Below are 133,929 nucleotides of genomic sequence, written 5' to 3' on the forward strand. Positions count from 1 at the left end.
GTCACATTTAGGTGCCAGGTGTAACTGAGGCCATAGATGCTCCATATCCATTACTTGAAGTGTTTTATATAATATGACGAAAAGTGTTTATTTCTGTGTTGCAGTTAAGAAATGGAATGGCAAGGCCACAGAACATGACATAAGCAGAGTTGTGGGAGACCACCTCAAGCCTCTGGTAGAGCCGGGGGTGGTGTTTACCACTCCACCATGCCTTCAGCAGGCTTGAAAAGTTAGATTGATCCATTTGTTTGTTTGTTTTCAGTAGTTGAATCCTTTGACGTATTGTTGATTTAAACAAATGCACTGGGTTGGTTGAAAAGTGATACTAAACTTACGTAACATGCACTATTTTGACAGTGGGAGATACTGTTTTCCATACTAAGATGGACCAAGATATGTGTTGCTTTTGCACATATTTGTAAATTGGTTTAGCAAGAGTCTGTTGATTGGTCAGTCATTGGGTTAATTTCTTTTACAATATGTTCAAATCAAAACAAGCTTTATTTATACAGCACATTTCAGACATGGATGCAATGCAATAGCTGCACAGGAAAAAACATAAATAAACAATTATTTACCAATCAAACACAGAAGATTAACAACTGAAAGACTAATGAGCATTTAAGGAAATGCCATTGATTAAAATATTAACAATTGAACGCAATATCCAACCCCAAATATAAACTTGTTTTACTACATTGTTGTTACATTGTTGTTACGTTCCCCAACCAGAAATGTCCCTTAAATAGAAGGGGGAACTAACAAAAAGTCACTAACAACCACAACTAAACAAGTGGGGTTTTAGTAGGGGTTCTGAAAAACACTATGGGGGTGTCCACTGAAAGAGAAGGAATCAGGAAATATGCTCTTTCTTTCTTTTAATGTTCCCTCTGTCGCTCTGACTCCTGCTGACCCCTGGTCCAGGACACAAAGCAGAGAGGGACTGAAAGGGAAGGAGAGGCAGGGCACGGGACAGTGGCCTGTGAATACTGAGGTCTTGTGGAGTGGTCACTCTCTCCTCTAAGGGCTTGAACTGACATGTGTTACTGTAATTTAATTATACCAATGTGTTTTGTTTAATTGAATTCCCTTAATCTATTTTATGAGAATTTGTAAGATTCTTGTTTGCATAAAATAGACGGAGACCAGTCTTATCAATAATAGGTAACAGAATTTATTCTCGGAGCGCGCTCCCACGTTACCACGAGCAACAGTTTATATACAATAACATGACGTTGTGGCGAAATCTGCACGGAGCCTTCACCGTGCACTGCCACTTTAAGAGCGCATGAGCAGTAAGGAAGGAGAAAATAAGGAGAGCTCATTCAGCTCTTTGGGGAGGAGCTCTTGGGTGGCGCGACAGTTTGATTGTGTGTGCTGTGCTGCATAAGTTTTGTTTGTTTTCAGCGTTTGTAGTTTATAAAGTATTTAACTCACTCATCGGTGTGATCGCTTTAGATCGTGGTTGTTTTTGTTTGGGACCGCGCCCGTTATGGATCGCATGGATTAGTAGCAACATTGTTGCGAAGCTTTAACATACAAACCAACAAACCATCGGACAGTCAGACAGTACACCGGCAGGCCTGAAGACCACAGCTAAGATTTCTCTTTTTCTCTCTCTTTCTCTTCCCTGTCATTCCAGTGCTTTACCCTGCAACAGACTCTCTATTTTTCAAATGCACTTCCCATTGAAGTTCATTAGAGCTGGACTATTATTGCCCTGCCAGAAGTATTTGGATGGACATTTTAGTTAAAAGGGAGGTTGCTTGCAAGTTGTGTATTGTTATGTGAACTGTATTGAGGTGTACTAATGACATGTGGCCGAGAAGACTGTGGACATTTTTAAGGCCTTTGTTGTGTCGATGAACACCCCCCACATTCATACCCTCTGCACTCATCCACTAGAAAATAATACAGATTATTGCAAATCCTATGTTGATGACTGGGTTTGTTCTTGTATGAAGTTGCTGTTGAATTGCTCTGCCATTATTAGTATTATTGTATGAGGTATTCTGGTTTGGGTTACCCCTGTGCTGTGATGTGGGTTTTATATGGTGTGTATTCTTTTTTCTCTCCACTGGCTATCTGGTAAACAGGCTACACTCTAGGCAGTCTCTTCTGCTGATGTGTGTGGGTCTGGTAGTGGTACTCTCTCTATTCTACTCTTTTCCTTTCGGCATGGTTAATACCTGCCTGGCGCCCGAACAAAATCTTTCTTTACCCCTCTCTAATAAATACCGCTACAACGTCATTTCATTGCTCCTAAAATGAATCTCCTCCTCCAGACTGGGTCAAAGGGAACTTTAAAGGTTCATTCTGACACCCTAGCACATACACAGGACACACAACACAACTGAATTAACTTTTGACTCACCATTATCGATCACCACTTAGCTGACAGTTCTAATTAACAGAGAACCTAGGAATGCACTCACTGCCTTATCTAAAACACCCCAGAGCTCAGTTTCGTCGGTTCAACCATAGGTTAACTACCTTATCTGTTTACTTAATCCACAAACCATTCCTTTCTTCCTAGTTGGAATGGTGTTCATTAACTTTAATTACTCCTTGTCCGTGTCACACAATCCCTTCTTATGAACTCATATTGTTAATCAGATATAATAAAACACAGTATAAGTTTACTTAGTTACAGTTCCATTTAATCATAATTTTCCTAACACATGGGAGCAAGGGACCTCCAAGAATCAAAGCAGAGGGGGGAGAGAGGAAGAGAGAGAGACAAAAGAGGAAGAGCGAGAGTGGAGGTTAGGACAAGTGTCTTCAGTTATATTAAGGACCTAGGACTACCTTGCCTGGTTCCGGCCACTGGCCTTCGTTCTTTTCTTTCTCTCCGCCTGTGGAACCCTTGCAACACCTTGTAAGAGTCCGTGTCCTGACAAATTGAGGCTGTTCTTAGGGCAAAAGGAGGTGCAACTCAATATTAAGGTGTTCCTAAAATTTTATCCACAATGATCATAGAAGTTCCTTATAAACTGCACAAACACCAGAAATGCTGTTGTTTTGACAAGTAGCAATGAATCACTGATATCGATTAAGGGGGAAAATCAGGTTGCACTTGCTGTTGAAACTAACACATCTAAAAAAACACATGGAAATGGGAGATATATTTTACCTCACTGGTTAGAGGACAACCTGAAGAAGACAGACAGCTACATTTTGAAGCGTACATTTTGAATCAAGTGGGTCACCAACGTGAAAAGTGTTACACAACTCTTTTTTTTGTTAGTCACTTTTTGTTAAATCACAAAAATAGTACTCATCCATTTCAAAGCCTGGATTTTTCCCCTGATGAGGAGATATATATATACAGTGCCTTGCGAAAGTATTCGGCCCCCTTGAACTTTGCGACCTTTTGCCACATTTCAGGCTTCAAACATAAAGATATAAAACTGTATTTTTTTGTGAAGAATCAACAACAAGTGGGACACAATCATGAAGTGGAACGACATTTATTGGATATTTCAAACTTTTTTAACAAATCAAAAACTGAAAAATTGGGCGTGCAAAATTATTCAGCCCCCTTAAGTTAATACTTTGTAGCGCCACCTTTTGCAGCGATTACAGCTGTAAGTCGCTTGGGGTATGTCTCTATCAGTTTTGCACATCGAGAGACTGACATTTTTTCCCATTCCTCCTTGCAAAACAGCTCGAGCTCAGTGAGGTTGGATGGAGAGCATTTGTGAACAGCAGTTTTCAGTTCTTTCCACAGATTCTCGATTGGATTCAGGTCTGGACTTTGACTTGGCCATTCTAACACCTGGATATGTTTATTTTTGAACCATTCCATTGTAGATGTTGCTTTATGTTTTGGATCATTTTCTTGTTGGAAGACAAATCTCCGTCCCAGTCTCAGGTCTTTTGCAGACTCCATCAGGTTTTCTTCCAGAATGGTCCTGTATTTGGCTCCATCCATCTTCCAATCAATTTTAACCATCTTCCCTGTCCCTGCTGAAGAAAAGCAGGCCCAAACCATGATGCTGCCACCACCATGTTTGACAGTGGGGATGGTGTGTTCAGCTGTGTTGCTTTTACGCCAAACATAACGTTTTGCATTGTTGCCAAAAAGTTCAATTTTGGTTTCATCTGACCAGAGCACCTTCTTCCACATGTTTGGTGTGTCTCCCAGGTGGCTTGTGGCAAACTTTAAACAACACTTTTTATGGATATCTTTAAGAAATGGCTTTCTTCTTGCCACTCTTCCATAAAGGCCAGATTTGTGCAATATATGACTGATTGTTGTCCTATGGACAGAGTCTCCCACCTCAGCTGTAGATCTCTGCAGTTCATCCAGAGTGATCATGGGCCTCTTGGCTGCATCTCTGATCAGTCTTCTCCTTGTATGAGCTGAAAGTTTAGAGGGACGGCCAGGTCTTGGTAGATTTGCAGTGGTCTGATACTCCTTCCATTTCAATATTATCGCTTGCACAGTGCTCCTTGGGATGTTTAAAGCTTGGGAAATCTTTTTGTATCCAAATCCGGCTTTAAACTTCTTCACAACAGTATCTCGGACCTGCCTGGTGTGTTCCTTGTTCTTCATGATGCTCTCTGCGCTTTTAACGGACCTCTGAGACTATCACAGTGCAGGTGCATTTATACGGAGACTTGATTACACACAGGTGGATTGTATTTATCATCATTAGTCATTTAGGTCAACATTGGATCATTCAGAGATCCTCACTGAACTTCTGGAGAGAGTTTGCTGCACTGAAAGTAAAGGGGCTGAATAATTTTGCACGCCCAATTTTTCAGTTTTTGATTTGTTAAAAAAGTTAGAAATATCCAATAAATGTCCTTCCACTTCATGATTTTGTCCCACTTGTTGTTGATTCTTCACAAAAAAAGACAGTTTTATATCTTTATGTTTGAAGCCTGAAATGTGGCAAAAGGTCGCAAAGTTCAAGGGGGCCGAATACTTTCGCAAGGCACTGTATATATATTTCACCTTTATTTAACCAGGTAGGCCAGTTGAGAACAAGTTCTCATTTACAAATGCGACCTGGTCAAGATAAAGCAAAGCAGTGCGACAAAAAACAACAACACAGACACATGGAATAAACAAACGTAGTCAATAATACAATATAAAAATGTGTATACAGTGTGTGCAAATGAAGTAAGGCGGTAAGGCAATAAATAGGCCGATAGTGGCGAAGTAATTACAATTTAGAAATTTACACTGGAGTGATATATGTGCAGATGAGGATGTCAAAGTAGAAATACTGGTGTGCAAAAGAGCAGAAAAACAAAAACAAATATGGGGATGAGGTAGGTAGTAGGTTGGATGGGCAATTTACAGATGGGCTGTGTACAGGTGCAGCGATCAGTAAGCTGCTGTGACAGCTGACACTTAAAGTTAGTGAGGGAGATATAAGTCTCCAGCTTCAGGGATTTTTGCAATTCGTTCCAGTCATTGGCAGCAGAGAACTGGAAGGAAAGGCGGCCAAAGGGGGTGTTGGCTTTGGGGATGACCAGCGAAATATACCTGCTGGAGCGCGTGCTACGGGTGGGTGTTGCTATGGTGACCAGTGAGCAAAGATAAGGAGGAGCTTTACCTAGCATAGACTTATAGATGACCTGGAGCCAGTGGGTCTGGTGATGAATATGTAGCGAGGGCCAGCCAACTAGAGCATACAGGTCACAGTGGTGGGTGGTATGAGGGGCTTTGGTGACAAAAAGGATGGCACTGTGATACACAGCATTAAATTTGCTGAGTAGAGTATTGGAGGCTATTTTGTAAATGACATCGCCGAAGTCATACTTGATGGTAGGAGAGTCAGTTTTACGAGGGTATGTTTGGCAGCATGAGTGAAGGAGGCTTTTTTTGCGAAATAGGAAGCTGATTTAGATTTAACTTTGGATTGGAGATGCTTAACGTGAGTCTGGAAGGAGAGTTTACAGTCTAGCCAAACACCTAGGTATTTATAGTTCTCCACATATTCTAAATTAGAACCGTCCAGGTTAGTGATGCTAGTCGGGCGGGCGGGTGCGGGCAGCGATCGATTGAAGAGCATGCATTTAGTTTTACTAGCATTTAAGAGCAGTTGGAGGCCACAGAAGGAGTGTTGTATGGCATTGAAGCTCATTTCAAGGTTTGTTAACACAGTGTCCAAAGACGGGCCAGATGTATACAGAATGGTGTCATCTGCGTAGAGGTGGATCAAAGAATCACCCGCAACAAGAGTGACATCATTGATATATACAGAGACGAGAGTCGGCCTGAGAATTGAACCCTGTGGTTCCCTCATAGAGACTGCCAGAGGTCCGGACAACAGGCCCTCTGATTTGACACACTGAACTCTATCTGAGAAGTAGTTATTGAACCAGGCGAGGCAGTCATTAGAGAAACCAAGGCTGTTGAGTCTGCGGATAAGAATAAGGTGATTTACAGAGTTGAAAGCCTTGGCCAGGTCGATGAAGACGGCTGCACAGTACTGTCTCTTATCGATGGCGGTTATGATATCATTTATGACCTTGAGTGTGGCTGAGGTGCACCCGTGACCAGCTCGGAAACCAGATTGCATAGCGGAGAAGGTACGGTGGCATTCAAAATTGTCGGTGATCTGTTAGTTCACTTGGCTTTCAAAGACTTTAGAAAGGCAGGGCAGGATGGACAGGTCTGTAACAGTTTAGGTCTAGAGTGTCTCCCCCTTTGACGAGGGGTTGACCGCGGCCGCTTTCCAATCTTTAGGCATCTCAGATGATACGAAAGAGAGGTTGAACAGAGTAATAATAGCGGTTGCAACAATGGAGGCCGGTTGCTGCGGTGGTGCAGAGCTGTTGGCCGGGGTTGGGGTAGCCAGGTGGAAGCATGGCCAGCCATAGAGAAATGCTTATTGAAAATCTCGATTATAATAGATTTATCAGTGGTGACAGTGTTTCCTAGTGTCAGTGCAGTGGGCAGCTGGGAGGAGGTACTCTTATTCTCCATGGACTTTACAGTGTCCCTTTACAGTCTGCCCAAACTTTTTGGAATTAGCACTGCAGTTTTCATACTTGAGTAAAAGTAAAGATGAATTAATAAAAAATGACTCAAGTAAAAGTGAAAATCACCCAGTAAAATCTTACTTGAGTAAAAGTAAAAAAGTATTTGTTTTTAAATATACTTAGGCATCAAAAGTTAAAGTGTATATATAATTTCAAATTCCTTATATTAAGCAAACCAGACGGCACGATTTTCTTGTTTTTTTTTTATTTAAGGATATCCAGGGGCACACTTCAACACTCAGACATAATTTACAAACAAAGCATTTGTGAGTAGGGATGACCAGGGATTTTCTTTTTTAGTGAATGAATTACACCATTTCCTGTCCTGCTATGCATTCAAAATGTAACGAGTACTTTTGGGTGTCAGGCAAAAAAAAGTAAAGTACAGATACTGAAAAAAACTACTTAAGTAGTACTTTAAAGTACTTCACACCACTGAGTAGTAGCAAAATAAAGTAAGTAGGTTGAGGAGCAGTCATGTCTCTCCACTCTATTTATAAAATGTACCATGTTTACTGGTGAGTTGCTGGTCTGGCAACCACTTTCAGTGGATACAAAGTCTCTAAGGCTGAAAACATCAACAACACAAACACTACTTCAAATCCCTGCAATTGGCACTTCTACAGAACAAGGTGCTGCTGGCATTTTTCCTCTCAACCACAATTCAGAAACTTAGGCCTATTTTACGTAAACATATACTCAAAATGAAATACTTTTAAACAAATAATGAAACTCTTTTCAACAAGATTGTATAGCAAAGGTCCATAGCCTGTCTTTCAATCTGTACAAATTATTGGGTCATGGGAAACGTATCATGGAAATTTGATCTGCGCATCCCAAATGGCACCCTAATCCCTTTATAGTGTTTTTTTTTTTACTTTAGCCCTAGCAAAAATTGGTGCACTATGTAGGGAATAGTGGTCAAAAGTAGTGCACTATGTTGGGACGCACTCATATCTTCTTTCAGTACCAAGTGAGCTTGGCCGATAGGGACATTCCCCAGCTGCCAGCACTCCTGCACACTCACCCAGTCAACACTTTGCTGATCCATTTCCGCATTCACTTTCTCTGAATGGGGGAAAATTTGATCCCTGCCTGACTGAAATTAAGTGCCTCGCACTCTTGGCCTTGCATTTAGCAGAAACATAACACTATGTTACATATCTCACTACTTTGTTCCATACTCTGTGCTCTCCTGATACCTACTAATCAACACTTGTCAATATTAATGAAAGGGATTATGTTCAGTAAAACCATGGAATATGGTGTTAATAATATTTATACAACTCTATTAGCAAAGTACAAAGTACAAGTACAAGTGCATAAATATATCGGAATTTGCCATGAAGAAAAATTGTTGGAAAAAGTATTTATCATTTTGTTGCAATGTTTTTATAAATAATGTCCAATATTTGTTTGGCAATAAAAAATGTGTTGATGTTGGTCACATTACTGCTAAATAATTTGAGTTTGTCATGCTGCGCAGTTCCAAAACAATACAAATGGTAGCAGCCTAAACCACAAATGAATGTTTTACATGAAATTATGTTTTAGTTAGACGCAATGTAGCGGGATTGAGAATTTAGGATACCATCCTTTGGATTATGTTGTAACTGCTTAAAATCACATTAGCAGTAGGCTTTTATTACAACTGTAGTGTATTTAATTACACAAAAACACCACCTCCAACCTGCTGTAGTAACAACACTTCACAATTTTACACACATGTACATACCAGCAGACAATCCATTCTCCAACTAAATATTCACGTTTGCGAGTTATATTACACAGTACTAGGACGTTAGTCCATCAATAAAGATTAGAAATAAAACTAAATGAATCTGTAGATGCAAACCTGTTTATGACTTCACTCTTCCCCAAGCGTGTTATTATCTATATCTTTGTCAGTTGTCTTGATGCATTCTATTTTGGGTCATTGGGCTCCACAACCAGATACAGTGCCTTGCGAAAGTATTCGGCCCCCTTGAACTTTGCGACCTTTTGCCACATTTCAGGCTTCAAACATAAAGATATAAAACTGTATTTTTTGTGTGAAAATCATTTATTGGATATTTCAAACTTTTTTAACAAATCAAAAACTGAAAAATTGGGCGTGCAAAATTATTCAGCCCCCTTAAGTTAATACTTTGTAGCGCCACCTTTTGCTGCGATTACAGCTGTAAGTCGCTTGGGGTTATGTCTCTATCAGTTTTGCACATCGAGAGACTGACATTTTTTCCCATTCCTCCTTGCAAAACAGCTTGAGCTCAGTGAGGTTGGATGGAGAGCATTTGTGAACAGCAGTTTTCAGTTCTTTCCACAGATTCTTGATTGGATTCAGGTCTGGACTTTGACTTGGCCATTCTAACACCTGGATATGTTTATTTTTGAACCATTCCATTGTAGATTTTGCTTTATGTTTTGGATCATTGTCTTGTTGGAAGACAAATCTCCGTCCCAGTCTCAGGTCTTTTGCAGACTCCATCAGGTTTTCTTCCAGAATGGTCCTGTATTTGGCTCCATCCATCTTCCCATCAATTTTAACCATCTTCCCTGTCCCTGCTGAAGAAAAGCAGGCCCAAACCATGATGCTGCCACCACCATGATTGACAGTGGGAATGGTGTGTTCAGCTGTGTTGCTTTTAAGCCAAACATAACGCTTTGCATTGTTGCCAAAAAGTTCAATTTTGGTTTCATCTGACCAGAGCACCTTCTTCCACATGTTTGGTGTGTCTCCCAGGTGGCTTGTGGCAAACTTTAAACGACACTTTTTATGGATATCTTTAAGAAATGGCTTTCTTCTTGCCACTCTTCCATAAAGGCCAGATTTGTGCAATATACGACTGATTGTTGTCCTATGGACAGAGTCTCCCACCTCAGCTGTAGATCTCTGCAGTTCATCCAGAGTGATCATGGGCCTCTTGGCTGCATCTCTGATCAGTCTTCTCCTTGTATGAGCTGAAAGTTTAGAGGGACGGCCAGGTCTTGGTAGATTTGCAGTGGTCTGATACTCCTTTCATTTCAATATTATCGCTTGCACAGTGCTCCTTGGGATGTTTAAAGCTTGGGAAATATTTTTGTATCCAAATCCGGCTTTAGACTTCTTCACAACAGTATCTCGGACCTGCCTGGTGTGTTCCTTGTTCTTCATGATGCTCTCTGCGCTTTTAACGGACCTCTGAGACTATCACAGTGCAGGTGCATTTATACGGAGACTTGATTACACACAGGTGGATTGTATTTATCATCATTAGTCATTTAGGTCAACATTGGATCATTCAGAGATCCTCACTGAACTTCTGGAGAGAGTTTGCTGCACTGAAAGTAAAGGGGCTGAATAATTTTGCACGCCCAATTTTTCAGTTTTTGATTTGTTAAAAAAGTTTGAAATATCCAATAAATGTCGTTCCACTTCATGATTGTGTCCCACTTGTTGTTGATTCTTCACAAAAAAATACAGTTTTATATCTTTGTTTGAAGCCTGAAATGTGGCAAAAGGTCGCAAAGTTCAAGGGGGCCGAATACTTTCGCAAGGCACTGTATGTGAATGCATGAAACGTTCGGTGGAAAAATATTTTGATGTGAGGCGCCGTCCTCAAACAATTGCATGGCATGTTTTCCCTGTAATAGCTACTGTAAATCGGACAGAGCAGTTAGATTAAGAAGAATTTAAGCTTTCAGCCGATATAAGACACTTATTTGTACCTAAATTTAAAATCCATAATATTTATATGAATTACGCGCCCTCCAGTTTCACCGGAAGTTGTCCCGCTAGCAGGACACCGATCCTTAAGGAGTAAGGGATGACCTGTTCAGGAACAATTGGATGAGATGATTAGCTGGGTTTTGCCAGCTAAATAAGTTCTGTTATACTCACAGACATGATTCAAACAGTTTTAGAAACTCCAGAGTGTTTTCTATCCAATACTAATAATAATATGAATATCTTATATTCTTGGTATGAGTAGCAGGAAGTTGAAATTGGGCACGCTATTTATTCAAAAGTGAAAATGCTGCCCCATATCCCTTAAGAAGTTAACCTCTCCAGTGTCCAAAAGCCAAGAAACATCACCCAATGGGGAATGGAGAGACAGACTGCTTCTTCAAGACTTTAGGTAGCATGCTCAGGAGACTACCTCTGAAAACCAAAGAACATTGGCCTGAACAAATCCAGTCATTGACATTCGCCTACAAATGCCACTGTTCGTGAGACTACGGGCTATGCTCCATTCAGTCTCATGTTTGGTAGGGTCCCTCGGCTACCAGGTGATGTGATGTTGCACAATGTCTTGGACGACTCCAGTTTTGTGGATTGCAATAAGTATTTTGAGACTCTGATTACTGGGCTGAAGGAAGCTGTCAATGTTGCCCAAAAACACATTGACAAGCAACAGAGATGACAAGGTCGAGAGTATGACAAGAGGGTTAGAGGCATCAGTTTGCCCATGGGGGATCGTGTCCTCATCGCCAACAAGGGTGAAAGTGGCTGCAGCAAGTTGGCTGACAAATGGAATCCTGAGATTGTCACAGTGACTTCAGTCAATCCACAAACTCACACGTATAGAATACAAGACCGTGACGGCTGGGTGGTTGACAGAAATCTACTGCTGCAGGTGAACTTCCTGCCATCTGAAATCGATGATTCAGAGCACTTCAATGACAGTGATGCTGCAGGACCTTCGATCATTGTAGATGCAGGAGAGGCCACGCACTCTGGCGATGGACTGGACAGGGAAGACATGGAGGACTGGGGCGGAAAGTACATCTTGGATAGCAGAGGATTCAAGCGATTACTCTGAGCTCTGGACATTGGATAGAAAGATTGACACAACATATTTGTGCTTTACAAATGTTTTGTCTTTTCTTTCGGATGCAGAGAGAGATTTCTGATACATTAAAACAACCTGATCTCTGAAGTCCGCGTCTTTGGTCTCAATCAATCACACACAACACAAAGCTACAGTGGTGCAGTATGCAGCACAAGTTACATCAGTACATTGATAAAAATGTAAAAAAGTAAGCTCCATTTCTCTACTTTTCCATTAAGAATCTGGTATTTGACTTGGTTTGATGATAATACATTGGTGTGTGCTCTATATTTTGGTTTTCATGGAAACATTCTTATTAAAATCCTACTGCGCAAAACACATCGTCTTCTTGGCTTCAGTAGTATGCTAAACTAAGCTAATCGAATCAACCCTCCAGTGCCATATGTGTTGGTTGTTTTGGTTGTGTTAGTGAGACAGAGGATTTCTATAGCCTATGGGCCATTTTTGAGACATATTCACAACTGATGGAAAGCATCAGGTTATGTTTAAAGATAGTAACACAAAAACAACTAGGAATTTTGTCAGCAACAACAAAAATGTCTGTGCTTCCGTAAATACCTAAGTCATAAAACAGACGTTATAACATAATTTAGGAGACACTTGATCATGCGATTAAGAACTATTATAAAATCATTGTGTTGGGAAATTGTAATATTCATGTTGACAAAGAGACTGACTTCAAGACCATTGGATGAGTGAGGAAACCCACTTAGATGAGTGAGGAAAATAATCAAAGAGACATTTCAGAAAGGCAGAATGGAAGTGGAAAATGTTGGCTAGCCTCTAGTTGCAGGTCCATTATTATATTCCGAGAGAGCAACATCACACATGTAACAAGGCAATTAGAAATCCAAGACGGGCACATTTTTCTAACTCTATCACTATTAACCAGAATACTTTGAGAGCACATTTTTTGATCATTGATGCATTTTTTTCCCAATTCCAATCTGGTTATCGTGCCCACCACAGCACAGAGACAGCCTTAGTTAAAGTGATAAATTATCTTAGAGCCAATACAGATGCCAAACAGCTCTCTGTCCTTGTACTCTTAGATTTAAGTGCTTCATTTGAAACTGTTGACCATGATGTTCTTCTGGACAGACTGGTGAGGTGGGTTGGCCTCTGGTCCAGTTCTAAATTGGTTTATGACCTATTTAACCGGTCAAGAGTTTTGTCACCTTTGGTGAACATAACTCAGCAAAAATACATATCACGTGTGGCTTTCCACAAGCTTTAATTTTGGGTTCAGTACTGTCCAGTTGATATATCTTTCCCCTTGGCAGTGTTATTAGAAAGCACAGCATTGATTTTCACTGCTACGCCGACGATGCACAATTTTACATTTCTTTGGCACCAGAGGATTTTAGCTCCACAGATAAATTATTAGGCTGTATTAGTGATTGTCATAAGGCTCCAGGACTTTGTCCACACAGGGCATCTGAACACACAAAATACATTTATGATTTTCATAACATTTTGGGTGTTGTATTTAACTTTTGTACACCTGTGGTGTTCCCTGTCAAAAATGACCGGTCATTAAAAATTTATGGGTGAGACTACAATTAGTGTATAAAATTGAGTTCAGGCACATGCCCATTCATCAGATGGAAACACTTCCTCTCCCAGACCCCCACATGCATGTGTGTTTGAGCACACACACCCCACTCTCATTCTTTGCTTCCATGGCAACCCCCACGGGAACCTTTCCCCAATAGAACATTTCCCCCACGAGAACCACACCTGTTGGCATTCTAACAAACAATTGCAACATTGTTTCAATAATATATAGAACTTTGCACGCAGCTCTGGTATATAAAGCTTTTTTTTACTCACAGACATTATTTTAACAGTTTTGGAAACTTCAGAGTGTATTCTATCCAAATCTACCAATTATATGCATATCCTAGCTTCTGGGCCTGAGTAGCAGGCAGTTTACTTTGGGCACGCTTTTCATCCAGACATGAAAATACTTCCCCCTAACCCGAAGAGGTTAATACTTTGTAGCGCCACCTTTTGCTGCAATTACATCTGTAAGTCGCTTGGGGTATGTCTCTATCAGTTTTGCACATCGAGAGACTGAATTTTTTTCCCATTCCTCCTTGCAAAACAGCTCGAGCTCAGTGAGTTTGGATGGAGAGCATTTGTGAACAGCAGTTTTCAGTTATTTCCACAGATTCTCGATTGGATTCAGGTCTGGACTTTGACTTGGCCATTCTAACATCTGGATATGTTTATTTTTGAACCATTCCATTGTAGATTTTGTTTTATGTTTTGGATCATTGTCCTGTTGGAAGACAAATCTCTGTCCCAGTCTCAGGTCTTTTGCAGACTCCATCAGGTTTTCTTCCAGAATGGTCCTGTATTTGGCTCCATCCATCTTCCCATCAATTTTAACCATCTTCCCTGTCCCTGCTGAAGAAAAGCAGGCCCAAACCATGATGCTGCCACCACCATGTTTGACAGTGGAGATGGTGTGTTCAGCTGTGTTGCTTTTACGCCAAACATAACGTTTTGCATTGTTGCCAAAAAGTTCAATTTTGGTTTCATCTGACCAGAGCACCTTCTTCCACATGTTTGGTGTGTCTCCCAGGTGGCTTGTGGCAAACTTTAAACGACACTTTTTATGGATATCTTTAAGAAATGGCTTTCTTCTTGCCACTCTTCCATAAAGGCCAGATTTGTGCAATATACGACTGATTGTTGTCCTATGGACAGAGTCTCCCACCTCAGCTGTAGATCTCTGCAATTCATCCAGAGTGATCATGGGCCTCTTGGCTGCATCTCTGATCCACCTCAGGCGAGCAATACCTCAAGACTTCTTTAATATTAGACATCCCGCACCAGCTGTTATTGACAAAATAGACACACACCCCCACCCCTCGTCTTACCAGAGGTAGCGTCTTTGTCCTACCGGTGCATGGAAAATCCCGCTAACTCTATATTGCCAGTATCGTCGTTCAGCCATGTCTCGGTGAAACATAAGATGTTACAGTTTTTGATGTCGCGTTGGTAGGATAATCTTAATCGTACGGCATCAGTTGTATTTTCCAATGATTGCACGTTAGTTCCAGTGAAAGCAGTATATCCTTCTCGTCGGACTCGGTAAAGGAAAAAGTTTCTTCCTGTCCACTGTGAGTAATCACTGTTCTGATGTCCAGAAGTTATTTTTGGTCATAAGAGATGGTAGCAGCAATAAGTAAAAAAATAAGTTGCAATAAAACTAACAAAACAGCTCAATTGGTTGGGAGAATGTAAAAGATCAGCCATGTTCTTCGGCGCCATCTTGTCTCGGTCTCAGCTTTGAATCACTGACCTTGTCTTTTGGTTGAGAGCGGGGTCAATGGTGCATCTGTAAAAGTTTGTGAGGGTCTTAGGGGCCAAGACAAATTTATTCAGCCTCCTGAGGTTGAACAGGCACTGTCACGCATTCTTCACCACACACATAACTCTGTGGGTGGACCATTTAAGATTGTCAGTGATGTGTACGTCGAGGAACTTGAAGCTATCCACAGTCTCCACTACTGTCCCATCAATGTGAAAGGGGATGTGCTCCCTCTTCTGTCTCCTGAAGTCCACGATCAGCACCGAGAATCTAGGTGGCTTTACCAACTCTGATAGCATATTCTGAGAGAGACATATTTCCGTGAAACAGAGTATGTTACAATCCCTGATTTCTCTCTGGAAAGCAACCCTTGCCCTAATTTCGTCGACCTTCTTATCTAGGGACTGGACATCAGCGAGTAATATACTCAGAAGCGGTGGGTGGTGTGCGCACCTCTGAAGTCTGACCACAAGACCGCTCCATCTTCCTCTTCTTCTCCGGCATTGTTTTGGGTCGGCCTCTGGGATAAGTTCAAATGCCCTGGGCGGTGCGGCCATAGGATCTGCTTCGGGAAAGTCTTATTCCTGATCGTAGATGTTTTCAATCCAAATAAATATACAATGACAGGTAATGAATGAAAGACTAGCTGTGTTACAAGTGTGACCAGTCCTTTCACATTGGCAGCCATGCGGGGTGGCTCCTTCCTAGGGTAAGAAGACCATTCAAATTCACAATTTTTTGACATTCATATTTCTCCTCCTGCAGGCTGCCGGTTGCTGATAGGCTGGTCCTGGGGCGGGCTGCTGATGGGCTGGTCCTGGAGGTGCTGAGGGTCAATCTCATCCTATTCTTCCATCACACTCTCAGACTATGAATTGACAGAGACATGATCCTCATATTCTGAAAATTCATCATCTTCCAAAGTGGAAAACGCTCCTTCCACACTAGCTTCTCTCTTTGCAAAAAATATTTGTAAGGCCCTCTGAGCCACACATGCAACGCTATTTATGTTTTGTGTCCCTCCCCCAATTTGTTCCTGGCTGGGATAGAGTGTGGGAAAATACATTTTTACAATGTATCGAACTAATGTATTGTAATAACATTGTGCAGTTTCCCGCAAGACATTGTGTAGTTTCACACACTACAAAGTAGTAAAGAGTGCAAGAAAAGCGGGAGACAGACAAGTTCTGGGTGCTATTTAGAAACAGAATGCCCAGGAGGCCCATTTTTTGTAAAATGTTTACTTGTTTCCAAGTTCTGGGTGCTATTTAGAAACAGCAGGCCCAGCAGGCCCATTTTTTGTAAAATGTTTACTTGTTTCCACCTACACGCACGCTTTTATTACCCTCGGGTCCAGTGGACCCGAACACCACATATGTAATATAAATGTGTAGGGGGATGCAGTGTGCACTCAATGAAAATGTGTTCTTCACAGAAAATGAGCCAAAGCCAATGAGTCTCAGGTTGAAAATGTATTAATTCTATCATTTTTCTTTTAGTAAACATTGAAAATGTTAACCCACACAAGGGTTAATCTTCAGAATGTAGAAACTGTGCTAAATATGAGGCTGAAAAGTGGTGTAATTTTCATTTTTAGGAAAATGGGAAACAGGTGCAGTCAAACAACAATAACTTGGTGTATGAAGATGGAGTAAGGCTAATTGCAGCATCATCATAGATGGATTATAGCTCAAAGATGACTTGTCATTCAAATAATGATAAGCTCTACATTTACTTTTAGTGCAGCCTAATTAGGATGTTGCACATAACAGTCCATACATATAAATGTGAACTTTGAAAATATATTTTTTACACTCAAGTAACACCAAACAGCAGCAATGTCATATCAATGTAGCCTGTAACCATCTGCACAATTCACTGGGGAAAATCACAGAGCATAATTTACAAACAATAAATCAAAATGCATGTATATTTTTTAAATCGCATATTTTCTTAGGTTAGATTAAGAAATACTTCTCAAAAGATCCACCTTCTCTCTGCTTTTGAGTTTTCACTACACAGTTCAAATGAGCTGTGAGCTAAAGATAGCACCTCAGTCTAACAAAGCCATCTTCTGTGGCGTTCCTCAGTTTGGACAGAGTGGACCACTGTGCTAGAAGTGGAACCAGATTCCCACACGTCTTACAGATCAAGTGATGAATTCTACAGAAAAGGCGTTCATCTGTCATTCAACATTGTTGGCAAGTAGTTTCCATTGCCTTGACAGGTTTTGCAATTACATACTATGTTTTTAATACTGACCAATGTAGTTCAGTCATGGATACAGAATATCTTGTTATAGACCTATTTCAAGATTAAAACAGCTGCCTCTACCACATGGATGTTTGTGATAATTCACAATCCAATTAATGGTCATAATGTAATTGAACAACAATCCAAGAGACACCATTGTAGATTATTATATGTTGTAAAATGTGAGCCATCATAACATGGACAGTACATTGCATGAATAATGCACTAGGTTGGGTTATGTGGTACAGTAGTAGATCAGTCCAATGCTAGAGGGCAAGAGAAATGGTGGTGTCAAAAGAACTTCATTCATGGATCCATCCTCTGAAGTCAGGAGTTTGTCTGAAGTGAAGTGCAAGTACACACACTTACCGACTTTGGTAAGTCTACCTTAGTCTGGTCTTAAAGTTTAATTGTGAACTCTAGGTTCAACGCACTCTACTCTATATTATTGCTCAAATATCACACTAAAAACAATGAATATGTGAAGCGATTTTGTGCTGTATTCCCTCTGTTGTCTCTTACTTTGACTATGATTTTACACATTAGTATTCACCAAACTGTTCTTGGTTGCACTCTTCATGGTTGAGGTACTTGATCAGTTGTTGTGGGAGGGGCAGTTTGTTGATGCACCTCAGTCTGTGGATTCCAACTTTCTGGCGGATCTTCAGCCTGCACAGCTGCATCAGTGGACGTGGTGGCGCTGGAAGACAATGACAACATATATGGGGTTGTACATGTTTGTATACATATATATACATATAACATGTGCACAAGTCACTCCAAATAAGTGCCCGTTTGGGCAGTGCATTGTGTGCGTGTGTACATGACATCCCCCCTCATCACAGCAGTAACCCCAGCAGCCAAGGGCGTAACTTTGTGTTGCATATTAGGGGGGGTCAACACCCTTCCATGGGGGGTCTGGGGACATGCTCCCCCTGGAGATTTAATATATATAAACAAATAAATAACTGTGAAATGCTTGTTTCTGGTAAATTTTGTAGGGAAAACACATCAAAACATTCCTGATAATTTGGTCTTCGGGAAAGTATTCAGACCCCATGAGTTTGTCCACATTTTGTTACATTACAGCTTTGTTTTAAAATGGATTAAATAAAAAAAAACGTAGCAATCTACACACAATATCCCATAGCGACAAAGCGAAAACATGTTGAGATATTTTTGCAAATATATTAAAAACAGAAATACCTTATTTACATGAGTATTCAGAACATTTGCTATTAGAGTAGAAATTGACCTCAGGTGCATCCTGTTTTCATTGATCATCCTTGAGATGTTTCTACAACTTGGTGTCCACCTGTGGTAAATTACATTTATTGGGCATGATTTGGAAAGGCACACACCTGTGTATATTAGGACCTACAGTTGACAGTGTAAGTCAGTGAAAAAATCAAGCCATGAGGACAAAGGAATTGTCAGTAGAGCTCTGAGACAGGATTGTGTCGAGGCACAGATATGGGAAAGGGTACCAAAAAATGTCTGCAGCGTTGAATGTCCCCAAGAACACAGTGGCCTCCATCATTCTTAAATGGAAGAAGTTTGTAACCACCAAGACTCTTCCTAGAGCTGGCAGCTGGGCCAAACTGAGCAATCAGGGGGAGAAGGGACTTGGTCAGGGAAGTGACCAAGAATCCGATGGTCACTCTGACAGAGCTCCAGAGTTCCTCTGTGAAGAAGGGATAACCTTCCAGAAGGACAACCATCTCTGCAGCACTTCACGAAAAGGCCTTTATGGTCGAGTGGCCAGACGGAAGCCACTCCTCAGTAAAAGGCACATGACAGCCCACTTTGAGTTGACCAAAAGGCACCTAAAAGACTCTCAGACCATGACAAACAATATTCTCTGGTCTGATGAAACCAATATTGAACTCTTTGGCTTGATTGCTAAGCATCACATCTTGAGGTACCCTGGCATATCCCTACAGTGAAGCATGGTGGTGGCAGCATCATGCTGTGGTTGTTTTTCAGAGGCTAGGACTGGCAGACTAGTCAGGACTGAGGCAAAGGTGAACGGAGCAAAGTACAGAGAGATCCTTGACGAAAACCTCAAACTGGGGCAAAGGTTGACCTACCAACAGGACAATGACCCTAATAACATAGCCAAGACAGCGCAGGAGTGGCTTCGGGACAAGTCTCTGAATGTTCTTGAGTGGCCCAACCAGAGCCCGGACTTGAACCCTATTGAACTTCTCTGGAGAGACCTGAAAATAACTGTGCAGCAATGCTCCCCATCCAACCTGACAGCTTGAGAGAATCTGCTGAGAAGAATGGGAGAAACTCCCCAATACAGGTGTGCCAGGTTTGTAACGTCATACGCAAGAAGACTTGAGGCTGTCAATGGAGCTGCAATAAAGTGCTGAGTTAAGGATTTGAATAATTCTGTCAATCTGATATTACAGTTATTTTTTTTAAATAAATTAGCAAAAAATAAAGAAACATGTTTGTGCTTTGTCATTGTAGGGTTTTGTGTGTAAATCCCCCCCCCCCCCCCCCCCCTTATTAATAAATTTTAGAATAAGGCTGTAACCTAACAAAATGTGTCAAAAGTCCAGGGGTCCGAATACTTTCCAATGACACTGTATCCCCAACCACAATTGAACGACTTTTGTACTCCAAAATGAGTGAAAATAAAATGATGCTGACACTGTCTAAAAAATAATTTGATCCTCCAGAAATGAGCCGAACAACATACTGGTCCATATTATCAGGCTGGTGTGTTATTTAGCAATAAGCATTATCAGCTGTGCCTAACTGATGCAGAATACTGACTATAAACAAATAGGCCAAATTATGTGGTTGCCCATGATTTGTGCTAACCATTCGGTTGATCAGTGCTTCCCAAACTTTTTCATTCATAACCCCCTTTCATCATGGGGGGACATTATTGGCTCTGGAAGTATTCTAAGGGTGACTATTAGGTTGCATCAACATGATTAGTGCTATCCCCCACAATTCTGTCCTTCCAATTTGTTTTCTGAACATAAATAGGGAGGATAGGCTGCTGGTCAGAGTCTGAGAGACAGGCAGGGCAGGCTGCACTAGGAGCATATGTGCGTCTGTTTGGAAGCCGGGGACACTCACTTGCTTTCTCCTTGATGACTTCCCAGTTCTTGAAGCTATCTAGGTGTTCAGTGAGTCTGGAGCAGAGTTTCACCTGGCCAACGTAATCCAGGAGTACGTCTATGATGGGTCCTGCCCAGCGGCTTATTGCCCGAGTAGAGATTATCTCACAAAACTAATGACGGAGACACAAAAAGCAATTGTTCCCACTTAACAAGAAGTGTAAGAAGTGTCCCAAATACCTATGTGCTAACATAACATCATGACAGTTACATTGGTGATTACAGTGTTGTTATACATTGTTACATAGTAAATCCAAAAAAACATTCCTTACCAAAGGACACTTCAACAGGAAAATAAAGAAAAAGGAGCTCTCGGTTCCTGTATAGAAAGTAAGATGGCCCAGACAGACATGGTAGCTCTGCTTCTAGCTCCTAAGCAATTTTGCAGTTTTTTTGTGTGTGTGTTATTTCTTACTTTATTAACCCAGAATGTTTTTGTTGTATTATTACATACAGCCGGAAACAACTTTTGGATATAAGAGCGGCGGTAACTCACCAGCATTACAACCAGGAATAAGATTTTCCCTAATTGGATCCTTTGTTCGTACCCCCAAGGCAATTAAACTTATCCCAGAGGCTGCTCGAAGTCATTGCTGTTGGAGAAGAGGTATTCGGAATGGACTTCTAGTCTGACTCAGGAGGCTGGCACACACTCCATTGCTTCCGAGTAAATCACTCGCTAATATTCAGTCTCTGGACAATAAAGTAGACGAGCTCAGAGCGAGGTTCTCCTTCCAGAGAGACATCAGGGACTGTAACATACTCTGTTTCATGGAATCATAGCTCTCTGGGGATATACTGTCTCCATCCAGTCGGCCAGCTGGATACTCAGTTCATCGTGCAGATGGGAAGAAATAACTCAGGAAAGAAGAAATGTGGGGGTCTATGCTTCATTATTACCTACTCATGGTGCGATTGCGATAACATACAGAAACTCAAGTCCTTTTGTTCACCCAATCTAGAATACCTCAATCAAATGAAGACCGTATTACATCCCAAGAGAATTCTCAAGGTGGGATGCTACCGTCCCACTGGTAGCAGACAGGTTAAATGACGATCGCCCGTAGCACTCACTTGTCATCATGAAGTGCTTTGAGAGGCTAGTTAAGGATCATGTCCCCTCTACCTTACACCAACAGTAGTAGGCTTGATTACCAACAATGACGAGACAGCCTACACGGAGAAAGATTTGGATAGAAAACACTCTAAAGTTTCCAAAAATGTTAAAATAATGTCTGTGAGTATAACATAACTGATATGGCAGGCAGAAACCTGAGGAAAATCCAACCAGGAAGTACTATTATTTTGAAAGGCTGTTTTTCCATTGAAAGCCTATCCACCATACAAAGACTTAGGACCCAGTTCACTATCTCTATGGCTTCCTCTACATGTGGCCAGTCTTTAGGCATTGTTTCAGGCTTTTACTCTGAAAATTTAGGGAGATACATCACATTCAATGAGGGGACAATGGAAATTTCCAGACATGAGCCAAGCTTGTGATCAGGAGCGCGCCACTTGTTTCTCCTTTTCTATTGCGAAGCTTTTGTCCGGTTGAAATATTATTGATAATTTGTGACAAAAACAAGCTGAGGATTGATTTTAAACATCGTTTGACATTTTTCTACTAACTTTTAATGTACTTTTTAAAAACTTTTCATCTAGATGTTGTGAGTGCGCATTGTGCCTTTGGATTACTGATCTAAACGCACCAACAAAACTGAGGTTTTTGGACATAAAGAGGAACATTATCGAACAAAACGAACATGTATTGTCTAACATGGAGACCTGGGAGTGCCACCAGATGAAGATCATCAAAGGAAAGTGAATAATTTTAACACTATTTCTGACTTTTGTGCCACCTCTCTTTGGTTGGAAAATGGCTGTATGGTTCTCTGTGGCTAGGCGCTGACCTAACATAATCGCATGGTGTGCTTTTGCCGTAAAGCCTTTTTGAAATCTGACACAGCGGATGCATTAAGTTTAAGTTTCTTTAATCCTATGCATAACACTTGTATCTTAGATCAATATTTATGATGAGTATTTTTGTAATTTGATGTGGCTCTGAAATTTCACCGGATGTTTGTTTGAGACAATAATTACTGTACATAACGCACCAATTTCAACTGAGGTTTTTGGACATAAAGATTAACTTTATCGAACAAAACACACATTTATTGTGTAACATGAAGTCCTGTGAGTGCTATCTGATGAAGATCAAAGGTTAGTGATTAATTTAATCGCTATTTCTGACTTTTGTGAGCTCTCTCTTTTTCTGGAAAATGGCTGTATGGTTTTCTGTGACTAGGCACTGACCTAACATAATCAGATGGAGTGCTTTTGCCGTAAAGCCTTTTTGAAATCAGACACTGTGGTTGGATTTACAAGAAGTTTATCTTTAAAATGGTGTATAATACTTGTATGTTTAACGACTTTTAATTATGGGATTGCTGTTGTTTTGAATTTTGCGTCCTGCAATTTCACTTGCTGTTTTTCAAGGTGGGATGCTACTGTCCCACTGGTAGCAGACAGGTTAAATGACGATCGCCCCATAGCACTCACTTGTCATCATGAAGTGCTTTGAGAGGCTAGCTAATTAAGGATCATGTCCCCTCTACCTTACACCAACAGTAGTAGGCTTGATTACCAACAATGACGAGACAGCCTACACGGAGGAAGTGAGGGCCCTGGCAGAGTGGGGCCAGAAAAATAACCACACTCTCAACGTCAAAACTAAGGAGCTGATCGGGCACTTCAGGAAACAGCACGTGGAGCACGCCCCTATCCACATCAGAGACAGCAGTGGAGAACGTGGAAAGCTTCAAGTTTCTCGGCGTACACATCAATGATAATCTGAAATGGTCCACCCACACAGAGAGTGTGGTGAAGAAGGTACAACAGCGCCTCTTCAAACTCAGGAGGCTGAAGAAATTCGGATTGGCCCATGAGACCCTCAGAAACTTTTACAGATGAATAATTTAGAGCATCCTGTTGGGCTGTATCATCGCCTGAGACGGCAACTGCACCGCCCGCAACCGCAGGGCTCTCCAGAGGGTGGTACGTCTATCCAATGCATCACACTGCCTGCCCTCCAGTAAACCTACAAACACCCGATGTCACAGGAAGGCCAAAAAGATCATCAAGGATATAAACCATCCGAGCCAAGGCCTGTTCACCCAACTTATCATCCAGAAGGCAAGGTCAGTACAGGTGCATCAAAGCTGGGCCAAAGAGACTGAAAAACAGCTTCTATCTCAAGGACATCAGGCTGTTAAATATCCATCACTATCTGGGTACTACCCGGCTATTCAGCCCTGCAATTTAGATGCTGCTCCCCTATATACAGTGGGGAAAACAAGCATATGATACACTGCCGATTTTGCAGGTTTCCCTACTTACAAAGCATGTAGAGGTCTGTAATTTTTATCATAGGTACACTTCAACTATGAGAGACAGAATCTAAAACAAAAATCCAGAAAATCACATTGTATGATTTTTAAGTAATTCATTTGCATTTTATTGCATGACAAAAGTATTTGATACATCAGAAAAGCAGAACTTAACATGTGGTACAGAAACCTTTGTTTGTTTACAGATATCATACGTTTCCTGTAGTTCTTGACCAGGTTTGCACACACTGCAGCAGGGATTTTGGCCAACTCCTCCATACAGACCTTCTCCAGATCATTCTGTCGCTGGGCAATACGGACTTTCAGCTCCCTCCAAAGACTTTCTATTGGGTTCAGGTCTGGAGACTGGCTAGGCCACTCCAGGACCTTGAGATGCTTCTTACGGAGAAACTCCTTAGTTACCCTGGCTGTGTTTTTCGGGTTGTTGTCATGCTGGAAGACCGAGCCACGACCCATCTTCAATGCTCTTACTGAGGGAAGGAGGTTGTTGGCCAAGATCTTGCGATACATGGCCCCATCCACCCTCCCCTCATTATGGTGCAGTCGTCCTGTCCCCTTTGCAGAAAAGCATCCCCAAAGAATGATGTTTCCACCTCCATGCTTCACGGTTGGGATGGTGTTCTTGGGGTTGTACTCATCCTTCTTCTTCCTCCAAACACGGCGAGTGGAGTTTAGACCAAAAAGCTCTATTTTGTCTCATCAGACCACATGAACTTCTCCCATTCCTCCTCTGGATCATCCAGATGGTTATTGGCAAACTTCAGATGGGCCTGGACATGCGCTGGCTTGAGCAGGAGGACCTTGCGTGAGCTGCAGGATTTTAATCCATGACGCCGTAGTGTGTTACGAATGGTTTTCTTTGAGACTGTGGTCCAAGCTCTCTTCAGGTCATTGACCAGGTCCTGACGTGTAGTTCTGGGCTGATCCCTCACCTTCCTCATGATCATTGAGGTGAGATCTTGCATGGAGCCCCAGACCGAGGGTGATTGACCGTCATCTTGAACTTCTTCCATTTTCTAATAATTGCACCAACAGTTGTTGCCTTCTCACCAAGCTGCTTGCTTATTGTCCTGTAGCCCATCCCAGCCTTGTGCAGGTCTACAATTTAACCCTGATGTCCTTACACAGCTCTCTGGTCTTGGACATTGTGGAGAGGTTGGAGTCTGATTTGATTGAGTGTGTGGACAGGTGTCTTTTATACAGGTAACGAGTTCAAACAGGTGCAGTTTATACAGGTAATGAGTGGAGAACAGGAGGGCTTCTTAAAGAAGAACTAACAGGTCTGTGAGAGCCGGAATTCTTCCTGGTTGGTAGGTGATCAAATCCTTATGTCATGCAATAAAATGCAAATTATTACTTAAAAATCATACAATGTGATTTTCTGGATTTTTGTTTTAGATTCCGTCTCTCACAGTTGAAGTGTACCTATGATAAAAATGAAAGACCTCTACATGCTTTGTAAGTGGGAAAACCTGCAAAATCGGCAGTGTATCAAATACTTGTTCTCCCCACTGTACATAGAATCACTGGACACGTTAATAATTGAACACTAGTCACTTTAATAACGTTTACATTCTGCTTTACTCAACTTCGATGTATATACTGAATTCTATTCTACTGTATTTAGTCAATGCCACTCTGACATTGCTTGTCCTAATATTTAAATACAGTAGCTTGCGAAAGTATTCACCCCCCTTGGCATTTTTCCTATTTTGTTGCCTTACAACCTGGAATGAAAGTGTATTTTTGCGGGGGTTTGTAAAACATGCAACACACTTTGAAGATGCAAAATACATTTTTTTATTGTGAAACAAGAAATAAGACACACAACAAAACTGGGTCTGGGCTTTGAATTTAAATGCTTTGAATTTAAATGTTTCCCCTTTAAATGTTTCCCCTTTCCCCAGTCCGGGCCTAGCAACGAGGGTCCCCAGTCCGGGGCCCGCAGAGTGGGTCCCCAGTCCGGGGTTGTCGACGAGGCGCCACCAAAGTTGGGTGAGCCAGAGGTGGAGCGGGATCTACGTCCCGCACCAGAGCCGCCACCGTGGATCGATTCCCACCCAGACCCTCCCTTATAGGTTCAGGTTTTGTGGCTGGAGTACGCACCCTTGGGGTGACCTTAGAGATCCGTTTTTCTATGTTTCTTTATTTCTATGTTTTGGCCGGGTATGGTTCTCAATCAGGGACAGCTGTCTATCGTTGTCTCTGATTGGGAATCATACTTCGGTAGCCCTTTTCCCTCCTTTCAGTGTGGGTAGTTATCTTTGTTAGTGGCACTATAGCCCTGTGAGCTTCACGGTTGTTTTTTAATTTCTTGTTTTGTTGGCGACATTTTAAATAAAAAAAATAAATGTACGCTCTCCACGCTGCACTTTGGTCTACTTCTTTCGACGACCGCAACAGTACCAGGACATTTTTGAAATTTGAAGCCAAAAGTGGACATTCCAGCAGTACAATAACCCCAAGCACACATACAAATCCACAAATAAATGTTTTTTGCAAATAAACATTTTGCAATGGCCAACTCAGTCTCTTGAGTGGAACCCCTATGGTTTGGATGGAAGAGGACAATCCATAAGCGCAGATGAAGGATATCAGGGATCTGAAAAGTTTCTGTATGGAGGAATGGTTCACGACCCCTCTCTGTGTTCTCCAATCTCATAAAACATTTGAGAAAAAGGCTCAGTGTTTGCAAGGGGAGGGTGCTGGAGTCTTGAAAACAGGGGATCCAATCATTTTGACCGCTATCCTTTTGAGGTTTTTTAAATTGCTTGTTATACAAAATGCATTTCTCTGAGCAATTGCATTAGTATACAATTAAGCATACAAGAGAGCTCAGTATGCATTTATTTTATACAGTCTTCTATTCTCATCTTTATCAAGGGATCCCTAAAGAAATGTACCCTACTGTATGTGAAAATATTACACACGCACACACTAAACATTTCAATCCTATTCTATTTACCTGAACAGGTTCCCCGGTATTTCTGTGCATATCGGTATTGTAGCCATCTCTCTCAGAGGTCTCCTGAAGGGGTGGGTGTGGACCACTGCTGTAAGTGCAACTAAAACAGGAGAGGGCATCGCAACCGTTGTCCATCAGATACTTCAGCATGGACAGATACTTCATACTGAACATGACGGTGGCCGGGAATGAGGTGGGGTGAGTGGGGATGTAGGCATTGACGTTGGCCATGTGCTCCACCAGCAAAGTGACCAATTCGATACTACCTTGCCTCATGGCCACAAGTAGCGGGTTGAATGTGTCCAGGTTTGGGTCGGCACCGGCTTCTAGAAGCATGGTGGTCGTGTCCACGTTGCCGTTGGTGACGGCGAAGTAGAGCGCTGTTCTACGATGGTCCTCATACATCCTGGAGCGTTCCTCCGACAACACGGCATTGACATCGTAGCCGGCCTTGATCAGGACCTCCAGGACTTCATCCCAATTGTACTCGGCGGCCAGGTGGAGGGGACTGATGCCACTGCGTTTCACTCTGGACTTGCTGGTGGCTTTGATCAGCAACGACACGATACTGAAATAGAAAATTACACAGGGGGAATTAGGGGGTGCCCAGATTTGAGGATTAAGGGCTAGGGTTGCAATTTCCCCCTAAAACTTTCCCAAAGTTCCCACGTCTTTCAGAAATCTGAATATTATAGACATGATAGACCAATCCAAACTCCAAACTTCCTTTTTCTGTGGCTAAACCAACTAGACTTGTAATTGAACAATTGTATTTGTATTTACAGATGGCATAAAAGTTTGATTTTAAGGTTCACGAAAGTTCACATGTTCTAGAAGGCATTTCTGCCAAAAAACGCATTTTGATTAAACAATATTTTTTACGTTCAAACAGCTCTCCTGTGAAGTCACAACATACGCCTAGTTTCCTGAATCGGGTCACATATACGGATCTGTGCCATTTATTTTGAACTGCACTCCCACGTTTACAGCATGAGTGGTCGTGAGTAGATGCACTTGTTTTGAGATCAAAGCGAGAGCTGCATGTAGCCATGTGTGCACATTTTATTCATATTTTGCTAGTTAGTGAGTTATTACCCCAGTTATAGATCATTTGTAGTCAGCAATGCGGGAGTAATTGCTTCCTATAAGAGTACAAAACGTGTGCAGTCATGTTTGAAAAGCGAGTCAGGTCAGTAACTTTTTTGTCTTATAGGGGCAGTGTTGTATTTTGAGACAGGCTTGAATAAGCTAAGTAACCAATAGGCAGGGGGTAGCATAATTTGTCTGATTCTCTGTAATAATGGTATAAAGCATTTTATTTTGTAAAATTATTTATTGCACCAAGCAACAACACTTTCAGTCACCTCCTTCTCTGAAGAAAAGTGATGCCTCTACACCTGCATTGCTTGCTGTTTGGGGTTTTAGGCTGGGTTTCTGTACAGCACTTTGAGATATTAGCTGATGTAAGAAGGGCTATATAAATCAATTTGATTTGATTTGAATATTCCAAGATGGAGAATTCCCTCCCTGGATATGATCCTCCTGATTGCGGGAATCATCCAACCGGAATAAGGGGTCAAAGTCTCCACAAGTAAAGCCCACCACAAAGGCAAGGGGTTCATATTCTAGGTGGAACAATAAAATTTCTTCACAGCTTGGTTTTAGTGTGTCTTGGATGTTTGTCACAGGTCCGACCAAATGTTTATGCATGACTAGCATTTCGTATCATGTGCTCCACGAACTGAATGATTACAGCAGCATTTTCATTGGCTGGGAGTCCCTTTAACTTTTCTTTTGAGGTGCGGAGAAAAGGTGCAAGTGAAAGGGAAGTCAGTAGATTCAGAAAAGAAAACTAGGAGGTAGGGTAGAGTACAGGATAGAAAGAAGGTGGGGGAAAGTACAATAATGGTATTATTATTGGCCATGATGACAAAGATGGCCATGACATGAATGTATCCTTTGTGGGAGCAAAAACTCAGAATTTGACCACAAAATGAAATGCATCGCTTGTTGTAATCAGACTAATTTTTGGCAGAGTTATGCTTTTAAATTTGTAATAAAGGAGACTCTACTTCTAAGAAAACAGCCTTCTTGCAATGAAGGGCTGCTCATGCTCATAGCTCACATTTCAATAGTCAATGACAGCGCCTCAACTGCACAGTTGGAATGCATTAAATTGTTAAAGAAGTCAAGGAGATTTTGGGAGTACATGTACAGTATGACTAAGAAGAGACATAAGGGCTCGATCCTGACTTAGGAAATTATATCTTTCTGAAGCATGACTTTCCTACGCACTTCTCAGTATTAAGTTGCGTAATGCACTTTGGCATGTACCTTGCTCGCTCTGAATAAATGTAATTAAACCATTGAGTCTGTACCAATAGAATACGTTGAGAACGGGGTCAGAATATGGTGAATTTAACGAAAGCAATCTGTTTCAGCACCAACTGGTAGATTTAAAGATATTGTGATCTTGTATATTATTTATTTAGGAAATATGTATGACAAAAAAAAAATCCATGTCTCAATTGTTTCAAGGCTTAAAACTCCTTTAACCTGTCTAACCTTCATCTACACTGATTGAAGTGGTAAACAGGTGACATCAATAAGGGATCATAGCTTCACCTGGTGAGTTTGTCATGGAAATAGCAGGTGTTCCTAATGTTTTGTACACTCAGTGCGTATTGAAGAGTACAAAGTCAGTGGTTTGATTCATCCTGAAAGTTGTCATATTCAAGTTCAATCCATACGATATTGGAAGGTGGAAGAAAAAAAAGTGTACAATAGAGGTTGAACAATAATCCTATAAATCTACCCTAATTCTCACAAATCATGGAACTGTATGACAATGGTCCAGTTGCCGTGAACATGTCCCAAATTGTTGCACAACGTTAGCCTAATATGATCTACTAATGCTAGCGTCCCTCAGGAATAATTTACAAGGACATGAGAGGAAAAAAAGGTTAACAAAATTATGCTAAAATAAATGTATGTGAGTATTACTGATGTTGGCTAATATTTAACATTATACAAATTGTACAAACACGGCAGGTTCAGCCCTAAAGAAGCCTATAGCTTGGGTAGGGCTGTTGTGGTAACCATATTACCACCACACCTGTGGTCACAAGTCATGAAGGCAGTCAAATTCCATGTGAGCGTTTAGTCACAGTAATTAGGCATCTCCAAGCTTGGATGCTGCTGATGGTCATTGGTAGCCTACCAAACTTGATAACTGCTTGGTACTCAGCACGCTATTGTCCCTCAAATCAAATGTAATCGAAAATCTAATCAAACACTTCATGAGAGTCCCATGAGCTCATGTTGCGCAACATTCCTATAGGCCATGCAATTGCGTGAGAAAACAAAGTGATGGCCTCTATTATAAAGAGGAGGATCCCATCAGCTTTCTGAAGACAGACATCGGGAAGTTGAAGTCGCCAAGTACGCAGACAGGTGAGCCGTCTTCAGGAAATTAGCCTATCAAGGCGTCAAGCTTATTGAGGAACTCTCCAAGGGCACCAGGTGGGCGATAGATGACAATGTTAAGCTTGAGTGGGCAAGAGACAGGGACAGCATGGAATTCAAATGAGGAGATGGACAGGTGAGAGAGGGAGAAAAGAAAATCTCCACTTAGGAGAAATGAGTAGACCTTTGCCACCATCACGACGACCAGGTGCTCTTGGACAATGAGAGAAAACATAGATGAAGAAAGAGAAGCTGGAGTAGCAGTGTTCTCTGGGGTGATCCATGTCTCCATCGGGGTCAAAAGTCGAGGGACTGAAGGGCAGCATAGACTAAGATGAACTCGCCGTTTTTGATCATGGAATGGCAGTTCCAAACGCTGCCAGAGACCCAGCGGAATTCCACATCGGTTGTGCGCTCAGGGTAAACTAAATTGGAAGGGTTGCAGCCAACGGATGAGGAGCGTCTGTAAATCCTACAGGCAAACAGGTATAGAAAACAAATAGTTGACAAAGCTACAAAAGGGAAAAATGACAATCTGTAAATATATAGGTAAGATACTCAAGTGAGAGTGGTGTGGAGCCTTCCTCGAATAACTTGTCAGAGCGGTCTTTGTTTTGCAACACGACCGCCACTGACATGACCACCGCTTACAGCTGCCACTGAGAAGCCAGAGGAGACTGAAAAACTAACACTAACTACTGATTGCCTAGCAGAGGTGGAGAGCACACCTCCCTGTACTAAATGCTGATTGCCTAGGAGAGGTGAAACCACCCCCCCTACAATAGAGCCAGTGATTACCAAAACAAGTCACAAAATTGCCTTGCCTTTTGATCCTGGTTGATGTGTTAACAACTATCTGCAAATAATTAGCAATCAGCAGTTCACACACCAAGTAGGCCATTGGGAAAACAGGCAGCAATTAAAGTAGATGGCCCTAGCTAGCAAAAAGACAGTACTAGACAACAAATAAGGACAAAAAATGTTTACTTTTCACTCATGGAGATATCAGGAGTTCTCTAGCTATTGAATGAAGCACACTGAGAGGGAGCATGAGAAGCTGGTTATATGCACTCAGAAAAGAGATGAAACCACTCTCCCTTCAGTACAGCCACTGATTACCAAAACAAGTCGCAAATTATCCTGCCCCTTGATCCTAGTTAATGTGTCAACAACTACCTGCAAATTATGAGAAGGCAGCAGTTCACACACCAAGTAGACCACTGGGAAGACAGGCAGCACTTACAGTGGCAAGAAAAAGTGAACCCTTTGGAAATACCTGGATTTCTGCATAAATTGGTCATAACATTTGATCTGAACTTCATCTTGGTCACAACAAACACAGTCTGCTTAAACTAATATCACACAAACAATTATACGTTTTCAGGTCTTTGCTGAGCACAATGTGTAAACATTCACAGTGCAGGTTGGGAAAAGTATGTGAACACTTGGATTTAATAACGGTTGACCCTCCTTTGGCAGCAATAACCTCAAGCAAAGTTTTCTGTAGTTGTGGATCAGACATGCAATGGTAAAGAAGAATTTTGGACCATTCCTCTTTACAAAACTGTTTCAGTAAAGCTATATTCTTTGGGATGTCTGGCGTGAACTGTTCTCGAGGTCATGTCACAGCATCTCAATCGGATTGAGGTCAGGACTCTGACTGGGCCACTCCAGAAGGAGTATTTTCTTCTGTTGACGCCATTCTGTTGTTGATTTATAGACAGCTTCTCAGGCTCCATCTTGGGTCATTGTCCTGTTGCATCGCCCAACTTCCATTGAGCTTCAATTGGTGGATAGATAGTCTAACATTCTCCTGCAAAATGTCTTGATAAACTTGGGAATTCATTTTTCCGTCGAAGACAGCAAGCTGTCCAGGCCCTGAAGCAGCCCCAAATCATGATGCTCCCTCCACCATGATTTACATTTAGGATGAGGTTTTGATGTTGGTGTGCTGTGCCTTTTTTTCTCCACACATAGTGTTGTATGTTCCTTCCAAACAACTCAACTGCAGTTTCATCTGTCCACAGACTATTTTGCCAGTAGGGCTGAGAAACATCCAGGTGCACTTTTGCAAACTTCAGATGGGCAGCAAGGTTTTTTTTGGACAGTGGTGGTTTCATCTGTGGTGTCCGCCCATGAACACTATTCTTGTTTAATGTTTGACGTATCATAGACTCGTCAAAAGAGATGTTAGCATTTTCCAGAGATTTCTGTAAGTCTTTAGCTGATGCTCTAGGATTTTTCTTAACCTCACTGAGCATTCTGCGCTGTGCTCTTGCAGTCATCTTTGCAAGACGGCCACTCCTAGGGAGAGTGCTGAACTCCATTTACAGACATTTTGTCTTACTGTGGACTGATGAACATCAAGGCTTTTAGTGATACTTCTGTAACCCTTTCCAGCTTTATGCAAGTCAACATTTCTTAATCGTAGTTCTTCTGAGATGTATTTTGTTCGAGGCATGGTTCACATCAGGCAATGCTTCTTGTGAATAGCAAACTCAAATTTTGTGAGTGTTTTTTATAGGGAAAGGTAGCTCTAACCAACATTTCCAATCTCGTCTCATTGATTGGACTCCAGGTTTGCTGACTCCTGACTCCAATTAGCTTTTGAAGAAGTCATTAGCCTAGGGGTTGACATACTTTTTCCAACCTACACTGTGAATGTTCAAATTATGTATTCAATATAGACAAGAAAAATACAATCATTTGTGTTATTAGTTTAAGCTTTTAGCGCACGGTCTAGTTTTCTGAATTTCCGCTTGTCTGACGTGCCCAAAGTAAACTGCCTGTTACTCAGGCACAGAAGCTAGGATATGCATATAATTGCTATAATTGGATAGACAACACTCTGAAGTTTCTAAACCTAAGAGGTTAAAATTATGTCTGTGAGTATAACAGAACTGATATGGCAGGCAAAAACCTGAGGGAAATCCTTCTTTTTTTTTTTTTTAGCTCCCAGCTATTTCAAATGTGAAGCTATTGAAAACTATGACTTACACCTCCCAGATTGCAGATCCTATGGCTTCCATTAGATGACAACAGTCTTTATTCATGGTTTCAGGCTTGTTTTTAGAAAAACCAACAAGAAATGGTAGTTTATCCAAGGGGAGCACAAAGGCAAAAGTGGTCTCTTTGCGCTCGTGAACGAGGGCGCGCGCTTCGTTATTATCCTTTCCTATTGAACATACTAGTCTTGGTATCAAATATGATCATTTATTTTGATATTAGACTACCTGAGGATTAATTAGAAACGTTGTTTGACTTGTTTGGATGAACTTTACCAGTAACTTTTGGGACTTCTTTGTCTTCATGTTGAACTGGTGGATTATTGAACTCAATGATGCCTACTAAACTGACTTTTTGGGATATAAAGAAGGACTTTATCGAACAAAACGGCCATTCATTGTGTAGCTGGGACCGTTGGGATTGCAAGCAGAGGAAGATCTTCAAAGGTAAGTGATTTATTTTATATCTATTTATGATTTTATGACACCTGTGCTGGTTTGAAAACATTTGTTGTTGTGGGGCGCTGTCCTCAGATAATCAAATGCTATGCTTTCGCCGTAAAGCCTATTGTAAATTGGACAACGCGGTTCGATTACCAAGATTCTAAGCTAAAGAATCATGTATGACACTTGTATTTTCATTCATGTTTAATATTACGATTTTGCATTTTGAATTTGGCGCGCTCGGATTTCACCGGATGTTGTTGAATTTGATAGCGGGATCCGTGCTTGAAGAGATTTGAACACTCCTGGAGAGTCTTCTAGCTATAGAATGAAGCACACAGATACTTAGGCATAATAAAACACTTAAGCTTTTTCTGATCATGAGTATCAACTGTCAATTTACAGATACGATTACAAATACAAGTATAGCCATGTTGTTACACCTCTAATACTAATAACAACACAGTAGATGAATCTGATACGTAAGCTAAAGAGGATGACCAACAGTGCTTTCTTTAGCGAGTACTTGGAGGTTAAGAAGCCCAGTGGTTCTAGTGTTAAGGGTGCTGTGCAGGGATATTTGTAATCTAACCATGTTTCAAGGCAATTTAAGCTAATTTCACCTACCCATCATTTCCTTGTTGGGCAGCGATATGTAGTGGCAGAAGTCCTTTCTTTCCCACTTTGTTTGCGACAGCTTTCTGAGAAAGAAGAATCTCCACAATGTCCTCATGGCCATTCTTAGCCGCCTCATACAGAGCTGTGGACCCATCACTTGCCTCGCTATTGACATCAGCACCTAGAACATATTCAGAACAATGTACAGTTAGAAAAGTTTTTTGTTATATCCATGGTTACAGCCTCAATTCGGTGTAATGCCATTTGGCCTACAGAATTCATCCTTTATTTCCCAGGGGAAGTCATACCCATACCGTGTTTAATAAGAAATTGAAGTGTTTCCACATGTCCATTCTGGGCTGCAGTAGAAAGTGGTGTGATACCGTACATGTCGGTTGGGTTGAGCTTAGCCCCGCTCCGGACTAACATCTCACAGATCTCAACGTTGTTGCGGCTCACAGCCTCTAGGAGAGCTGTCCAGCCCTGGGTGGAGTATTTGTTCACCATAGCACCGTGATTCAGAAGCATGGCCACAATCTCGGCATTGTTCATTTCACAACCTGAAGAAAATGTCAAAGATTAAAAGACAGGAGTTATATGGAAGAATTTTCTGGGGTACTCAAGACAGCTTGAGAGGATACTGGGAGAGGCAATCTGTATTGGCAGATTTTGGGTGTAGCTGTATTTCTATATCAAGCCATTCCTGTCTCCCAATAACCTCTCCTTTCTCCTGAAGTGTGCCCTTGTTCACAAGTGCTCCCCCTTCATGTATTCAACATGTTTTTCAGCTAATTTTTTTTTCACGGTCTTCTGATCTTGCTACCCAACAAGTTATTTTACTATCAGTAGCCTATGACTTACTATGCTTAAAGTAAAAGGATAATAACAAAGTGGTTGGCAGATATTGTAGGTCTTAGTAGGTCTTAAAGGCAAATGTTTTACCTTTGTAGAGGGGGCTCTCTCTCTCCTTGTTGGCAAGGTCTGGGTCAGCCCCCATCTCCAGAAGTGCCTCTACACAGGCCACCTTTTCGCTTTCCACTGCCAAGATGAGAGCGGTCCGGCCTTTCAGGTCGCACGTGTTAATCACACCAGGTTGAGCTTGAAAAGTGGAAAGAAGAACACTGGGATATACTTTATTTTACACTGTATTTTACAGTCTGCTATTTAGCTGGCATTTACTTGGTAAAATGGTAAAATACTTGGTAATTACTTGATAAAATGGGTGCACCATTTGGTATGGACTGCTTTTGTATTCTTTAACATGAGACTAGAAAATGTCAATTGTTACCACTACACACTTTCCCAGTAAATAACAGGTAAGTACCAGCTTAAATGGGACTATAAAATATAAAGATACCAGCCTTACAAAAAAGGACAACAACCAATGATGCAAAGAATGACTGTACTAAATGTACAAGGAACCACTCACTATACATGTACAGTACATCTATGGGGTTTTAAATTGCATTTACCCCCAAGAAGAACTCTGACACACTGGTCTTGGCCATAATATGCAGCCTCGTGCAGCGGGATCCATCCATACTTGTCAGGCCGCAGTATGTTATTTCCGCTGTTTCTAGCCATAGCTCGTACCGTAGTCACATCACCATTCAGGATGGCTTTCACAATGGGGTCCTGTTCCCTAATAGGAAAATATACCCATCATCATCCACTTGCCTTTTTCCCTAGCCCACATAAACTATAGAAGAGCTAACATATGCTACTGTACCTGTAGACTTCCAGTCATTGCGCTAATGCTAGTTAACAATGGCTCGCAAAACTACCTCTAGCATCCTTCTTAATGCACATAGAGACATAAAATGATATCCACAAGTTCATCTGACTCTGGCTAAGTAGAGAAACGGCTTAATTGCCAGAATCTCGCAGTCCTTTAAAGGGACAATCCAGAACATTCTCAAATTCAATTAGTGAATATTTTATTGATTTGCTAACTTTGAGTTATGGAAAGTGGATTAAAATTAAATACACACATCCTTAGTTAGGGTTTATGGTGTTGGAAAGACATTGGTTACTTAAGTTGTGTATTTCACCACTTTTCTACCTCATTTATTATTTCCAACACCAAACCATTGTCTATATACGTGAAAATGGCACTGTGATTAAAAATCTGCGATAAAAAAAGTGCAATTTGATGTCATCAAAAGTAAAAACATTTTTAAATATAGTGATTTTCAAAGACTATGAGAATCGCGGTCACGTGGTGAGCAGGAAAATGTCCTCCCCTGGCTAGAAACGTTGCAGGTTTTGAAAACCGCTGTTGTACATTGTTGTTCTTCTTTTCGTTGTTCTGTAGTGTAAAAGAAATGCATCGTTTTCACATACAGTATGTACACTTTGGTATGTTGCTGGAGATAATGCATATGAGGTTGAAAAGTGGTGGAAATCCCAGCAGGTATCCCAACAGGTTTGTATTCTTTAACGTGGAAAAATGATGTACAAAGTACAACAAATGTCATCACATATTATAGAAACATTATTACATATACTGAAGTGTTCATGTCTTGGTGTGAAGGCAATATATGTTGCTAAAAACCCTCTGTGAAAGGACACACTTACTTTTCTGTGTCTGGCACGTACTGAATGGAGCCATCGCCTCTGTGATATGCCAGCATGCGCTTTCCATTGCCAGTTACAAAATGAGTCACCACAATGTCTCCACATTTCCTTCTTTCTTCACATGTCCTTCTCCTGCTACAGGAACGGTGAGATATAATTAGTTGGCAGTCACATTTTATGCAAATGTATACATAAAATAAATGAAAGTAATAATCTAATCTAATTGTATATTGTGTTTCTTCAAAGTTAAATATTTTAATCCTGAAACAACTTTCATTGCTGACATGCGTACTATGGAAAGCTCTGTATCAATGAATACAGTACAGCCATCTAAAGAAATTGTCCACCATCACAATCCACTATTCAAGTGTTCCTCCGAAAGCATTTCTAAGTGGTAGGCTTAATGTATGTGCATAGTTGATATCTACAGTGCCTTGCGAAAGTATTCGGCCCCCTTGAACTTTGCGACCTTTTGCCACATTTCAGGCTTCAAACATAAAGATATAAAACTGTATTTTTTTGTGAAGAATCAACAACAAGTGGGACACAATCATGAAGTGGAACGACATTTATTGGATATTTCAAACTTTTTTAACAAATCAAAAACTGAAAAATTGGGCGTGCAAAATTATTCAGCCCCCTTAAGTTAATACTTTGTAGCGCCACCTTTTGCTGCGATTACAGCTGTAAGTCGCTTGGGGTATGTCTCTATCAGTTTTGCACATCGAGAGACTGAAATTTTTTCCCATTCCTCCTTGCAAAACAGCTCGAGCTCAGTGAGGTTGGATGGAGAGCATTTGTGAACAGCAGTTTTCAGTTCTTTCCACAGATTCTCGATTGGATTCAGGTCTGGACTTTGACTTGGTCATTCTAACACCTGGATATGTTTATTTTTGAACCATTCCATTGTAGATTTTGCTTTATGTTTTGGATCATTGTCTTGTTGGAAGACAAATCTCCGTCCCAGTCTCAGGTCTTTTGCAGACTCCATCAGGTTTTCTTCCAGAATGGTCCTGTATTTGGCTCCATCCATCTTCCCATCAATTTTAACCATCTTCCCTGTCCCTGCTGAAGAAAAGCAGGCCCAAACCATGATGCTGCCACCACCATGTTTGACAGTGGGGATGGTGTGTTCAGCTGTGTTGCTTTTACGCCAAACATAACGTTTTGCATTGTTGCCAAAAAGTTCAATTTTGGTTTCATCTGACCAGAGCACCTTCTTCCACATGTTTGGTGTGTCTCCCAGGTGGCTTGTGGCAAACTTTAAACAACACTTTTTATGGATATCTTTAAGAAATGGCTTTCTTCTTGCCACTCTTCCATAAAGGCCAGATTTGTGCAATATATGACTGATTGTTGTCCTATGGACAGAGTCTCCCACCTCAGCTGTAGATCTCTGCAGTTCATCCAGAGTGATCATGGGCCTCTTGGCTGCATCTCTGATCAGTCTTCTCCTTGTATGAGCTGAAAGTTTAGAGGGACGGCCAGGTCTTGGTAGATTTGCAGTGGTCTGATACTCCTTCCATTTCAATATTATCGCTTGCACAGTGCTCCTTGGGATGTTTAAAGCTTGGGAAATCTTTTTGTATCCAAATCCGGCTTTAAACTTCTTCACAACAGTATCTCGGACCTGCCTGGTGTGTTCCTTGTTCTTCATGATGCTCTCTGCGCTTTTAACGGACCTCTGAGACTATCACAGTGCAGGTGCATTTATACGGAGACTTGATTACACACAGGTGGATTGTATTTATCATCATTAGTCATTTAGGTCAACATTGGATCATTCAGAGATCCTCACTGAACTTCTGGAGAGAGTTTGCTGCACTGAAAGTAAAGGGGCTGAATAATTTTGCACGCCCAATTTTTCAGTTTTTGATTTGTTAAAAAAGTTTGAAATATCCAATAAATGTCGTTCCACTTCATGATTGTGTCCCACTTATGGTTGATTCTTCACAAAAAAATACAGTTTTATATCTTTATGTTTGAAGCCTGGAATGTGTCAAAAGGTCGCAAAGTTCAAGGGGGCCGAATACTTTCACAAGGCACTGTAACATGCACAGTTGCAGGGTACTAATAAGTTATATTTTTTAAACCCTGGTACCACCAAGTTTTTGTGAAAAACTATAGAGTCACTATTAGTCAAGTTATTTTGACTGGTATTGTTGCAGCAAAATAATCCTGCAGCAAGAGGATTTCAATGTTTAATCCACAATGTTTTTGATTGTGGTTAGGCTATTAGCTGGCCAAAATTAGGCTACATGAAAAGTGCAGTACTGTTAATATAACTATGTTTGCGTGGATTTTCTGTGAATTTATGTAAATCACAAAGCTCATTTGCATTTCCTTCAGCGCAGGAATTCTCACCAAAAAATTGTGATCAAATTAATATCCTACATCATTAAGTAAACACTGCACGAGTCAAGTCATTTATTTGAGGAAACCGCCACTCATGCATACTTATGAAGTCTGAAACCTACATATCGAATGGCCAAACCCCACCAAAGGTTGTATAACTCTGGAAACATATACTACATTTGTTTTGAAGGAGATGTCTGTATAGTGATACATAGACACACATTACTGACGAGATCCATATAATAATCAGAGAAAGCTTTTATTTTCTACACTGTAACTATAGATAAGGTACGTAATAAGGACAGTTATAGTGCTACGGGGCGGCAGGTAGCCTAGTGGTCAGAGCGTTGGGCCAGTAACCTGGATGCTGGATCGAATCCCTGAGCTGACAATCTGTCGTTCTGCCCCTTAACAAGGCCTTAACCCTGGTAGGCTGTCATTGTAAATAAGAATTTGTTCTTAACTGACTTGCCTAGTTAAATCAAATAAATGTTCAAAAGAAATACATGTATTATGCCAATGAATTTGAAATGCATGTAATTATCTGTAGCCTCCAACTTAATATAAATGGGGGCCCAAAACCCAAAGTGGATCATGAAAAACAATGAAGGGTCTTTTCAGCGGGTACACACGCGTCAGGTGGGTTGGCAGTAGGTGGCCTATGGCTTGGGTCCTCCCTAGGTGGATTTGATGGGTTCGGTGTAGTTGTGGGTGGATTTGCCCTGAACTGGACTGTTCTTCTGCCTAGAGCTGTGGAGGTCTTGCTGGCTTCACCCAGTGAAGTGGCATTGTGGGGATCACTAAGGCTGCGTTCGATAGCCAGCTGCATCAGCTCGTCATCTGACAGGTTGCTGTAGAGAGTGTAGTCATCAAACCCCAGAGTGGGGCTGATAGTGGAGCCAGGCATGGACTTTCTGGCAACTGCCATGTTGGATCTGGAAAGAAAAGAGAGTATACGGTTACATATGATGCTTTATGGATTATGTCCACCATGTTGGATCTTGAGACCCATTCCTTGGCACCTACACCAGTTGTGGCCAAGACTGGTCCTTGCGGGTGCCACAATATCGTCCATCTAGAGACCATGATTAAAGGAATAGTTTACCCAAATAGCAAAAATACATATTGGTTCTGATTGTGTAGATGATTTGGACATGACATGCAAAAATGTGATTATCAGGGATATTGACTTGCTTTGGTTACGTGCCACAAATGCCAAAAACGGAGCATTTGTAGACAGTGGCCAGATAATCAAAACCGAAGGTTTTCTGGGGAAGCATATCAAAACATTTCTGCAGCCTTGAATGTCCCCAAGAACACACATTCTTAAATGAAAGAAGTTTGGAACCACCAATGCTCATCCTAAGCTGGCCGCCCAGCCAAACTGAGCAAATGGGGGAGACGGGCCTTAGTCAGGGAGGTGACCAAGAACCCCATAGCCACTCTGACAGAGCTCTAGAGTTCCTCTGTGGAGATAGAATGTCACGTTCTGACCATCGTTCGTGTGTGTTTTCCTTGTTTTAGTGTTGGTCAGGACGTGAGCTGGGTGGGCATTCTATGTTGTGTGTCTGGTTTGTCTATTTCCAAGTTTGGCCTGATATGGTTCTCAATCAGAGGCAGGTGTTAGTCATTGTCTCTGATTGGGAACCATATTTAGGTAGCCTGTTTTGTGTTGGGTTTTGTGGGTGATTGTTTCTGTCTTTGTGTTTGAGGCACCAGATAGGACTGTTTTGGTTTTTTCAACGTTTCTTGTTTTGTAGATTGTTGTACTTTCATCTTTATTAAAGATGCACAAAACTAACCACGCTGCATTTTGGTCCACCTCTCTTTCCCCAGAAGAAAACCGTTACATAGGAGAACCTTCCAGAAGGACAACCATCTCTACAGCACTCCACCAATCAAGCCTTTATGGTAGAGTGGCCAGACGGAAGATACTCCGAAATAAAAGGCACATGACAGCCTGCTATGAGTTTGGCAAAAGGCACCTAAAGACTCTCAGACCATGAGAACAAGATTCTCTGGTCTGATGAAACCAAGATTTACAATTTTGTCCTGAATGCCAAGCGTCACTTCTGGAGAAAACCTTGCACCATCCCTACTGTGAAGCATGGTGGTGGCAGCATCATGTTTTGGGGATGTTTTTCAGTGGCAGGGACTGGGTGACTAGTCAAGATCGAGGCAAAGGTGACCGGAGAAAAGTACAGAGAAGTGCTTGATGAAAACCTGCTCCACAGCGCTCAGGACTTCAGACTAATATGAAGGTCCACCTTCCAACAGGACAATGACTCTAAGAACACAGCTAAGACAACGCTGGAGTGGCTTCGGGACAAGTCTCTGAATGTCCTTGAGTGTCTCAGCCAGTGCCCGGATTTGAACCCGATTGAACTTCTCTGGAGATACCTGAAAATAGCTGTGCAGCAATGCTCCCCATCCAACCTGACAGAGCTTGAGAGGATCTGCAGAGAAGAATAGGAGAAACTCCGCAAATACAGGTGTGCTAAGCTTGTTGCGTCATTCCGAAGAAGAATGGAGTCGGTAATCGCTGCTAAAGGTGCTTCAACAACGTGCTGAGTAAAGGGTCTGAATGTATTATAATAAATTAACAAAGAAATTCTTAGTCAAAAAACAATTTTGTCAATTTCAGTATAAGATTGTAACAAAATGTGGAAAAAGTCAAGGGGTCTGAATACTTTCCATTGAAACTGTAATTATGTTCAACATAGAAATGCTACCATATCTTCAACATAGAAATGCTACCAACATTTTACAGAAACAAGTTACAAATGATGGAGTGATCCATGAATCATCAAATTATATTTTGAAAGAGAAAGGCAAAGTACTTCAATCATATGTTTTAATTTCCTCCATCTCCACTAACTGAAGTTAATTGTAAGGATTTTTAATATTAATAGTGTACAATTAACAGGTATACAGAAATACTCATGTGAAGGCCTAATTACAGAGGAGAAACTTCTAGATGCAAGTAAAGCCTTCACGTCCTGGAAAACTCCAGGGCTGGTATATCAAAGGTATATCAAATATTTTTCAATGTACTCAAAGGTCCGTTATTAACATGCTTTAACCACTCCTATAAAAATCTTAAATACTCAGCAAGAAGGTCTGATTTATGATTGCTGAAACAGGACCCAAGAGGTAAATATAAAGATCAAGTCCGACCTAAAAAACTGGAGACCCCTTACACTTCAGTATTGTGATGCCAAAATTCTAGCAAAATGCATTGCGCATAGAATTTATTAAAAAGGTATTGTCATATATTATTCATTCTAGTCAGACAGGGTTTTTACATGGACGATAGTTTCGAAAAAATACTGGAAATCATACAACTATAAAGAATCTGTGACACCAGGCCTGGTATTCATAGCCTTTGATGAAGTATGACTGGAATATGTAAATGCCTGGACAATTTTAATTTTGGAGAATCTCTTATACAATGTGTTAAAGTTATGTATAGCAACCCCAGGTGTAAAATAGTAAATAATGGCTACTTCTCAGAAAGTATTAAATTGTTAAGAGAAGTAAAACAAGGCTGTCCACTATTGGCACATCTATTTATTATGGCATTGAAATGTTAGCTATTAAAATCAGATCCAACAATAATATCAAGGGGCTAGAAATCTAGAATTGTGATCAATAAAAAGTTTTATTTAAAACCTCTCTGGGATAGGCAGGACGCTTGCGTCCCACTTGGCCAGTAGTCAGGGAAAATGTAGAGCACCAAATTCAAATGAAATACTATAAAAATCAAACTTTCATTAAATCACACATGTAGGATACCAAATTAAAGCTACACTCGTTGTGAATCCAGACATGTCAGATTTCAAAAAGGCTTTTCGGCGAAAGCATAAGATGCTATTATCTGATGATAGCACAACAGTAAACAAAGAGAGTAGCATATTTCAACCCTGCAGGCGCAACACAAAACGCAGAAATAAAAATATAATTCATGCCTTTGACGAGTTTCTTTTGTTGGCTCTACAATATGTCCCATAAACATCACAAATGGTCCCTTCGTTCGATTAATTCCATCGATATATATCCAAAATGTCAATTTATTTGGTGCGTTTGATCCAGAAAAACACAGCTTCCAACTTGCGCAACGTCACTACAAAATATCTCTCATGTTACCTGTAAACTTTGCCAAAACATTTCAAACCACTTTTGTAATACAACTTTAGGTATTTTTAAACGTTAATAATCGATCAAATTGAATACGGGACAATCTGTGTTCAATACAGGAAGACAACAAACTCAAGCTACTTTAAGTCATGCTCCTCTCTCAAAAAGTAGACTTCAAATGACACTCATTCAAGATGGCCGTACTTCTTCATTACACAAAGGAATAACCTCAACCAATTTCTAAAGACTGGTGACTTCCAGTGGAAGCGGTAGGAACTGAAAACAAGTCCCTTAGAAATCTAGTTTCCCAATGAAACTTCATTGAATAGACAGTGACCTCCCCAAACAATCTGAATGATTTGCCCTCTGGGTTTTGCCTGCTGCATAAGTTCTGTTATACTCACAGACATGATTCATACAGTTTTAGAAACTTCAGAAGTCTACTAATAATATGCATATCTTATATTCTGGGGATGAGTAGCAAGAAGTTGAAATTGGGCAGGCTATTTATCCAAAAGTGAAAATGCTGCCCCCTATCCCGAATAAGTTTTTAAGGACTAAAAAATGGACAGCTTTTCCATACAGCTTCCAAAATAGCTGGTAGGATAATGTTGACGTACCAACCACACCCTGGCCAATCCACCACAAGCGTTACATCTGCTGAGGCCATTCCACCACCACTTTCACCTTCTCGGGATCCATCTTGACACTCCCAGCAGAGATGATGTAGCCCAGAAAGGGAATGGTGGAGCGATGGAACTCTCACTTGTCCACCTTAACGAATTAACAAGTTTTCCAGCACTGGAGAAACTGCCGGACATGGAGCATGTGTTCTTGGGGGGAGAGGGAGAAGACGAGGATGTCATCCAATTAGGCAAAGTGGAACCGTTTCAGCATGTCGCGGAGAATGTCATTCACCAGAGCCTGGAACACGTAACATCCACGGGAATGGAGAGGAGCTGAGTGGGGATGTTCAGCTTGGAAGCCAGTGTGGCGTCCAAAAAGCTCTCATCAGCCCCAGAGTCAATGAGGACCCGGAGATATTTGGACTGGTTTCCCCACAGCAGAATGAAATGAAAAGGGGTGCGAGTAAAGGAAAGCAGAAAAGTTCCCCATATGGCCCACCAGAGTACTCGCTCCTACCGGTGAGCCTAGTAAAAACCGGGCATGAGGACACAAAATGACCAAAGGTCCCACAATACAGACAGTTCCATGTGCTGATCTGGTGTTGCCGTTCAGCTGACAAAACCTCAGCCCTGCCTAAGTTGCATGGGCTCAGGAAACAGTTCCTCAGGCCTCCTTGGTGACTCTCGAGGAAATCTCGTTTGCTCTCGGCCACAGGACCGTCAGAGACTTCCAGGATGACTCGGAGGAGAGTTGGAATCCCTGGACGTGTGAGTGAAATCGAATTTCCTGTCCATCCGTCGTTCCCGCAATCGCCTATCGATGAGGGAGTCAATATCTGTGGGTAAGACCCGATCCGCAAGCTCGTCCTTAACCTCCCCCGAGACGCCGTGCAGGAACATGTTGAACAGTGCTTCCGGTTCCACGCAGTCTCCGCTGCCAACGTATGGCAATCCACCGCATAGTCGGCCACAATGCGGGCATCCTGTCGGAGCTGGATTAACTTCCAGGCAGCTTCTCTCCCGGAGAACGTGGCATCAAAGACTTTCCTCACCTTTCCCATGAACCCCTCCAGGCTCGCGCACATGGCCCATTCTGCTGATGTTCCCATACGGCGGTAGCCCAGGTGAGAGCCCTTCCAGACATCAGCGTGATGAGGTAGGCTATTTTGGAGCGATCCGAGGAGAAGGAGGAGGGATGAAGCCCAACAGGTGCTCGGCTCTCCATTAAAGCGTTCTGGAGGAAGTAACCGGGGCTCCTGGGAAGGTGGTGGGGCGGCGCTGCTAACTGCCGAGTTGCTGTGGGGGCACCGTGGCAGGCTGACCCCCAGATGTCCCGCGGAAATGCTCTAGCAGCATGTCCTGGTCATGGCGCTCAGCAAACATTTGGACTCCCTCCATCAGATCCATAAGCAATTGCTCGTGCCTACCAATGGAGGCTACTTGGGAGGAGATGGCGTTGCGCAACTGGTCCGGGTCTGCTGGGCCAGTCATGGCCAGTTCGTACTATCAGGTACAGTGGGGCAAAAAAGTATTTAGTCAGCCACCAATTGTGCAAGTTCTCCCACTTAAAAAGATGAGAGGCCTGTAATTTTCATCATAGGTACACTTCAACTAGGACAAAAAAAATCTCAAAATTACATTGTAGGATTTTTAATGAATTTATTTGCAAATTATGGTGGAAAATAAGTATTTGTCAAACGTTTTCTGTAAGTCTTCATAAGGTTTTCACACACTGTTGCTGGTATTTTGGCCCATTCCTCCATGCAGATCTCCTCTAGAGCAGTGATGTTTTGGGGCTGTTGCTGGGAAACACGGACTTTCAACTCCCTCCAAAGATTTTCTATGGGGTTGAGATCTGGAGACTGGCTGAGCCACTCCAGGACCTTGAAATGCTTCTTACGAAGACACTCCTTCGTTGCCCGGGCGGTGTGTTTGGGATCATTGTCATGCTGAAAGACCCAGCCACATTTCATTTTCCATGCCCTTGCTGATGGAAGGAGGTTTTCACTCAAGATCTCACGATACATGGTCCCATTCATTCTTTCCTTTACACGGATCAGTCGTCCTGGTCCCTTTGCAGAAAAACAGCCCCAAAGCATGATGTTTCCACCACCATGCTTCACAGTAGGTATGGTGTTCTTTGGATGCAACTCAGCATTCTTTGTCCTCCAAACACGACGAGTTGAGTTTTTACCAAAAAGTTTTATTTTGGTTTCATCTGACCATATGACATTCTCCCAATCTTCTTCTGGATCATCCAAATGCTCTCAAGCAAACTTCAGACGGGCCTGGACATGTACTGGCTTAAGCAGGGGACACGTCTGGCACTGCAAGATTTGAGTCCCTGGCGGCGTAGTGTGTTACTGATGGTAGGCTTTGTTACTTTGGTCCCAGCTCTCTGCAGGTCATTCACTCGGTCCCACCGTGTGGTTCTGGGATTTTTGCTCACCGTTCTTGTGATCATTTTGACCCCACGGGGTGAGATCTTGCGTGGAGCCCCAGATCGAGGGAGATTATCAGTGGGCTTGTATGTCTTCCATTTCCTAATAATTGCTCCCACAGTTGATTTCTTCAAACCAATTGCCTATTGCAGATTCAGTCTTCCCAGCCTGGTGCAGGTCTACAATTTTGTTTCTGGTGTCCTTTGACAGCTCTTGGCCATAGTGGAGTTTGGAGTGTGACTGTTTGAGGTTGTGGACAGGTGTCTTTTATACTGATAACAAGTTCAAACAGGTGCCATTAATACAGGTAACGAGTGGAGGACAGAGGAGCCTCTTAAAGAAGAAGTTACAGGTCTGTGAGAGACAGAAATCTTGCTTGTTTGTAGGTGACCAAATACTTATTTTCCACCATTATTTGCAAATAAATTCATTAAAAATCATACAATGTCATATTCTGGATTTTTTTTCTAATTTTGTCTGTCATAGTTTAAGTGTACCTATGAGGAAAATTACAGGCCTCTCTCATCTTTACGTGGGAGAACTTGCACAATTGGTGGCTGACTAAATACTTTTTTGCCCCACTGTATGAAGGTAAGACCCAGATGCAGACCACGTCGAATAAACAATAGTTTAATAATCCAACAGGTGCAGGCAATAGACAGGTCTAGGAAGGCAGGAGTCAGTTTACCAGAGGTGGGGCTACGGTACCAGGTAGCAGGCAGGCTCAGGGTCAGGGTAAAGCAGAGGTCGTTAATCCAGAGGGGGCAAAGCTACAGGTCGGCAGGCAGGCTCAGGGTCAGGGGCAGGCAGAGTGGTCAGGCAGGCGGGCTCGGAGTCAGGACAGGCGGGCTCGGAGTCAGGACAGGCAAGGGTCAAAACCAGGAGAGCGAGAAAAGAGAGACTGGAAAAAGCAGGAGCTGAGACAAAAACCGCTGGTTGACTTGAACAAACAATACAAACTGGCAACAGACAAACAGAGAACTAGGTATAAATACACAGGGGATAAAGGGGAATATGGGTGACACCTGGAAGGGAGGGTGGAGACAATCACAAAGACAGGTGAAACAGATCAGGGTGTGACATTAAGTGTATTCAATTTAATCAAAAGATTAGTATTTGGTCCTATTTTCCTAGCACGCGATGATTACATCAAGCGTTTGACTCATAATTATTCACAATTCATTAATGATTATCCGTAATTATGGTAGCATTCTCATTAATGTAGAAGTGTTCTGAAATATATTCTATTCTTATTTACTATAGAAGTGACTCAATACATTATTTACCATTCATTTCTATAGGGCACAACACAATCCAAACACAACCAAACAAACTGCAAATGCTTCCACAAGTTTGATGCAGTTTTTGTGTCACGTGGTATGATGATAGAAGACAAGCCAGTAATCCGTGATAGTTTTTCTTTTTCTCCACCCAAACAAAGAGGAACGTGTAAACCTCTAAATAATACATGGGACTAGAACTGTAAAACAAGTGCACAACAACACGTAGCATGGAAGCCGATACAACAGCACAGGTGCTCACAAGATCAACAGACATGGTAACAATAACCAACAAGGACAATGGGGAACAGAGAACAAATAAAGTTGAAGTTGGAAGTTTACATACACTAAGTTGACTGTGCCTTTAAAAAGCTTGGAAAATTCCAGAATATGATTTCATGGCATTAGAAGCTTCTGATAGGCTAATTGACATAATTTGAGTCAATTTGAGGTGTACCTGTGGATGTATTTCAAGGCCTACCTTCAAACTCAGTGCCTCTTTGCTTGACATCATGGGAAAATCAAAAGAAATCAGCCAAGACCTCAGAAAAAACATTGTAGACCTCCACAAGTCTGGTTCATCCTTGGGAGCAATTTTCAAATGTCTGAAGGTACCACTTTCATCTGTACAAACAATAGTACGCAAGTATAAACACCATTGGACCACGCAGCCGTCATACCGCTCAGGAAGAAGACGCGTGTTGTCTCCTAGGGATGAACGTACTTTGGTGAGAAAAGTGCAAATCAATCCCAAAACAACAGCAAAGGACCTTGTGAAGATGCTGGAGGAAACAGGTACAAAAGTATCTATATCCACAGTAAAATGAGTCCTATATCAGCATAACCTGAAAGGCTGTTCAGCAAGGAAGAAGCCATTGCTCCCAAACAGCCATAAAAAAAGCCAGACTCTAATGTGCAACCACACATGGAGACAAAGATCGTACTTTTTGGAGAAATGTCCTCTGGTCTGATGAAACAAAAATAGAACTCTTTGGCCATAATGACCATCATTATGTTTGGAAAAAAAGGGGGGAAGCTTGCAAGCCGAAGAACACAATCCCAACCGTGAAGCACGGGGGTGGCAGCATCATATTGTGGGGGTGGCAGCATCATATTGTGGGGGTGCTTTGCTGCAGGAGGGACTGGTGCACTTCACAAAATAGATGGCTTCATGACGGAGGACAACAAAGTCAAGGACAATAAAGTCAAGGTATTGGAGTGGCCATCACAAATCCCGGACCTCAATCCCATACAAAATGTGTGGGCAGAATTGAAAAAGCGTGCGCGAGCAAGGAGGCCTACAAACCTGACTCAGTTACACCAGCTCTGTCAGGAGGAATGGGCCAAAATTCACCCAACTTATTGTGGGAAGCTTGTGGAAGGCTACCCGAAACATTTGACCCAAGTTAAAACCAGTTGAGTCTATGGGGGCGCTATTTCATTATTGGATAAAAAACGTTCCCGTTTTAAGCGCAATATTTTGTCACGAAAAGATGCTCGACTATGCATATTATTGACAGTTTTGGAAAGAAAACACTCTGAAGTTTCAGAATCTGCAAAGATATTGTCTTTGAGTGCCCCAGAACTCATTCTACAGGCGAAACCAAGATGAAACGTCAAACAGGAAATGAGCAGAATTTCTGAAGCTCTGTTTTCTAATGTCTCCTTATATGGCTGTGAATGCGACAGGAATAAGCTTAGACCTTCTGCCGTTTCCCCAAGATGTCGGCAGCATTGTGACGTATTTGTAGGCATATCATTGGAAGATTGACCATAAGAGACTACATTTTCCAAGTGTCCGCCTGGTGTCCTGCATCGAAATTGGTGCGCAACGCCAGGTGCAAGTATTTTTACATTTGATAGAGAGGAGAAACCAGGCTTCCACGAACGATATATCATCGAAGAGATATGTGAAAAACACCTTGAGGATTGCCATTGCCACGTTTGCCATGTTTTCAGTCGATATTATGGAGTTAATTTGGAAAAAAGTTCGCGTTTTGAGGACTGAATTTTCGGGTTTTTTTGGTAGCCAAATGTGATGTACAAAACGGAGCTATTTCTAATACACAAAGAATATTTTTGAAAAAACTGAGCATTTGCTATCTAACTGAGAGTCTCCTCATTGAAAACATCCAAAGTTCTTCAAAGGTAAATTATTTTATTTGAAGGCTTTTCTTGTTTTTGTTGAAATGTTGCCTGCTGGATGCTAACGCTAATGCTAACGCTAAATGCTACGCTAGCTAGCTACTGTTACACAAATGATTGTTTTCCTATGGTTGAGAAGCATATTTTGAAAATCTGAGATGACAGTGTTGTTTACAAAAGGCTAAGCTTGAGAGATGGCATATTTATTTCATTTCATTTGCGATTTTCATGAATAGTTAACGTTGCGTTATGGTAATGAGCTTGAGTCTGTATTCACGATCCCGGATCCGGGATGGGGAGATCAGAGAGGATTTAAAACAATGCTGCCGAATACAAATTGAGTGTATGTAAACTTATGACCCACTGGGAATGTGATGAAAGAAACAAAAAGCTGAAATAAATCATTCTCTCTACTATTATTCTGACATTTCACATTCTTAAATTAAAGTGGTGATCCTAACTGACCTAAGACAGGGAATTTTTACTACTATTAAATGTCAGGAATTGTGAAAAATTGAGTTGGCTAAGGTGTCTAAATAAATCACTGTCTAAATAAATACGTAGTTGAATGTAACTGCAAAACCAAAGTATGTGCAAGTGGCTTGTCAACTAATACGGCAAACTCCCATTGTACACAATAATTAGGGATGGGCCGAGTAGTCGGACAAAGCGAGTTTTGTAACGGATAATGTAATTTTCTGGATATGATTATGATAAAGTTTTTTTGTAATTATCCGTTATAGAAAAAAAATGTGGGTGCCAGCACTTATCTTATTAATGTCAGTCAGTCATGTGCAAGGTTCTATGTGGTCTAAATAACTCAACTGGCTGTTTGTAAAGAGAAGGGCAGGCTATACGTTAATCCTGCTGCGTTTATTGGATAGATTTAAGCTGTATTTCTCCTGTCCACTCGCTTCATAATTTCACTTGATCAGTTTTCCTCGCATGTTTTCGGTCTGATCATTTAGATTGCTACTATGATAAATCACATGTCGAGGACTGTTGCTGTCAAGCCATCAATGTGCATACTATCTAGCAAGCGAGGAAAGGTTAGGGCAAAAATATTAAACGCTGATGTGTATTCTGACTGAGTGACAGCAAACTTGTCTGCCTGCAACAAGTTGATGACACAGGCACACACACACACACACACACACACCCCTCCACGTGCTGATCCTAATCTGTAGCTTTTTTGCAGTGAAAATGTGCAGGGAGGTATTTTGCCAACATCTATTTAGTCATAAAAAAACATGTTTTTTTTCAGTTTTTTCCACTCACAAGTATGAACTGTCAATTTATGGATATGATTATGGCCATGTCGGCACACCCCTAATAAGAATGTCATGCAAATTCTTATTTACAATGACGGTCTACACCGGCCAAACCCAGACTACACTGTGTGCCGCCCTATGGGACTCCCAATCATGGTCAGTTGTGATACAGCCTGGATTCAGACCAGGGTGTCTGTCTGTAGGGACACCTCTAGCACTGAGATGCAATGCTTTAGAGCCCTGTACCACTCGGGAGCCCTTGCAGGTTGCAGGTTCCTTCTCGACAATGCAATAAGTAATAATAAAAGATAAGAATATGAAAATAAAGTAAATGGCTCAGTAGAATATTTTTTTTAGCATAAGTATAATACAGGGAAGAACAACATAGTCCAAAATTTGTCTTACCTTCCACCCAAGCTCTTACCGTTCTCCAGAGGCAAAAACAGTTTAAAAAGTGTTTTTCTTCTCTGGTTAGTCTCACTTTCCCCCACTAAGACTTCTCCACTACTCTGACAGTGGAGGGCTCTGAGCCTGGGCTTCTGCTCCAGCCGTCTAGGATATTTTTGGAGGCTTCACGTGATATCCAAGGTATGGTGGGCCAACTTTTCCTCTCCCCCTTCATAGCTCAGATTGCTCCAGAGCAGGAGCTGGCCTAGTTTTTTGATGAGGGACTGAGTTCGCTGAACAACAAAACAAATAGCTGGAACTCTTGGGAGTAAAAGTAAAGATTCCCAAAATTCAGGAAATGTGTCAATCATACAATTCGTAAATATTACAATAAAGTGATATTGACTATGTTCAATGGAAACTGTGAGTAGTCCAGAGTACAGTCTTTAGGCTTGTAGTCCTCCTGTGCTTGGTCAGACTCTTTCTGCGTCTGGGTCAGGTTTAATTATGGTGAGTTGTTTCTTATGTTAACTAGTCTGGTATTGTGTTAAAATCACTACAATGCAAAGAGGTGTTCATTAACTGCATGAAAAAAGATTCAAGTTGATCAACAAGGTTAGCTTCTTTCCGTTGTGTTGGCAGCTCAATCTGTGTCATGTGTTTGTTTACTTCTAAACCCAGTACACTTTACGTTCCTTTTTGTATGTGGACAAATTCACAGATACCCACAGGCTGGAATCGAGAATACCAGCCACTAGAGTTACAGTCATGTCGTCAGTGAATTTGTTAATACCCTGTTGAGTGTAGAGCTTAGGGGTTTGTTCTGTACTCAGCTAATTGTTTGTTGTCGTGCAGAACAAGCAATAAAAAGTATGTTGCAGAAAGCATGGCGTCAGCAGAAAACACAATTTCTAGTTTTACCTACTGAATCAAAGTGTGAACATTTGCGTGCCTATTATTATTATTATTATTTTTGTGAATAACATCAAAATAGAAAACAACTAACTTGTCCAAGTAGATCTTGGATTCAAAGTTAGTTTTAACCACTAGGCTCAACCGCCAGGGGAGAAATTTTAAGCGATAGTTATCGGTTTGAACCCCTAGCTGCTGCCTGTGGGAAAATCTGCAGGGAGTAATCCGGCAGCCACAAGGTTACCAGCTACAATATTTCTGTATACTACCTGCTGATGTTGTGCCCTTGAGCAAGACACTTTACTCCTAAGTGCCCATGAGCTGCTCCCAGCCTGTGTTGTGAGTCAGGTTGGTCACTGTGACCATGGTCGCGAGGGTAACGTTAGCTACCTAGTAAACATTATAATAGCCAGCGATATTAGCACAGAAAATACACTATATAAGTATTCAGAACTATAAGTATTCAGAACAGAACTTCTCTTTTTCCACATTTTGTTACGTTACAGCCTTATACTAAAATGGATTAAATAAACATTTTCGTCATCAATATATACACACAATACCCCACAATGACAAAACAGAAATACAGAAATACCTATTCAGACCTACTCAGACCTTTGCTATGAGACTCGGAATTGATAATCCTTGTTTCAAGAACTTGATTGGAGTCCACCTATGATAAATTCAATTGATTGGACATGATTTCTATATCAGGGTCAACAGTTGACAGTGCATGTCAATGCAAACACCAAGCCATGAGGCCAATGGAATGGTCCGTAGAGCTCTGAGACAGGATTGTGTCAAGGCACAGATCTGGGAAAGGGTACCAAAACATTTGTGCAGAGTTGAAGGTCCCTAAGAACAAAGTGGCCTCCATCATTCTTAAATGGAAGAAGTTTGGAACCACCAAGACTCTTCCTAGAGCTGGCCGCCTGGCCAAACTGAGCAACCGGGGGAGAAGGGCCTTGGTCAGGGAGGTGACCAAGAACACAGTGGTCTCACTTACAGATCTCCAGAGTTCCTCTGTGGAGATGGGATAACCTTCCAGAAGGACAACCATCTCTGCAGCACTCCACTAATCAGACCCTTATGGTCGAGTGGCCAGACAGAAGCCAGTCCTCAGTAAAATGCACATGACAGCCCTCATGGAGTTTGCCAAAAGACACACCTTCTCCCCCGATAGGACTCTCAGACCATGAGAAACATGATCCTCTGGTCTGTTGAAACCAAGATTGAACTCTTTGGCCTGAATGACAAGCTTCATGTCCGCAGGAAACCTGGCATCCTCCCTACGGTGAAGCATGGTGATGGCGGCATTTTGCTGTGGAGATATTTTTCAGCGGCAGGGACTGGGAGACTAGTCAGGATCGAGGGACAGATTAACAGAGCAAAGTACAGAGAGATCCTTTCATGAAAACCTGCCCCAGAGCGCTCAGGACTTCAGACTGGGGTGACGGTTCACCTTCCAACAGGACTACAACGCTAAGCACGGAGCCAAGACAACACAGGAGTGGCTTCAGTATAAGTATCTGAATATCATTGAGTGGCCCAGACAGAGCCTTGACTTGAACCCAATCAAACATCTCTGGAGAGACCTGAAAATAGCTATGCAGTGACGCTCCCCATCCAACCTGACAGAGCTTGAGAGGATCTGCAGAGAAGAATTGGAGAAACTCCCCAAATACAGGTGTGCCAAGCTTGTACTGTCATACCCAAGAAGAATCAAGGCTGTAATCGCCGCCGAAGGTGATTCAACAAAGTACAGAGTTAAGGGTCTGAATACTTATGTAAATGTGATATTACAGTTTTTTAATTTTTTAAAAGTTGCAAAAATTTCCTTTAAAAGTTGCAAAAACCCTGTGTGTAGGTTGATGAGGAACTTTAAAAAAAATCAATTTCAGAATAAGGCTGTAAACTAACAAAGTCAATGGGTCTGAATACTTTTCTGAAGGCATTCCATACAAAAGTACAGTATGTGGACACCACTTCAAATTACTGGATTTGGCTATTTCAACCACACCCATTGCTGACAGGTGGATAAAATCGAGCACATAGCCATGGAATCTCCATAGACAAACATTGGCAGTAGAATGGCCTAGCTGAAGAGCTCACTGACTTTCAACATGGCACCATCGTAGGATGTTACCTTTCCAGCAAGTAAGTCCATCAAATTTCTGCCCTGCTAGAGCTGCCCCGGTCAACTGTGAGTGCTGTTATTTTGAAGTGGAATCATCTAGTAACAAAGGCTCAGCCGCAAAGTGGTAGGCCACACAAGCTCACAGAACAGGACCCCCGAGTGCTGAAGCACGTAGCAACACTCAATAACGAGTTCCAAGCTCCCTCTGGAAGCAACATCAGCTCAAGTCATTGGGCAGCTCGCGGCTGGTTTTCCCTTTGTGGTCTGTAATAGTTTTCAAGCCCTGCCTCATCAGACGAGCGTAGCCGGTGTAGTAGGATTCAATCCTAATCCTGTATTGAGGTCGGACTGACAGATAATTGGCATATACATTACTCTTACTGAATTTCCAGGTGGGAAAGGATATTGGAAATCTAATCAAAGCCTAATGGATGATAACTTGTTTTTAACTAAGACAGAGGAATTTATAAATGAATTGTTCTAACATATCATAGGTATAGCAAATCCGCTTATTGTATGGAACTCTTTTAAATGTGCCTTTAGAGGCCATGCAATTCGGTACTCAGCTCTAAAACAAACAAAAGCAATTTAGGTCAAAGGAGTCCATACTAACAAAGGAAATAGAAGGTCTAACAAAACAGAAAAATAGCAATAAAAACTGTACCATAGAGGCTCAGAATAAGTCAGGGGAAAAACAAAAATACATGGTGGAACTTATTCAACATAGATCAAGTGTAATATATTATAATAATAAAGCAATTGGAATATGGGGAAAAATGCACTAAATTATTTTTGAATCTTCAACATAGGAATGCTACCAAAATGAATTGAAACTTGACGGAGTCATCCATGATTCACCAAATTATATTTTGAAAGAGGAAGCAAAGAACTTAAAGCATATGTTTTCATTTCAGTCTCCCCCATCTTCTCTAACCGAAGCTAAATGTATCGATTTTTTTTCTATTAAAACTTCTTAGAGCTAGGCATCCCGATAGAGGGACAACTTCCGGTGAAATTGGAAGGCGCGCAATTCAAGTAAAAAATCATAAGAATTACGGATATTAAACATTAAGATAAATTTAAGTGTCTTATATCGGTTGAAAGCTTAAATTCTTCTTAATCAAACTGCTCTGTCCGTTTTACAGTAACTATTACAGCGAAAGCATGCCATGCGATTGTTTGAGGACGGTGCCCCAATTTCCACTGGCACAGGTTTCATAAATTCAACATTAGCGATTAAATATTCACTTACTTTTTGAAAATCTTCCTCTGATTTGTCATCCAAAGGGTCCCAGCTATAACATGTAGTGTTGTTTTGTTAGATAAAATCATTTTTTATATCCCAAAAAGTCAGTTTAGATGGCGCCATCGATGTGAGTAATCCACTCGTTCAAAGTGCAGAGAAAGGAATCCGAAAATCAAAATATGTTTCTATTTACTCCTCAGATACCCTAAAATGTAATCAAACTATAATATTTCTTACGGAAAGAAGTATGTTCAATTGGAAACCGATTTTAGCAGGTACGTCCTTTCTTCATGGTGTGCGCAAACACGAATTTCCAAGACTATGTCCCTGTATTAAAACTGATATTTCTTCTTTGTTTTTGAAGTTATAAGCCTGAAACCTTGAACATAGTCTGCTGACACCCTATGGAAGCCATAGGAATTGCCATAGGAATTGCAGGGAGCTAATTCCCAGCATGCCCTTATACTTTACATTGTAAGAGCATGGTCTCTCAAAAAAAAAAAAATCAAATTGTTTTTTCTTTAAATGTTCTCCTACCATATCTATTGTGTTATAATCTGGTTGTTTTTCTTTGGGTTTTCTCCTACATTATTTTAACATTTCTACAAACTTCAAAGTGTTTTCTTTCCAATGGTACCAATTGTATGCATATCCTGGCTGAGCAAACAGGCAGTTTTCTTTGGGCACATCCTTCAGGTGGAAATTGAGAAAAAAAGGGCCCTAGCCCTTTAATAATAATGTAAAATTAACAACCATATAGAAATACTAATTTGACGGCGATACTACAGAGGAGGAACTTCTTGATGTAAATAAAGCCTTTAAGTCCTGGAAAACTCCATGGATGGATGGCATGCCAGTGGAGGTATACCAAACCTTTTTTGATATACTCAGAGGACCGTTATTAGCATGTTTTAACCACTCCTATGTAAATGGTAGATAATCAGACACTCAACAAGAAGGTCTGATTTAATTATTACTGAAACAGGATACAAGTGGGAAATATAAAGATCCAGTCCATTAAAAAAATTGTAGGCCCCTTACACTTATTCCCTTACATATAGCTCATAGAATTAAAAAAGGTATTATTGGAAATTATTAATTCTAATCAGACAGATTTCTGACATGGACAATACATTAGAGATAATATAAGACACATACTGGAAACAATAGAACACCATTAAAAATCTGGGAAACCAGGCCTGCTATTCATAGCTGACTTTGAAAAGGCTTTTGATAAAGTACGATTGGAGTTGATATATAAATGCCTGGAACATTTACATTTCGGAGAATCTCTTATAAAATGGGATAACATTTTGCAGTACTGTTTAAACTGTATGATAGGAACACTGTGGACTATTTTCAGCAAGTTGCAACATTGAAATACTGAAATAAACACTTTTCCAAAAACAAGGTCTAAATCATGTTTGATGCACTCTGTAAGTACATTTTATTGCAGTACTGTTTAAACTAGATGATAGGAACACTGTGGACAATTTTCAGCAAGATGCAACATTTTAATACAGAAATAAACACTTTTCAATAAACAAGCTCTAAATCATGTTTGATGCACTCTGTAAGTACACTTTTTTGCAGTACTGTTTAAAGAGATGTAATACAGATTCATTCAACCACCTCCTTACAACTTCTAATCATCCCCCCTGCTCTCAATCTCTACTCCTCATATTCTGATCGTCATGCTTAAACCAAACACACACTGTTAGAAACTGTGTTTCCTCTCTCACCATTGTGAGTTTTGGAGATGGGTGTGGATCCACTAGCCATGATGTCTGGGAACACACAATATGGCAGACAGTTAGAGAAAGTGAATACAGATTAACTTTAGACCAGGGTTGTTTTGATATTGGACATTGGTTTCTACAGTAGTTAATGTTTGCATATCTGGAGGTTCTAGATTTGTGTAAGTAATATAGCAGAAGTGTTTTGGAGACCATTACACAGCAGGGTGGGGTCATCACCATATTGCTACACCTATCTGAGCCCCATCAGGAAGAACATGGAAAAGAGGGGTTAAGGGTTAATTAAACTGGGTAAAAAATATATTTTTTAAACTTCTGTTTGAATTAAAAGCCTATATTGAATTCACAAAGTTCTTGTAAGTGTTATATATTGTAACGATCCTCCACGACACTATGGTTCCCTCACCAATAGAATCTATGCCCAAAGGTCTGTGCAAATAATCGCTTCTCGGCCTTTTGGCTCAGATCCCCATTATTTTTATTTCTACTTTGCACATTCTTCTTCCACTGCAAATCTACCATTCCAGTGTTTTACTTGCTATATTGCATTTACTTTGCCACCATGGCCTTTTTTTGCCTTTACCTCCCTTATCTCACCTCATTTGCTCACATCGTATATAAACTTGTTACTGTATTATTGACTGTATGTTTGTTTTACTCCATGTGTAACTCTGTGTCGTTGTATGTGTCGAACTGCTTTGCTTTATGTTGGCCAGGTCGCAATTGTAAATGAGAACTTGTTCTCAACTTGCCTACCTGGTTAAATAAAGGTGAAATAAATAAAAAAGATCAAGCTCGGGACTGAGGTGCCCCAGAGCCCGCTGAGTCAAAGGTCGAAGGCCGGAGGGCGTTGAGAGAGTTTTTTGGAATTTTGCCGAAAATTTCTTAAAACTAATTTAGACTACAGCCATACAGATATGGCGGGTAGTAGGAACACAGGGTCGGTTCCGAGGGCCAGACTAAAGAACACGATAAGATTTGCATGGAAGCAAGAAGGAGAAGTAAGGATGCCGAGGGACACCTTCGCCAGGACCGTGTTGATGGGGGCGCTATCTCTGAAGGTCCCAGATGTGATGTGCCTGCAGGGGAACACAATGGAAGAGGCGTACGACGTAACTTTCTACATTGAAAGTAAGAGTGATGGAGTAATGGAGAAGGTAAAGGAGGCAAAAGGGGAAAGACCTTAGTCCTTTTTCAACATTGTGTGCCTGGCAAGAAGGAATTTCAGAACAATAAATATGCATATGTATAATCCACATGTGACGGATATGGCGGTGGCAGCCTTTTTGGGTCGCTACTGCGATGTAACATCAGGAGCCAGGTACGTAAAGGACTCGCTGGGCTTCTGGAACGGCCGCCGCCAATTCCAGGTGCTCCTAAGGGAAGATCCGGGTGGGTTCTGCAGTCTTTTCAGTAGGGGCGGATATAGGCATGCTGTTCTATGCACGTCAGCCACCTTTCTGCAGGAAATGCAGGGAGTACGGGCATGGAACAGCCTCATGTGGGCTGGTAAAATGCAGGTTTTGCATGTCGGAGGAACATGAGGCCAAAAATTGTACGGCACCAAAAGAATGTTATGGATGTGGCAGTAAAACGCACCTGTTTCACGAGTTCCCGGTGAGGCAACAAACATATGCGCAGCGGCTGCTGGGGGAAGAATGGACGGAAGAAAAGGTGTGGAGGGGAAGGGGAGGCCAGGAGAAGGGAACCTAGGTCACAGGCCAGAAGAGGCAGCAAGGAAGATGGTGAGTGGGGAACTGGAGAAGCAAGCCCGGTCCTTGACCGCACCAAATGTGAGAGTGATTGGGGACAGTGCCACAGAGGTGGCCCCCCAGTCACCGCGGGTATCATCTTTCCCACTAATCCCGATGGACATAGATCTGGTGGCCCCTGCGCTGTGTATGCCCGATCGAGATGGGGTGTCTCAGGCTTTTTCTGGGACGCCGGGACCCCCCATCCACAACCCCAACCCCTTCCCTGCATCGTGGGCTTCTCAGAAGGGGGATGCAGTGGATGGGGAGGCCTCAGAGGTAGGGGGTCAAGAGCCCTTGTCCGTGGATGTACGAGGGGTGGGGGAGATGGTCAGTACTACCGAGGTGTCTCCCCTGTCCTCACGGGGTCCATCTCTCCAGCTCTTCCAGATGGACAAGAACATGTCGTCCCCTAGGGCTGTTTTTGCCAGATGGGGATGGGGTGTCTCAGGCTAGTTCTGGGATGCCGGGACCCCCCATCCCCAACCCCTTCTCAGGAGGGCGGTATGGGGGGTGGGAAGGTTGGTGGGTCCTCGGAGGCTGCTGGTCCAGCGTCCAAGTTCGATGAGGACCTTTATCCACCGGACAGAGTGAGTACTTGAACCCTGCACCTGGTTGACTTTTCTTTTTAAGTGTGCAACCATGGCAGAGATTCAAATAATGATGGTGACACAGTACGCCGATGACACCACCTCGCTTTTGTGCAAGGACTCGTGCCTGCTAAGGTCTCTGGCCATAATTGGAGACTTTACAGGCGCGTCGGGAGTGGTCCTTAACCTCGCCAATTCGTCTGTTAAGTATTTCTGCAGATGGCGGGGCAGGACGGACGTGCCCGGAGGACTATCTCTCTGTAATGGGGCCCTGAGGATTCTTGGGGTCCACTTTGAGACCTCCGGCTCCGCGACACTGAACTGGAACATGAGGGTTGCTGTGGTTCAGAGGAAGCAGGCAATGTGGAAGGCCAGATCCTTGTCTTTGTTGGGCAAGATCCTGGTCCTGAAGGTGGATGTACTGCCTTCCCTTCTGTATTTGGCCTATATCTATCCATTGCCAGCGAGCATGAGGAGGGGGCTGGTAAGGCTCGTGTTTCAGTTCATGTGGGGGGGCAGGTATGAGTATGTCGCCAGGGCTCGCATGCTCTCAACCATCGGGGAGGGTGGGAGGGGAGTTGCACACTTCCCACTCCAGCTGGACTCGATATTTGTTTCGTTTTTGTTGAATGAGCTCGCTAATCCAGTGATTCATCCCTCCGGTTATTTCCTGTGGGTGTTTTTCTCGTACCAGGCGAGAAGCATAATGGTGTAGTCCAACACGGGTCCTCGGACTGAACAGCTGCCGTGGCACTTCAGCCATGCGGTGAAGTGGCTGCGCGCGCACCCCGAGGTTGAAGTCGCCCGGGTAGGTTTGGACCACAGACGCCTGTACGAGGAGGTCAGACGGACCGTTTGTGCGCCCCCTGTGGTGGGTACCCCTGTTGTGGTCTGGGAGACCATACAGGCGCGGGGCCTAGACAATCGTCTTAAGGATCTAAATTGGTTAAGCCTCCACAAGTGCCTGCCGGTACGATCCATCATGTACCGGCATAGCTTGGCACGGTCCCCCCAGTGCCCGATACCAACTTGTGGTGAGGAGGAGATGATACGCCACATGTACTGGGACTGTCCTTTCGCAGGAGTAGAGTGGGCCAGGGCTCAGGGTTTGCTAGGGAGAGTGAAGGGAGGTTTTGTTTTAACATGGGCGTGGGTGGAGAGAGGGGTAGGGGGAGCAGGGGGGGTAGGTAGGGACCGTTTTCTGTTGTGGCTGCTTATCAGTCTTTTTAAGAAAGGGCTCTGGGATGCCATGTATGGGCTGGTTAAGTCAGGGGAAGACATGGGGGTGGAGGGAATAGTGAGGAGAGTGGAGGGAGATTTGAGGGGGAGGATAAGGAGGAAGTGGGGCCACCATGCCGCCTTAGAGCGGTGGAAAGGGGGGTTGGGGCTTGTCAGGTAGGTAAGGTTTAGAAGGTAGGTTGGTAGGTTTTGTGGGATTTGGAATGCTTATGTTTATTGATGGCTTGTGATTTTTGTTAGTTTGCAGCAGCCCCCTGGAAAAGATTGGGGGCGGGCATTGGTTGCCTATCTCTTACCAGAGAGAAAGGGGTTCAGTGTTTTTTGAAAACCGATGGGTGTTTTTTTGTTACAAGTTTTGTTTGGATATGGGCATGTTAAAAGAAGTGTGAAATGTTCACCGTGTAAATGTATGAAAAGTTAGAATAAAAGCTTCGAATCATCTGTTCTTGTCAGTTTAATATCTGATAGGTCCCCTATCTGGGGACCATATATTAAATCGATTTTTGGAACAGGGAGATGGAATAGGGGCTTGCTCCGTCCACTCCACGCAACGAACTGGTATTGCAGTACCTCCAGGATCGGTGCACCCCCTATTCAACTTCCGGCGCCGACAGAGATGGCCGCCTTGCTTCGCGTTCCTAGGAAACTATGCAGTATTTTATTTTTTTACGTGTTATTTATTACATTGGTACCCCAGGTAATCTTAGGTTTTATTACATACAGTCGGGAGGAACTACTGGATATAAAAGCAACGTCAACTCACCATCATTACGAATAGGAATACGACTTTCCCGAAGCGGATCCTGTGTTTTGCCCACCACCCGGGACAATGGATCGGTTCCCAGCCGGCGAACCAAATAAAAGGCGCCGTAAAAGGGGCAGACGAAGTTGTCTTCTGGTCAGGCTCCGTAGACGGTCACATCGTGCACCACTCCCGGGCATACTACTCGCCATTGTCCAGTCTCTTGACAACAAGGTTGATGAAATCCAAGCAAGGGTAGCATTCCAGAGAGACATCAGAGACTGTAACGTTCTTTGCTTCAAGGAAACATGGCTCACTCAAGACACGCTATCAGAGTCGGTACAGCCAGCTGGTTTCTTCACGCATCGAGCCGACAGAAACAAACATCTTTCTGGTAAGAAGAGGGGCGGGGGGGGTATGCCTTATGATTAACGAGACGTGGTGTGATCATAACAACATACAGGAACTCAAGTCCTTTTGTTCACCTGACTTAGAATTCCTCACAATCAAATGTCGACCGCATTATCAACATCAACTACAGCTCAGCATTTAACATCATAGTACCCTCCAAACTCGTCATCAAGCTCAAGACCCTGGGTCTCGACCCCGCCCTGTGCAACTGGGTACTGGACCTCCCGACGGGCCGCACCCAGGTGGTGAGTGTAGGTAAACAACATCTCCACCCCGTTTTTCCTCAACACTGGGGCCCCACAGGGGTGCGTTCTGAGCCCTCTCCTGTACTCCCTGTTCACCCACGACTGCGTGGCCATGCACGCCTCCAACTCAATCGTCAAGTTTGCAGACGACACTACAGTGGTAGGCTTGATTACCAACAAAGATGAGACGGCCTATAGGGAGGAGTTGAGGGCCCTCGGAGAGTGGTGTCAGGAAAATAACCTCACACTCAACGTCAACAAAACAAAGGAGATGATCGTGGACTTCAGGAAACAGCAGAGGGAGCACTCCCCTATCGACATCGATGGAACAGTAGTGGAGAGGGTAGCAAGTTTTAAGTTCCTCGGCATACACATCACAGACAAACTGAATTGGTCCACTCACACAGACAGCATCGTGAAGAAGGCGCAGCAGCCTTTTTGGCTTGTCACCAAAAGCACTCACAAACTTCTACAGATGCACAATCGAGAGCATCCTGGAGGGCTGTATCACCACCTGGTATGGCAACTGCACCGCCCTCAACCGTAAGGCTCTCCAGAGGGTAGTGAGGTCTGCACAACGCATCACCAGGGGCAAACTACCTGCCCTCCAGGACACCTACACCCCCCGATGTCACAGGACGTCCATAAAGATCATCAAGGACAACAACCACCCGAGCCACTGCCTGTTCACCCCGTTATCATCCAGAAGGCGAGGTCAGTACAGGTGCATCTGGGACAGAGAGACAGAAAAACAGCTTCTATCTCAAGGCCATCAGACTGTTAAACAGTGGCTGCTGCCAACATACTGACTCAACTCCAGCCACTTGAATAATGGAAAAATGTATGTAAAAAAATGTATCACTAGCCACTTTAAACAATGCCACTTAATATAATGTTTACATACCCTACATACCCATACCCATTACTCATCTCATGTGTATATACTGTACTCTATACCACCTACTGCATCTTGCCATCTTTATGTAATACATGTATCACTAGCCACTTTAAACAATGCCACTTAATATGTTTACCCACCCTACATTACTCATCTCATGTGTACAGTGCCTTGCGAAAGTATTCGGCCCCCTTGAACTTTGCGACCTTTTGCCACATTTCAGGCTTCAAACATAAAGATATAAAACTGTATTTTTTGTGAAGAATCAACAACAAGTGGGACACAATCATGAAGTGGAACGACATTTATTTGATATTTCTAACTTTTTTAACAAATCAAAAACTGAAAAATTAGGCGTGCAAAATTATTCAGCCCCTTTACTTTCAGTGCAGCAAACTCTCTCCAGAAGTTCAGTGAGGATCTCTGAATGATCCAATGTTGACCTAAATGACTAATGATGATAAATACAATCCACCTGTGTGTAATCAAGTCTCCGTATAAATGCACCTGCACTGTGATAGTCTCAGAGGTCCGTCAAAAGCGCAGAGAGCATCATGAAGAACAAGGAACACACCAGAAAGGTCAGAGATACTGTTGTGAAGAAGTTTAAAGCCGGATTTGGATACAAAAAGATTTCCCAAGCTTTAAACATCCCAAGGAGCACTGTGCAAGCGATAATATTGAAATGGAAGGAGTATCAGACCACTGCAAATCTACCAAGACCTGGCCGTCCCTCTAAACTTTCAGCTCATACAAGGAGAAGACTGATCAGAGATGCAGCCAAGAGGCCCATGATCACTCTGGATGAACTGCAGAGATCTACAGCTGAGGTGGGAGACTCTGTCCATAGGACAACAATCAGTCGTATATTGCACAAATCTGGCCTTTATGGAAGAGTGGCAAGAAGAAAGCCATTTCTTAAAGATATCCATAAAAAGTGTTGTTTAAAGTTTGCCACAAGCCACCTGTGAGACACACCAAACATGTGGAAGAAGGTGCTCTGGTCAGATGAAACCAAAATTGAACTTTTTGGCAACAATGCAAGACGTTATGTTTGGCGTAAAAGCAACACAGCTCATCACCCTGAACACACCATCCCCACTGTCAAACATGGTGGTGGCAGCATCATGGTTTGGGCCTGCTTTTCTTCAGCAGGGACAGGGAAGATGGTTAAAATTGATGGGAAGATGGATGGAGCCAAATACAGGACCATTCTGGAAGAAAACCTGATGGAGTCTGCAAAAGACCTGAGACTGGGACGGAGATTTGTCTTCCAACAAGACAATGATCCAAAACATAAAGCAAAATCTACAATGGAATGGTTCAAAAATAAACATATCCAGGTGTTAGAATGGCCATGTCAAAGTCCAGACCTGAATCCAATCGAGAATCTGTGGAAAGAACTGAAAACTGCTGTTCACAAATGCTCTCCATCCAACCTCACTGAGCTCGAGCTGTTTTGCAAGGAGGAATGGGAAAAAATGTCAGTCTCTTGATGTGCAAAACTGATAGAGACATACCCCAAGCTGACTTACAGCTGCAAAAGGTGGCGCTACAAAGTATTAACTTAAGGGGGCTGAATAATTTTGCATGCCCAAATTTTCAGTTTTTGATGTATGTTTGAAGCCTAAAATGTGGCAAAAGGTCACAAAGTTCAAGGGGGTCGAATACTTTCGCAAGGCACTGTACATACTACCTCAATTGGCCTGACCAACCAGTGCCCCAGCACATTGTCTAACCGGGCTATCTGCATTGTGTCCCGACACCTACCACCCGCCAACCCCTCTTTTACGCTACTGCTACTCTCTGTTTATCATATATGCATAGTCACTTTAACCATATCTAATTGTACATACTTCCTCAATCAGCCCGACTAACCACTGCCTGTACAGGGTGGCGAGAGTGAGGAAACAGAAGAGTCATTGTCTGTTCTTTTGAGTTTTGAAGTTGAGTCTTTGCCTGACAAAGTGAAGTTAGGATATTTAAGTTAACCTGTACGAGCGTATATGCCGAATACATTACAATGTTACAGGTGTCAAGCTTACGGGCATGTGGCAGCATTGTGTAGGAGGGAGGGTGTGAGAAATGTGCAGAAAGGAATGATACAAAGGAATGTGTAGTATTGGGGAAAGTAGTGAAGTGTGTTAATTGTAGGGGTGTCCATGGAGCTGGGTGTAATATTCATATGTGTAAACATACTGAATTGTAATTGGATGCATTTTACTGCCATATCATACTGTGCTATGATTGGTTAAGACCACCCAAATGGTTAGGTCATGGGCAGTTTGATCCTGGTTGGCGATACGTGAACATACCAGTTATAGCTAGCTAATAAAGAGCTACGTTAAAAAATATCCTGTAGTACTGCATTTTATTATTTTGTACAAAGTGTGTAAAACAAGACACCGGGGATCAGAAATGTCCCGTGCGAGAGTGGCAGGTGAGGATTCCAGGGTTAGAGTAGTGCAGACGTTGTCATATGCTGAGGCAGTGAATAAAGTAGAGGAAGTTGGGTTAAGGGGGAGGAGTGGTGAGAGTAGTAGAGATATACCAGTACAGAGGGACAGGCCAAAAAGTGATATACGTTTCAGTAAGATTGGATTTTTAGCATTTATAGCAATGGTTATCAGCTGTGCTGCAGGGATGGAATGGAAGTTGCAGAAAATGGAGGTTGTGGTGGCAGATGCAGAGAGGTATTTGGGTGTGCAAGACTTGACATCAGAAGAGTTACAGGGTGTGTTAAGGGGTAATGTCCCATCCTTTCAGGATGATGGCATGAGGTAGGAATAAATACATTTAATTAGTGGAGAAGGGTGGTGTTAGTTTTATTTGATATAATTTAGAAATTAGTGAGTGTAGTGTTAGATGGTAGGGTATTTATTTAGTACATTCACATTTTTCAATAAAAGTATAAGGGAGTTGTACTCCAGTCTAGTAGGTGGCGGTAATGCAACAAATTGAATGCCAACCGCCGTTAAATCGCATAGAAGAAGGATAAGAAGACTTCCAATTAAAAGCGAGTGTATTTTGTCCTTACTAGGGAACCGTAGGCATTTGTATCATTCTCCACTACGACCTGTGGTTTGTGCTATCTGACGTGAGATAAGCACCGGTGGAAAGCTAGCAGTCTGAACTATGGAGCAGATACATGATATCCAGGTCGTTCCGTGCACCAACTCCAATTATCTGAAACCATTCAGGGTGCACTATAACCAGGTGAGTCAAAATAGCTCACTCGCGTCTGAATCTAGTCTGAATTCCCGGACGCATTAATTTCTATTGCTAGTAGCCCAACCCCCATTATTTTCTCCATTGCTTTATTGTGCTGCTTCAACGGCATAACCTTCATAAAAATACAGTACACCATATTTCAGTGACACTTATGGACTTAGCTATCTTAACTTTGCTTCACCACTGCCACCAAATATTTTCTCTTAGCATGAAATTTAGATTTTCAGGCAAGTAGCTAACATATCAGTTACTGTCTCATGAGCATATGCTTTACATTAACGTTAGCTAACTAGAAACCTAGCTAAGTAACTGGCTAGCTTGTTGGAAATGTACAACCTGATGCTTAGCTACAATATCTACATGTCTCCTGTGGTTGTTGTTGCACGTTGAGCGTTAGCTCATGTAATGTCAGGCCTTGTTGGGATGTGTCAAACTAGAGATGGCCTTGCTAGTTTGATAGTGATTTTATGAGGTCAGATGTTGAGCATTTGGTGCTGTGCTGAGCTTGCAAACCCATTTTACTTTCAGTGATATATTTTAATATATCTAGGGAACCCACACAAGTCCACTTATGTATAGAACCCACCAGTATTTTATGGCCCACAAATTATCTTGTGAAAATGTTCATCTACCTGAGTCTTTAATCTAAAGGGCAGCTAGCCACTCGGGAGATAAAAGGCATGTTAGGATAGCTTTCTAGTTAGCTACATTGATTCCACTAGTAACTGTCCTCTTAGGTACGTACAGTAGCTAGTTGTTTGGAAGATGGATACACTTGAACTAATTGCTATTAGCAATGTGATGTTCAAGACGACCATACTTGTATGGTTGATTGTATGTTTGTTGATAAGGAAATAGGTCTGGTCACAGGCAGTTAGGCTATTCATATTTAGCTACTCATAATAACACAATTGGAACCAGGTTTTGTGGTCGTTGTTTCAGTATGATATGTTGGATAAAGGAATACTAGACTCCGTAACATTCGTTGCCATTCTTGAATTAGGCTGTTACCACTTTCTGGATCGAAAGCTATGCTCAGGTCAATCAATAACATACATGTAGGCTTCTAGAGACTGGGCAAAGGCTGGGCCATTGCCTCTTTTGACACTTTCCTTCAGGAAATGTGGAATTGTTCTGCTGTGATTTCTTTGGCAGTGAGACTCTTTGGGGCAGGCAACGTTTCATCACATTCACTCAACCTTTCCTGAGATAATGACATTTCTCCTTCTGTGGATTTCATGAAGGGCATTAGGCACTGTTTCGGCAGGAGGGCACCTGTAGATATTTCCGTCCCAAGTGTTCTCCCCATCTGGGCTTGTGGTCCTGGCCTAACGCTTCCTGTCATTGAGTGTGGAAGTGTTCTGCTTCTCTGGCCCATTGTTGCTCTTTAGGTGTTTGTGAGTCATAGGCTGAATGACCACTGTTGAGCCCTATTGGTATGGCATTTTTTCCACATTTGTTGTGTTATAGCAGAGACTTGATACTTTAAGTAGGGCGTTAAAGGACAAAATGAAACTTTGGTTCTGGTGTTATACTTTGTATTGTTATAGAGAAACTTCTCATGAACACAACACTTTTTTTTTGATTTCATGAAGATAGGATTTGCCATTGCTGAGATCTTATTTTCAAGTTATCTTAAAAGATCAACAAGGTTGCAGACAGGTAAATGTTAATCCTAGTTAATAATTTCACCATCACCTGTCTGGATTTTTTAATTCAACATGTTTTGTCCAATATCTCAAGAGAGGGGGGTCATATTGTAATTAAATTGATTAAAAGTAAAGTACAATTTATGAAATAGAAATACTATATTATGCATATTAGGCACTACAGAATATATATTTACAGTAATTTAAGCCCAAAAATGTGAAGTACAGTGCATTGCGAAAGTATTCGGCCCCCTTGAACTTTGCGACCTTTTGCCACATTTCAGGCTTCAAACATAAAGATATAAAACTGTATTTTTTTGTGAAGAATCAACAACAAGTGGGACACAATCATGAAGTGGAACGACATTTATTGGATATTTCAAACTTTTTTAACAAATCAAAAACTTAAAAATTGGGCGTGCAAAATTATTCAGCCCCCTTAAGTTAATACTTTGTAGCGCCACCTTTTGCTGCGATTACAGCTGTAAGTTGCTTGGGGTATGTCTCTATCAGTTTTGCACATCGAGATACATTTTTTCCCATTCCTCCTTGCAAAACAGCTCGAGCACAGTGAGGTTGGATGGAGAGCATTTGTGAATAGCAGTTTTCAGTTCTTTCCACAGATTCTCGATTGGATTCAGGTCTGGACTTTGACTTGGCCATTCTAACACCTGGATATGTTTATTTTTGAACCATTCCATTGTAGATTTTGCTTTATGTTTTGGATCATTGTCTTGTTGGAAGACAAATCTCCGTCCCAGTCTCAGGTCTTTTGCAGACTCCATCAGGTTTTCTTCCAGAATGGTCCTGTATTTGGCTCCATCCATCTTCCCATCAATTTTAACCATCTTCCCTGTCCCTGCTGAAGAAAAGCAGGCCCAAACCATGATGCTGCCACCACCATGTTTGACAGTGGGGATGTGTGTTCAGGGTGATGAGCTGTGTTGCTTTTACGCCAAACATAACGTCTTGCATTGTTGCCAAAAAGTTCCATTTTGGTTTCATCTGACCAGAGCACCTTCTTCCACATGTTTGGTTTGTCTCACAGGTGGCTTGTGGCAAACTTTAAACAACACTTTTTATGGATATCTTTAAGAAATGGCTTTCTTCTTGCCACTCTTCCATAAAGGCCAGATTTGTGCAATATATGACTGATTGTCTCCCACCTCAGCTGTAGATCTCTGCATTTCATCCAGAGTGATCATGGGCCTCTTGGCTGCATCTCTGATCAGTCTTCTCCTTGTATGAGCTGAAAGTTTAGAGGGACGGCCAGGTCTTGGTAGATTTGCAGTGGTCTGATACTCCTTCCATTTCAATAGTATCACTTACACAGTGCTCCTTGGGATGTTTAAAGCTTGGGAAATCTTTTTGTATCCAAATCCGGCTTTAAACTTCTTCACAACAGTATCTCGGACCTGCCTGGTGTGTTCCTTGTTCTTCATGATGCTCTCTGCGCTTTTAACGGACCTCTGAGCCCAATTTTTCAGTTTTTGATTTGTTAAAGTTTGAAATATCCAATAAATGTCGTTCCACTTCATGATTGTGTCCCACTTGTTGTTGATTCTTCACAAAAAAATACAGTTTTATATCTTTATGTTTGAAGCCTGAAATGTGGCAAAAGGTCGCAAAGTTCAAGGGGGCCGAATACTTTCGCAAGGCACTGTATTTTAATTTCTGACCCACTGGAATTATGATACTGTGAATTATAAGTAAAATCTGTCTGTAAACAATTGTTTGAAAAATTACTTGTCATGCACAAAGTAGATTGCCTAACCGACTTGCCAAAACTATAGTTTAACAAGAAATGTGTGGAGTGGTTTAAAAACACGTTTTAATGACTCCAGCCTAAGTGTATGTGAACTTCTGACTTCAACTGTACATAGTCACATTCGCTATTGACTTTAGGCTATATGAACCCGTTTTCCAACAACACTTTTTATGCAGTTTTTATATACAGAGGAAGGAGACACGATCCTGCTCTCAGAATATCTCTGACTGAGGAGCAGGCAGACCAACTTCCCAAATAGGGGAGAAGCACTCAAAACCCACTAGTTGTTCTTTCAAAGAAAATAATACAAAAGTGGTAAGTCCGAAGACCTCTTCTATTACCAACCTTAATAAAATGGCAGCAAATATTCTTATGAATTCAGCAACCCATAATGAAAGGTAACTTTATTTATATCACCCCTTTTCCTGAAGTGAATGGTTTCACCCACTACTCTACTCTCGAACTGCGGCATTCTTTGATATCTACATTGCATGCGAGGTTGATGGAAACTCTACATTTTCATTTTGTCACACTAAGCTAGACAGAAAATGCTACCTGCTCCCATAATAGGCGATCAGCAATTGATACTAACTTCAATCTACTAGCCCTATAATGAATTTTATTTTGAAATTTCATCTGATGGGTTCTTTGAATCAGTACACCACACACACACACGATATCTAGCGGCATACAGTATCTGACAGCCACCTAGCTAGAATTTACATGCACCCCTACTGAAATCTCAAAAGCTCAGAACGTATTCATACCTCTTGACTTATTCCACATTTTGTGGTGTTACAGCCTGATTAAATAAAATGTAAATCTCACTCGTCTGTACATAATACCCAATAATGACAAAGTGAAAATATATTTTTAGACATTTTAATTGTGATTTTTTTTTTTCTTCCCCATTTGATTTACCCAACATTCGTAGCACTTTGAAGGTGCGTAATATATGTTTATTAGCACCCCTTGTTGGATGGGGATTTGATTTGAACAGACCTCCAGGCTGTGTAAGGGCTATTTGACCAAGAAGGAGAGCTGGAGTGCTGCATCAGATGACCTGGCCTCCACAATCACCTGACCTTAACCCAATTCAAATCAAATGTTATTTGTCACATACACATGGTTTAATGCGATTGTAGCGAAATGCTTGTGCGTCTAGTTCCGACAATACAGTAATAACCAACGAGTAATCTAACCTAACAATTTCACAACAGCTACCTTATACACACACAAGTGTAAAGGGATGAAGAATATGTTCATAAAGATATATGAATGAGTGATGGTACAGAATGGCATAGGCAAGATGCAGTAGATGGTATCGAGTACAGTATATACATATGAGATGAGTAATGTAGAGTATGTAAACATATTAAGTGGCATTGTTTAAAGTGGCTAGTGATACATGTAAAAAATGTATTGCAGCAGCCACTCAAAGTTAGTGGTGGCTGTTTAACAGTCTGATGGCCTTGAGATAGAAGCTGTTTTTCAGTCTCTCGGTCCCTGCTTTGATGCACCTGTACTGACCTCGCCTTCTGGATGATAGCGGGGTGAACAGGCAGTGGCTCGGGTGGTTGTTGTCCTTGATGATCTTTTTGGCCTTCCTGTGACATCGGGTGGTGTAGGTGTCCTGGAGGGCTGGTAGTTTGCCCCAGGTGATGCGTTCTGCAGACCTCACTACCCTCTGGAGAGCCTTACGGTTGTGGGCGGAGCAGTTGCCGTACCAGGCGGTGATACAGCCCGACAGGATGCTCTCGATTGTGCATCTGTAAAAGTTTGTGTGCTTTTAGTGACCAGCCAAATATTTTTTCTGCCTCCTAAGGTTGAATAGGCACTGCTGTGCCTTCACCACACTGTCTGTGTGGGTGGACCAATTCAGTTTGTCCGTGATGTGTACGCCGAGGAACTTACAACTTTCCGAGGGCCCTCGCCTCCTCCCTGTAGGCCATCTCGTCATTGTTGGTAATCAAGCCTACCACTGTAGTGTCGTCTGCAAACTTGATGATTGAGTTGGAGGCGTGCATTGCCACGCAGTCGTGGGTGAACAGGGAGTATAGGAGAGGGCTCAGAACGCACCCTTGTGGGGCCCCAGTGTTGAGGATCAGCGGGTTGGAGATGTTGTTACGTACCCTCACCACCTGGGTGCGGCCCGTCAGGAAGTCCAGTACCTAGTTGCACAGGGCAGGGTCGAGACCCAGGGTCTGTGGACCTTTTGTGGCGGTAAGCAAATTGGAGTGGGTCTAGGGTGTCAGGTTGGGTGGAGGTGATATGGTCCTTGACTAGTCTCTCAAAGCACTTCATGATGACGGAAGTGAGTGCCACGGGACGGTAGTCGTTTAGCTCAGTTACCTTAGCTTTCTTGGGAACAGGAACAATTGAGATGGTTTGGGATGAGTTGGACCGCGGAGTGAAGGAAAAGCAGAGGGAACTCAGTGGGAACTCCTTCAAGATTGTTGAAAAAGCATTCCAGATACAGCTGGTTGAGAGAATGCCAAGAGTGTGTACAGCTGTCATCAAGGCAAGGCAAAGGGTGGCTACTTTGAAGAATCTCAAATATAAAATATATTTTGATTTAACACTTTGGTTACTACATGATTCCATATGTGGTATATCATAGTTTGTCTTGACTATTATTCTACAATGTAGAAAATAGTCAAAATAAAAAATAGAATGAGTAGGTGTCAACTTTTTTTTGACAGGTACTGTATATAAAATGCTTCTTATTGTAGTCTTTGCTCGGCATCAGACAAATTTTTTGTGCTTCAGTTGCACTTCTAAACTCGGATGAGAATTCACCAACAGGCATTCCATCAGTAGACGGCGCTCTTACTGATGTATAGCTACTTTTCTCCAGTACGTTTTGCTTGTAAATGTCCAAACTCACCAAAAATTACTTTAAGTATCTACTACTTGTATAACTTTTTGAGCTAGATTGCCCGTCTTTGTAATTTGTTTTTCATTGTTCGCAATCTGGTAACAGATGCCCAATTAGCTTTTTTTTTGCCCCTTGTGTACTAAGACGGCAATACTGTAAATCCCGCGATGAAAGGCTGGCATGACTATATGAAAATCTGGATACCGCCCTATCCTAGTTAATGGATGATTTGATATCCATCCGAGCCCACCAACATGTTGGACAATTAACTAGATCCTAGCACAGTTCTTTCAGAATGTGACTGTCATTCATGTATTGTTTTTGTGTTGTTCACAGAATGGGACAAAGAAATCGTGGGACTTCATGCGAACTCATGACAGGTGAGCTTTTATCTGCCATTGACCCGTTTCGTTGTTGATAAGAGAAACTCCGTGCTAGAGATGGGGTGTACTCACATGAACACACTCAAACACACACTCTTTCAACTACCTCGCTGTCAGCTGAGAGGAGTCTTCAGATGTGAAGACCTTCAAAACCCCACATGCCCATCCCCCCCCTTCCTAACGCATTCCTATACCCTTCACTTTGACTTGCTACCTAATAAACTAACTAAATATAATATTGAGGCCATTTCCTTGAACTTGGGAAAGCCCAGACAATTTCTCTCTTCAGTCAGTATAAGCTCTAGGCATTTCTTGTGGAGATTTTAAAATCTGAGGTATAAGTTGACACTATTGTACCTAGGGACATTTTTGGCCGATACTGATATTTTCCTTGCCAAAAAACCCGATACCGATATTAAAACCCGATACCGATCATTCTAGTACAGTTAAATAGTTGAAACGTACAAACTGACAAAGTTAGTTTGTTGGCATTTACGTATATCCTCATTACCAGTAAAACATAAAACCAATTTCTTTCATTTGCTGTGCTGTTTCGTTGTTCATTTGTTAAGTCGTTTCATTCTCAACCAAGATTTCATCATACATTTCAAGCAGTGAGATTTCAGCTCTTTGTCCGTGGCCTCTTCCTCGGTGCGCACTGTACCTGTGTCCGTTTCCATCTTGTCCAGCTGTATCTCTAACATTTCACGTAAACCCTGTTTCTTGTCTGCATCGAAGTAGCGGTCCTTGTACCTAGCATCGAGCATGGTGGCGACACAGTAAAGCGGCTCAGAGAGAATGCCACCGACTCGCTTGTTCACAGCCTCTAGTAGAGTACATTCGGCAGTTTTGTTGAGCAGGCGTTTCGTGAAGCTAATAGCAGTGACGCCCATAGCAAGTAGCTCATGGATGTGCGTTTCAACAATACTGTGTAACTCCGGTATGGCTACGTCTGAAAAATAGCGCCTACTTGGTAGTGTGTACCGGGGCCCGAGGTGCTCGACCAGTCGGCAAAAGCCAACATCATCCACGACAGAGAGCGGTTGATTGTCAAGGGCAATGAATTCCATTATCTTGGCGTTAATGGATTTCGCGTTTTGAGTTGTCTCACTAAAATTCATTGCAAATTACAAAAAGTTTAAGAACAAATTTACTCACCTAGTTTGGATATCCAAAAAAACAAATTCCAAGAATTATTAAATAATATGAAGTCAACTTGGAAAATCATTCATCAACTGTTATAGTTGTAGATGGAGTTCTTATTTATCTCAATTGTTGGAAATAAGACCTATCGTGTTCCTGATGTTATTTCATGTGACTTTTCTGTAACTTTTTTGGTGAATGTGGGTTCCTATGTTAAAGAAAATTGAGAATACTTTTGGAAATCCCTTGTCTGCTTCCTTTTGATCTTCCTGATGTTATGGAGGTGATGGCAGTAACTGGTAACTTAAAGATTTCATCATGTTATTAGTCACTACCCTAAACTGTACTTTGACATTCAGAGTCCTGTACTTTGCTTAATTTATCTTTGCCTCGATCCTGGCTAGTCTCCCACAGTCCCTGCCACTGGAAAACATCCCCACAGCATGATGCTGCCACCACCATGCTTCACTGTAGGGATGGTACCAGGTTTCCTCCAGATGTGACACTTGGCATTCAGGCCAAATAGTTCAATCTTGGTTTCATCAGACCAGAGAATCTTGTTTCTTATGTTCAGTCCTTTAGGTGGATTTTTGGACCACTGTCTTGTACCATTTTTTAAATTTATTTTGTATAATTGTTATTTACTGAGGAGTGGCTTCCATCTAGCCACACTACAATAAAGGCCTGATTGGTGGAGTGCTGCAGAGATGGTTTTCCTTCTGGAAGGTTCTCCCATCTCCACAGAGTAACTCTAGAGCTCTGTCAGAGTGACCATTGGGTTCTTGGTCACCTCCCTGACCAAGACCCTTCTCCCCCGATTGCTCAGTTTGACAGCTCTGTGAAGTCTTGGTGGTTCCCAACTTTTTCCATTTTAAGAATAATGGAGGCCACTGTGTTCTTGGACCTTCATATGCCAACGAGTGTTGGTACCCTTCCCCAGATCTGTGCCTCGATACAATCCTGTCTTGGAGCTCTTCTGACAATTCCTTTAACCTCATGGCTTGGTTTTTGATCTGACTGTCAACTGTCAACTGTGGACCATATATATATATATATATATATACCGGTGTGTGTGTGTGTGCCTTTCCAAATCATGTCCAATTAATTAAATGTACCACAGGTGGACTACAATCAATTTGTTGAAACATCTCAAGGATGATCAATGGAAACAGGATACAGTTGAGCTCACATCAAAGGGTCTAAATACTTATGTAAAATGTATTTGTTATTTTTAATACATTTGCATATATATATATATATATATATATATATATATCACACACACACTACCATTCAAATGTTTGGGGTCACTTAGAAATGTCCTTTATTTTTTTGTCCATTAAAATAACATCAACTTGATCAGAAATACAGTGTAAACATGGTTAATGTTGTAAATGCCTATTGTAGCTGGAAACGGCCAATTTTTATTTTATTTTTTATGGAATATCTACATAGGCGTACAGAGGCCCATTATCAGCAACCATCACTTCTGTGATCAATGGCACGATGTGTTAGCTTATCCAAGTTTATAATTTTGTTAGCACAGCTGAAAACTGTTGTCCTGATTAAAGAAGCAATAAAACTGGCCTTCTTTTAGACTAGTTGAGTATCTGGAGCATCAGCATTTATGGGTTCGATTACAGGCTCAAAATGGCCAGAAACAAAGAACTCTATTCTGAAACTCGTCAGTCTATTGTTCTGAAAAATGAAGGCTATTCCATGCGAGAAATTGCCAAGAAACTGAAGATCTCGTCCAACGCTGCATACTACTCCCTTCACAGAACAGCGCAAACTGGCTCTAACCAGTACATTAGTGTTTCTCAAACTAGGCAGACTCCTTTAAAACAGAGTTTAATGGCTGTGATAGGAGAAAATTGAGGATGGGTCATCAACATTGTAGTTACTCCACAATACTAACCTAATTGACAGTGAAAAGGAAGCCTGTACAAAATAAAACATATTCCAAAACATGCATCCTGTTTTTTGCCGTAAGGCCCTACAGTAAAACTGCAACAAATGTGACACAATGCCCTGAATACAAAGCGTTGTGTAGCGGTTTCCCCAAACATCACTGAGTACCATTCTTCATATTTTCAAGCATGGTGGTTGCTGCATCATGCTATGGGTATGCTTGTCATTGACGAGGACTAGGGAGTTTTTTTTTGTGTGTGTGTTCCTGAGTGGCATATTTACAGATTTGACTTAAATTGGGTTGAAAAATCTATGGCAAGACTTAAATGACTCTAGCAATGATCAACAACCAACGTGACACCGTTTAATATATATTTTTTTAAAGAATAATGTGCAAATATTTGTACAATCCAGTTGTGCAAAGCTCTTAGACTTACCCGGAAAGACTTGGGTGTGAATACTTAAGTAAATGATATTTCTGTATTTCATTTTCAATACGTTGGGGGGGTGTAGATGGTTGAGGGGAGAAAAATAATGAATTTAATACATTTTGAGTTGGCTGTAACAAAATGTGGTGTAAACACTTTCTGAAGGCACTGTATATACTTTTGATAACCAAATCATTTTATGTTTCTAAAGGTATTGGGTAACTGATTTATTTTAATGTTTTTCAATGAACACAATAGCATTATCCTGAGTTAGTCTACAGTAACAATCTGCTACTGTGTGCATGGAACAGCAGTTATTCTGGGAAAAAGGGATATTTTGAAATAGAACTAAATGTTATAGGTCCCAGTTTTGGGACTGGTGTGGCAGATAATAGTTCCTGTAACAGGATAGATGATGAAACGGGAGAATGTGGCTTCTCTTTCAAAGGTTCTTTCAATTATTTTATTCAACATTCTCTAGTGCAAACTGTCTTTCTGTCTTTTCATTGTATTTCAATGTTTTCTTGTTTTTTTTGTCTTTAATCTCACACCCCTGACATTACTTCATACACATATCAAACATGCATCAATTTACACGTAAAAAATATTCAAATCCAGTTCACATCCTCAATCTTTACATTTGTACCCTAAACACTTAACTTGAATTTGCCTGTTTAGGCTATAATTATGAAGTTGATTGTTGCCCACTCTAGCCCCATAGGAGACTGTAAAACATGAAAGCCTTTAAAGACTGGTATAACTTCAAATTAGTTAACGTAAACTCACTCACTTTTGTACATCGCCTTGGTCCGTGCAATTGACCTTATTTTATCGCCCCAAAAACGTAATACTTCCAGATCAACTGTAATGTCAATACCATTGTAAAGCACAATTTCTCCCCTTTCCAACAAAATCAATTACATGACCTAAACGCTGCCCGTTTCTGCATAATTCAAGCAGAGCCCTGTCGGGTCTTTTTGAAAATGGCACATGGGGAAGCGAAACTAATGCATGATAGTGAGAGGGAGAGATGTTGTGTGAAAAAAAGCTATTTTCCCACTCGATCTGTCCAACTTATCACCTTAAAAATAAAAAGTTAATAATCTGTCTTTTTGCCTCACAGATTTGGGACTGCTGCAGCAGATAATTTATCCTGTGTTACAGGAACTTATGAAACGAGAGAACCGTAGTGCCAGATCGCATATAGTGCCAAGCAAACACGTCTCACTGCCTCCTACTGGCCAACAGTAGTATAAATTCATCGCAATGGCGAGAACTTGGACTGACATTTCGGTAAAAGCATTCTTCCCCAATGAAAATAAACAATACAAACACAAATGTAACTGTACATTTAGTGTGCGTCACACTAATCTCTTTTGCAAAGATAATAGTAACTTCAGGCCAGTTAATATTCTACCTCTGGTGTTGAAGGTTGTTAGTGTGTAGCAGAGTAACTGATTGTCCACCTCAACAACGTTACACTCCATGCAGTTTGGCTTCAGAGCGAAACACTCCACAGAAACAGCCCAACTGCTTTCTTCTGAAAATAAAGTCCAAGGGGGTGTTGTTGGGGCTGTGTTTCTGGACCTAAGGAAGGCTTTTGATACTGTTAACCATGAGATTCTCATCACAAAATTGTCCAAGTTCAACCTTTCCCCTGATGAGCGATGGATGAAATCATACCTTGAAGGCAGAACTCGGTGTGTCAGAGTGAGCAATAAGCTGTTGCCCACTCTTAGCTATGATGTGGGCGTGCCCCAAGGGTCAATACTGGGGCCCCTCCTGTTCAGCTCGTACATTAATGACCTGCCTTCTGTCTGTACTTGGTCTGAAGTTCAAATGTATGCAGATGATGCGGTGATACATGTGCATACAAACAACAAGCTGCGCACTAACTCACTAATGTAATGGTCCAGGTTACAAGGTGGCTCAGTGACTCATGTTTGCATCTCAATGTGAAAAAAACTGTCTGCATGTTGTTCACAAAGCAGGCAACTGATGCTACTGAGCCAGATGTCTGTGTCAGGGGAGAAACTCCAGGCGGTATCTGATTTCATACTTATCATACTTGATTCCAACCTCTCTCTGTAAAAGCAGGTGAAAAAGTTAACTCTAACCAAATTCAACCTAGCTAATTTCCAATGTATACGAAATTGTTTGACTACAGAAGTAGCTAAACTGTACTTAAAATCTGACACTCCCCCACTTAACATATTACTTGACTAGTTGGGACCAAGATTGTTGTACAACAATAAAACCCATTCAGTCTGTCTACAAACAGGCTCTCAAAGTGCTTGATAGAAAGCCCAATAGCCATAATCACTGTTACATCCTCAGAAAGCATGAGCTCCTGAGTTGGAAAAATCATGTGCAATACACCAACGCGTGTCTTGTATTCAAGATCCTAAATGGCCTGGCTCCCCCTCTTTCTGTTAAACAGAAAACCCAAACATATGGCCGCAGATCCACAAGGTCTGCCATGAGAGGTGACTATATATAAGCATCTTTAGTCAATCTGTTTTCTCTGTGAGAGCTTCCCATGTTTGGAACACACTGCCATCCGACACACATCTGCACCACCGATCACACTTTCACAAAAAACATGAAGACATGGCTAAAGGCCAATCATACTTGTGAACATAATCCCTAGTTGTTTATGGCCACTTTCCATGTTGTCTGTAGCTTGTGGAAACACTTTGGTGATTTTTATTTATTTTGCCTTGTTGCTTTGTATGTGCTCACTGCTCAATGATTGTCTGTATTGTAATTGTTTTTAATAACCTGCCCAGGGACTGTGGTTAAAAATTAGCCGGCTGGTAAAAACAGGAACTTTTACTGAAACGTTGATTTAATTTGCACTGTCCCTGTAAAAAATAAACCCGAAGTGTTTTGGAAACCTCAATCTGTTCTTTCTGATACTGTATAGAAATAAAAAATTCCTTACCTGCATGTGACTGTAGGAAGATTTGAAAAAGTCACTCTTCGGTGCTAAAATGTCCTTCTCAAAACTGCTAATAACACATTTTCATCGTTTCCCGGACCCAGTCTGTAATACCTACATGCTGTAAGCAGACCACCATAGTCCCTGTGCCCAAGAACACCAATGTAACCTGTCTAAATGACTATCGCCCCGTAGTACTCACATCTGTAGCCAGGAAATCCTTTGAATGGCTGGTCATGGCTCACATCAACATTATCCCAGACACCCTGGACCCACTCTAATTTGCTTACCGCCCCAACAGGTCCACAGATGAGACAATCTCCTATTGCACTCCACACTGCCCTTTCCCACTTTTGCAAAAGGAACACCTACGTGAGAATGCTGTTGACTCAGCGTTCAATACCATAGTGCCCTCCAAGCTCATTACTAAGCTAAGGATCCTAGGACTGAACACCTCCCTCTGCAACTGGATAATGGACTTCCTGACGGACCACCCACAGGTGGGGAGGGTAGGCAACAACACATCTGCCTCGCTGACCATCAACACGGGGCCCCGGTGGTGCATGCTTAGTCACCTCCTGTTCACCCATGACCGCGCATATCTCCAACACCATTAAGTTTGCAGAAGACACCACAGTGGAAGGCCTGATCACTAGAGGTCGACCAATTTTTAATCAGAATGGACGATTTTAATTAGGGCCGGTTTCAACTTTTCATAATAATCGGTATATTTGGACACAGATTGTGGATTTATTCTTTTATTTTTTCTCCACCTTTTAGCTAACTAGGCAAGTCAGTTAAGAACACGTTCTTATTTTCATGGTGGGTTAACTGCCTTGTTCAGGGGCAGAACGACAGATTTTTACCTGGTCAGCTCAGGGATTTGTTTCTGCAACCTTCCGGTTACTAGTCCAACACTCTAACCACCTGCCTTACATTGCACTCCACGAGGAGCCTGCGTGGCAGGCTGACTACCTGTTATGCGAGGGCAGCAAGAAGCCAAGGTAAGTTGCTAGCTTCCATTAAACATATCTTATAAAAAAAACAATCAGTCTTAACATAAGCACTGGTTAACTACACATGGTTGATATTACTAGTTTATCTAGCGTGTCCTGCGTTGCGTATAATCGATGCGGTGCCTGTTCATTTCTCATCGAATCACAGCCTTCTTCGCCAAACGGGTGATGATTTAACAAGCGCATTCGCAAAAAAGGCACTGTCGTTGCACCAATGTGTACCTAAACATCCATGCCTTTCTTTAAAATCTATATACACAAGTATATAGTTAGTTACCCGCTAGTTAGCGGGTTGCGCGCTAATAGTTGTTCCCCTTGCTCGGGGCTTTTGTGGAGCGATGGGTAGCGATGTTTCGAGGGTGGATGTCGTCGATGTGTTCCTGGTTCGAGCCCAGGTAGGGGCGAGGAGAGGGACGTAAGCTATACTGTTACACTGGCAATACTAAAGTGCCTATAAGAACATCCAATAGTCAAAGGTATATGAAATACAAATGGTATAGAGAAATAGTCCTATAATTCCTATAATAACCTCAACCTAAAACTTATATGGATATGGAAGGTATATGGAATACACATGGAAGAGAGAAATAGTCCTATAATAACTACAATCTAAAACTTCTTACCAGGGAATATTGTAGACTCATGTTAAAAGGAACCACCAGCTTTCATATGTTCTCATGTTCTGAGCAAGGAACTTAAATGTTAGCTTTTTTACATGGCACATACTGCACTTTTACTTTCTTCTCCAACACTTTGTTTTTGCATTATTTAAACCAAATTGAACGTGTTTCATTATTTGAGGCTAAATTGATTTGATTGATGTATTATATTAAGTTAAAATAAGTGTTCATTCAGTATTGTTGTAATTGTCATTATTATAAATAAATACATGTAAAAAAATCTGCAGATTTAATCGGTATCGGCTTTTTTTGGTCCTCCAATAATCGGTACCGGCTTTGAAAAATCATAATCGGTCGACCTCCACTGATCACCGGCGAAGATGAGACAGCCTATAGGGAGGTCGTCAGAGACCTGGCGGTGTAGTGCCAGGACAACAACCTCTCAAAAGTCAGCAAGACGAGCTGATCATGGACTACAGGAAACTGAGGGCCAAGCACGCTCCCATTCGACAGGGCTGTAGTGAAGTGGGTTAAGTTCCTCGTTGTCCACATCACTAAGGATCTATGATGGTCCAAACACCAGCAGTCGTGAAGAGGGCACGACAACGCCTCTTCCTCCTCAGGAGGCTGAAATTATTTGGTATTGGCCCTCGGGTCCTAAAAATTCTGCACCTGTACCATTGAGAGCATCTTGACTGGCTGCATCACCGCTTGGTATGGCAACTGCTTGGCATCCGACCGCAAGGTGCTACAGAAGGTAGTCCAGACGGCCCACTGCGTCACTGGGGCTGAGCTCCCTGCCATCGATGACCTCTGTACCATGCAGTGTCAGGAAGGCCCTACAAATTGTCAGACTCCAGCCACCCAAGTCAGACTGTTCTGTCTGCTACTGCACAGAAAACGGTACCGAGCCCTAAACAGCTTCTACCCCCCAAGACATAAGACTGCTAAATAGTTAGTCTGGGTAGCCATTTGGTTAACTATTTAACTAACTTTTTTGACTCATCACATACTCTGCTGCTACTGTTTTAATTACCATCTGTCATTTTTTTTCCCTAGTTACAGTTGAATTTGGAAGTTGACATACACCTTAGCCAAATACATTTAAACTCAGTTTTTCATAATTCCTGAAATTTACATACACTAAGTTGACTGTGCCTTTAAACAGCTTGGAAAATTCCAGAAAATTATGTCATGACTTTAGAAGCTTCTGATAGGCTAATTGACATAATTTAAGTCAATTGGAGGTGTACCTGTGGATGTATTGCAAGGCCTACCTTCAAACTCAGTGCCTCTTTGCTGACATCATGGGAAAATCAATAGAAATCAGCCAAGACCTCAGGAAAAATAATTGTAGACCTCCACAAGTTTGGTTCACCCTTGGGAGAAATTTCCAAACGCCTGAAGGTACCACGTTCATCTGTACAAACAATAGTACGCAAGTATAAACACCATGTGCCCACGCAGCCATCATACTGCTCAGGAAGGAGACGCGTTCTGTCTCCTAGAGATGAACGTACTTTGGTGCGAAAAGTGCAATTCAATCCAAGAACAACAGCAAAGGACCTTGTGAAGATGCTGGATGAAACAGGTACAAAAGTATCTATATCCACAGTCAAACTAGTCCTATATCGACATAACCTGAAAGGCCACTCAGCATGGAGCATGCAATTGCACATGGGGACAAAGATCATTCTATTTGGAGAAATGTCCTCTGGTCTGATGAAACAAAATGGAACTGTTTGGCCATAATGACCATCGTTAAGTTTGGAGGTTAAAGGGGGAGGCTTGCATGCCGAAGAACACCATCCCAACCGTGAAACACGGGGGTGGCAGCATCATGTTGTGGGGGTGCTTTGCTGCAGGAGGGACTGGTGCACTTCACAAAATAGATGGCATCATGAGGCAGGAAAATTGTGTGGATATATTGAAGCAACATCTCAAGACATCAGTCAGGAAGTTAAAGCTTGGTCGCAAATGGACAATGACCCCAAGCATACTTCCAAAGTTGTGTAAAAATGGCTTAAGGACAAAGTCAATGTATTGGAGTGGCCATCACAAAGCCCTGACCTCAATCCTATAGAAAATGTGTGGGCAGAACGGAAAAGGCGTGTACGAGCAAGGAGGCCTACAAACCTGACTCAGTTACACCAGCTCTGTCAGGAGGAATGGGCCAAAATTCACCCAACTTATTGTGGGAAGCTTGTTGAAGGCTACCTGAAACGTTTGACCCAAGTTAAACAATTTAAAGGCAATGCTACCAAATACTAATTGAGTGTATGTAAACTTCTGACCCACTGGGAATGTGATGAAAGAAATAAAAGCTGAAATAAATCATTCTCTACTATTATTCTGATGTTTCACATTCTTAAAATAAAGTGGTCATCCTAACTGACCTAAGACAGGGAATGTTTACTAGGATTAAATGTCAGGAATTGTTAAACTGAGTTTAAATGTATTGGACTAAGGTGTATGTTAACTTCCGACTTCAACTGTACACATCTTCCTCAATTACCTCGTACCCCTGAACATCAACTCGGTACTGGTACCCCTTGTATGTAGGAAAGTTGTTGTGTAACTATACTGAACAAAAATATAAACGCAACATGCAGCATTTTCAGGGATTTTACTCTGTTACAGTTCATATAAGAAAATCTGTCTATTTGAAAGAAAGAAATTATTCTCTAGTCTATGGATTTCACATGACTGGGCAGAGGGACACAGTCATGGTTGGGCCTGGGTAGCCCACTGGGTAGCCAGGTCCAGCCAATTAGAATGAGTTTATCTCCATAAATTAGTATTACAGACAGAAATATTCCTCTGTTACATCAGGTGGCTGGTCTCAGTCGACCCCGCAGGTAAGAAGCCAGAGATCCTGGATTACATGTGGTCTGGGGTTGAGAGGCCGTTTGGACGTACTGCCAAATTCTATAAAACAACGTTGGATGCGGCTATGGTAGAGAAATGAACATGCAACAGCTCTGGACATTTCTGCAGTCCGCATGCCAATTGTACGATCCCTTAACTTGACATCTGTGTCATTGTGTTGTGACAACTGCATATTTTAGTGGCCTTTTTATTGTCCCAATAACAAAGTTCACCTGTAATGCTGTTAAAATCAGCTTCTTGATATTTCACACCTGTCGGGTGGATGGATTATCTTGGCAAAGGAGAAATGCTCACTAACAGGGATGGTAACAAATTTGAGCACAAAATATGAGAGAAGTAGGCTTTCTGTGCATATGAAACATATCTAGGATGTTTTATAAAAAGAAAATGGGACCAATACTTTACATGATGTGTTTTATATTTTTGTTTAGAAATTAGGGATATCCATGGACATATTACACTGCCAAAATGTATGGCTTGTGTTAGTGATTTCATACCAAAATCAGAATACAATCTCATTTTGTGGGGTAAACGCTCAACTCTCATCAACACAACAGGCGACTTCCTGCTTAAACTTGAACAATGTAATTCAATTTAGCATATTTTCAAGTTTGTGACCTTCTGTAGCTACATTAGGAAGAAGGAATGATGGCAGTCATGTATTTTGTAGTGGATTTCTGCAAGCAGGAAATTGGTGCACTGTGCGTGATGTCATGTAATATAGTTAATTTAGTTTATGAACAGTATTATTACTTCACTGTTGCTTGTCCACTGAAAAATTCTGAATGAAACAAACTGAATTAATTGTTTTTCTCTACTCCCCCTTTTATTTCCAGTGTTTCGGTGCTGATCTTCAACACCACCTCACACTGCTTCATCTTGGTCAAGCAGTTCCGCCCAGGTAAAACTCCCTACTCCCCATTTCTCCTCGACCAATCAAATCATGTTTCCTCCGTAAGAACAACCTTTTTTCTAAGGACTGGGAATTCACATTCCTTTTCATATTTTTCATAGTTATTAGACAATGAAGAGGGACAGGAAATTAAAGTAAGGTGGAGAAAGTGTGTTAGAAGGGCGTGGGTCAGAATCGAACCCACCACAACCTTTCTTCATCCCTGTCAGGAAATGCCGCTCTTGTCACATTGCAAGTTTCTTAGCCAGCACCTGTGTATAGGATTTTGCTGAACTGCCACTTGAGCCTGTAAAGTGGAGCAATATCACCCCTAACACGTGGCCTGGAATCTGTCTGGCACATGCTCTCTCCTCCCGGCCTCCAGCCACCTTTACCCCTGTGGTGTTCACCAGGGTTCGGGTCAATTTTGTATCTGCCAAAGCAGCAGCTATTCTTCCTGGGGTCCAGCAAAATTAAGGCAGTTAGACAATTTTAAAAACATTACTATACATTCACAACAGATTTCACAATCCTTTAAGTGTGTGCCCTCAGGCCCTTACTCTACTACCACAAATCTACAACAAAATCTAGTGTATAGTGTTTATGTTATCATGTGTGTGTATGCATGTGTCTGTGCCTATGTTTGTTGCTTCACAGTCCCGCTGTTCCATAAGGTGTATTTTTACCTGCTTTAAAAATCTGATTCTACTGCTTGCATCAGTTACTTAATATGGTAGAGAGTTCCATGTAGTCATGGCTCTATGTAGTACTGTGCGCCTCCCATAGTCTGTTCAGGATTTGGGGATTGTGAAGAGACCTCTGGTGGCATGTGATGTTGGGTATGCATGGGTGTTCAAGCTGTGTGCTAGTAGTTTAAACAGACAGCTTGGTACATTCAGCTTGTCAACACTTGACGTCAGTCTCTCTTCCACTTTGAGCCATGAGAGATTGACTTGCATATCATTAATGTTAGCTCTCCATGTACTTTTAAGGGCCAGCCGTGCGCACCATCTTAGCTACTATATTCCATGGCTACATCAAGCTTGTGACTTCACAAACTTGTTGGATGCATTTAGTTTTTTTTGTTGTTGTGTTTTGTATTATATTTAGCCCAATAGGAAGTGAACGGTGAACGATGTATTGTAATTTTGGAGTCACTTTTATTGTAAGTAAGAATAGAAGATGTTTCTGAACATGTCTACATTAATGTGGATGCAACAGTGATTATGGATAATCATGAATGAATTGTGAATGATAACTGAGAAAGTTAGAAGGACCAAGATCATATCCCCCCCCTAAAATAAAATGCTCATCTCCTCTGCTATTGATAATGTGTCAGAGGTTTATTATGTTTTGTTGTAGCCTCAACTTTCTCACTCATTATTCATGATTTTTATCGCATTCAGGGTTATTTTAGACTGGTGTTCAGAAACATCCTATCTACTAACTTATACAGAAAGTTACTCCAGTCATTTTTAACCGTTCAGTTACTATTGCGCGTAACCTGAAACCCAACCAAAACAAGCTGCAAATACATCCAGCAAGTGCGTATAGTCACAAGCTTGATGTAGTCATTGCGTGTTAGGAATATGGGACCAAATACTAAACTCTGGACTACTTTAATACACTAAGTGATTTTTGTCCAAATAGTGACGTCTTCAAATGGGGGACTAGATATATAAAGTGCTTTAATTTCGGAGCAGTAAAACATGAATGAAAATACCCTCAAATGAAAGGTGACATTCTGAAACATTTGATCTCAAATCCAAGTGCTGGAGTATAGAATTTTAGCTTCAATGTCAATGCATACGGAGGGAAGTGTATCTGTGTCCTCAATTGTGTTTTATAAAAAAAAAATCTAAAAAAAATATATATATATATGTCTCTTATTACGGTGTTGACTTCCACCAGCAACGTTTTTACAAGTTCATGGGTGTGTAGAGGTATGCGTGTAATGATTTTTTTTATAGGGGTACGACTTTACTATACAGAGTTTGTCAGACACTTATTATATAATTTCAATTGTGGCCTATTTGAAGAATAAAAACAGACTTTGATTTGAACTGCGTAATCCCTATTGTTGAGAATTGAAAGGAATGATACATCAACGAGAAAAAGCTATCTGGGTCCCCAGGTCACTATAGTGTAACACATGTTGCGATCTCGCTCTTCCCCATTCACTCTCCCTCCACCCTGTCGCATCCTGCAGCCGTGTACATGTGTGAGTGGGAGAGGACCAAGGAGCCAGCCGTGCAGGCAGCGGCGGGGGAGGAGGAAGGGGCTGCGGCTGCAGCCACTGCTATCCCGGAGACTCCCATCGGCGAGACTCCCCAGGAGGAGGCTGTTGCTACGTCTGGGGGCGTCAAGACCCACCAGCCCCCGGGCTCGGCGGGTATGACCTACGAGCTGTGTGCAGGCCTGGTGGACAAGGCCGACCTGTTGCTGGAGGAGATTGCCAGGCAGGAGGTGCTGGAGGAGTGTGGCTACGACGTGCCAGTCGCCAAGCTGCGGAGGATCACCTCGTACAGGTGTGTGTGTGCACGTATGGCTCCGGGCTGAAGTTTCACCTAGGTACAAATCTTGGAGTAGCTTCCCCTCCTGCAATCCTAACCGTATTCATTAGCTGGGAAAATGCAAAACTGACCCAAGATTAGCGTCTAGCTTCACAAACACACACCCACCCATAACTTCATACAGGCACACACACATGCGCGCACACACACTGTCGTGAATAATTGATTTGCTCAAGGTGTGTAAAATGCTGAACCCAAAGATGAGGTGAATGATTTCTATATTTAAAGGTTTAATAGACAAACAATATACCCATATGTATATGGGGACAACATACTCTTGCTTATCTGTTCGTTCTCCAAGTGTTCCGGTACACTGGTTGAACATTAAATCAGAGCTGAGACCACTTAAGTAAAAGTAGGCTATACATTTGAACATCTCAATTGCTTGTGAGTAACCCTGGCTGGATTACAGGTAATGGCCGGGATATCAAGTTAGTTTTTTTCTCACTCATTATTCATGATTCATTCATGTTTTCGTTTTTTTATCGCATTATCAGGGTTATTTTAGAAGTGTTCAGAAACATATATTTTCTACTCACTTATAAAGTTCCTTTAGAAAGTTTTCACACCCCTTGACTTTCCACATTTGGTTGTTTTACAGACATCATTTAAAATGGATTAAATTTGTTTCACTGGCCTACACACAAAACACCATAATGTCAAAGGGGAATTGTTTTTATTATGTAATTTTGACATGAATTAAGACTGAAAAGCTGAAATGTCTTGTCAAGTATTCAACTCATTTGTTATGGCAAGCCTAAATAAGTTAATGTGCTTAACAAATCACATAAGTTGAATGGACTCCCTCCGTGCGCAACAATAGTGTTTAACATATTTTTTAATGACTAGCCCAAACATACAATCACACTACATGACCAAAAGAATGTGGACACCTGCTTGTTGAGCATCTCATTCCAAAATCATGGGCATTCATTTACTGCTATAACAGCCTCCACTCTTCTGGGAAGGCTTTCCACTAGATGTTGAAACATTGCTGCGAGGACTTGATTCCATACAACCACAAGCATTAGTGAGGTCAGGCACTGATGTTGGGTTCCAATTCATTCCAAAGTGTTAGATGAGGTTGAGGTCAGTGCTCTGTGCAGGCCAGTTAAGTTCTTCCACATCAACCTCAATAAACCAATTATGTATGGACCTCACTTTGTGCACGGGGGCATTGTCATGCTGAAAAAGGAAAGGGCCTTCCCCAAACTGTTGCCACAAAGTTGGAAGCACAGAATTGTCTAATGTATTTTTATACTGTAGCATTAAGATTTCACTTCACTGGATCTAAGGGGCCTAGCCCGAACCATGAAAAACACCCCTAGACCATTATTCCTCCTCCACCAAACTTTACAGTTGGCCGTATTCATTCGGGCAGGTAGCGTTCTCCTGGTATCCTCCAAACCCAGATTTGCCCGTCGGACTGCCAGATGGTGAAAGCGTGATTCATCACTCCAGAGAACATGTTTCCATTGCTCCAGAGTCCAATGCCGGCGAGCATTTACAGCAATCCAGCCGATGCTTGTCATTGCACATTGTGATCTTAGGCTTGTATGCGACTGCTCGGCCATGGAAACTAAATTTCATGAAGCTCCCAGCCAACAGTTCTTGTATTGACATTGCTTCCAGAGGCCGTTTGGAACTCTGAAATGAGTGTTACAACCAAGGACAGACGAGCTTGTGTGGCCTACCACTTTCCAACTGAGCCGTTGTTGCTCCTAGACGTTTCCACTTCACAATAACGGCACTCACAGTTGACCGGAACAGCTCCAGCAGGGCATAAATTTGATGAACTTACTTGCTGGAAAGGTGTCGTCCTATAACGGTGTCACATTGAAAGTCACTTAGCTGTTCAGCTAGGCGATTCTACTGCCAGTGTTTTTTCTAAGGAGATTGCATGGCTGTGTGCTCAATTTTATACACCTCTTGGCAATGGGTGTGGCTGAAATAACCAAATCATCTACTAATTTGTGTGTGTTGTGTGTTGTGTGTAAGGTCCTTCAATCGAGCAGTGAATCTCAAATAGATTCAACCACCAGGACCAGGGAGGTTTTCCAATGCCTCGTAAAGAAGGGAACCTATTGGTGTACATGGGCAAACATTTTTTTAAAGCAGACATTGAATATCCGTTTGAGCGTGGTGAAGTTAATTATACTTTGGATGGTGTATCAATACACCTGGTCACTACAAAGATACAGGCGTCCTTCCTAACCCAGTTGCCGTAGAGGAATGAAACCGGTCAGGGATTTCACTGAGCCCAATGGTGACTTTAAAACAGTAAGAGTTTTTGAAGGCTGTGATGGGAGAAAATTGAGGATGGATCAACAACATTATAGTTACCCCACAATACTAACCTAATTGACAGAGTGGAAAGAAGGAAACCTGTACAGAATAAACATATTCCAAAACATGCATCCTGTTTGCAGTAATACTGAACTTTTTTTTTTTTACAAAGCCATTAACTTTTTATCCTGAATACAAAGTGTTATGTTTGGGGCAAATTGAATACAACATATTACTGAGTACCACTCCATGTTTTCAAACATAGTGGTGGCTGCATCATGAGTATGCTTGTAATTGTTAAGGATATATCGTTTTTTGAGTTTTTCAGGATAAAGAAAATACATGGAATGGAGCTAAGCACAGGCAAAATCCTAGAGGAAAACCTGGTTTCCACCAGACACTGGGAGATTAATTCACATTTCAGCATGACAATAACCTAAAACACAAGGCCAAATCTACACTGGAGTTGCTTACCAAGAAGACTGAATGTTCTTGAGTGTCCGCGTTGATCTATGGCAAGACCTGAAATTGGTTGTTTGGCAATGATCGACAACCAGTGGCAATTTTAGCATGTAAATCTTGGTGGGGCAAAAAAAAAAAAAAGATGCATGCCAGCAAAGCCACAACACTAAACAATACATTAATTGCACTATAATGGCGACAAGCAGTGCCCACAACTGTTAGAGCCTAGGGGGTTACATTCGGGCATTCAGAGAGGGGGTATATTAATTTGGCCCTGGTGGCACAAAATCAAGTCTGACTGCATGGAGATGCTTGGGAATATGGTCAATACGGGGGACCATGTTGCGGGTGTTTCAGGGAAAACGGGTACATTTGACCTCCATCTAGGACGTAACAATAGTTAATCAAATCTCCCCGTTTCTGCCCTTTACATTTTTTTTTTTTTTTAATTGCATGGTCTTGCTAGCCTTCTCATACAGCTGCATATATGCATTCATAAATCAAGACCTTTCTTGAGTTGGGCTCTGAGCTGGTGCAACTGTTGAGAATGCGAGCCTATAGTTGTGTGGTGGAAAGGGTTGAGTGTGTGTATGTGCGTATCCCACAACTGTTGCGAAGGAGTAAAATATGTTAGGGACAATATAGGATGATTCACAATTGTTTGCTAATATACAGTGCATTGCGAAAGTATTTGGCCCCCTTGAACTTTGCGACCTTTTGCCACATTTCAGGCTTCAAACATAAAGATATAAAACTTTATTTTTTAGTGAAGAATCAACAACAAGTGGGACACAATCATGAAGTGGAACGACATTTATTGGATATTTCAAACTTTTTTAACAAATCAAAAACTGAAAAATTGGGCGTGCAAAATTATTCAGCCCCCTTAAGTTAATACTTTGTAGTGCCACCTTTTGCTGCGATTACAGCTGTAAGTCGCTTGGGGTATGTCTCTATCAGTTTTGCACATCGAGAGACTGACATTTTTTCCCATTCCTCCTTGCAAAACAGCTCGAGCTCAGTGAGGTTGGATGGAGAGCATTTGTGAATAGCAGTTTTCAGTTCTTTCCACAGATTCTCGATTGGATTCAGGTCTGGACTTTGACTTGGCCATTCTAACACCTGGATATGTTTATTTTTGAACCATTCCATTGTAGATTTTGCTTTATGTTTTGGATCATTGTCTTGTTGGAAGACAAATCTCCGTCCCAGTCTCAGGTCTTTTGCAGACTCCATCAGGTTTTCTTCCAGAATGGTCCTGTATTTGGCTCCATCCATCTTCCCATCAATTTTAACCATCTTCCCTGTCCCTGCTGAAGAAAAGCAGGCCCAAACCATGATGCTGCCACCACCATGTTTGACAGTGGGGATGGTGTGTTCAGGGTGATGAGCTGTGTTGCTTTTATGCCAAACATAACGTCTTGCATTGTTGCCAAAAAGTTCAATTTTGGTTTCATCTGACCAGAGCACCTTCTTCCACATGTTTGGTGTGTCTCCCAGGTGGGTTGTGGCAAACTTTAAACAACACTTTTTATGGATATCTTTTAGAAATGGCTTTCTTCTTGCCACTCTTCCATAAAGGCCAGATTTGTGCAATATATGACTGATTGTCTCCCACCTCAGCTGTAGATCTCTGCAGTTCATCCAGAGTGATCATGGGCCTCTTGGCTGCATCTCTGATCAGTCTTCTCCTTGTATGAGCTGAAAGTTTAGAGGGACGGCCAGGTCTTGGTAGATTTGCAGTGGTCTGATACTCCTTCCATTTCAATATTATCGCTTACACAGTGCTCCTTGGGATGTTTAAAGCTTGGGAAATCTTTTTGTATCCAAATCCGGCTTTAAACTTCTTCACAACAGTATCTCGGACCTGCCTGGTGTGTTCCTTGTTCTTCATGATGCTCTCTGCGCTTTTAACGGACCTCTGAGACTATCACAGTGCAGGTGCATTTATACGGAGACTTGATTACACACAGGTGGATTGTATTTATCATTATTAGTCATTTAGGTCAACATTGGATCATTCAGAGATCCTCACTGAACTTCTGGAGAGAGTTTGCTGCACTGAAAGTAAAGGGGCTGAATAATTTTGCACGCCCAATTTTTCAGTTTTTGATTTGTTAAAAAAGTTTGAAATATCCAATAAATGTCATTCCACTTCATGATTGTGTCCCACTTGTTGTTGATTCTTCACTAAAAAATACAGTTTTATATCTTTATGTTTGAAGCCTGAAATGTGGCAAAAGGTCGCAAAGTTCAAGGGGGCCGAATACTTACGCAATGCACTGTAATAATTGCTTGCAATGTAATTTTGGTAATGGCGAGACTGGTGAGAGAAAATCCTTTGCAAAACATTACTACAAATATTAATAGCTAATTATGGGAAATTAACAGTTTTTAAAAATGTTTTTTTGATTGCTATATATAATGCAAATCGAGGTGAGGGCGATGGAAATGCATTTGGCCGTTGATCTACTTCTGTTCTGTAAATGGCACTGTGTGCTCTTTTCGAAGGATGGATCCCAGTCTTTTCAGGGATACGGGGGGTCGGGGGGTGGTCTGCCGGGCATTGGGATGACAACCCAACTCGGGATGAGGGCTTTTAGCGGGTGGAATAGTGGGGACCAATTGGAGGTTTACTTAGTAGCAATGCAAATATCATGGTACAGCTATATAGACACTCAATCATTGTTATTTTTTAATGGTATGTTTATTAAACATATTTTGATAAATATAATTGGAAGTTGTCTCATGGTAAGTGGTGAAATAAGTATACCTAGTTACAATTGTAATGGCTTAGCAGATAATAAGAAAATACCATCAGTATTTACCTGGCTAAAAGAGAAGAAATATAATATCGATTACAGGAAACCCATTCAATCATTTTAGATTATGTTTTGTGGAAAAAGGACTGGGGGGTGAAATATTTCTCCCATGGGCAAAGAAATTCAAAAGGGGTGATGGTTTTAATTAACAGTAATTTTGATCCAAATGTACAAATTATCCAAACAAAACAAGGTAGATGGATTATTTTAAATATGTTATTGGACAATAAACATATGGCTTATTAACCTATACGGTCCAAATAATAATGATGATCCAAGCTTCTTTGAAAATATATAAGAATTTATCAACTCTACAAGCAACACTAGACTATTATTATGATGGGAGATTTTAATACAGTCTTAAATACCTCTATGGAAGGTATTTACACTACAAACTATCACCCTCAGGCACTTAAGGAATGTCATGAATGTCATGGATATATTGGAATTAGTGGATACATGGGGGCTTAAATACCTAGTGAGATATACAGTCATGGCCAAGAGTTTTGAAAATGACATACATTTTCACAAAGTCTGCTGCCTCAGTTTGTATGATGTCAATTTGAATATACTCTAGAATGTTATGAAGTGTGATCAGATGAATTGCAATTAATTTCAAAGTCCCTCTTTGCCATGCAAATGAACTGAATCCCCAAAAAACATTTCCACTGCATTTCAGCCCTGCCACAAAAGGACCAGCTGACATCATGTCAGTGATTCTCTCATTCACAGGTGTGAGTGTTGACGAGGACAAGGCTGGAGATCACTCTGTCATGCTGATTGAGTTTGTATAACAGACTGGAAGCTTCAAAAGGAGGGTGGTGCTTGGGATCATTGTTCTTCCTCTGTCAACCATTGTTACCTGCAAGGAAACACGTGCCGTCATCATTGCTTTGCACAAAAAGGGCTTCACAGGCAAGGATATTGCTACCAGTAACATTGCACCTAAATCAACCATTTATCGGATCAAGAACTTAAATTGTTGTGAAGAAGGCTTCAGGGCGCCCAAGAAAGTCCAGCAAGCGCCAGGACCGTCTCCTAAAGTTGATTCAGGTGCGGGATTGGGGCACCACTAGTACAGAGCTTGCTCAGGAAGGGCAGCAGGCCAGTGTGAGTTTATCTGCACGCACAGTGAGGCAAATACTTTTGGAGGATGGCCTGGTGTCCAAGGACAAAAGCAGCAAAGAAGCCACTTCTCTCCAGGAAAAACATCAAGGACAGACTGATATTCTTCAAAAGGTACAGGGATTGGACTGCTGAGGATTGGGGTAAAGTAAATTTCTCTGGTGAATCCCCTTTCAGACTGTTTGGGGCATCCGGAAAAAAAGCTTGTCCGGAGAAGACAAGGTGAGCGCTACCATCAGTCCTGTGTCATGCCAACAGTAAAGCATCCTGAGACCATTCATGTGTGGGGTTGCTTCTCAGACAAGGGAGTGGGCTCACTCACAATTTTGCCAAGAACACAGCCATGAATAAAGAATGGTACCAACACATCCTCTAAGAGCAACTTTTCCCAACCATCCAGGAACAGTTTGGTGATGACCAATACCTTTTCCAGCATGATGGAGCACCTTGCCATAAGGCAACGGTGATAACTAAGTGGCTCGGGGAACAAAACATCAATATTTTGGGTCCATGGCCAGGAAACTCCCCAGACCTTAATCCCATTGAGAACTTGTGGTCAATCCTCAAGAGACGGGTGGACAAACACTAACCCACAAATTCTGACATACTCCAAGCATTGATTATGCAAGAATGGGCTGCCATCAGTCAGGATGTGGCCCAGAAGTTATTTGACAACATGCCAGGATGAATTGTATTGATAAAGAAGGGTCAACACTGCAAATATTGACTCTTTGCATCAACTTCATGTAATTGTCAATAAAAGCCTTGGACACTTTCCTTGTAATTATACTTCAGTATTCCATAGTAACATCTGACAAAAATATCTAGACACTGAAGCAGCAAACTTTGGAAATTAATATTTGTGTCATTCTCAACTTTTGGCGGCGACTTAATCAAGCTAGTCGTCTTGACTACTTTCTTATGCTATTCTCTCTGATACCTCAAGTTTTTTTTTGTAACTTTTAAAATATTTGTAAATATTTTCATAATTCTGTTTTCTTAACTGTATTGTTGGTTAAGGGCTTGTATGTAAGGATTTCACGGTAAGGTACACCTGTTGTATTCTCCACATGTGACAAATATAAAATGTGATTTACCTAGTGCATTCAGAAAATATTCACACCCCATTACTTTTTCCACATTTTGTTACAAAGTGGGATTTAATTGTCCTATTTTGTCAACGATCTACACAAAATACTTTGTCAAAGTAAAAAAACAAATCTACCTTTACAATAGACCAAGAGACCCTCATTAACCGCTCTGGGATATGTGGGACGGTACCGTCCCACCTGGCCAAAAGCCAATGAAAATGCAGAGCTCCAAATTCAAATAAATTACTATGAACATCAAACTTTCATGAAATCACACATGCAAGATAGCAAATTAAAGCTACAGTTGTTGTGAATCCAGCCAACATGTCAGATAAAAAAAAAAAAAGGCTTTTCGGTGAATGCAAACAATGCTATTATCTGAGGATAGCACCATAGTAAACAAAGAGAGTAGCATATTTCAACCCTGCAGGCGCAACACAAAACGCAGAAATAAAAATATAATTCATGCCTTACTTTTGATGAGCTTCTTTTGTTGGCACTCCAATATGTCCCATAAACATCACAAATGGTCCTTTTGTTAGATTAATTTCGTCTATATATCTAAAATTTCAATTTATTTGGCACGTTTGATCCAGAAAAACACCGGTTCCAACTTGCGCAACGTGACTACAAAATATCTCAAAAGTTACCTGTAAACTTTGCCAAAACATTTCAAACTACTTTTGTAATACAACTTTAGATATTTTTTTAACGTAAATCATCGATAAAATTGAAGACGGGATGATCTGTGTTCAATACAGGAGGAAAACAAACTGTAGCTAGCTTTCTGGTCACGCGCCTCTATCTAACAGTACACTTCAAGTTACCCTCCAAGTTACCCTCGTTCAAGATGGCCGTAATTCTTCATTACACAAAGGAAAAACTTCAATCAACTTCTAAAGATTGTTGACATCCAGTGGAAGCGATAGGAACTGCAAGAAGGTCCCTTCGAAATCTGATTTCCCAATGAAAACCCATTGAGGGACCTAAAAAAAAAAATTCTGAATGGTTTTTCCATTCATGCTAAGTTCTGTTGTACTCAGACATGATTCAAACTGTTTTTAGAAACTTCAGTGTTTTCTATCCAAATCTACTAATAATATGCATATCTTATTTTCTGGGGATGAATAGCAGGCAGTTGAATTTGGGCATGCATTTCATCTGGATGTGAAAATACTGCCCCCTGTCACCAAGAAGTTTAAGTAGATATCGTAAGCCTTTGACTCAATAACTATGTTTAAAGTCTTTCAAATGGTGTTTGCTCGAGCATGCCTAGAGTACCCGATGGACGGGGATTACACTTTTGCTTCAGCACCTCTCACTAATCAAATGGGCCACATGGTCTAGTGGTAAGACTCTTGGCTCCATGCACATGTGGCTCCCGCTGGAGCATGTGGTTCAGTCCCTGTGTGCTCCCTTTTGACTCTCTCCGATCTCCCACTCTGGTTCACTATCTGTCAATAAAGCACTAAAAACAATACATGGAGAGTGACTCTCCTTTGGGGTGGGGAGAACTGCCCTGCAGGAAGCCTGAGCATTTGCCTACGTTTCCCTGTAAAAAAAAAAAAATCCTCAGCAATATACACACAATACCCCATAATGATAAAGCGAAAACAGATTTTTGCAAATGTATTTAAAATAAACACATACCTTAATTAATTAACTCCTCCTGAGTGGCTCAGCGGTCTAAGGCACTGCATTCAAATCAAATTTGATTGGTCACATACCCATAATAACATCTACAGTGAAATGCTTGTGTTCCTACTCCCAACAGTGCAGTAGTATCGAACAATACACACATCTGTGGCGGAGAAGTCCGTCACTGGCCGCGGGCAGCGTTTGGTACACTAACACACACACATTCATCGTGCCTCCCTGCTCCGTTGTCACCTACTTTAACAATGTGGGTCGACGCACAAGTTAACGTCCCTATCTTAGTACATACATTACACACATTACACACATTTACATTTTGTTGGTATATTGTATCATGAGAAATGTTTTGCAATATCTGCAATTCATTATGTTTAGCTGAGTGGAAAATGTAGGCTTTGATGAAGGTAATTGCTTAATTAATTAGTGCTGGGTATGTTCTGATGGGAGTGGCTTCCCCTACAAAAGGAGCCTCTCTTTCAGTTCAAGGGGGGAACCATTTTGGATTGAGCTGTTGATGTGGCAGTGTTTTTAGCTGTCCCATAATGGATACTTTGGATGGCAGTACTGTTGTTCTTCCGGATTCACTATGTAAATAAACTATGTAAATAAACACCCACACGCACAGAAGTACTTTTGCGGCTCCGCCATATTTTTATTTGATAGAGGTTAGGTTTTTCAGTTTAGCCTTCTGGCCTACTCTACGTGACATCTAATTTTATTGGTCACATACACATGGTTAGCAGATGTTAATGTGAGTGTGACGAAATGCTTGTGCTTCTAGTTCCAACCATGCAGTAATATCTAACAAGTAATCGAACAATTTCACAACTACCTTATACACACGTGTAAAGGAATGAATAAGAATATGTACATATAAATATATGGATGAGCGATGGCCGAACGGCATAGGCAAGATGCAGTGATGGTATAGAGGTCGACCGATTATGATTTTTCAATACTGATTATTGGAGGACCAAATAAAAGCCGATAACGATTAATCTACCGTTTTTAAAAAATGTATTTATTTATCATATATATTATTTTTTTATAATAATGACAATTACAACAATACTGAATGTACACTTTTTTATTTTAACTTAATATAATACATCAAAATCAATTTAGCCTCAAATAAATAATGAAACATGTTCAATTTGGTTTAAATAATGCAAAAACAAAGTGTTGGAGAAGAAAGAAGTACAGTATGTGCCATGTAAAAAAGCTAACGTGAGAACATATGAAAGCTGGTGGTTCATTTTAACATGAGTCTTCAATATTCCCAGGTAAGAAGTTTTAGATTGTAGTTATTATAGGACTATTTCTCTCTTCCATGTGTATTCCATATACCTTTGACTATTGGATGTTGTTATAGACACTATAGTATTGCCAGTGTATCAGTATAGCTTCCGTCCCTCTCCTCGCCCCTACCTGGGCTCGAACCAGGGACAAATCGACAACAGCCACCCTCGAAGCATTGTTACCCATCGCTCCACAAAAGCCCTTGCAGAGCAAGGGGAACAACCACTTCAAGTCTCAGAGCGAGTGTCATTTGAAACGCTATTAGCGTGCACCCCGCTAACTAGCTTGCCTTTTCACATCGGTTACACCAGCCTAATCTCGGGAGTTGATAGGCTTGAACTCATAAACAGCTCAATGCTTGGAGCGCAGCGAAGAGCTGCTGGCAAATGCAGGAAAGTGCTGTTTGAATACATGCTTAAGAGTCTGCTGCTAGACTGCTCTATCATAGACTTAATTAAAACATAACACACAGAAATATGAGCCTTAGTTTCTGGATTTGACCATATCAATGATCTATCATTTTGAAAACAAAACGTTTATTCGTTCAGTGAAATGCGGAACTTTTCCGTATTTTATCTTTAACGGGTGGCATCCCTAAGTCTAAATATTGCTGTTACATTGCACAACCTCCAATGTTCTGTCATAATTATGTACAATTCTGGCAAATGAATTACGGTCTTTGTTAGGAAGAAATGGTGCATATTCCCTGACTCTGCTTGCACAGAACGCAAGAGAAGTGACACAATTTCCCTAGTTAAAAGAAATTCATGTTAGTAGGCAATATTAACTAAATATGCAGGTTTAAAAATATGTACTTGTGTAATGATTTTAAAGAAAGGCATTGATGTTTATTGTTAGGTACACATTGGCGCAACGACAGTGCTTTTTTCATGAATGCGCTTGTTAACGCATCACCCGTTTTGGAGAAGTAGACTGTGATTCGATGAAAAATTAACAGGCACCACATTGATTATATGCAACGCAGGAGAAGCTAGTGTCGTGTCTTTACTATCATTAAATTGAAGACCTATAGTTTTTATCAAAAATTCTCTAATTAGTATTATGCGATCAAACTGATTAATCATGTAACTGTAATTAACTAGGAAGTCGGGGCACCAAGGAAAATATTGATTACAAAGTTATAATTTCCCAATATAACCTTTCAGATATTTAATATCTGGTCAATTAGTCTTCTAATAAATTAATTATTTACTTTACCTCACGTTAGTCTCATTCCAAACATCGTAAATTGTTGGTTATCTGCACGAACCCAGTCTTCACTGAGTCATCCATACATCAATTGTCTTAAATCATTTATTTATTACTAAGTAATTCACAGAAATGCATAACAAAACAACAAGGTAAATGTGGTTACAAGAAATGATAGGAGAATGTGCCCTTGTGGGCTACACCGGCATGGCGGCTTGTTAGACAAAAGGGAAGTGGGGGTCGACTTAAGTCACAAGTTAATAATTATAACAATTGAAATGCTAATCCTTTACACATGAATGCTCACTCATTTGGGAACAATTGCAATCAATATATTTACGCTCAGTGTGTCGTCTTGATCGCTGTTGAGAAGTTTGTTTATTTTGTAGAATTGTCCGTCTCTCTGTCTGCCGTGGTTAGAGGGGATAGTTCAGAGCGACAATCATTCATGTTGTAGTAGAATGGATGTTTCGGCAGTTGTCATTCTTCGCATTCAATGATACTGAATTCCTAGCTGCAGACTAGTAATTAATATCAAAGTTCTTCTGTCGGTATCAATAGTCTAAGTTTAACCACAGTATGGTTAAAAGATTCAGCAATGGTCTGCAACCTTCGTCCTCCCGTGATTGAGAGAAACATGGTCTACTTGAGGAATTCTCAAGATTGGGGTTTTATTCGGAATTGCAGAAAGGGGCTGTCCCAGCATGCCTGACCATAACTGGGCTCATGGGCGGTCCTCTGATTTAGTTAAACTCAAAAGGGAATTGGAGTTTCCTTCATTAAACAGTCCAAAATCACATTACACAATTTTACAAACAGTATCATACTCACTCATTCATCTTCTACAACAATTAGATGTAAACCTCATATCTGAGGCTATTATCCTTGATGATCTTTTTGGCCTTCCTGTGACATCGGGTGGTGTAGGTGTCCTGGAGGGCAGGTAGTTTGCCCCCGGTGATGCGTTGTGCAGACCTCACTACCCTCTGGAGAGCCTTGCGGTTGTGGGTGGAGCAGTTGCCGTAACAGGCGGCGATAAAACCCGACAGGATGCGCTCGATTGTGCATCTGTAAAAGTTTGTTTTTGGTGACAAGCCAAATTTCTTCAGCCTGCTGAGGTTGAAGAGGCGCTGTTGCATCTTCTTCAGCACGCTGTCTGTCTGGGTGGACCATTTCAGTTTGTCTGTGATGTGTTCGCTGAGGGACTGAAAACATTCCAACTTTTCCACTACTGTTCCATCGCTGTGGATAGGGGGGTGCTCCCTCTGCTGTTTCCTGAAGTCCACAATCATCTCCTTTTGTTTTGTTGATGTTGATTGTGAGGTTTTTATCCTGACACCACACACCGATGGCCCTCGCCTCCTTCCTGTAGGCCGTCTCGTCGTTGTTGGTAATCAAGCCCACCGCTGTAGAGTGTATGGCCACACAGTCGTGGGTGAACAGGGAGTACAGGAGAGGGCTCAGAACGCACTCTTGTGGGGCCCCAGTGTTGAGGATCAGCGGAGTGGAGATGTTGTTACCTACCCTCACCACCTGGGTGTGGCCTGTCAAAGTCCTGGATCCAGTTGCACAGGGCGGGGTCGAGACCCAGGATCTTGAGCTTAATGACGAGTTTGGAGGGTACTATGATGTTGAATGCTGAGCTGTAGTCAATGAACAGCATTCTTACATAGGTATTCCTCTTGTCCAGATTGGTTAGGGCAGTGTGATTGTGATTGCGTCGTCTGTGGACCTATTATAGCGGTAAGCAAATTGGAGTGGGTGGAGGTGATATGATCCTTGACTAGTCTCTCAAAGCACTTCATGATGATGATGGAAGTGAGTGCTACAGGGCGATAGTTGTTGGGAACAGGAACAATGGTGGCCCTCTTGAAGCATGTGGGAACAGCAGACTGGGATAGGGATTGATTGAATAAACACACCAGCCAGCTGGTCTGCGCATGCTCTGAGGACGCTGCTAGGGATTTCGTCTGGGCCGGCAGCCTTGCAAGTGTTAACACGTTTAAATGTTTTACTCACGTCGGCCACGGAGGAGATCTTTTTGGTTTTTTCTATTTGTAATCCGTGGTTGACTGTGGACCCTGCCACATACCTCTCGTGTCTGAGCTGTTGAATTGCGACTCCACTTTGTCTCTATACTGACACTTTGCTTGTTTGATTTGACTTACGGGGGGAATAACTACACTTTTTGTATTCGGCCATGTTTCCAGTTGCCTTGCCATAATTAAATGCAGTGGTACGTGCTTTCAGTTTTGCTCAAATGCTGCCATCAATCCACAGTTTCTGGTTAGGGAAGGTTTTAATAGTCATAGTGGGTACAACATTTCATACACTTCTTTATAAACTCGTTCACCGAGACAACCTATCAGTCAATGTTATTGTCTGAGGCTACCCGGAACATATCCCAGTCCACGTGATCGACGCAATCTTGAAGCATGGAATCTGATTTTGTCAGACTGGCGTTGGATAGACCTAAGAATAGGGGTGACCTGTTTTTAGTTTCTGCCTATAGGATGGGAGCAACAAGATGGAGTCATGGTCAGATTTGCCAAAAGGAGCGCAGGGGAGGGCCTTGTGTTCATTGCAGAAATTAGAGTAGCAGTAGTCGAGTGTTTCTCGCTCGTGTACTGCAATTGATATGCAGATTAGAATTTAGGTAGCCTTGTTCTCAGATTAGCTTTGTTAAAATCCCCAGCTACAATAAATGCATCCTCAGGATATATGGTTTCCAGTTTTTGTAAAACTCCAGTGAAGTTCCTTGATGGCCATTGGTATTCGCTTGCGGGGGGATATACACCGCTGTGACGATAACCAAGGAGAGTTGGGAGATAATACGGTCAGCATTTGATTGTGAGGAATTATAAATCAGGTGAACAAAAGGACTTGATCTCTTGTTTGTTTTAGCTGCCTGTGGATGGTGTTCAACTGATGTGCTGTCTTCGGTAGCAGAAGCAATGGCTGTTGGAACACTTGGATCCCAGCCAGGGTCTGGGGTGAGTGTTCCCATAGGTGCAGGTCTAGGATCAGCTTTCCCTCCCCAATTCAGATCAGCGTCTAGGGGCAACGTCACCCTACACCTCCGACCAAACCTTTTACAGGATGATTTCCTGGATTCCTCAATCAGGATTAAGGGACCTTACTTGGCCCCTAGCTGTGGGTTAATTTTAGCTGCCTGTGGATGGTGTTTTGATATGGCTGTCATATGGGGAGAATTGAGGAATCTTAAGTGTAGAGGGGAAGCCTGTCATGGGGATCCTCTAGCCCCAAAGAGGATCATCATCATCGCCCTATAGACACACTACACTCACCACCTCCTCTCCACCAACTCCACGCTGGTGGTGTTTCACCTGGGATTGTCATGGCGATCTCTCAAAAGCTTTGGCATTGGTTTGGGAAAATCTTTGATTTTGAACTGACTGCTAAACCCCTCCAAATTTACCTGGATAACATTTGCTGTGTGAAATACTAAACAGGCTCATAAGCTTACATGCCAGTCACCTGACCTTTGACCTCATGTGTGTGTCACCTCTCTCTCGGCAGCTCCGGCGAAGGTGTGACAGGAGCCAAGCAGACCATGTTCTACGCCGAGGTGTCGGACGAGAACCGCGTGGGCGAGGGCGGAGGCTTGCCTCAGGAGGGGGAGATGATCGAAGTGGTCAAAGTGCCCCTCCATGAGGCCATGACCTTTGCCTATGACGAGAGCATCCCCAAGACCATGGGCGTCATCTTCAGCTTCATCTGGTTCCACAACAACATGTCGCCCAAGTACAAGATCTCCACCAACGTGTAACCCACCCAACCCCGTCCTTGCACTCTTGAGCCTGAGGTAGAAGTTGCAGTTAACAACAGATCTGTGATCAGAAGACCCTAACCCCAAGCCTAATCTTTGCTATTAAGGGTATGGAGAAAAATATCTGACCCTGTGTCAGTGGTTAGAGACAACTTCAATCTTCTCCCAACACCTTGCCTCTGACCATTTCCATATAAAATGGCCCCGTGGCAACCATTTTTGTCTTATTACTAACCGTGTTCTTTTTTGGGGGTTTGTCAAATTTTTGATCTTAATTACTTTTCCTCTAAAACTTGCCATATTCACTTTTTGTTGTTTGTAACCTTTTCCTCACAGAGGTCACGAAGATGGCGACATCAGTCTTGTTCAGAGCTGCTCGTCTGTAGTTGATTTGATCACGTTCCAGGAATGCGAAAATGTTGTTTCTTATTCAGTGCCAGAGTTTATCACATATGACGGTCGTTGCTGAGTCTGTTAAATTGCCACAGCTGTTCCAGGCACGCCTTGCTTACTTTCTCTATGATCTACACAGCCTCAAAGCCAGTGTTTCCCATTCTTGTGTCTTGGGGGGGGTGTAATTGCTGGGCTAGAAAAAAAATATGGGTCCCCTCACGTCCAGGACTGGGAGACACTTCTCTAAGCAATAGTTTGATAGTTGGTTGTTTGATCATGTCTAGAAACAAATCAACATTTCAGTTTGCTTAGGCATTTAGATATGTTGTAAGCATTGCATTGAATCCAGGGCTGTCACTACAGTAGTGCGTGCTCTGAGGTCACAAGATATTGTACTTTTGATAGAGGCTTCTTTTAACTACCACAGGAATATCACCTACCTCTACACTGATAAGCTTTATTTCAGTTACTAATGTCACAATACCAGTACCACAACACTCCGTATCACAATACTCAGAGGCATTGTAAAATCGTGATACCACAATACTCATCACGATAATGCGATAATTCTGAGTATCGTGATACTGCGCATTGTGATAACACTAGTAAACACCATATGATTAATTGTGATATTGTGAGAACCTTCTGGTGGACAATTGCTCTCACACTTATACATGTGTGTTAACAGGAAGGCTTCACCGATACTGGCTGAGAACAACAGCGTTTTTATATGTCTCAGACAGTGTTTTATTTTTTCCTAATGAAGGAAAGTGATGTCGAGCCCCTATGAGCCTCCGTAGAATGGAGCAGGGTCAATGGGAGTTTTGTTTTGGGAAATTGAAAACCTAGCTTGTAATTTTAGCATGCTACTTAACCCAGCTATCTGGGATAGCACCTTGAGCCCATAGTGCTGTTTTGTGATCCCTTTTTGTTTTTTAACCTGACGCAGGGGGAGAGTTTGGTTGATATCTTCTGTGTGGGGCTCGAAGGAAAATGGTTGCTCTTTTTAACTTGGGCCATGTCTCTCAGCTTCACAACAGTTTAATCCTCCCTTTCCCCCATGGCTGTTTTGGCCAGACCACTTCAAGACACCCAGATTTCCACAGAAATCAACAGCAGCAGCTATTCAAGTCTATAGTGGTTTGAAACTAGGGTTGCAAAACATTCCCAGGTTTTTCAGTAAACCCGGATGGAGGATTCCATCCTCAATTATTCCTTCCAGTTTTACTAGAATTCTTTCAAGCGGCATTTCTGAAAAATTTAGGAAATTGGGGAAAGGTTCCGGAATTGTGCAAGAAAGAGCTTAAGACGACAATCACAAAATCACTTGCTTAACATCTTAGGTCGAACCGTTTTCCCCCTCTCGATGAGGTGACATTCAGGGATCCCCATTCTGCACCTTTTAGCCATAGGCTTTTTAACCCTTGGGTATTGTGCTGATGACATATGTCGTAACATTTCTATGTAGTTTGCCAATATCACAAACTGTCAATGTCCTAAATGGTTAATTGACAAATCTTCTCAAGAAAACTTTTTTGGGGCAACATATTAATGCGTGGATTCATGGCCCCTTTCGCTAAAACTTGGTAAAGATCATTGGTAATATACTGAACAAAAATATAAACGCAACATGCAATAATTTCAGATTTTACTGAGTTACAGTTCATATAAAGAATTCCGACACTTGAAATTAATTCATTAAGCTATGGATTTCACATGATTGGGAATACAAATATGCATTTGTTGGTACCTTTAAAAAAAAAAGTAGGGGTGTGGATCAGAAAACCACCTGGTGTGGCCACCATTTGCCTCATGCAGCACGACACATCTCCTTCGCATAGAGTTGATCAGGCTGTTGATTGTGGCCTGTGGAATGTTGTCCCACTACTCTTCAAGGGTTGTGCGAAGTTGCTGGATACTGGTGGGAACTGGAACACGCTGTCTTGCAGGTCGATCCCAAACATGCTCAATGGACAAACATGCCCATGGACAAACTGGGACATTTTCAGCTTCCAGGAATTGTATACAGATCCTTGCAACATGAGGCTGTGTATTATCATGCTTATTGTGACAGATGAATGGCACGACAATGGGCCTCCAGGATTTGGTATGCATTCAAATTGCCATCGGGTTAACTGCCTACCCATAACTTGTATTCTCCTTAACACAAGGTGTGCCTGTGTAATTGTTTTATTTGATTTAACTTGGCAAGTCAGTTAAGTACAAATTCTTATTTACAATGACTGCCTACCGGGGAACAGTGTTTTTTTTTTTTTTGCCTTGTCAGCTTGGGGATTCGATCTAGCAACCTTTTGGCTACTGGCCCAATGCTCTAACCACTAGGCTACCTGCTGTCCCGTAATTATTATGCTGTCAGCTTCTTGATATGCTACATCTGTCAGGTGGATGGATTATCTTGGCACATTTGAGAAATGCTCACTAACAGGGATGTAACAAATATTTGTAAACAACATTTGAGAGAAATAAGGTTTTTGTGCAAATTGAACTTTTCTGGAATGTTTTATTTTAGCTCATGGGACCAGCACTTTACATGTTGCGTTTATATTTTTGGTGTGTACACACACACACACACACACACACACAGTGCACTCGGAAAGTATTCAGACCCCTTCACCTTTTCCACATTTTGTTATTAAATAATTTTTTGTCCCTCATCAATCTACACACAATACCCTTTACATAAGTATTCAGACTCTGTACTCTAGGACGTCTTGATGGTTCCGAAAGTCTAAAATGTAAGAATGATGGCGGCAACTGTGTTCTTGGACCTTCAATGTTGCAGAAATGTTTTGGTGCCCTTCCCCAGATCTGCGCCTCGACACAATCCTCTTTCAGAACTTTACAGGAAATTCCTTCGACCTCATGGCTTGGTTTTTGCTCTGACATGCGCTGTCAACTGTAGGATCTTATATAGACCAGTAAGTTGTGTGCCTTTCCAAATCATGTCCAATCAAGTTGTAGAAACATCTCAAGGATGATCAATGGAAACAGGATGAGCTCAAGTTAGTCTCAGAGCAAAAGGTCTGAATACTTAAGTAAATAAGCTATTTGTTTTTTATTTTTAATACATTTGCAAAAACCTGTTTGCGCTTTGTCATTATGGGCTTTGTGTGTAGATTGCTGAGAATTGCTTTTAGAATAAGGCTGTAATGTAACAATGTGCAAAAGTCTAGGTCTGAATACTGTGTGTGTGTATATGTGTATATATGTATATATATATATATATATATAAGTGTTAAACAAATACGTATATTTTATATTTGAGATTCTTCGAAGTAGCTACCCTTTACCTTGACGGCTTTGCACACTTTTTGCATTCTCTCAACCAGCTTCACCTAGAATGCTTTACCAAACGTCTTGAAGGAGTTCCCACATATGTTGAGCACTTGTTTGCTGCAATCCAACTCATCCCAAACCATCTCAATTGGGATGAGGTCGGGTGATTGTGGAGGCCATGTCATCTGATGCAGCACTCCATCACTCTCCTTGGTCAAATAGCCCTTACACAGCTTGGAGGTGTGTTGGGTCATTGTCCTGTTGAAAAACAAGTGATAGTCCCCACAAAGCGCAAACCAGATGGGATGGCCTATTGCTGCAGAATGCTGTGGTAGCCATGCTGGTTAAGTGTGCCTTGAATTCTAAATAAATCACTGTCACCAGCAAAGCACCATCACACCTCTTCCTCCATGCTTCACGGTGGGAACCACACGTTTTATTTATTTTTATTTCACCTTTATTTAACCAGGTAGGCAAGTTGAGAACAAGTTATCATTTACAATTGCGACCTGGCCAAGATAAAGCAAAGCAGTTCGACACGTACAACGACAGAGTTACACATGGAGTAAAACAAACATACAGTAAATAATACACTATAAACAAGTCTATATATACGATGTGAGCAAATGAGGTTAGATAAGGGAGGTAAAGGCAAAAAAAAGGCCATGGTGGCAAAGTAAATACAATAGAGCAAGTATAACATTGGAATGGTAGATTTTCAGTGGAAGAATGTGCAAAGTAGAAATAAAAATAATGCGGTGCAAAGGAGCAAAATAAATAAAATAAATACAGTAGGTAAAGAGGTAGTAATTTGGGCTAAAATATAGGTGGGCTATGTACAGGTGCAGTAATCTGTGAGCTGCCCTGACAGTTGATGCTTAAAGCTAGTGAGGGAGATAAGTGTTTCCAGTTTCAGAGATTTTTGTAGTTCGTTCCAGTCATTGGCAACAGAGAACTGGGAGGAGAGGAGGCCAAAGAAAGAATTAGTTTTGGGGGTGACCAGAGAGATATACCTGCTGGAGCGCGTGCTACAGGTGGGTGATGCTATGGTGACCAGTGAGCTGAGATAAGGGGGGACTTTACCTAGCAGGGTCTTGTAGATGACATGGAGCCAGTGGGTTTGGCGACGAGTATGAAGCGAGGGACAGCCAACGAGAGCATACAGGTCGCAATGGTGGGTAGTATATGGGGCTTTGGTGACAAAATGGATTGCACTGTGATAGACTGCATCCAATTTGTTGAGTAGGGTATTGGAGGCTATTTTGTAAATGACCGCCGAAGTCGAGGATTGGTAGGATGGTCAGTTTTACAAGGGTATGTTTGGCAGCATGAGTGAAGGATGCTTTGTTGCGAAATAGGAAGCCAAATCTAGATTTAACTTTGGATTGGTGATGTTTGTTGTGGGTCTGGAAGGAGAGTTTACAGTCTAACCAGACACCTAGGTATTTGTAGGTGTCCACGTATTCTAAGTCAGAGCCGTCCAGTAGTGATGTTGGACAGGCGGGGAGGTGCAGGCAGCGATCAGTTGAAGAGCATGCATTTAGTTTTACTTGTATTTAAGAGCAATTGGAGGCCGCAAAAGGAGAGTTGGATGGCATTGAAGCTTGCCTGGAGGGTTGTTAACAATGTCCAAAGAAGGGCCAGAAGTATACAGAATGGTGTCGTCTGCGTAGAGGTGGATCAGAGACTCACCAGCAGCAAGAGGGACATCCTTGATGTATACAGAGAAGAGAGTCGGTCCAAAAATTTAACCCTGTGGCACCCCCATAGAGACTGCCAGAGGTCCGGACAGCAGACCCTCCGATTTGACACACTGAACTCTATCAGAGAAGTAGTTGGTGAACCAGGCGAGGCAATCATTTGAGAAACCAAGCCTGTCGAGTCTGCCGATGAGGATGTGGTGATTGACAGAGTTGAACGCCTTGGCCAGATCAATGAATACGGCTGCACAGTAATGTTTCTTATCGATGGCGGTTAAGATATCGTTTAGGACCTTGAGCGTGGCTGAGGTACACCCATGACCAGCTCTGAAACCAGATTGCATAGCAGAGAAGGTATGGTGAGATTCGAAATGGTCGGTAATCTGTTTGTTGACTTGGCTTTCGAAGACCTTAGAAAGGCAGGGTAGGATAGTAATAGGTCTGTAGCAGTTTGGGTCAAGAGTGTTCCCCCCCTTTGAAGAGGGGGATGACCACAGCTGCTTTCCAATCCAATGAGATCAATATCCTTCCAGGATACCCCGGCCAGGTCGATTAGAAAGGCCTGCTCGCTGAAGTGTTTCAGGGAGCATTTGACAGTGATGAATGGAGGTCGTTTGACCACTGACCCATTACGGATGCAGGCAATGAGGCTGAGATCTTGGTTGAAGACAGCAGAGGTGTATTTATAGGGCAAGTTGGTTAGGATGATATCTATGAGGGTGCCCGTGTTTAAGGCTTTGGGGAGGTACCTGGTAGGTTCATTGATAATTTGTGTGAGATTGAGGGCATCAAGTTCAGATTGTAGGATGGCTGGGGTGTTAAGCATGTGCCAGTTTAGGTCGCCTAGCAGCACGAGCTCTGAAGATAGATGGGGGCAATCAGTTCACATATGGTGTCCAGAGCACAGCTGGGGGCAGAGTGTGGTCTGTAGCAGGCGGCAACAGTGAGAGACTTGTTTTTAGAGAGGTGGATTTTTAAAAGTAGAAGTTAAAATTGTTTGAGTACAGACCTGGATAGTAGGACAGAACTATGCAGGCTATCTTTGCAGTTGATTGCAACACTGCCCCCTTTGGCAGTTCTATCTTGTCTGAAAATGTTGTAGTTTGGGATGAAAATGTCAGAATTTTTGGTGGTCTTCCTACATGCGGAGATCGTCCTCATAAAGACACGGCGGTTGGAACCAATAATCTCAAATTTGGACAGATTTCCACCGGTCTAATGTCCATTGCTCGTGTTTCTTGTCTCAAGCAAGTCTCTTCTTCTTATTGGTGTTGTTTAGTATTGTTTTTTTTGCAGCAATTTGACCATGAAGTCCTGATTCACACAGTCTCCTCTGAACAGTTGATGTTGAGATGTGTCTGTTACTTGAACTCTGAAGCATTTATTTGGGCTGCAATTTCTGAGGATGGGAACTCTAAAGAACGTATCCTCTGCAGCAGAGGTAACTCTGGGTCTTCCTTTTCTGTGGCAGGCTTCATGAGAGCCAGTGTCATCATGGAGTGTGATGGTTCTTGTGACTGGACTTGAAGAAACTTTCAAAGTTCTTTACATTTTCCGGATTGACTGTCCTTCATGTCTTAAAGTAATGATGGACTGTTTCTCTTTGCTTTTTTTGAGCTGTTCTTGGCATAATATGGACTTGGTCTTTTACCAAATAGGGCTATCTTCTGTATACCACCCTACTGTATCACAGCACAACGGATTTGCTCAAAAGCATGAAGGAAAGAAATTCCACAAATTAACTTTTAACAAGGCACACTTGTTAACCTGTTTGGGCGCATGAACTGCTAGCAGGACACCTACGACAACATTGGGTGAAATTGCATAGTGCGAAATTCAAAATACAAAAATCGTTATATTAAACATTCTTGAAAATACAGGTGTCATACATCATTTAAAAGCTTAATTTGTTAATCCAACCGCGTTGGACTTTACGGCGAAAGCATACCATGCGATTATCTGAGGACAGCGCCCCACATCAAAATACTTTTTCAGCCAGCACAGGCATCACAATCACAAATAGCGATTAAATAAATAACTTACCTTTTGAAGATCTTCCTCTGTTTCCCAAGGGTCCCTGCTACACAATGAATGGTCGTCGCCAATGATCTCTAATCAACTCATTCAACATGCATACAAACAAATCCAAAAAGTTACCTGTAAAGTTCGTCCAAACAAGTCAAACGATGTTTCAAATTAATCCTCAGGGACTCTAAATAAACTATAATATTTAAGACGGAGAATAGTATGTTCAATAGGGAACATAAATAACGAAGAGTGCGCACCTCATTCACGCGCCAACAAGACTACTTTTCTAATGAGACACCTTGGAAAAACTACAACTACTTGCTCAACAACAAGCCTGAAACCCTTTCTAATGTCTTTTGACATCTAGTGGAAGCCATAAGAACTGCAATCTGGGTCCTATCTATTTGTATTTCCCATAGGCTAGCATTGAAATGGCCTGTGACCTCAAAATAGATTATTTCTGGATGTATTTTCCTCGGATTTCCGCCTGCCATATCAGTTCTGTTATACTCACAGACATTATTTTAACAGTTTAAGAGACTTCAGAGTGTTTTCTATCCAATGCTACCAAGTATATGCATATCCTAGCTTCTGGGCCTGAGTAACAGGCAGTTTACTTTGGACACGTCAGTCATCTGAAATTCCGAATAATGACCGGTTGAAAGAATGCCACGAGTGTGCAAAGTTCTCATCAAAGCAAAGGGTGTCTACTTTGACGAATCTCAAATATAAAATATATTTTTATTTAACACTGTTTTTGGTTACTACATGATGCCATATGTTCCATAGTTTTGATGTATTCACTATTATTCTACAATGTAGAAAATAGTAAAAAATAAAAACCCTTGAGTAGGTGTCCAAACTTTTAACTTGTACTGTGTGTATATATACAGTTGAAGTCGGAAGTTTACATACACCTTAGCCAAATACATTTCAACTCAATTTTTTATAATTTCTGACATTTAATCCTAGTAAAAAATCACTGTTTTAGATCAGTTAGAATCACCACTTTATTTTAAGAATGTGAAATGTCAGAATAATAGTGGAGAGTGATTTCTTTCAGCTTTTATTTCTTTCATCACATTCCCAGTGGGTCAGAAGTTTACGTACACTCAATTAGTATTTGGTAGCATTGCCTTTAAATTGTTTAACTTGGGTCAAATGTTTTGGGTAGCCTTCCACAAGCTTCCCACAATAGGTTAGGTGAATTTTGTCCCATTCCTCCTGACAGAGCTGGTGTAACTGAGTCCGGTTTGTAGGCCTCCTTGCTCGCACACAGATATTCAGTTCTGCCCACAAATCTTCTATAAGATTGAGGTCAGGGCTTTGTGATGGCAACTCCAATACCTTGACTTTGTTGTCCTTAAGCCATTTTGCCTCAACTTTGGAAGTATGTTTGGGGTCATTGTCCATTTGGAAGACCCATTTGCGACCAAGCTTTAACTTCCTGACTGATGTCTTGATGTTGCTTCAATATATCCACATAATTGTCAACCTCATGATGCCATCTATTTTGTGAAGTGCACCAGTCCCTCCTGCAACAAAGCACCCCCACAACATGATGCTGCCACCCCGTGCTTCACGGTTGGTATGGTGTTTTTCGGTTTGCAAGCCTTCCCCTTTTTCCTCCAAACATAACAATAGTCATTATAGCCAAACAGTTCTATTTTTGTTTCATCAGACCAGAGGACATTTCTCCAAAAAGTATGGTCTTTGTACTCAAATGATGTCAATTAGTCTACCAGATGCTTCTAACGCCATGACATCATTTTCTGGGATTTTCCAAGCTGTTTAAAGGCACAGTCAATTTAGTGTATGTAAACTTCTGACCCACTGGAATTGTGAAACAGTGAAATAATCTGTAAACAATTGTTGGAAAAATGACTTGTCATGCACAAAGTAGATGTCTTAACCGACTTGCCAAAACTATAGTTTGTTAACAAGAAATGTGTGGAGTGGTTGAAAAACTAGTTTTAATGACTCCAACCTAAGTGTCGGTAAACTTTGGACTTCATCTGTAGATATTCAGTCCATTCAGAAAGTTTTCAGACCCCCTGACTTTTTCCACATTTTGTTATCATACAGCCTTATTCTGAAATGGACAATAAAAAAATACAAATTCTCATCAATCTACACACAATACCACATAATGACAAAGCAGAAATTGGTTGTTTGAAATGTTTGAACATTTATTAAATATTTCCCTTTACTCAGTACTTTGTTGAAGCACCTTTGGCAGAGATTACAGTATTTAGTCCTCTTGGGTATGACGCTACAAGCTTGTCACACCTGTAGTTGGGGACTTTCTCCTATTCTTTTCTACAAAGAAGCGTCGCAGCACAGCTTTTTTCGGGTCTCCAGAGATGTTCGATCAGGTTGAAGTCCGGGCTTTGGCTGTACCACTCAAGGACATTCGGAGACTTGTCCCTACATTATCTTGGCTGTGTGCTTAAGGTCATTATCCTGTTGGAGGGAGAACCTTGGCCCCAGTCTGAGCTCCTAAAGGCGCTCTGGAGCAGGTTTTCATCAAGGATCTCTGTATTTTTCTCCGTTCATCTTTCCCTCCATTTCCTTTCCCTCCACTGACTAGTCTCCCAGTCCCTGCCACTGAAAAACTTCACAACAGCATGATGCTGCCACCATCATGCTTAACTGCAGGGATGGTGCCAGGTTTCCTCCAGACTTGACACCTGGCATTCAGGCCAAAGAGTTCAATCTTGGTTTCATCAGACCAGAGAATCTTGTTTATCATGGTCTGAGTGTCCTTAATGGTAAACTCCAAGCGGGCTGTCATGTGCCTTTTACTTCTGTCTGGTCATTCTACCATAAATGCCTATTGGTGAAGTGCTGCAGAGATGGTTGTCCTTCTGGAAGGTTCTCCCATCTCCACAGAGGAACTGTGGTGCTCTGTCAGTGACATTCGGGTTCTTGGTCACCTCTCTGACCAAGTCCCTTCTCCCCAGATTGCTCAGTTTAGCCGGGCAGCCAGCTCTAGGGGGAGTCTTGGTGTTTGAAACCTCTTCCATTGAGGAATGATGGAGGCCACTGTGTTCTTGGGGACCTCCAATGCTACAGAAATGTTTTGGTACCCTTCCCCAGATCTGTGCCTCAACACAATCCTGTCTAGGATCTCTACAGACAACTCCTTCAACCTCATGGCTTGGTTTTTGCTCTGACATGCACTATCAACTGTGGGACCTTACACCTTACAGGTGTGTTCCTTTCCAAGTCATGTCCAATCAATTGCATTTACAACAGGTGTACTCCAATCAAGTTGTAGAAACATCTTAAGGATGCTCAATGGAAATAGGATGCACCTGAGCTCAATTTTGAGTCTCAAAGCAAAGGGTCTGAATATTTATGTAAAGAAGGTATTTCTGTTTTTTATTTTTAATACATTCGCAAACATTTCTAAACCTTTTTTCCATTTTTCATTATGGTGCTTTGTGTGTAGATTGAGGAAATGTTTTTATTTAATTTGAGTCTGAATACTTTCTGTGTGTGTGTGTGTGTGTGTGTGTGTAGATTATTTATAAAGCCAGTCACATTTAACAGGTAGTCAATTGATTATAGGCCTAATTAAGTTGGTTTCCTCTCCTCACTTTCCTTAGACAATTAAGGCAATGGCTGTTTTCACGTCTCCTCACTTTCCTTAGACAATAAGGTGAGGGCTGTTTCCTCTCTACTCACTTTCCTTAGACAATAATGTGAGGTCTGTGTCCTCTCTCCTCACTTTTCTTAGACAATTAAGGCAATGGCTGTTTTCACGTCTCCTAACTCAGCGCAATGTTTCAGAACCCTGGACAGTGACCGCTGTCTGGCGTGGGAGAAAGTGAATTTGTTATCAATGTTATTTTTATTGGTGTTGCGCCATTGTTCTTACAAAATATAAAAATATACAATTTCAGTAGCACATGTCTTAGAGTGATGGACTGTGCCATCCACACAGCCTCCACAATGGAGTAGTTCACTTACATACTTTTCTTTTGCTCGACTAAAGAAATCTCGGTCTACCAACAGCCTATCAATCAACCAGTCGACTAAGTGGGGACAGCTCTAATCCGCATATAAATGACATTTACAATTTAACAGATTGACCAATAGCATTTATGTAAATAGTGAGAAGAAGAGGTCCTAGTATTGTCCCCTGTGGAACACTTATGTATTTCAAGAATTTCGGACTTGACCCCATCAATCACCATGGCCTTAGTTCCGTCACTAAGATGTTCATGAAAGCATGAACAGGTGTCAGAGCTCAGGCCTATCGAGGACAACTTATTCAATAACATAGCATGATCAACCGTATCAAAAGCTTTTGACAGGTCCACAAACAAAGCAGCACATTTAATTTTAGAGTCTAAAGCATTGACAACCAAAGTGGCTGCTCTAATAGTGCTATGACCAGGCCTAAACCCTGGTTTACATTCTAAATACATTTCTCAGATAAAAAAAAAGGGCAAAGTTGTACATTTACCAATGATTCAAGAATCTTAGCTAGACAAAGAAGTGTTGAAATTGGGCACTTATTATTTTTGATCACTTCTATCCCCACCCTTATGGAGTGGCAGCACGAGATGATTTCCATACTTTTGGAATTTTTCCTGACAACAATGTTAAACAATGATGGGCGCAGCACAATTAAATGATTTGATACCGAGAGGGCTACATTGGACCTTTTCATGCTAGTTAGTTAGATTGTTCAGCTACTTTGTGTAAAGTGTAAAACTGACACATTTTTCTCGCTCTTGGAGGTTTTAACATGTATGAGTTTCTCTTCCTTTGCTCCGCTGATTGAATCGTGATAAGTATTTATGAAGTGAAGTTGGGTAGGCTTCGAAGGCTGAAAGAGAATTAGCATTAGAGAAATTAATTGTCCATTAGGTTTGCACAAAATGGAAAATTTGCTTTGGCGCTCTTGGCATTGAACGGATAAAAAAAAATCTACATAAAAACTTAAAAGGATAAAAACAGACATAAAAATGCACATTCCACACTGAGCTTTTCCATGTCGGTTCACCATAGAGGATTGAAGGATGAAGGATTGTTTTGTAAACCTTTTTTTTTTTTTTTTTTTTTTTGCATGTGGCACCTTTAATCTCCGGCCGGGCGGCAGCATGGTGTTTTCGTTGTGGACCTAGAGTGTTTTCCTTTTATAGTGTTCTATATCTGGAATAAGTCGAGGGGTATGAATAACTTCTGAAGGCATTATCGGTCACGAAGGCATATCAGTAGCAGGTGAGGTTGCACTGTGTTAAGATCCTGACATTATCTTCTCACCTTAGGTGGCTTCACTCCTACGTGATGCTCGTCCCTCAACAGGTCTGTCTTGTAGGACATGGAACTTTAAACATTTAGATTTTACTCATCCGCCCAACACTAGTTCCTGATTCTTAAAATCACTCCGCTCTCAGTAGCTAATATGGGCTGGCTACTACGGCAGACCATGTTTGATCAGCTGAGCAAGAGGGGAGGAGACGAAGCCAAAATCTGTCCAAAATAAGCCAAATGCAATTCTATGGTCTTATTTTTTTAACCCTTATTTTACCATGTACGTTGACTGAGAATACATTCTCATTTACAGCAATGACCTATGTAATAGTTACAGGGGAGAGGAGGGGGGATGAATGACCCAATTGTAAGCTTGGGATGATTAGGTGACCGTTTATGGTATGAGGGCCAGATTGGGAATTTAGCCAAGACACATGGGTTAACACCCCTACTCTTACAATAAGTGCCATGGGATCTTTAATGACCACAGAGAGACAGGACACCCGTTTAACATCCCATCCGACAGACGGCACCCTACACAGGGAAAGGTTCAGGCTCCTACTTGCTGTGTTAAAAAAAAATGTCAAGTGACACTGACTAGCACCTGTTGTCTCCCTCTCCTCCCTGCTGCAGCGACCACCACAGAACTTCAGCAGTGTTTATCATGCTGTCTGTGTTGCTGAAGCTGCAACATAACTACAACAATTTCTGACTGAAAAGTCCTGTTACTGAAATCCCTGTTTAGGAAAAACATTCCCTATTCCCTCAACCCCTGTTCTCTTTACTTGTATGCATCGCATCCATGTGACCAATAGGGCCTGACCTATAGCATCTCATAATCAAATCAATAAATTGGTTATAACAAACTCTGAACACGTGACCGCAAAATGGATGCAGAGGACATGACAAATAAAGTTGAAATGGTAATGTTTACTGGTTGCGCAGGAGGTTAAAGGGAAGTCGCATGTGTGGAGTAAATGTGACTAAGTTGTGTAAAATACTAGAGTGCTTTTGGACCATTTTGGTACCATGTAAACAACACTAAATATATTAGAAGCGTACTAGAGAGCAACGTTTTTTGGGGTTTTGTAAAGCCTTTATTACAGCAAAGATTAAACTGTCACATTCATTTGTGAATGCAATTTCCCAAAAGGAAATGGTTCATTTCTTATTTACGGTAATTATTTTGCATTTCAAATCATGCTCTGTGATGACTTTAACGATGATGATGATGATAACATAAAGAGATCAAGAAGAAAGTAGCATTGTTATTATGAATATTGTTTTTCTGAAAATTTGGAACAGAGTAAACTACATTAAATAATACCAGCGGCTGTTTTAACGAAAAAAGTCTGAAGCCTTTATTGCAGCATAGCAAAGACTAAAAACAGACGATTTTGTAAAATTGTTTAATCTGACATGGTGTGGGATGCTTGGTGCTCACGGAATCAGTAGGCTATTAAACAAACACTCAAAAAGAAGCAGGATCTGTCGATGAATATGGATGATTTATAAAGCCAAGCACATTTAACAGTTAGGCTATTGATTATAGACCTAATTAAGTTGGTCTCCTCTACTCACTTTTTATATACTATTATAGAGAATTTATAGACTATTATAGAGAATTAAGGCAAGAGCTGTATTCTTGCCTCCGCCACGTTGTTCTCAACACCAACATGCTGGTTAACTTTGCTACTGTGCATATAGTGGTTGCTCAATGAAAAGTGTTGTGATTATACTGCTGGACTTAGAGGTAATTTGTGGTTTAGTACAGTACCCTGCATCACTGCTTCATTTCTCCAGACCAGCACAAGGGGGAGTTAGAGCACTGATTTATGATTTTGGGTCCCAAGTCTCTACTGTGGCTCTAACTGACAATGAATGGGCGTTATAAACCAAGTAGAAACTGATAATTGTGCACTACTTCAAAATTGAATTTCAATTAACTGAATGATGAGGATGAAGGTGATTGAATTTAAAACAATAGTGTAAGAATTGCTATTCTTATGTTCTGCACGTGCACACCTGGACAAATACGCACTTTTGTTGTTTCTACTTGTCAGTATTACTTAGTAAAACTGTTATGCTGTTTTTATTCTAAGAGAAACGAAAATGTTAAATTCCATGATATTCTTAAGATATGTGTTGACTGAATATAATCAAGTTGATGCCGCAGTCATATAGCCTCGGCACCTCCATCAAGCTGAGTGACTCACTCATGGCTTTGAATCCAAATAAATAAGTACCAACTTTTTTTCTGATAGTCTTTTAATAAAGAAATGTTTTGGTTATCCTGACCTGGATGCCATATTATAGTCTCTAAAAGGAAAAAATATTACCACCTTCTCTTGCATATGTCATTTTCCATATGGATCCATAATGAAGAAATATCACTGAATGACAGAAATATTGAAATAAAGTAGGCTAATGTATGTAAACATTGTTGCTTACTGGAAAATACTTTCAAAATTAATGGTAGAGGCGAGGGGAAAAGACAGGTCGAGACAAGCATGGGGACTGGTCTTGATAAATCATTGACATTTTTATTTTCCCTGACTCTCCGTGTGGATGTTTGTTCGATTACAATTAGGGTGTGGAAATGTGATAAGGGAATGTATATGTTTAAAGTAATAATAAAATAATCTGAATGACATTAAGAGTAATGACTAAAGTATTTCACCCTAATAGTTACAGAAGCTTAGACAATGTGTTTAGACATAATACTAGAATATTGTGAGACAGTGGAAACATTTGTGTTTGTGTGTGATAAAGAGGAACTGACAGACATGTTTTGGTCCTGTGAGACCAAGGACAGGAGATAAAGTTCCTCCATCCAGGGAGGAACAGATGTGCTTGTAGACTTGTAGACTTGTAGGAGTTATATAAAAGGCTATGCGCATTATATGGTTTTTCGAGCTCTCATGAATAAACTACAACTAACCTTTTACAGAATCTGAGACTTTGCCTAATTCTTATTAACCCTAGCTTTACAACCTAGGGGGAATTGGTCAAAGCTATAGTGATTGTTATCATCATTGGGATTGAAAATTCTTGTGACAATGTTAGGATTATTTTGTTCTTACTGTAGTACTGTAGCCTACTCCAAACCGGTCACATTGTACAGCGCCATTATGGGCTATTAGCAGGACAATATATTATTGCCATGAAGGAGGGTAGGGGGAGAATTGTATCGTCAAATGCATTTCTTAGTTAGGTTAGCTGTATCACAACCGGCCGTGATTGTCACGGCCGGCCGTAGGCTGTCATTGTAAATACGAATTTGTACTTAACTGACTTGCCTAGTTAAATAAAGGTCATGTATATTTTCCTGAGGGATTTGTTTTTCTTGGCATATTAATCCAATTAATTAAGCTACATTTCTTAAAATCAATCTCGTATACTATATGTAGGAATATAAAATAGGTTTTCAATTCTCTAGTACAGCCAGTAACTTTCTGTTATTTGAAAACAAAATAAGCTCTGAAATATCGTTAATGTTTTCAAACACTTGTTTTTCACAAGTGCTATTAGCAGGACAATAGACACGATGTGGTCCCAAAAACACCTCTCTGACATTGGGTCCATCATATCTCTTGCTGATGGCATTGAATGTCTGTGGTAATATTTTTCCTTTTAGAGAATAAACAATCTCTTGCGCATGTCATTTTCCATATTTGCGCTAACAAAAAATGCCCCTTGGATATTCATTTAGAATCCTCCAATACTCTAAATGTAATTATTGGAGGCGAGCCATGTAGATTTCAAAATAGTTGAAGAGATTTTTGATGGCACATGGTTTATGAATTGACACAATTTTCCATTCATCCTGAACAATAGTGTAAGAATTGCTATTTCTCTGTCCTGCACACACACCCAAATAAATACTTTTTACTTGATCAGAACAAGCGTTAACTGGACTGTAGCATATTATTTACTAAAACTGTTATCCTAAGGTTTTTATTTAGTTGCACCCCCCTGAGATGCTTGATGCATTTGTTGTGTTAATTTCTCAAGCCAAAACGTCTTCATGGCCTTAATCAGTTCATCTTTGCTTGTTACTGTAGGCTTGGCAGAGTTATGGATTAATGTTTTCAGTTGATGCCTAACAAGTTTGATCGGGTTTAAATCAGGAGACCTAATACATGTAGAGATGGGAACAAAAATATTTTTTAGATATACTGTAGGCCTACCATAGGTGTTGTAGGTATTTTTTATTTTACTACATAAAGGTCTACTTACTCTGCTGGCGTCTTGACCCAGTTTATGTCCTGGGCAAACCTGGGCGGCAGTGTGTTTTGGGTCATTGTCTGCATTTGGAGAGAAAAAATACATTTAGCCTAACAGCCGACATTAGGTACAATACTAGAAATATACATGTAAATAGGCCTAAACATATCAAAACATTGCTATAATCTTACCTTGAAAGAAATGTGGTCCCAGAAACACCTCTCTGACATAGGGTACATCATATCTTCAAAGAAAGCTCGAGCCATGATACTTGAAAAGAGGCAACTGTGAATTATTGTTGAACACATAGCAGTCCGTGAGGTGTAGGCTACAATATATTATGTACCTTTTGCTTTGGAAATGTTAAACTTACTATCAAAAATCAAATATGGGCCTGGTCCCTGGTGAGAAATAGTCCCCTTGTCCGTGAAGTCTACCAATATTTTTTATGTCTTCAGTAGATTTTCCCTTCCTCCTTAAATGTGAAGTATCCCACAAGATTATTTGACGACATCAACAATTAAATGTCTCTTTCCGCAATAGTATGAATGATGTGAATGGAACATTTGTACATTTGATTGAATACCAGAAACATTGAATATACAAGCGGCTTAAATCACACACATGTTATTCTGTTTTTCAAAATTAGCAGCATTTTGTGAGTTGTGAGAGAACATTAAAAGACTTACTGAGTCTGTTTTGCAGAGTGTGAATTACACCATGACATTCTGGTGGGGATCTCTATTGAGCGCCCGAAAAAAAATGTATGGGCCTAATAATAATACCCCCTAGAGTTGATTGACGCACCGGTCTAAGTAACATAATAAAACATATCTCCCATCAAAATCAGTCAGTTTAAGCTAAATATATTTTATGTTGTTGCATTGGATGCGTCTCAATCCACTGCATCCGCCGATGTCGTGGTTCTGTGGTGAAAGGTGGCAGAGCTAGACGTCTGTAGCGTCTGAATGGTTGTGACCACTATGGAAAGGGGAGTTTTTCACGAACAAGATGTTGGTCTCCATTTTGCTTAATGACTCGTCTGAAGTTAACCAGTATCGGTTTCAGAAAAATTATGGAAGTATGAAGGTAGTTTTGTGCCTACCCAAAAAAGGGGTTAAATATATATATAAAATAATTATTATTATATATACATATACACTGCCGTTCAAAAGTTAGGGGTAACTTAGAAATGTCCTTATTTTTTGACCATTAAAATAACATCAAATTGATCAGAAATACAGTGTAGACATAGTTAATGTTGTAAATGACTATTGTAGCTGGAAATGGCAGATTTGTTATGGAATATCTACATAGGCTTACAGAGGTCCATTATCAGCAACCATCACTCCTGTGTTCCAATGGCACGTTGTGTTATCTAATCCAAGTTTATAATTTTAAAAGGCTAATTGAGCATTAGAAATTATGTTCAATTATGTTAACACAGCTGAAAACTGTTGTCTGATAAAAGAAGCAAATAACTTTTTTCTGAAACTTGAAATGAAGGCTATTCCATGCGAGAAATTGCCAAGAAACTAAAGATCTCGTACAAATGTGTGTACTACTCCCTTCGCAGAACAGGCAAACTGGCTCTAACCAGAATAAAAAGAGTGGGAGGCCCCAGTGCACAACTGAGCTAGAGCACAAGTACATTAGTGTCTAGTTTGAGAAACAGACTCCTCACAAGTCCTCAACTGCCAGCTTCATTAAATAGTACCCGCAAAACACAAGTCTCAACGTCAACAGTGAAGAGGCGACTCCGGGATGCTGGCCTTCTAGGCAGAGTTGAAAAGAAAAAGCCATATCTCAGACTGGCCAATAAAAATAAAATATTAAGATGGGCAAAAGAACACAGACACTGGACAGAGGAACTCTGCCTCTAACCACTAGGCTACCTGCCGCTATATTCTGTATACCACCCTTATCTTGTCACGACACAACTGATTGTCTCAAAAGCTATTTTCAGGTCTCTACGGAGATGTTAGATCGGGTTCAAGTCCGGGCTCTGGCAGGGCCACTCAAGGACATTCAGAGGCTTGTCCCAAAGCCACTCCTGTGTTATCTTGCCTGTGTGCTTAGTGTCGTTGTCCTGTTGGAAGGTGAAACCTCGCGCTAGTCTGAGCTCCTCAGTGCTCTGGAGCAGGTTTCCATCAAGGATCTCTCTGTACTTTGCTCTGTTCATCTTTCCCTCGATCCTGACTAGTGTCCCAGTCCCTGCCACTGGAAAACATCCCCACGGCATGATGCTACCACCACCATGCTTCACTGTAGGGATGGTGCCAAGTTTCTTCCAGACATGACGCTTGGCATTCAGGCCAAAGAGTTCAATCTTGGTTTCATCAGACCAGAGAATATTGTTTCTCATGGTGAGAGTTTTTAGGTACCTTTTGGCAAACTCCAAGCGGTCTGTCATGTGCCTTTTACTGATGAGTTGCTTCCGTCTGACCAGATGGTTGTCCTTCTGGAAGCTACTCCCATCTCCACAGAGGAACTCTGGAGCTCTGTCAGAGTGACCATCGTGTTGTTAGTCACCTCACTGACCAAAGCCCTTCTCCCTTGATTGCTCAATTTGGCCGGGCGGCCAGCTCTTGGAAGAGTCTTGGTGTTTCCAAAGTTCTTCCATTTAATGCTGACTGACCTATTTATAAAGGTTAAATAAAATAATTACAAATGATGCAGAAATGTTTGGTACCCATCCCCCAGATCTGTGCCTCAACCTCGGAGCTCTACAGACAATGGTTTGGTTTTTGCTCTGACATGCACTGTCAACTGTTGTAACTTAGACAGGTGTGTGCCTTACCAAATCATGTCCAATTAATTGAATATACCACAGGTGGACTCCAATCAAGTTATAGAAACATCTGAAATATGTTCAATGTAATCAGGGTGCACTTGATCTCAATTTCGAGTCTCATAGCAAAGGGTCTGAATACTTATGTAAAGAAGATATTTCTGTTGTGTTTATTTATACATTTGAAAAAAACTTTTCACTTTGTCATTATGGAGCATTGTGTGTAGATTGATGAGAAAAAAATTAATGTAATATATTTCAGAATAAAGCTGTAACGTAACAAAATGTGTCTGAATATTTTCCGAATGCACTGTATATATTTCATGAGCTTTCTTATATCTCCTAGATTCAGGACAGATACTTCTTAGGATTTATTTTTTGACTTTTTTTTACCATTCATGAATGTTTTAATCTATGTGTTTTTCTGGGCTAGAGTAGTACCTAACGGGCTCCTAAAATTCCAAATGAAATAACTAAATGATCCAGTATGACCATCTTAAAACAATTCAATGTCACTTACACTCCCCTCCAACGGCTTAGACTTTTAAGAAATAAAGACATCAATTAAATGGTAGAAATTGACTACCTTTTAATGTGGCACACACAACAAAACATATATTTTGATTGTCAAATAATCACTTCCAAAAGTAGTGCATGTTCGCCCACTCCAAAATAATTCCAGCATCCAAACTGCATGTACACTCACGCGATTTGATGAATAACATCTGTTACAAAACACAGAGAACTCTGCCTAATGACATTCAGCGACGGCTGTTGATTAGGCCAACATTAACTGATGCATCTTGCTGACAAATTGACCTTTTTTTGTAGCCTGAAAAGTCGGGAAACCTGAAATGGGGCTGAAACTGTCCCCGGAAAAATTGTCAACTTACTAGACTAGGCTACAATGAACTACCGGTAGACAGTGAAATGGTAAAAAGGTGTCAAAAAAATATATTGAAAAAGTAACGCTCCCTATACTTTCAGTGCATTTTTCTAAAAAAGGTGGGTAAAGGGCGCTTACTTGCATTTACCCTCCACTAGGCCTACACCACTGCTGGTAGCCTACCCTCACAGCCGAAGCAATTTTACACACAGAACAGGTAAGCCTACATTCAATATAATGCATGAGTTGAATCAAAACAGCTTTTACATGAGTTTGGGGCGGTAGGTAGCCTAGTGGTTAGAGCATTGGGCCAGTAACCAAAAGGTTGCTGGATTGAATCCCCAAAAGCTGACAAGGTAAATCTGTCATTCTGCCCCTGAACAAGGCAGTTAACCCACTGTTCCCCGGTAGGCCGTCATTGTAAATAAGAATTTGTTCTTAACTGACTTGGGTAGTTAAATAAAAATGCATGTAGTCTTCACAGATCATGTGACATAAAACTACATTTCTTTCCTTACATTAATGACATTTATGAGTGCTATTTGTCATTACTAAGCATTTAAAAATTTAATTAGAACATTGAACTTAAACCCTGTACAAATCACGGATCTTGAAGATCTCGAAAAGTGCACTGTAAGTGTAACCACTATATTTGAAACAAATAGGAGAATGGTTAAATTAGCACTTAGAGACCCCCCACCCCAAAGTATGACTTGTGTTGCATTTAAGGGAGCTAACGTCTCATTCAGCGAGAGGGCATCGCTGAGCAAGGCCATTGAGAGCTTTCCCCATTTTTAAGTAGTCAACTGGGTTGAAGTTGCTATGGGTTAAGGAAGGATCACAGAATTCCATCCAGGTCAGCAGGAGGGATCACCCAATGAATTATACCCCTGAGCAAACATTCCATAACTGCAGGTGGCAGTAAATCACCAACCATGGCTTTATACCGGTTCAGACTATACACTCTCCAATTTTCAGTTTATTTATGAACTGCCAATACATTCATGGAAATAAAAGAATAAGAAATGTACTACTTTAAAATGGAGATGGCATGGACAGCGCCATTGATGGCTGTCATAGAAGACTTGCGATTGCAAGGATAGGTGGTGTACCATCTTTCCATATCTATGATTGTCACATTCATTAGGTACTGTTCGAAATTTACTGGGGGGAGCTGGTCGAACTCGAGGTGTCATAAAAATAAATAAAAAAATGCATCCCCCTCCCCAACGTAAAAAATATTTTCAAATGACCCTCCCTTCAAAAAACACCCTCCGCCCTCATAGAATTAACTGAAAAAGAATGTTTGCGACCACAAATAACAACCGTAGTGACCCTGTGTTTCTAAAAGTGGATATTGACTTTGCCATTTCAGCATAGTTTTGTGGCACAGTTGATGCCACACAGGGCTACGGGCCAGAAGGTTGTTGAGAGTGGACCCACAGGTGATCCAAATATAATTAAATATTCAAATCACAGGGGTTTTGAGCCATTATTCAAATGACACTTTCACTCTAAGCCTAGAGTAGAATGTTGTACTCACGTGAAAAGAGTGATACAATTATTCATTGCAATGTGATTCGGTAGGCTACTCTAGGAAGGATAATTGTGTTGTCCCTAAACAAGATCAATAGGGGAGATTTTTGAGCTGCGTGTCCCATGTTGTAATGCACTGTTCTTTCATGCTCACTTGGCACTTGGCCTCCACTGATATTGACATTTTGTGCAGCTTTGAATGATTCTGAGTGTATTTTGAATGTAAATCAATCAGGGTTTAGGCCTGGGCACAGCATTATTACAGCAACCACTTCAGTTATTCATGATCTTGTCAATGCTCTAGACCTGTGTTACTCACTATCTTTTGTAAGGGGGCCACTTTGAGTTGAAATAATCAGAGGGTCGCACAGATCTTTAATTTGTTGTACTTTTTCTTCCAATATGATCAATTATCAATTGAGAGCAAATTCAGAGAAATAGAGCACATCCAATTGATTGAAAGGAAAGCACATTACAAATATATACATACACACATCAATAGGCTACATCACATGTATAAGACCCATATTAAGGGTTACCTCAGGTGGATGAGTGAAAATGTCCCTTCTGCTTCTTGACTGAATTCATTCTAAATGTATTGTCTGTTGTTGCTATCCTTTTGAGGCAATCCAGTGTGCATTGGGTGCGTCTGTTTCTCTTTCACAATGTTAATTGTTGAAAATGTTGCTTCACATGAATGAGTGCTGACAAAAAATGATGTCCACACTGCTTCAGAAGTGGATACTCTGCGTCTGACACAGGACTCCAGAAATGGGTAACACCTGATCTTAGTTCACCTTGAAATGTGTCATTTGCCTGCAGCCCCACTATCTCACTCTCTATTCCAGCACGGTCAGGGCTGTGATGACTGGGGGTCAGAGATAACACGGCACATGAAAGGGGTTCTCAATGAAGTTGAAAATCTCCTTGTACTCCATGATATCCTTGAATCTTGACTCAAACTCCAACTTCAACTCTTCCAACACACGCACAAATGCATCATAGCTAAAATGTTGCAGTATGTCTGGGTTGGATGTGGTGACTGCTCTGAGCTCTGGCTCCTCTCTACCCTTGTTTGTGTGACCTTCCTGGTCCCGTCCCTCAAGTCCATGAATCAACACAGGAAGTAATGGATGGATAGTTATTTTATTTCCAAAGCTGCAATCATGGGGGACACACACATTATGGATGAATGATTAGTAGTAGACAGGATATAAATAGCACTCCCACATCAATTCTCCATAAATCTGCTGTATAATATACTGACAAAAAACAATTGAAATGTCTTTCAAAGTCATTGTAATCGTATAGTGGATTGAACAATTTCTAATAATTCCTAATTTACTGTAATACATATATTGTTTCCATGTGTAATCTCATATTCATAACATCAGAATAAACTGTCATTCATTTTAGTATCAAAAGATATCAAATTAACCTGAAAAATGACTCAATGTCACTCTTGTGGTGAAGAAATATAATACACCTAAAACGTACCACATATTTTCCTGTCAAAACCAGGCTAATACGCTGCTAGCTGGTGCTCATAAATGTATAAAACATATACTTTACACATTTGTTTACCTACAATCAAGAGACACAGTATGGATGATGTGTAGTAGACAGGATATAAACAGCACTCCTAAAGAAGATGCATTCTCGAGTTAGCTACCAACTTCAAAGAGGGAATTTTAGCTAGCATAAAACCCACATGACAAAATGAACTTCGGCAAATAACACAAGGAGTGGCTTATTTGATGCCCAACCAACATTAGTTACTAACAACATAAATTGCTAATGTACGATGTAAAATGTGGATTTTATGATGTAATGTCAACTTCATACATTTCTATCCCGGGACCATTCAATGTCCAACTCACCCACAGCAATTCTCCATAAATCTGCTGTGGATCACCTAGAATCCCATACCTTTATCACTGAGTGTATTAGACAATGTAAACACACTAATACACCAGGAGGTGGCATAATACCCATTTTATGCAGGAATTTAATTTAATCACACCGTTACACTCGCAACAAAATTCACGGATTTGAGGGAGGAGAGAGAAATCTTTCCAAAACTCTGCCACCTCACCTCATTGTGAAATATCAAGTCGCCGCATTCTGTCTGGTATTCCTCCAACAACTCGCGGAATTGCCGGTGATTCAGTGCCCTCGCAATAATGTTCACCATGCGCACGACTTGCTACATCACATTCAGTAATTCAGTCTTCCTGATGAATGATACAATGAAACAATCCGGGAATATCCTCTGTCTCATCAGGCCTATGAGTCCCTTCTCCTTCCCTCGCATGTTTGGGGCGCCGTCAGTGCACACAGAGGCCAGATTTGACCAGTCCGGTGGTTGTTTGTTCATAGCCGTCATGTTGTTCTCCAGCTCTTCACCAAAATGTTCTATTGTCAATAGATTTTTGTTTCTTTTTTGCAATAAATCGATCCATGTCGATTGACTGCAAAATTGGCTAGTAGCAAACTGATGTGTCGATCGCTGTAGCTGAGCAGTTGCGCTCTATTTCAGCAAACGTTCTATTTCGGCCTTTCTGTTCAACAGCTGCGCTACACTGCCATCCAGGGAACAATAGATATATTCAATTAAGTGATTCAGGCCTGCATTAAACACATTGAATTGAAATTGTGGGGGTGAATTACTTCATGAATGTGTATTGTGTGACTTAAAGTAGAAGTTATGGCACACGTTATTGAAGTGTGTGTGTTTATGTAAAACGGTTTATGATATATGTCCATGGGAATTACACATTTATGGTAGAAATGTGTTTTGGGGCTATCATGATGGAACATTCCTAGCTGAAGGTAATTCCTGGAAAGAGTACTTAGGTGCTCAGTTGGTTTATGCCTGGGGGAGAGCAGGCTGGGCAGGTAACAGGTTGGCTAGAGTAGAGTCATAATTGAGTTTTGTTTTAGGCAAACAGTTGTTGTCAGAATAGTTCATACTGAGAATATGATTGATTTATTTAAGTCTTTGTCAACGTCTAGTTTGTTGCTTTCTGTACAAAGTTTATTGGCCAATTAGTCATGCACCTGTTAATATTGTAAATAAAAGCCTCTAAGAGAGGTGAGCACCAAAACACCCTGTCAGTCTCCTCACTGTCCAATCCGCCGCTTCGGTTACTGCTTCACAGACCACTCATGCTGTAAAAACAGTCCAGTTGAAAGTAAACGGCACAGATGGTAATGGTCTATTTGCATATAGGCCTACTGCAGCTCTAATTGGTTATGGTCTGTGTAGAGTAGGGGCCTGAGTTGTCTGTTAATGCAATAGAATCGTACTCAGATGTGTTCTGCCTACAACAAAATCTCTTGCATAGTTAGTTTTGCATACTAAGTTTGCATAGTTCGTTTTGATTTGGTATATTGCATTGAACGTGACTAATGTTGCATTGATTCGATCACAATTCCCACAGTAAAGGGAAACGTTGATAGTGTTAACCAACGGGGAAAACTAAAGAAAGTTGAGTGAACTTCAATCATGTGCTTCTCTGTGCAGGCTGATATTTATTCTGTGCAGCAGTCCAGGTGGAGCTGCACGCCTGTGTCCAGCTTAGAGGGAACATTGTTCATCACTGTACTCTTTACCAAAAGGTTGGCTGGACCTCTTTCAAGTCACATAGATCACATCATTATGCTCTTTTTGTTTACACAGCCCTGCTCCACAAACATCCGACATACCTAACATCACTGTCAGGATTTAAAACGACAAGTTATCAATAGGGTTGGTTAACTCTGGAGACTCCTTTGGTGCTTTTCGTGTATTGATGTGTTTAATAATGTGCAGTTTAATGTGTTCATTTTATTTATATATGTGTATTAAGGTGCTATGTACGTAGGGCTCATCTGGTAAAGAGACCCTGGTCTCAGCATTGACTCCCTATCAAAATAAAGATTAATTATGTATGATTGCTAGGTAGCATATTACAGATCTGGACAAACGATCCCCCTGCCACCATTGTCACTATGAAGGGTGGATAGAGGGCAGGATAGACAGTTAGACTGGTAGACTATATTGACCCGCTGTATAGTTAGTCTGTTAGAGGGCAGGATAGACAGACTGGTAGACTATATTGACCCGTGGTATAGTTAGTCTGTTAGAGGGCAGGATATACAGACTGGTAGACTATATTGACCTGTGGTATAGTTAGTCTCTTAGAGGGCAGGGTAGACAGTTAGACTGGTAGACTATATTGACCTGTGGTATAGTTAGTCTGTTAGAGGGCAGGATAGACAGTTAGACTGGTAGACTATATTGACCCGTGGTATAGTTAATATGATAGCCTCAAGCACAATCCACAACATTGTTCCATAAGGTATACTTTTATCGATTTATTTTTTTATCTATCTTATTTTTTACTGCTTGCATGAGTTAGACTATATGATGTGGAGTAGAGTTCCATGTAGTCATGGCTCTATGTAATACTGTGCATTTCCCATAGTTTGTTTTGGACTTGGGGACTGTGAAGAGACCTCTGGTGGCATGTCTTGTGGGGTATGCATGGGTGTCTGACCTGTGTGCTAGTCGTTTAAACAGACAGCTCTGTACTTTCAACATGTCAATGTCTCTAACAAAGATAGGTAGTGATGCAGTCAATCTCTCCTCTGCTTTGAGCCAGGAGAGATTGACATGCATGTTGTTGATGTTAACTCTCCGTGTACATTTAAGGGCCGGTCATGCTACTCTGTTCTGGGCCAAATGTAATTTGCCAATGTCCCTCTTTTGTTTAAGCTCAAAATGACATTGGTAGCCGGTAGGGTAGGTAGGAAAGACGTTTCAACTTATATCTGCCAGTAAATGCTAACTCAGGCAACAATGGGTATGCAAAACAGGAAATACAGTGCCTTGCGAAAGTATTCGGCCCCCTTGAACTTTGCGACCTTTTGCCACATTTCAGGCTTCAAACATAAAGATATAAAATTGTATTTTTTTGTGAAGAATCAACAACAAGTGGGACACAATCATGAAGTGGAACGACATTTATTGGATATTTCAAACTTTTTTAACAAATCAAAAACTGAAAAATTGGGCGTGCAAAATTATTCAGCCCCTTTAAGTTAATACTTTGTAGCGCCACCTTTTGCTGCGATTACAGCTATAAGTCGCTTGGGGTATGTCTCTATCAGTTTTGCACATCGAGAGACTGACATTTTTTCCCATTCCTCCTTGCAAAACAGCTCGAGCTCAGTGAGGTTGGATGGAGAGCATTTGTGAACAGCAGTTTTCAGTTCTTTCCACAGATTCTCGATTGGATTCAGGTCTGGACTTTGACTTGGCCATTCTAACACCTGGATATGTTTATTTTTGAACCATTCCATTGTAGATTTTGCTTTATGTTTTGGATCATTGTCTTGTTGGAAGACAAATCTCCGTCCCAGTCTCAGGTCTTTTGCAGACTCCATCAGGTTTTCTTCCAGAATGGTCCTGTATTTGGCTCCATCCATCTTCCCATCAATTTTAACCATCTTCCCTGTCCCTGCTGAAGAAAAGCAGGCCCAAACCATGATGCTGCCACCACCATGTTTGACAGTGGGGATGGTGCGTTCAGGGTGATGAGCTGTGTTGCTTTTACGCCAAACATAACGTTTTGCATTGTTGCCAAAAAGTTCAATTTTGGTTTCATCTGACCAGAGCACCTTCTTCCACATGTTTGGTGTGTCTCCCAGGTGGCTTGTGGCAAACTTTAAACAACACTTTTTATGGATATCTTTAAGAAATGGCTTTCTTCTTGCCACTCTTCCATAAAGGCCAGATTTGTGCAATATACGACTGATTGTTGTCCTATGGACAGAGTCTCCCACCTCAGCTGTAGATCTCTGCAGTTCATCCAGAGTGATCATGGGCCTCTTGGCTGCATCTCTGATCAGGACCAACTCAGCTCCCCCGAATGAGACGTTAGCTCCCCTAAATGCAACAAAAACACTTTGGGGGGGTCTCACTAAATAATGCTAATTTAACCATTCTCCTATTTGTGTAAAATATGTTTTACATTGGTAAATATAAAAATAAAAGCTTCCAAATGAAACGAACACCCCCATCTCTTCACGGTTTAAATGTGGCAACGCTGTCCAGTCAGTAGTGCTGAAGTTCTGCCTCAGCTGAGCTTCTTTACCCATATATTTTTCTTTGTACTTCCTCATTTTAGCCATTTGTTTGCCATGCATCCTTGATTAAAAAATACCTTTATTCCAATGCTATCAGTTAAGACCCAAGTGCAGACTGTGTAGAAGTAACAATGTTTATTGTAACAACAGGGGCAGGCAAACGACAGGTCAAGGCAGGCAGGGGTCGATAATCCAGAGTAGTGGGGCCAAGGTACAGGACGGCAGGCAGGCCCAGGGTCAGGGGCAGGCAGGCGAGCTCAGAGTCAGGACAGGCAGGGGTCAAAACCAGGAGAGCGAGAAAAAGAGAGACTGGAAAAAGCAGGAGCTGAGACACCGCTGGTAGGCTTGAACAAACAAGATGAACTGGCACAGACAGACAGACAGACAGAAACACAGGTATAAATACCCAGGGGATAAGTGGGGAAGATGGGCGACACCTGGAGGGAGGTGGAGACAATCACCAGGACAGGTGAAACAGATCAGGGCGTGACAAATGCATTAGATCTATCCGTTGATTTATCATTGCTTGCATTGTCAGTCTGCTTAAAACGCTCATTGCTTTTTTTCCCAGGTGCGTCTGGGAATGGGTGTTCTCCGTGCCATACCTGGCCAGAAGTGGACCATATATTTAGCTTTATTATTTTCAATCAATATTTGTTTTCTTTCCTGGATCAGCTGATGATGGTGGCCAATATCACTACGGCTAGACACCAATATGCATCCAAACCATCCAACAACTAGGCTATACTTTATTGACAGTAGGCCTATAAAGTGACTCTTTGGTTAGAAGAGGTTTTAATGTTCGGTTAGAAGCCTTTGATTTTGCAATGGCGTAGGCCTACAGAATTTTGCCGGAGATGCCGGAGATGAGAAGCAGGTACAGGGAGTCAACATTTAATCAGGAACAGACAGGTAACAGAACAGGAACAGTGTCAGCACATGGGTAAACAAAGACAAACAACAAATAATGCTGAAGCAGGGAACAGAATGGGGAACCAGACATAAAGTTGAAGTCGAATGTCAACATACACTTAGGTTGGAGTCATTAAAACTCGTTTTGCAACCGCTCCACAAATTTCTTGTTAACGAACTATAGTTTTGGCAAGCCGGTTAGGACATCTACTTTGTGCATGACACAAGTATTTTTGCCAACAATTCTTTACAGACAGATTGTTTCACTTATAATTCACTATATCACAATTCCAGTGGGTCAGAAGTTTACATACACTAAGTTGACTGTGCCTTTAAACAGCTTCCAGAAAATTATGTCACAGCTTTTTAAAGAAGTTGTTACAGGTCTGTGAGAGCCAGAACTCTTGCTTGTTTGCAGGTGACCAAATACTTATTTTCCACCATAATTTGCAAATAAATTCATTAAAAATCCTACAATGTGATTTTCTGGATTTTTTTTCTCATTTTGTCTGTCATAGTTGAAGTGTACCTATGATGAAAATTACAGGCCTCTCTCGTCTTTTTAAGTGGGAGAACTTGCACAATTGGTGGCTGACTAAATACTTTTTTGCCCCACTGTATTTTGTGCCTCTACTGTACAGTTTCCATTACCATCTACCTGCGCTGTTACTTCCTCTATTAGTCTAATCTCTTTTGACTTAAACTGCTTTTGTTTTAATGATTTGTATTGTATTGAATGGCCTCTAAAAGTACATTTTAAGGTGTCCCATAAAATAAGGGGATATAAGGGGATCTGCTGTACCTATGTTGTGCAAAAAAAGTACAAAATGTTTTTTTTTTTTTTTACTTAGGAGGGCCTTGTTCAAAAGTCCTGGGAGCACTCATTATAAGATATTATGGAATGAACTGTTTGGATTTGGCTTCAATCCCCTCCGCATCTCGACAAAGGTAGTCTTACCATTCACCAAGAGTGGAATGAAGTCATGTACAAGTCATGACGTAAACCACTTTTATCCTCTTTGTTCTTCTGACACTATCAGCATTATCTAATTTAGATAATCTATGTTTTTGTAGAGTAGTTTACTGAGGCAAAATATATG

General features: G+C 41.4%; 2 protein-coding genes and 1 pseudogene across 7 annotated transcripts; 2 read left to right on the forward strand and 1 right to left on the reverse strand.

The window, feature by feature from the left end:
- Positions 1–16,588: 16,588 nt before the first annotated feature.
- Positions 16,589–51,938, reverse strand: LOC110521979 (ankyrin repeat and SOCS box protein 2). 5 transcript variants are annotated; one of them, XM_021599999.2, is made up of 10 exons: positions 51,688–51,830; positions 40,015–40,317; positions 37,028–37,162; positions 35,923–36,092; positions 35,393–35,548; positions 34,765–35,010; positions 34,460–34,631; positions 26,919–27,486; positions 20,506–20,659; positions 16,589–18,106 (listed from the first exon to the last, which is right to left on the reverse strand). In XM_021599999.2, exons 2-10 carry the CDS (start codon positions 40,308–40,310, stop codon positions 17,949–17,951), a joined length of 2,055 nt encoding a protein of 684 aa, XP_021455674.2. In that variant the 5' UTR covers positions 40,311–40,317; positions 51,688–51,830; the 3' UTR covers positions 16,589–17,948. The 5 variants fall into 5 exon arrangements, with proteins under 5 accessions (XP_021455674.2, XP_021455677.2, XP_021455675.2 ...); XM_021600002.2 differs by having other exon boundaries at positions 16,590–18,106; positions 37,028–37,159; positions 51,688–51,938; XM_021600000.2 differs by having other exon boundaries at positions 16,590–18,106; positions 51,707–51,856.
- Positions 51,939–61,726: 9,788 nt separating this feature from the next.
- On the forward strand, positions 61,727–61,893 carry LOC118964514 (annotated as a pseudogene).
- Positions 61,894–66,617: 4,724 nt separating this feature from the next.
- Positions 66,618–105,560, forward strand: LOC110521980 (uridine diphosphate glucose pyrophosphatase NUDT14). 2 transcript variants are annotated; one of them, XM_036975502.1, is made up of 6 exons: positions 66,618–66,813; positions 73,460–73,503; positions 85,291–85,355; positions 87,556–87,874; positions 103,410–103,695; positions 103,996–105,560. In XM_036975502.1, the coding sequence occupies exons 1-5, from the start codon at positions 66,733–66,735 to the stop codon at positions 103,657–103,659; spliced, it is 759 nt and encodes a 252-aa protein (XP_036831397.1). In that variant the 5' UTR covers positions 66,618–66,732; the 3' UTR covers positions 103,660–103,695; positions 103,996–105,560. The 2 variants fall into 2 exon arrangements, with proteins under 2 accessions (XP_036831397.1, XP_021455679.2); XM_021600004.2 differs by having other exon boundaries at positions 103,410–105,560.
- The last annotated feature ends 28,369 nt before the right edge of the window (positions 105,561–133,929 follow it).

This window comes from Oncorhynchus mykiss, chromosome 4, assembly GCF_013265735.2.
Source record: "Oncorhynchus mykiss isolate Arlee chromosome 4, USDA_OmykA_1.1, whole genome shotgun sequence".
Classification (NCBI taxonomy): Eukaryota; Metazoa; Chordata; class Actinopteri; order Salmoniformes; family Salmonidae; genus Oncorhynchus; species Oncorhynchus mykiss.

Excerpts from the sequence above, each read along its gene's own strand:
- LOC110521979 (XM_021599999.2), bottom strand. The coding sequence starts at position 40,310 with ATGGCAGTTGCCAGAAAGTCCATGCCTGGCTCCACTATCAGCCCCACT. Across the intron at positions 36,093-37,027 it reads TACGTGCCAGACACAGAAAA|GGAACAGGACCCCATTGTGA; the intron begins GTAAGTGTGTCC and ends TTTTCCTATTAG. Across the intron at positions 35,549-35,922 it reads TGTCAGAGTTCTTCTTGGGG|CTCAACCTGGTGTGATTAAC; the intron begins GTAAATGCAATT and ends CCACTTTTCAAG.
- LOC110521980 (XM_021600004.2), top strand. The coding sequence starts at position 66,733 with ATGGAGCAGATACATGATATCCAGGTCGTTCCGTGCACCAACTCCAAT. Across the intron at positions 66,814-73,459 it reads TCAGGGTGCACTATAACCAG|AATGGGACAAAGAAATCGTG; the intron begins GTGAGTCAAAAT and ends TGTTGTTCACAG. Across the intron at positions 73,504-85,290 it reads TTCATGCGAACTCATGACAG|TGTTTCGGTGCTGATCTTCA; the intron begins GTGAGCTTTTAT and ends TTTTATTTCCAG.